The 121,896-nt window shown below is 36.2% G+C and overlaps 9 protein-coding genes and 1 long non-coding RNA gene across 18 annotated transcripts in view; 5 read left to right on the top strand and 5 right to left on the bottom strand.

The window, feature by feature from the left end:
• ago1 (argonaute RISC component 1) overlaps positions 1-16,045 on the bottom strand; it is a 32,385-nt gene extending 16,340 nt beyond the window's left edge. Inside the window, 6 exon segments of the mRNA XM_048152716.1 lie at positions 1,976-2,110; positions 2,222-2,358; positions 4,215-4,396; positions 4,563-4,683; positions 6,257-6,443; positions 15,546-16,045. Coding sequence (XP_048008673.1) covers positions 1,976-2,110; positions 2,222-2,358; positions 4,215-4,396; positions 4,563-4,683; positions 6,257-6,443; positions 15,546-15,570 — 787 coding nt within the window. The 5' untranslated portion in view covers positions 15,571-16,045.
• A 2,556-nt stretch (positions 16,046-18,601) lies between these two features.
• On the top strand, positions 18,602-30,853 carry dhdds (dehydrodolichyl diphosphate synthase). Of its 2 annotated transcripts, none has more exons than XM_048153605.1 (9): positions 18,602-18,682; positions 19,382-19,455; positions 21,918-22,034; positions 25,707-25,849; positions 25,930-26,046; positions 26,681-26,782; positions 26,890-27,004; positions 27,897-28,004; positions 30,476-30,853. In XM_048153605.1, exons 2-9 carry the CDS (start codon positions 19,393-19,395, stop codon positions 30,716-30,718), a joined length of 1,008 nt encoding a protein of 335 aa, XP_048009562.1. In that variant the 5' UTR covers positions 18,602-18,682; positions 19,382-19,392; the 3' UTR covers positions 30,719-30,853. The 2 variants fall into 2 exon arrangements, with proteins under 2 accessions (XP_048009562.1, XP_048009561.1); XM_048153604.1 differs by lacking the exon at positions 18,602-18,682 and adding an exon at positions 18,690-18,946.
• A 1,248-nt stretch (positions 30,854-32,101) lies between these two features.
• Positions 32,102-35,349, top strand: hmgn2 (high mobility group nucleosomal binding domain 2). The gene is made up of 6 exons (XM_048153511.1): positions 32,102-32,349; positions 33,473-33,508; positions 33,962-33,991; positions 34,077-34,130; positions 34,382-34,444; positions 34,670-35,349. Exons 1-6 carry the CDS (start codon positions 32,335-32,337, stop codon positions 34,703-34,705), a joined length of 234 nt encoding a protein of 77 aa, XP_048009468.1. The 5' UTR covers positions 32,102-32,334; the 3' UTR covers positions 34,706-35,349.
• A 1,051-nt stretch (positions 35,350-36,400) lies between these two features.
• LOC125243634 (putative transmembrane protein ZNF593OS) lies at positions 36,401-47,093 on the top strand. Of its 3 annotated transcripts, none has more exons than XM_048153407.1 (3): positions 36,401-37,421; positions 42,868-42,997; positions 46,137-47,093. In XM_048153407.1, the coding sequence occupies exons 1-3, from the start codon at positions 37,360-37,362 to the stop codon at positions 46,281-46,283; spliced, it is 339 nt and encodes a 112-aa protein (XP_048009364.1). In that variant the 5' UTR covers positions 36,401-37,359; the 3' UTR covers positions 46,284-47,093. The 3 variants fall into 3 exon arrangements, 1 of the variants encoding a protein (XP_048009364.1); XR_007179078.1 differs by lacking the exon at positions 36,401-37,421 and adding an exon at positions 42,132-42,268; XR_007179077.1 differs by lacking the exon at positions 36,401-37,421 and adding an exon at positions 42,141-42,165.
• A 29,435-nt stretch (positions 47,094-76,528) lies between these two features.
• LOC125243159 (leukocyte elastase inhibitor-like) lies at positions 76,529-93,720 on the bottom strand. Of its 3 annotated transcripts, none has more exons than XM_048152566.1 (9): positions 93,561-93,720; positions 93,138-93,314; positions 92,157-92,309; positions 91,881-92,036; positions 91,677-91,794; positions 91,362-91,504; positions 91,095-91,262; positions 90,570-91,000; positions 76,529-77,481 (listed from the first exon to the last, which is right to left on the bottom strand). In XM_048152566.1, the coding sequence occupies exons 2-8, from the start codon at positions 93,303-93,305 to the stop codon at positions 90,596-90,598; spliced, it is 1,311 nt and encodes a 436-aa protein (XP_048008523.1). In that variant the 5' UTR covers positions 93,306-93,314; positions 93,561-93,720; the 3' UTR covers positions 76,529-77,481; positions 90,570-90,595. The 3 variants fall into 3 exon arrangements, with proteins under 3 accessions (XP_048008523.1, XP_048008522.1, XP_048008521.1); XM_048152565.1 differs by lacking the exon at positions 76,529-77,481 and adding an exon at positions 84,483-85,418 and having other exon boundaries at positions 90,555-91,000; XM_048152564.1 differs by lacking the exon at positions 76,529-77,481 and having other exon boundaries at positions 89,975-91,000.
• Positions 77,475-83,163, bottom strand: LOC125243160 (leukocyte elastase inhibitor-like). Of its 3 annotated transcripts, none has more exons than XM_048152567.1 (7): positions 83,146-83,163; positions 80,787-80,963; positions 78,787-78,966; positions 78,572-78,689; positions 78,258-78,400; positions 78,001-78,168; positions 77,475-77,906 (listed from the first exon to the last, which is right to left on the bottom strand). In XM_048152567.1, the coding sequence occupies exons 1-7, from the start codon at positions 83,149-83,151 to the stop codon at positions 77,508-77,510; spliced, it is 1,191 nt and encodes a 396-aa protein (XP_048008524.1). In that variant the 5' UTR covers positions 83,152-83,163; the 3' UTR covers positions 77,475-77,507. The 3 variants fall into 3 exon arrangements, with proteins under 3 accessions (XP_048008524.1, XP_048008525.1, XP_048008526.1); XM_048152568.1 differs by lacking the exon at positions 83,146-83,163 and adding an exon at positions 81,171-81,524; XM_048152569.1 differs by lacking the exon at positions 83,146-83,163 and adding an exon at positions 81,118-81,524.
• LOC125243162 (leukocyte elastase inhibitor-like) lies at positions 85,017-88,169 on the bottom strand. The gene is made up of 6 exons (XM_048152570.1): positions 88,002-88,169; positions 86,735-86,914; positions 86,531-86,648; positions 86,217-86,359; positions 85,959-86,126; positions 85,017-85,864 (listed from the first exon to the last, which is right to left on the bottom strand). The coding sequence occupies exons 1-6, from the start codon at positions 88,167-88,169 to the stop codon at positions 85,460-85,462; spliced, it is 1,182 nt and encodes a 393-aa protein (XP_048008527.1). The 3' UTR covers positions 85,017-85,459.
• LOC125243166 lies at positions 88,177-90,657 on the top strand. The gene is made up of 3 exons (XR_007178983.1): positions 88,177-89,423; positions 89,564-89,599; positions 90,525-90,657. It is a non-coding gene; the product is annotated as an uncharacterized LOC125243166 (long non-coding RNA).
• Positions 93,721-103,442: 9,722 nt separating the features above from the next.
• Positions 103,443-107,713, bottom strand: LOC125243163 (leukocyte elastase inhibitor-like). 2 transcript variants are annotated; one of them, XM_048152573.1, is made up of 8 exons: positions 107,603-107,713; positions 107,276-107,452; positions 106,993-107,148; positions 106,789-106,906; positions 106,327-106,469; positions 106,071-106,238; positions 105,180-105,281; positions 104,926-105,097 (listed from the first exon to the last, which is right to left on the bottom strand). In XM_048152573.1, the coding sequence occupies exons 2-8, from the start codon at positions 107,441-107,443 to the stop codon at positions 105,059-105,061; spliced, it is 894 nt and encodes a 297-aa protein (XP_048008530.1). In that variant the 5' UTR covers positions 107,444-107,452; positions 107,603-107,713; the 3' UTR covers positions 104,926-105,058. The 2 variants fall into 2 exon arrangements, with proteins under 2 accessions (XP_048008528.1, XP_048008530.1); XM_048152571.1 differs by having other exon boundaries at positions 103,443-105,281.
• An 8,764-nt stretch (positions 107,714-116,477) lies between these two features.
• On the top strand, positions 116,478-120,427 carry LOC125243164 (leukocyte elastase inhibitor-like). The gene is made up of 7 exons (XM_048152574.1): positions 116,478-117,473; positions 117,624-117,800; positions 117,928-118,077; positions 118,164-118,281; positions 118,600-118,742; positions 118,831-118,998; positions 119,980-120,427. The coding sequence occupies exons 2-7, from the start codon at positions 117,633-117,635 to the stop codon at positions 120,391-120,393; spliced, it is 1,161 nt and encodes a 386-aa protein (XP_048008531.1). The 5' UTR covers positions 116,478-117,473; positions 117,624-117,632; the 3' UTR covers positions 120,394-120,427.
• Positions 120,428-121,896: the final 1,469 nt, after the last annotated feature.

Genomic DNA, 121,896 nt, shown 5'->3' on the forward strand with positions numbered 1-121,896 from the left:
TTACCAAATAAATTAAAAGGCAAAGCCATGGCAGGACGTTGAGATCATCCAATGACCTCACCTGATACTTCATCTCATTCTAGTAGGGGTGTAAAAGTACACATATTAGGCACACTTTTTTTATCTTTCACAAATGCAGCATTGTTTTAACCGCTGCACATGTGGAACTTCTGTGAGTAAAATTTGAAACTCTCAAGTTTCCCCCTTGGATGAGATAATACAGTTTATATTGACATACTTTGATGCAAATGCATCTGAAAAATAATAAAGGACACAGAGTGAACTGCTACAATCCAAGTCATCCTAAACATGAGACGTGCTTTATATTAAGTGCTTCAAACTCACTCATAAGCATGCAGTTTAAAGCGGCTCTCCCTCCTGTCAGATGTGTGGGCTGTTTAATGCTTAAAGTCGGCATGAAATGGAAGTTGCGATAGTCTTTTCTTCCCTATTGTGACATATACCTGAGTAAAACAGCTTCTCGAATGAGAACAAGCGTAGGGCGGGGATTGATTTTGTTCATGGGGAATCGACTGGATGGTTGTGGTTTGCTATTGGTGGATCTCATGTGAGTGACAGGTTGCCCCGTCCTTTGATTTCATGGTGACTTTAATGCACCCGCTTTCCTCAGTGCATAACTTATATCTTACAGTTTTATCCTTTATCTGACTGTAAATGTTAAATATTACATTTTGCATAAAGGCTCTTCCTGACAGCAAGTGAGTCTCTGATAAACTTTACTGAATGAGCAATAATTTTGACTAAAATATACATTTTGCCAACATATTTTGCATCCAAAAGTGAGAATTGACATACTTTTTTAGTTAAAGGATTAGTTTACTTCAGAATTAAAATTTCCTGATAATTTCCTCACCCCCATGTCATCCAAGATGTTTATGTCATTGCAAGATTTTTCTCCATATAGTGGACTTCAACAGTTACCAATGGGTTGAAGGTCCAAATGTCAGTTTCACTGCAGCTTCAAAGAGGTCTACATGATCCCAGACGAGGAATAAGAGTCTTGTCTAGAGAAACCATCAGTCATTCTCTAAAAAATATGAAATTTATATACTTTTTAACCACAAATGCTGCTTTGCGATGCGCCACGCATTACACGACGTAGGCAGAAGTACCGCAGTAGGGCGAAAAACTCCATCTCATTTTCTCGTCTAACTTCAAAATCGTCCGACATCGTTGTTTTACCTTTTTTTTTTGTTTTTTTTGTTTTTTCTTTGTAAACACTGGATCTGTACTTCCTCCTACGTCACACGTGAACCTTTCCAATGTGATTACGTAATGCGTGGTGCATCGCAAAGCAGCATTTGTGGTTAAAAAGTACATAAATTTCATATTTTTTTTAGAAAATTACAGATCATTTCTCTAGATAAGACTCTTATTCCTCCTCTGGGATCATGTAGAGCTCTTTGAAGCTGCACTGAAACTGACATTTGGACCTTCAACCCGTTGAACCCCAGTGAAGTCCACTATATGGAGAAAAATCCTGGAATGTTTTCCTCAAAAACCTTAATTTCTTTTCGACTGAAGAAAGAAAGACATGAACATCTTGGATGACATGGGGGTGAGTAAATTATCAGGAAATTTTAATTCTGAAGTGAACTAATCCTTTAAAGACAGAGCCATAGTTTGTTCAGTAAACCATTTTTTAACAAAAAAAAAAAAAAAAAGATAAAAAAAATAAGCAATTTTATCTTTTGTTTTCCTACTGCCTTACCGAAAACATCCCGAACCGTGTCTTTAAAATTGGAGTCCATACCGAACCATCAGTTTTGTGTACCGTTACACCCCTACAAACTAACCAAAGGCTGGAAACACTCTCATCGAAGTTATTTCCAGGCTGTTATTATGCAGGTGCTAAGGTGTTCTCAGTGGTGGTTGCCAGGGTATTTTGTGTGATTGTTAGAACGTTGCTAGACAGTTGCTAAGGTGTTCGGAATGGAGCAGAGGAGAAACGCACCTTTGATCTCCTTGGTGAAACGGACCCTTTGCGAATCAGTGAGTGTCTTCGGCTGCTCGTCAATGTTGCGGATGTCCAGAACTTCACACATGAACTCAATGACAGGCTGAGCTTTATAAAAGGCCGTTGCAGATACTGAAAACAGCAAAAACAGAGAGTTTGATTGTCCATTTTGTATATTTAAGTACAAAACATTGACGTTTCTTGACAGTGAGCAATCAAGAGAAAACAGAGAAGACATCATACCGTCAATGTTGAGCATCATCTTCCACATGGCTGGCCGAACAGACTGATGGAAGCCGAACCACACCTCTCTGCCTCCACCCAGAGGATGGTAGTATCCTTCAGGAGGGGAAAAGAAGGAGCGTCCCACCGGAGTGTACCTGCAAATGAGAAAGACTGATGGTTCAATAGCTCCAAATCTTACTGTAGTGTGTAATATACCTGTTTGTGAATGTAGAAGGTCTGCAGAGTTTCAAAGATAAAAGTGCACGACAAATAAAGTTATTGTCTCCCGAAAGAAAAAAGCGATTCTGAATTGCCCAAAAAATTCCAGTCTTCCTATATGAACCTACTTTAGGTTTGTAACAAACTTGCATAATGCCAGCCTATGGTCTTCATTGGCATCTACTTTGCCCCGCCCAAAACACTGTAGTTGCAGCTGAGACTGGAAGAGTTTGGTTCATGTTGTCAACATGTTGAGAAGAGGCCATTTTCAGAGCTGCAAATCCACTTTGACGCACTTCAAAAAGATGAAACTCGTCTTGAATTGATATGGTAAAACCGCGCCATCGTTACTGTTCATATCACTGTGCATCAAGTTCCTAGGAAGCCTTCGCAGCTGAAATTCAGATATGGTAATGGCCATTTTGTTTCCGACATGCACTGCAAGCGGTCGACCAATCACAACAGACTGGGCCGTCTGACCAGTAGACCAATCAAAATAGACTGAGCCATCTGTCCAATCAGAGCAGAGTAGACCAATCACAACAGACTGGGTCGTCTGACCAATCAGAGCAGAGTAGCTCATGGGTTTAGAGAGACCGGATCCTTAATCGAACCATTTCAGACACTGAGAAAAGAGCTGATTCTGCAATATATAATGAGAAAATTAAAGTGGTTTTTTTCTCGAATGCATGTAAATCTATTGTAGGAGACTCCAAAATAAAATTAGGAGCCTTTAAAATAGCAAAATAGGGGCATTTTAAAATTTTGACAATAATAGCAAAATGTTTTATTTTTCCAGAATTTATTTTTTCTGTGATTTCTGTTTACATTTTTCTGAATTTATGATTTAGTACAAATTTATTATCAAAAACAGCAATCAAAAATGTATTTAATGGATCTTTTAAAATGTAACTGAAATGTTTACTGATAACACTACAACATGAAAGAAAAAATGTGTGCTATTCCTTAAAACAAAGTTTTAATTTTTATTATTATTACTATTAATAATAAAAATAATAATATGCATGCTTGAGTATGTGCAGGAGACTAAACTATGGAAGCTTGTTTCCATCACTAAATAAAAAAATAAAAAAGATAATTGCAAATTTTTCTCTCACAATTCTGACTTTTTCTCGCAATTGCGAGTTTTTATCATGCAATTCTGACTTTATATCTAACAATTCTGACTTTATATCTAACAATTCTGACTTTTTTTCCCCTCAGAATTGGGAGATATAAATAATTGCATGATATAAAGTCAGAATTGCATGATATAAACTCACAATTGTGAGAAAAAAAAAACGTCTTTTTTCCATTACAATTGCACATAATAACACGCAACTGTGAGTTTTTAACTCCCAATTCTGACTTTGCAACTCGCTTTTCTGACTTTATATCACACAATTCTGACTTTATAACACACAATTGTGAGTTTATATCTCGCAATTGTGAGAAAAAAAGTCAGAATTGTGAGATAAAAAGTTGCAATTACCTTTTTTATTTTTTATTTCATGGTGGAAACAAGCTTCCAGACAAAACTGCCGAAACACAGAGACACAAAGAACATGCAGACTTTTGCACTTCAATATTCCTGGACACTAGTCCATATTGCGATTTGATCAATTATGCAGCGCTACTTTTGATTTATTCATTCAAAATTTGCCAAATTCCATGACATTCCATGTTATACAGTAAATTCCATTTTCATGACCGGATCCTGCGATTCATTTTCTGCATTATGGAAATCATAGGGCCAGGTTGCCTGAGCCCTGTAAGGCCATGACCAGCGTACCTCATGGAGGCCAGGTGTCTCATGGCCACATCGAGGGCTTGGACAGAGTCCAGCGGGACCTGTAGACGTCCGCTGACCAGCGTCTCCTGCAGCAGCCTCCACGACACCTTGGCCAGCCAACGAATGGACACTTTAAAGATGCGATCTTTCCCCTCTCCAGGGATGGTCACCTCAAAGTCAACCTACAACATGAAATGAAAGGCCCAGAATGATAACAGATTGAATTGAAATTACAATTGAGGTTGCCACATAAAATAATTGCAATATTGACAACGATGCTAAAATTTATTTCACTAGCAATCATCATGAATATATCGGGAATCGCATTCTCAAAATCTTATTACATACCTTTTCGCTGCCTATAGGTAACGCTAAAACAGTGTAGATATTCTTCTTCCCATCGTACACTGGCTTTCGGTCACCAAAGAGCTGCGGTTTGAAGTGTTGGACCATGTATTCCACAACCTCCCTGTGAAAGGTCACATTAAACTGTGATTATTCACATTTTATAAAACCTGATTGAAACATTTTTTTTTTTGTGTGATAATGACAGGCAATTTCACTGTGTAGGTGAAAACATGGTGCTTTTCAGATTATTTGCATCCTTTTCTGCCTCAAAAGTGTGCTTTTCAAGGGTCCAAAAGCACTGAAGTGCCTCATGCAGAAGTTCACTAGCTCGGCTCGTTCGCTCTCATGCAGTGATGACGGCATGATGACGTCAGTTTTCACACTCATCCTCACACTTGTGCAGACGCGTCAAGAATAAACCAGGCTTAAGTTGTATTTAACTCAGCAGGCAGAAGGCTTAGCTGAACTGAAATACAGTTACAGGATGAATAGGATTCAACCGCTGTCTGTGCACGTCTACGAGAACATTTTATCTTAAAACATTTTCAGGAAGAAGAGCGAGAGGAGGTTTCTTTCTAGGTCACACTTTATGTAATTGAGGGAACATATTATATTTTGGCCCTCGCCACACCGAGCCGTGCACATCTGCGTGGTTTGAAATGTTTTTAGAGAAACAGCTTATTATAGGGAAACCTTTATCTCAAGTCATATTGAGGAAAGACTAGGAAAAAATTTGGGAAATTTTTTTTTTTTTTTTTTTTAAATAGTTAGCTTTTAGTTTCATATTTTCAGTTTCCATTTTAATTTTAGTTTAATTTTTAATAATTTTGTTAGGTGTTTTTGTAATTTTTATTAGCTTTATTTAATATTTCTATGTTCATATTTTCTATTTTTCATATTTATATATTAATTTATATTTACTTCATTTTTAGTCATTATTATTTTTTCATGTCATTCTACCTCTGATTCAAAATTCAATGTGGAAAAATGACTGTTATATTATATTTATTTTATATTCTTTTAGTCAAATTGATTAATCGCATCCAACATAAAAGTTTGCAAATATATATGTGTGTGTATAAACACACAAATACTGTACATACACACATATATACGTTATATACAGCATAAATCTATTTGTGAGTGTGTATATATATATATATATATATATATATATATATATATATATATATATATATATATATATATATATATATATATATATATATATATAAAAAAATTTATTTATATATATGACTAAATAAATAAATATATATATAATTTTTTTTATTTATATATATATGACTAAATAAATAAATTTTATATATATATATATATATATATATATATATATATATATATATATATAATTTTTTATTTATATATATGACTAAATAAATAAATTATATATATATATATATATATATATATATATATATATATATATGATATATATATATATATATATATATATATATATATATATATATATATGACTATATATATATATATATATATATATATATATATATATATATATATATATATATATATACAAACTTATGTTAGATGCGATTAATCGATTTGACAGCATTAATTCTTTTATATTATATTTATAATATTAAGTCAAAATTCGCTGATGGTAAAAAATCCTAAGGAATGACTGTGGATCTTTGAGGAGACGGGGTGTTTACCTGTTGACCCTCCGAGGACACTTATCAGGTTTGATGTCCACTTCATAGTGGTACACATCCATTTTTGGGATCTCCACCTCAAAGTAGTTGGCAAGCAGCTTGATGGGTTTGCCGACGGTGCCCATGCCCGGCCTGCGGGGCGCCTGGAACACCTGCTGCAGGGGTGGGGGGTACGGCCCGATGGGCACTGCGGACCAGAGACCGAGAGAGACAGAGGTCATTAAGCAGATAGAAGGTTATAAGAGCGGGACACGTTGAAAGGAGAAGTTCAGGGGGAGTTTGGGGGATTATGGGACTAGAGATATGGTGACAGGAGTGTGTATGGAAACGGGACAAAAGCAGGGAAAAGGAACAAAGAGGATGGTGACTAAAACGGGAAGGGGGTGGGAAGGCAATAGGAGGAAAAAACGAATAAAAGAAAGTAGGGAGGATGGGGGTAAAAGTAAACTTAAGAGTGAATTTAAAACTGGTGCAGCAATATACTGCAATTTTGACAATCATTACTCATTCAATAACCAGAGAACGCTTTTCAGCACTTTCACATTTTCTCCAGTGTTTCTCCTACAAACAATGTGCTGTAAATATTATATATATATATATATATATATATATATATATATATATATATATATATATATATAAACAAATTAGTCATAAGTTGGGTATATTTGTAGCAATAACCAACAATTTGTAGCAATTATTGATTTTTCTTTTATGCCAAAAATCATTAGGATATTAAGTAAAGATCATGTTCATGAAGATATTTTGTAAATTTCCTACCGTAAATATATTAAAATTTTATTTTTGTGAGTGGATTTGCATTGCTAAGGACTTCATTTGGAAAACTTCTCAATATTAAAATTTTTTTGCACCCTCAGATTCATCCAAATATTGTCCTGTCCTAACAAACCATACATCAATGGAAAGCTTATTTACTCAGCTTTCAGATGGTGTATAAATCTCAATTTTATTTTGTGGTCCACGGTCACATATATAAGCATCAATATATATTGATGCTATGGCCACAATCACATTAGCAGTGTATATCACAATATATTTGCTGGAAAGTGAATAAAAAATAGTTTACATTTCAAAAAGAATGTGATTTGTAACCAAAAGATCTGATGATTTATAACAAGTACATTATGAATCCTCAAACTAATATTTTACAAGAGTTTAGTTCAGACTTTAAATTTTGATTGGATGACATTATAAAGTCTTTGTAAAGTAGCTGAAACACAAAAAGATAAAGTGTAGTAAGCTGCAATGCTGTTTGCCAACAATAACCAACTAAACTGCTTTAGTTTACCCCACCAAATAACAAATAAGAAAGTTCTGCACCATCTTGTCTTGTTTGGGACACACTGTATTTTCACATCACAGCATGTTTCTTTGTGGCTCTCACAAGTAAATAAATATCATAAATTAGTTCTGTTCACTGATTTGCAAAAATATACACTACCGTTCTAAAGTTGGGGGGTTTTGAGGGGGTTGATTTAAAAAAAATAATACTTTTATTAAGCAAAGATGCATTAAATTGATCAAAAGTGACATTAATAATGTTACAAAAGATCTCTATTTCAAATAAATTATGTTTTTAAAATATCTTTTCATCAAAGATAATCAGAAATGTTTGTTGAGCAGCAAATCAGCATATTAGAATGATTTCTGAAGGATCATGTGACACTGAAGACTGGAGTAATGATGCTGAAAATTCAGCTTTGATCACAGAAATAAATTATATTTTTAAATATTTATCAATAGGAAACGTTTATATTAAATTAATATAATATTTCAGAATTTTACTGTATTTTTTTTTTTTTTTTTTGGATCAAATAAATGCAACCTTGGTGAATATTAGAAACTTTTTTCAAAAATACTAAAAAACTCCTACCGACCACAAACTTGAATGGTAGTGTACACAAATCTATCTACCACAATACAGGCTAAACAGTATAGCAACAGATTTCTACTGTCGCACATGCGTCTTTCCACTGTGTGCATGAGTATTCAAATCCCTGTCATGCACAAAGTTCTACACTTTGCACGCTCTTAGTGTGTGTTTTGGTTAATTATATTTTGTGCTGAATTGGAAAACGATGCAAAAGAGAAACAGACTTTTGGACCCGACTGTCTATCAGCCCACTGAAGAACCCACATCAGTCGCCCACTGATATAAAAGGCCCGTTCCAATCTCAAGTTGCTTTGTGTTTATTCAAGCTTGATAAAAGTGCAGCCCAAAGCAAACCTGCTTCACTGTAATGCAGTTGTGTATCTATCAGTATTTCATCAGTGAAATGTTAAACTAGTAGCTACTCTCCTGCAGTGATGTTGTGTGCTTTAGGACACCTAAACAATACTCAATGTAAATAATAGCACACAACTAATCATATAATCAAAAATAAATAGACTTAACAACATTTAAAATGGAAAACCTGTTGTTGTTGTCAAAGGTTGTGTGTCCAATCAAACTACTTTGTTTTGCTGGAAATTTATGTCACTTTGCTAGTCAAATTGGACAGATGTCAACGGTTGTGTGACCCACCCTCACCCTCACCCTCAAAAACCATAAACATTGACACAAGATCAAAGAAAATACACTTACAATGACATTTTTTTAAGAACGATTTGTTCCAATGGTGAATTACTGGTTGCTGAGAGCATGAAACCTTTCAAATTAAAGAGACGTTTAGAAACCAAAATTGTTGATTTGTTGAGCCTGTGTTAAGTTAAGAAGTCTGAATATTGTGGGGTCGAGTGTTATTTTAGTATTATTTATATGGTCACACTTTAGTTTAGCATCCAATTCTCACGATTAACTAACTATTAATTATGACTTGAACAAACTAGGAAAAAATGAGCCTCAATAAACTCCTAATTACTGCTTATTAATAGTTTGGAGGGTCGTCGTTAAAGGGTTAGTTCACCCAAAAATTAAATTTCTGTCATTTATTACTCACCCTCATGTCGTTCCAAACTCAAGACCTTTATTCATCTTCAGAACACAAATTAAGATATTTTTGATGAAATCTGAGAGGGTTTTTTTATCCCTCATATAAAGCAAGTACCACATTCAATGTCCAGAAAAGTAGTAAAAACATAATTAAAATAGTCGACGTGACTACAGTGAATCAACCTTAATGTTACGAAGTGCTGAACTTAAACAGTGTGGGATAATGACAGAGGAGAGAAGATATTGTTGAATAAAATCGTTATTTTTGTTTTGTTTTTGCACACAAAAAGTATTTTCGTTGCTTCATAACGTTAAGGTGGAACCACTGCAGTCACATGACTGTTTTAACAGGATAAAAAACCTGTCAGATTCCATCAAAAATATCTTTGTTTGCATTTCAAAGATGAACGAAAGTCTTACAGGTTTGGAAAAACATGAGGGTGAGTAATTAATGACAGAAATTTCATTTTTGGGTGAACTAACCCTTTAAGTTTAGGATTAAGGATGTAGAATATGGTTTTGCAAAATAAGGCATTAATATGTACTTTATAAGTACTAATAAACAGCCAATATCCTAGTAATATGCATGCTAATAAACAACTACTTAATAATGAGAATTGAACCCTAAACTAAAGTGCTACCATTTAGGTATATAATATTGTAATATTCATTAATATTTTGAATTAGCTTTTATTTTTATATTTATAGTTTTAATTTTAATTCTTTTTTTTTTAGTAATTTTATGTGGTTTTGTCATTTTATTAGTTTTTTTATATTTATTTTAGTTTTAGCAAAGTCCCTTTAAAACAAGTCATTTCACTCGGCGGCCATCTTTGAAACGCCTCTCAGGCATCCTGGGCATCATGCAATCTGTTTGAATGGGGAAACATCAAATTCTCCAAAACTGTTCGCCAACCCTACGATTAAATTTAATATTTGAAATCACCAATGAAATCTGAAAACAACTGTCTCATAAATGTTTTTTCCAAACTCTCGAAACATGACAAAAAAAACCTGTATTTTTCAGGCTGGATCAAGCTAATGCGCATGGGCAAACCTAAATGCGCGTCTCTCGTGCCTTGTTTCGGAGGCGCGCGTCTGACTGTTTCTATAGAAACCGGTGCTTCTAACGGCCGCTGCAGTGACGCGATGACTTGACCAGTCAGCGATTGGTTCTTATTTAGAAGGCGGGACTTATTCCGCCATATTGCGCGTTACACTTTCTCCCATTCAAAACAATACGAGTGACACGTCTTGTGTTATTCTATAGTCTTTGGTTTTAGTAATTCAACTTAAATGTATTTAATTTCCATTAATTACCAAGGAAACATTTTCCAAGTTTGAGTTTTTCATCTAATAATTATTATTTATTCCAGCTGTATTTCAAAAATAAACAAAATCATTTTTAATAGCTTTGCAATAACAACACTGGTGCAGTCATGGTAACTTTAGTCATTTTCATGTTAAGATATTTCATCTATCCCAGTTTGATAAATTGAGACAGACAATTGACTCTTCACCGGGAGTTTGATTGACAGGTGATCTAACCAATCATAATGTCGAATCCACCATTTTGTCCGACAAAGCACTCAGGGGAGTTAGCTGATTAACATCGGTGGACTTGAACCAAAGACCCTTTTAAGGAAAGCCTGTTCACTTGGCGGCCATATTTGCAACGCCTCCAGGCAGCTATTTCAGGCATCCAAGACCAAATCCTTTCTATTTGAATGGTGGAATCCTGAAATCTCAAAAACTGCTTGGTGAACTCACAAATAAATAACATATTTCAAATCAGCAACAAAATCTGACATGAGCTGTCCCATAAATGTTGTTTCTTATGCTCAAATAGCATGAAAAAGCGTTTTTTTCAGGCTAAACGAATCAATGCGCATGCGGCATGTGCCGTCCTAAGCACGTGCCTATCAGGTTTCTATGGGAACCGGAGCCTCTAACAGCAGCTGCAGTCAGCGATTGGCTCTTTTACTTGGAAGGCGGGACGTATTCTGCCATATTGCACGTTGCAGTTTCTCCCATTCATAACTAATAAGTGTGAACCGTCTTTCTACATCTACAGTCTTTGCTTAAACTTGAAAAATGGTGTGTACTGACATCTTTCCATGGTTGAAACAACATTCCTTCTGATGTTCATTCATGTTTATTTGATGCTATAAATTAACTGGTAAGAAAAAATTTAATCGCTGGCACTGAGGACACAAAACGGTATTTATTCGAATTATTCATATTATTGAGAACATGATGTGTGGCGTTATAACAACAGTAACTAAAGGGGGCGGGTCTTTGCGAACAGTCAATTATAAGCTAGTCTTATAAAGTTGACGCTGTGATGCTTTCAAAACATTGATCTTTTTGACTACATCGACCAGCTCGACACAACAACATTGAATCAACTAATGGCAGTGAAGGGAAAACCTGCTTGAAAACAGTCATTATTTTTGCAATTCAGTTTGGTGATGCTAGTGGCACAGAAAGTACACACACCAACATTTTGTTTACTTGCATATAATAAACAGTTTTGTTAGTATGTTAATGTTGTTTCCAGTTTTGTATGTTGATGCCCAAAGTCCAAATCTGCATCCCGAAACAAAACTAGTTGTGAAGCACTAGTCTAACGAGTTGACGCCTTTAACCTCTCTGTCCATGACGAACACTCCCTCCATCATAACAAAGACCCCAGCTGCCCTCCTTCTCATACAGGGGGGCAGGAGAGGAGAGGAGCCCCCCACACCTCCACATCAGCACACACAAACACAGGGGCCCCAAAACATTCCCAGCCTCACCATAGCAACACAAGAGCAACACACATTGTCATGGAGATCAGGAGACCCGGGGATACGTGGGGGTTTGGGGAGAGCCGGACCTTCGCTGTATTCATCGTATAGTGTCAGCGAGCACCTCAACATTACACCAAGACAAGGTCATCAATCTTATCCTACACTGCCCACTTTATAGCTCGCCTATGATTTAAGAGCCTTCGGAAAACTCTCGTACGCTTATTTTGTTGAGGATATATACTCTGCTAAGTCTTGATCAATGGCAAACTCTCTTTCGCTGAGCATGTTCCTACACCAGCGCAAATGCAAGCAGCAGCAGATGGCTAGAAATGGAGCCAGATCTCAAGAAACCAGTAAACAATGGCAGCTCTCTGATAGGGATGGATATATATATATACACATATATATCGATAGATAGTGGAAGACATTGATTTTTACCTAAATGATGGTTCCTCTCACTGAAGAATAAAGTCATTTAAGCCATTTCAAACCAAAATATAAATAAAGATGGTAACACTTTACAATAAGTTCCCATTTGTTAATGGTAGTTAAAGGATTAGTTCACTCCAGAATTAAAATTTCCTGATAATTTACTCACCCCCATGTCATCCAAGATGTTTATGTCTTTCTTTCTTCAGTCGAAAAGAAATGAAGGTTTTTGAGAAAAACATTCCAGGATTTTTCTCCATATAGTGAATTCAAAAGTTACCAACGGGTTGAAGGTCCAAATGTCAGTTTCAGTGCAGCTTCAAAGAGCTCTACATGATCCCAGACGAGGAATAAGAGTCTTATCTAGAGAAATGATCTGTCATTTTCTAAAAAATATGAAATTATATACTTTTTAACCACTAATGCTCATCTTGCACTGCTCTGCGATGCGCCATGCATTACGTAATCACGTTGGAAAGGTTACGCGTGACGTAGGGCAAAAAACTCCATCTCATTTTCACCTCCACCTTCAAAATCATCCGACATCGTTGTTTTACCTTTTTTTTGTAAAGGGCGTTTGACTTAGTCTTTGCACATTTGCTTTGTAGACACTGGATCGGTACTTCTGCCAACATCACGTGTGACCTTTCCAACATGATTACGTAATGCGTGGCACATCGCAGAGCAGTGCAAGATGAGCATCTATGGTTAAAAAGTATATACATTTTATTTTTTTTAGAAAATGACCGATCGTTTCACTAGATAAGACTCTTATTCCTCGTCTGGGATCATGTAGAGCTCTTTGAAGCTGCACTGAAACTGACATTTGGACCTTCAACCCGTTGGTAACTTTTGAATTCAGTATATGGAGAAAAATCCTGGAATGTTTTCCTCAAAAACCTTTCTTTTCTTTTCGACTAAAGAAAGACAAACAGCTTGGATGACATGGGGGTGAGTAAATTATCAGGAAATTTTAATTCTGAACTGAACTAATCCTTTAATGCATTAACTAACAATGAGCAAGACATTTGTTAATTTTTGCTAACATTAAAAACACAACTATTGACTGTTAGTTCATGTTGTCTCAGGTCCATTAAATAATATAAACGGATATAACATTTGACTTATAATGTATTAGTAAACGTTGCCATTAATAAATGCTTAGTTCGTGTTAACTTATGTTAACAAATGGAACCTTATTGTAAAGTGCAGAAAAATCAATTTTGTTATATCATCCATAGTAAAGAAAGCAGATGTGGGCAGAACAGTGACACAGAAACAGAAGCAACATTTTGGCATGGTGCTGACTGGGTTAGCGCTGGTCTGGCGTCCCAGATGTCCTGCTGTTGAGGGCTCAAGAGCATAATGCACTGAAGTGTGCAAGATCCACAGAGACGCCACCTGGCCAGTGCACAGCCCCTGTGACCCTTCCCCTGCCGCTCATTAATAAAGGCCACCCTCCGTGTCAGAAAAACAACTAAATCAAGAAGTTTTGGTCTAGCAATGTGGGCTTTTCAATGGTCAATGCCAAGACGTCAGGGTATCCGATATATATATACACAAGACCAAAATGAGTTAGCGTTAATATAAAAGATATTGTGAAAACAGATATTCATTGCAAATTTCACAAGCATCACCAAAATGAACTGCAAAAATAATGTTTGTTTTCAAACAAGTTTCCCAAACACTCCTGCCCACCTGCCATTGGTCAGACAAAAGATCACACCATTGCTTAAGCCAATTTAACGTGTTGTGCCGTGCGTTCAAGTCATGTCGGAAAGATCATATTTACGAGTTGAACGCAGATGAACACCACCACGAAGTCGTAAATATGAGTGGGAATCTCAGGATTTTCTTTAAGGCCCGAGTTTATGAGTTGGGGGCGTGTCAGTGAGAAATATGGCGGAAATCAACCATACTTACAGGTATTTAGCAGTGACATTGTCAGGGTTTTTATTTACTAACTGCCTGCACACAATATAATAGCATTGTAATATAATATAAAATGTAACGATAAAAATTACAGTGGCTGAACAAAAAGCAAAACACACCTGATGCTCATTCTTTGTTCTTCATTTTCTAAAAATAGAGTTTAAAAACCTTGCTGTTTTTTGTTGTAGTTAATTAAGAGAAGGTACACCGCCATTTTCCTCTGACGAAAGTGACTTGAACGCACCTGACGTCATAAACACGAACTTCCCGCGAGGAATCGATGATCAAACAAAACAATCAATGTTCTGAAAGTGTCACAAAGCCAGTTTCAAACACAAATGCCTTGCTATTTTACACCGGGCTAGAAGAAAGTGTTTCAACATTCAACAATTACAACCTCAGCTTTAATGCATTACAAATACTGCAAAAATAGGCAGCGAAACAAGAGGAAAATGATCAGTTTAGCTATTAAAATCCATTCCTGAAAACTCTTTAACATCAAGAACAGTGAAAAGAAACATGAAAACTATGACCTTTCCTTATTTTCCACATTCATCAGAAACCCATTACCAAAACACACCATTTTGCATCCAGTGTAACATCTTGTGGGTCAAAATTGACAACTTCTTTCATTTGCATTTGAAGACGGTTCATCATTTATCCACTTAATGTTTCTGAAAAAATAAATCAAATAACATTCCCAAAAGCCACTGCAGCTGCCAGGCAGCTTTTATCCCTCCAAATATAAATCATTTATCTGTTCACATGCCGCATGGTCTTGTACATTTATTCTGTTAATGGAAGTGAAATTGGTAACACTGGACTGAGCCACATTTTAGCAGGATCAATAAAGACCCCTGGGGGTCACTTTCCCCTGCTGCATCTGCTGAAGGCGGGCTTCAACCTCATGTCTTCCCACGACCCCTGACCTGGGACAATCTCTCTGCTTCCTCGCATCATTTTCCCCTTATGCACATATCACTGTAACCTGTACATTCGTTTCCAGACATCACCTAGTGATGAGCGTTCTAATGGAATGTTACAATGTTTCCTTGTAGAATGTTACAGTGTGTCCTTACGGAAGCCTACGGAACGTTACAATGTATCATTATAGAGTGTGCAGCAATAATAACATTGTATCGTTTCGAAAGCTTCCAAAACAAGTCAAAAGATTCGAACCCACCAGCGCCAGATGGTCCCGGCTCCATCCCATCCACTGAGCCACAAAGGGTTCACCAAAGTCCCGATGCTCAATCGCCACGGCGCCCGGCCCTTCAGGCTGGAAGCGTCCCCGACTTCCAGCCTCCTTCCCTGGGCGAGCGGGATCGTCTCCGCCGCCGCTGCTGGAGCCCCCAAACCCGCAGGAGTTGAGAGAGAAACAAAAGCTCCTTGGTTCCGATTCCGAATGACCCTCTCCTCCGGGCTCTTTCCGTCCGTGGCTGGATGCTGCGGGTCGGGCTGCTCTGGTTCGGGTTGTTGTGCCTCCTGCTCACCGTTCAAGCAGGATCCACCAGCGGAACAAAAACGTTCACCCCGTCCGTCAGTCACTCACCCCCCACAGCCCGAGAGCCCGTTTCTTCTTCTTCTTCTTCTTCTTCTTCTTCTTCTTCGTCTTCTTCTTCTTCTCCTCCCACTGCTGAGATTCTTGACTGTGGCTGGTCTGTTTTGTGTTCGCCCTCTAGTGTGCGCTTGAAAATCACAATTCATTCATTTAGAACAGGAAGGAGCGCAGGCAAAATGCTTACTGCATACTACACACTATATACTACATACTGACCCCCTTTATTGAAGTCTAGGGGTGAACGAAATAACTTCCTAATCCTATTTAATGCACTATATGGGTTGCGTGTGGAAGCCCATTTCCTCGACATAAGAACATTTCAATCATAATTCATAAAAAGTCGTAATTATGACGTACTAAGTCGTCATATTTATCAGATGAAAAGTCGAAGTGATGACATATACTAAGCCGAAATTTAATAAATAAATAAATACTAAGCCAAAATTATAAATTAGTCATAATTTTAGGCATACAGAGTCGGAATTTTGGCATACTAAGTCAAAATTATGACTTAAAAAGTCTTAATTATGACATAGAAAGCCTTTTTATCACATCATTCTGACTTTTATGTCGTGATGACAAGTGATGACATATACTAAGCCAAAATGATGTCTTAAAAAGTCATAATTATGACATAAAGATGTGATATTGTGGCATACTAAGTCATAATTCTAACATTAAAAGTCGAAATTATGACATAAAGAATCATAATTATGACATAGAAAGCCTTTTTATCACATAATTCCGACTTTTATGTTGTGATGACAAGTGATGACATATACTAAGCCAAAATTATGATTTACAAATTCATAATTATGACATAAAGAGTCGAAATTATGGCATACTAAGTCATAATTCAACATAAAAGTCAAAATTATGACATAAAGAGTCAAAATTATGGCATACTAAGTTATAATTCAACATAAAAAGTCAAAATTATGACATAAAGAGTCGAAATTATGGCATACTAAGTCATAATACAATATAAAAATTCGAATTTATGACATAAAGAGTCAAAATTATGGCATACTAAGTTATAATTCAACATAAAAAGTCAAAATTATGACATAAAGAGTTGAAATTATGGCATACTAAGTCATAATTCAACATAAAAATTCGAATTTATGACATAAAGAGTCAAAATTATGACATAAAGAGTCACAATTATGGCATACTAAGTAATAATTCTAACATAAAAAGTCATAATTATGACATAAAGAGTTGAAATTATGGCAACTAATTCATAATTCTAACATAAAAATCGAAATTATGACATAAAGAGTCAGAATTATGGCATACTACGTCATAATTCAACATAAAAAGTCGAAATTATGACATAAAAAGTCAGAATTATGACATAAAGAGTTGAAATTATGGAATACTAAGTCATAATTCTAACATAAAAAGGTCAAAATTATGATATAAAGAGTCATAATTATGACGCTGAAAGCCTTTTTATCACATAATTCTGACTTTTATGTCATAATCATGACAGTCAAAACTGTTACTTATGTAATAATTATGACTTAGTATGTCATAATTTTGACTTTTTATGTCATAATGATTACTTTTTAAGTCATAATTTCTTATTTATATTATAATTTTATATTTCTAATTTCTCATATGACTTAGTAGTATGTAATAATTATGATTTACCAAAGAATTATTTTTTTCTTATGTGGCAGAAATGGTCTTCCATAAATGTGTGATATGAACCTCAGCATAAAATTACTGACAGAAAGTCCTTGTAAAATGTCAAACTGATAAAAAAGAAAGCTAAAGCACATCACTTCAAATTAGTATTATCTTGGCTTGCTTGAATATGAATTATATTTCCAAGACTTTTCAAAGTATTTTTTTGCAAATGTACAGTCACTTAAATACATCTTCAGATGAATAGAAATATTGTTTATTCTATGTCATTTAAAAAAAAATGTAAGTGTTCATGATTTAGACTACAATATAGGTGAGCAAAATATTAGACAATGATCTAAATTTAGAAAATTAGGCTACTTTGTAAAGTCATAAGTAGGTCAAGTCACACTTATTTCTGAAAACCAATGATTATACATATCTCAGATTATATGATTTGTGATTATTTAATGATTATAATGAATTTTTGTTGCCAAAACATATTTCAGATTTATTTTAGTTTAATTGTCCCCACTAATAAGGTCTTAAGGTCTTTATTATTGTCATTGCATATTTAATACAATGGAATTCAGTTTAGAGCAATCCAGTATGCAGCGCAATAAAAATAGATATATATAAGAACAGATAAATAAATGCACACAGTTAAAATGAATTATTGCCCTAATAGATGCCCAGATAGATAAATAACTAAGAATACACACAGTTAAAAAGTTGTTGCCTAGATAAATAAATAGTTACAGAATTATTTTAAATAAATAAACATATTTAACGCATTTTTATACTTAAATATATGCTATACATTTTTTGAGACTTGTAAATCTTATCTGGAAACTCTTGCTCCCTCCAAAGCAATAACAACTATTTCAATGTGCAAAATACGACATAACTGTGCATTTTTATAGTGTGTGTTTTGTTTTCTATACTGCGGGCACTTTTACATTTAATTAAAATAATACATCAACAAATATATCTCGAACGTATTTAAAAATATAAAATATACATTAAAAATATATATATATATATATATTTTGGCGATTGCTTTGCTGTCGCGTTTCTATGTCGTCACGTCCTGTTAGGGGAAGAAGACGTCATCCTACAGACAGGCTGTGAGTTGGAGCTTTCCTGATTTCTTTAAAATCAGCGAATTCACGCTATAAATCAAGCTGATTTCGAATTCTTTGAATGAAAGCCTCATTTTAATGAAAGTAATGACAGTGACATGCTAATTTAACATCGTAATGACGTGATATTTGGGGTAGTTAGCGCGCGATTGTGTCTGCCATGCAGGAACCGGTTACAACAAGTCATAGTAATAATATTGATGCTTTTAATTTACTGATGTAGGTAAATGTGTTCGTGTTTTCAGGCTGGTAAGGTTTGCTTAGAGAAAAGTGTTGTGTATTGTGTGTAATATATCATATTCATGCTGTCAAGAGATGTTATGATATTTTAATACATTATTTCAGTGACATTACATTTTTTGTTTTATGTCAGTTTTTTGAAAATCTATAAACGACACAGCCTTTTTTAATATTGTTTTGAGCAATTTTGAGTGAATAAATAGTGTAAGTGTATAATTGTTGATCTATCACACTGCTTCTATATCAGCATCATTTATATTTAATCATGTAAGTTATATAGTTGAAGATTGAGCTAGAGTAGTACAGTAGCAGTGCATAACTAAGTTTGATTATAATAAGTTCCTGTTATTGTTGTGGTTTTAATATGTGTTCCGTTTCTTTTGGTGTTGTTCGGTCAGTTAGTGTTGTGCATATTGTGACAGTAACTCTCTTCTGTTTTCACAGAAAGAACTGCCATGTCGTGGATTCGAGAGCGGGAACTGTCACTTATAGAAAGGCTCACTGCCAACATCCTAAAGGTGTGTTTCAGTCTCTGAGCTGGGCTTTTCAAACGGGCTCTGTGGAAAAGTCTAGAGAAAAACTGTTTAAAAAAAAAAAAAAAATCTAATACATTATAAAATAAAAAATCTAAATAAATAAGATAAAATAAAAAAGTGATTTAAATTAAAAAATAGTTATTAATCTATTAAATAGACTAAATTAGTAAATTAATCTATTATATTATATACTATATTATATTATATATACTGTATTTATAGTTTTTATAGTGAAATTATGACATAAAGAATCATAATTATGACATAGAAAGCCTTTTTATCACATAATTCCGACTTTTATGTCATGATGACAAGTGATGACATATACTAAGCCAAAATGATGACTTAAAAAAATCATAATTATGACATAAACAGTTGAAATTATGGCATACTAAGTCATTATAACATAAAGAGTTGAAATTATGGCATACTAAGTCATAATTCTAACATAAAAAGTAGAAATTATGACAGCTGAAATTATGGCATACTAAATCAAAATTATGACATAAAGAATCATAATTATGACATAGAAAGCCTTTTTATCACATAATTTCCAACTTTTATGTCATGATGACAAGTGATGACATATACTAAGCCAAAATGATGACTTAAAAAAATCATAATTATGACATAGAGTCATAATTATGGCACACTAAGTCATAATTTTAACATAAAAAGTCGAAATGATGGCATACTATGTCATAATTCTAACATAAAAAGTCGAAATTATGACATAAAGAATCATAATTATGACATAGAAAGCCTTTTTATCACATAATTCTGACTTTTATGTCATGATGACAAGTGATGACATATACTAAGCCAAAATTATGACTTAAAAAGTTATAATTATGACATAAACAGTCGAAATTATGTGATAAAGAGTTAAAATTATGGCACACTAAGTCATAATTCTAACGTAAAAAGTAGAAATTATGACAGTTGAAATTATGGCATACTAAGTTAAAATTATGACATAAAGAATCATAATTATGACATAGAAAGCCTTTTTATCACATAATTTCTGACTTTTATGTCATGATGACAAGTGATGACATATACTAAGCCAAAATTATGACTTAAAAAAATCATAATTATGACTTAAAGAGTCGAAATTATGGCATACTAAGTCATAATTTTAACATAAACAGTTGAAATTATGGCATACTAAGTCATAATTTTAACATAAAAAGTCAAAATTATGGCATACTATGTCATAATTATAACATAAATTGAAATTATGGCATACTATGTCATAATTCTAACATAAAAAGTCGAAATTATGACATAAAGAATCATAATTATGACATAAAAAGCCTTTTTAGCACATAATTCCGACTTTTATGTCATGATGACAAGTGATGACATATACTAAGCCAAAATTATGATTTACAAAGTTATAATTACGACATAAAGAGTCGAAATTATGGCATACTAAGTCATAATTCAAAAAAAAAAAAAAAAAAAAAAGAGTAGAAAAAAATATTATAATGTAACAAATAGATACACATTATATATTTATAATAGTACATTTTCAGTGTATATATCGGCTGTTTATTAAAGATTGATTTATTAAAATTGTTTAAATATTAAGATGGGGGTCCCTCACATGAGGTTGATCATATTTTGTGGGACCGTGGCATAAGGGTGTGTTCACATTTGACAGCTTTGATTCATTTAAAACGAACCCTGGTGTGATTACTCTGTTAGTGCGGTTTCATTTGAATAAGCGTAAACGCTGGCTTTCAAACCCTGGTGCGCACTAAACAAGCAGGCCGAGACCACTGAAAAGGTGGGCCTCGGTCCGCTTTCAAATGAACTCTGGTGCGATTCGACTGAAATATGAATACATCGTGGACCAAAGACGCAAACAAACCAAAAACAGGTCATGATGTCACAAGATGCAACCCTAAAAAGGACAGAATGCTCAAGCATACCTGTTTTTTCTCCTGATAGTCGCGATGTTGCCGATCTAAGTTGGGTACAGGCATCATGATCAGAACTGCGTCTCCTCACAGCAGATCTTAATTTGTGTGTGAAGGAGGGATTCCTGCCGCTTGACTCCTTTACACATTTTCTAAGCTCTTCACAAGTTGTCAGCTCCATCATATGTTTGCACATACAGCGAGTGCATTTAGTCCAGAACACAGCATTTGTTTTATTTTGGATGTTCCGTTGCAGAATATATGTTATAAAAGCCTTTTTTTTTTGTTTTGTATTTTTAGGTTCGGTGTTAAAAATGACAGTGTGAATGCTAAGCAAACCAGAACTAAATATTGTATAATTTTCTTTTTTGGTCCATACCAAAAGAGGACTGAACTACAAGTGTGAACATATCCTAAAAGATTGAAAACCCGTGTTACAGAAATCACACACTGGCCTGTACAGTGAATTGAACTGAATTAATCATCTAATGACATTCTTAAACTCTTTCTATATCTTAGGCAGGGCCCATGCCCAAACATGTGGCCTTTATCATGGACGGTAATAGGCGTTATGCCCAGAAGACGCATGTGGAGCGGCAGGAGGGCCACTCACAGGGCTTTGAGAAACTGGCCGAGGTAAGTGTGGTGTCCAAACTCGGTCCTGGAGGGTCACTGTCCTGCAGAGTTTAACTCCAACTTACCACAACACACCTGTCTGGAAGTTTCCTGCACGCCTAAAAACCTTGATTAGCTGGTTCAGGAGCTAAACTATGCAGAACAGGAGCAGGATTGGACACCCCTAGTGTGGATAGTCTCAGATACTGATAAACTGATATACAACCAGATGGATTTATTAGACAATATTTGGACATTTTGATTGCTTGAGTAATTAACAGACGTCTTACCTTCCTCTTCTGTCAGTTTCACAATCTACATTTATTTGAATTCAATAATTTTGCATACATGCACTCTAAAAAATGCTGGGTTAAAAACAACCCAAGTTGGGTTGAAAATGGACAAACCCAGCAACTGGGTTGTTTTAACCCAGCGGTTGGGTTAAATGTTTGCCCAACCTGCTGGGTAGTTTTATTTAAACCAACTATTGTTTAAAAATTGCTATATGGCTAGCTTAAAATGAACCCAAAACCAGATACAATTAGAGGCAACAATAATAGGCAAAAGGTGAATGTTTATTAATAAGCTTTAATATTTTATTAATATAAATTTATTAATAAGCAATTTAATAAATGTTTGTTGTTTAATAATTATTCATGAACATTAATAAATGTTCATTTCCAACATACTTTGGGTTAATTTTAATTAAGCAATACAGTAATTTTTAAACAATAGTTGGTTTAAATAAAACTACCCAGCAGGTTGGGCAAACATTTAACCCAACCGCTGGGTTAAAACAACCCAGTTGCTGGGTTTGTCCATTTTCAACCCAACTTGGGTTGTTTTTAACCCAGCATTTTTTAGAGTGTGTCACTGGCCATGAAATTGTACTATGTATATATCTGCACTACACCGGCTCACTCTGGCCCTGTTTCCACCTGGTATTAAAGGATTAGTTCACTTTCAAATTAAAATTTCCTGATAATTTGAGTAAATTATCAGGAAATTTTAATGTCATTCAAGATGTTCATGTCTTTCTTTCTTCAGTCGAAAAGAAATTAAGGTTTTTGAGGAAAACATTCCAGGATTTTTCTCCTTATAGTGGACTTCAATGGAGCCCAAACGGTTGAAGGTCAAAATTACAGTTTCAGTGCAGCTTCAAAGCGTTCTACATGATCCCAGACGAGAAATAAGAGTCTTATCTAGAGAAACCATCACTCATTTTCTAAAAAAAGAATAAAAATTTTATACATTTTAACCATAAATGCTCATCTTGAACTAGATCTCTTCTTCTTCTCTATTTGAATTCCGGCAGTGTAGACACTGCTAAGTGTATTACTGCCCTCCTCAGGTCAAAGTTTGAACTAAATTGTCATATACAATATGCTTGTGCAAGTATATAACAATTAGTTCAAACTTTAACCTGTGGAGGGCAGTAATACACTTATAATATTACTTCTAGTAATACACTTCGGAATTCTAATAGAGAAGAAGAGAGCTAGTTCAAGATGAGCATTTGTAGTTAAAACGTATATAATTTTACATTATTATTTTTTTAGAAAATGACTGATGGTTTCGCTAGATAAGACTCTTATTCCTCGTCTGGGATCGTTTAAAGCTCTTTGAAGCTGCACTGAAATTGTAATTTTGACCTTCAACCGTTTGGAGTCCATTGAAGTCCACTATAAGGAGAATAATCCTGGAATGTTTTCATCAAAAACCTTAATTTCTTGTTGACTGAAGAGAAAATGACATGGACATCTTGGATGACATGGGGGTGAGTAAATTATCAGGAAAATTTTATTTGAAAGTGAACTAATCCTTTAAGATACATTTTGGTCGATCGGATCACAAGTGGGCGACGCTAAATACAGGTGTAAAGTTGGGCCATTAAAAAATACACATTAATAGTGCAGTAAGCGATTTCTGAGAAACACTGTTGATATTTGAAATCAGCCCAAACAAACACACCCCTCCCTACATTGCTCCACCCCCAAAATGCACAAACACGCAATGCAAGAGTGGATGTCTCTATCATAGCTCAAGCGAAGCAAAATAAAGCTTCACAAAAAAAAAAGCAAAGATGACGAACAAAATTTAAAAATTAACATATAGTACACAAGTATATACAAACAAGAGTTTGTTGTTAGTTGCCAGCAGCACACGATGACACTCAAAACTGTCCTGTAACTATGGCTAACATTACAACAACAGCATATCTTGGTTCTGTGAAACATAGGAAAAAGTTACATGAGGTGTGGAGCAGAAAAAACACAACTTTCTCAGACCGTCCTCCCTTAGCCCAAAGTATACTTCACTTTTTATGCGTACACGAGGGTCAGCGTACAGTGCGCATGATGTGAATTCCTATGTGAATTCCTACTTTTAATTTATTTGCAGTAATTAGTTTATCCACAAGGTGGCAACCATGTCCTGTGGGCGTCGATTCACAAGGTAGTCAAAGAAAACCTGCATAAACAGAACAGACCGGAATGCTACAGTGACAATGAGAGATATAGACGAGAGATTGTGTGAAGAGGTTAGAAAGTACTCTCATTTCTACAACTCTAGCATGAAAGAATACAAATATATTTACATGAGTTGTAACTCGTGGCGAGAGATTGCTCAAAACTGCGCATGCGTCGAACACCTGTATACTTTGCAAGGCTGTGCATCCGATTGTGCACGTACGTTAGCATACTTGTAAAAAAACAAAGTATACCCAGGGCTTTAGGTCAAAGTCCCTTTAAGACAAGTCATTTCACTCTGCGGCCATCTTTGAAACGCCTCTCGGGCATCCAAATGCAGCTCCAATCTCTTTGAATGGGGAAACATCAAATTCTCCAAAGCTGTTTGACAAGCTTACGATTAAATTTAATATTTGAAATCACCAATGAAATCTGACAACAACTGTCTCATAAATTTTTTTTCCAAACGCTCGAATCATGACAAAAAACTGTCTTTTTTAGGTTGGATCAAGCTAATGCGCATGTTTCTGTTTCTATAGGAACCGGAGCTTCTAACAGTGACGCGATGACTTTACCAATCGGCGATTGGCTCTTATTTAGAAGGCGGGACTTATTCCGCTATATTGGGCGTTGCACTTTCTCCCATTCAAAACAATACGAGTAACGCGTCTTGTGTTATTCTATAGTCTTTGTTTAGGTCTCTCCTGTGCTGGAACGCTTTTGTAATATTAACGCGGGTCCTAAAGCTCTTGCCTGATCATATATAACCCTTATTTTTCCAGTGATATTCCTCTGAGCTTTTCTCTTTTGTAATGTCTCTCAGCCATCACTCTTTCTACAGTCTTTCTTCAAATATCCCTCTTGCTCTCTCCTCCCATATAATGAGCGGACACGCCGCCTACTTCTGATTGGCTCTCTCTATCTCTTCCCCCATAATGAGTGGACACGCCCCCTACTGCTGATTGGCTACAAGTGTGTTGTGCTGCTCAGTCCAATCCACTTTCAACAGTGTTTCTCAGAAATCGCTTACTGCACCTTTAATCAACCACTAGACCATCAATTCATTGACCATCTGATGCATATTATTACACACAAAACTGACAGCAAGCTTCCATCAGATGCACCATATCTGAATCCCATATAAGTCATGTAAAAACAAAATAAACTGTTTTTGGATCCTTTATATTTCTTTTGCTCTTAATATGCATCGTTTCCAATCTCATAGACGCTCCGCTGGTGCCTAAACCTGGGTATTCATGAGGTGACCGTATATGCATTCAGCATTGAGAACTTCAAGCGTTCCAAAGAGGAGGTGGATGGCCTGATGGAGCTGGCCAGACAGAAGTTCAGCCGCCTGCTGACGGAGCAGTACGTTACTCTTGCACAAGATCCATTCTTCTATCAGTTGGCTAAAATAGAATTCTGTAAAATGCATCTGTAATTTCTAGGGAGAATCTTGAGAAGCATGGCGTGTGTATTCGTGTGCTGGGAGACCTGACTCTACTGCCTGAAGATCTGCAGCAGGTTATTGCCAAAGCTGTGGTGTCAACAAGAGCACACAACAAGTAAGCACTGCATGAGGCTATTTACTTATTGGGGTAAGGGAATCTTTCCTTACAACTTCTGACCTTCTATTTTACAGATCTTAAGTCAAAATATATATCATTTTTAAATGCATCATCCAGCCTTACTCAATAAACAAGTACAGATAAACTCTGTTGCATGGTAGTGTATGAGTTAAAAAAACATTCTGTTTTACAGCATGAGTTTTATAGCATATGTGACCACAAAACGAGTCATAAGTCGCACGGGTATATTTGTAGCAATAGCCAACAATACATTGCATGGGTCAAAATTATCAAATTTTCTTTTATGCCAAAAATCATTAGGATATTAAGTGAAGATCATGTTCCATGAAGACATTTTGTAAATTTCCTACCATAAATATATCAAAAAATGATTTTTGCGAGTGGATATGCATTGCTATGGACTTCATTTGGACAACTTTAAAGGTGAATTTCTCAGTATTTAGATTTTTTTGCACCCTCAGATTCCAGATTTTCTAATAGCCAAATATTGTCCTATCCTAGCAGATGATGTATATATCTCAATTTCTGACTCTTATGACTGGTTTTGTGGTCCAGGGTCACATATGTATCTTATGCACAAGCTGAAGTTCATTGCTGTTTGATTATGCAGGTGTTTCCTGAATGTGTGCTTTGCATACACCTCAAGACATGAAATTGCAAATGCTGTGAAGGAAATGGCATGGGGAGTAGAACAGGGCCTGATAAAATCCAGGTAAACTGTGCTTTTCTTCACATAGTTTTCTTGAAACAAGTGTGGGGAAGTTTTATAACCTGTAAAGCACTGTTATTAATTGCTTTCCTCTCTATGTGATTTGTCAGTGATGTGTCCGAGGTGCTTCTCAGCGAGTGTCTGTACAGCAGTAATTCTCCAAACCCCGATCTGCTCATCCGTACGTCTGGAGAAGTGCGCCTTAGTGACTTCCTACTGTGGCAGGTAATGGAGATTCACATTAGTCAATGCCTTGACATACAGATGCACAGGATTTTAGTTCAGCTGCTATTTATAGTTTGATTCACAGTGGAACAATCTTGATTCGGAGGTGTTTCTAGCCTTTCATCAGTATTGGGCGTCGAAAATGAGTGCCTATATTATAATACGTTTTTAAATACTGTTATTTTGGATATAAATTGTCTCTACCAGTTGTATAGAGTGATTCACAAGCTACACACACAATAAAGAGCTGCTTCATCGATGACAAACGATAGAAGATATTTGCAAGTTTTGTTTCCTACGATGGATTGTAAGTATCCACCTCATCCAGCGCTCTTTTTGTTGTCTTTATTATAAATATCCCATACTATTTCAGTGTAAAAAACTGCTGCAAATGATTCAGTACATGGGTGAACTGTCCTAATGAATCAAACAGAATTGCAAGCAATTTCACACCTTTTTGCAGACCCGTTTGACAGATTAGATGAGAGTGTTTCCTTTGTGAATTTGGCATTACATGATTGCCGAAATATTATCAGAGGACATATTCTCAGGTCTCTCCCATGACATATAAGGATTTCTTAGTATTACTGTACTGGGGCACAATGGTATCGTACCCCAGTATAAAGGGTCTAGCAACATCCCTGGTTCTTTTCCTATGGGTATGATGAAGTTGGGCTGTTAAGAGCTGAGTAATTCCCATCACTGCTTTTTAAAATGAGATTTCCCATCAAAACACACTAATAGCAGCTGAAAGTCTGGCACCGGTCTCATGGATATCTATCTGCCTTGTCCATTGTGCATTAAGCTTATATTGTTCTTAATATTTACCTTCCTCTGCAACTTTGAAGTGATGAATGTTTTTCATATTCCTGCATTATCTTATACTCCACAGACCTCATATTCGTGTCTAGTGTTCCAGTCTGTCCTGTGGCCGGAATATTCTTTCTGGAATCTGTGTGAAGCTGTTTTGCAGTACCAGCTGAGTCATCAATCTCTCCAGGTATGCATTAAATCTTTTGTCGTCCTGTTTTTATGATAATTTACAGCTTTTTTTAGGTATCTGCTGCTTTATTACCTAGAAACATTGGGTCTCATTCATGAAGCGTGCATACACTAATTTGTGAGTGAAATCTGGGGAACAAATTCACGAACAAATTCGACTTCATGCGGTGCTGTGCGGACCGATCAGCATCTGACCTTTATTATTGAACTTTATTATTGTACAGATGGCACTGTATTAAAGGATTAGTTCACTTTAAAACAAAAATTACCCCATGATTTACTCACCCTTTAGCCATCCTAGTTGTATATGACTATCTTCTTTCATTATATTAATAATCACCCTGATGCTCCCAAGCTTTATAATGGCAGTGCACAGAAACAAACCTGTTTGAAGCTCAAAAAAAGTGCATCCATCCATCATAACCGTACTCCACACGGCTCCAGTTAATAAAGGGCTTCTGAAGTGAAGCGATGCTACATCCTACACCTTCTATATATACAACATATAAAAGAAGTTACAATTCAACTTTTTCATAAGTTGAATACAGAAGGTGGTCTGGCAGAAGCTAGATAGCTTATTTTATTTTATAACATGTTAAATATGGATATTTTTCTTACACAAATGCATTCAGAAGGCTTTTATTAAACCCCCGGAGCTGTATGGAGTACGTTTATAATGGATGGATGCACTTTTCTGAGCTTCAAACAGGTGTTTTCCGTGCACTGCCATTATAAAGCTTGGGAGCATCAGGGTGTTTATTAATATAACTCCGATTGTGTTTGTCTGAAAGAAGAAAGTCACATACACCTAGGATGGCTTGAGGGTGAGTAAATAATGTCTGTATTTGACAAATGTTGCATCTAATCCACTATGTCTGCGATAAAGCAAACATTGCACAAGCGTCACTACGGGAAGCAGAAAGAGTCCAACTTGATGGCTCTGTTTTTTTTTATTCCATCCCAGACTGCAAGTTGCAATTCTTGCTGATCGCCTTTCGCCGTGCCGCTTTAAGTCGAACGCACCTTTTTGAAGATATGTTATGCGAAAGACTAACTTAGGGCAGGCGGTCACTCATTTAAAATACTCAAAATGCATTAAAGGGATAGTACACCCAAAAGTGTATTTACTCACCCTCAAGCCATACTAGGTGTTTATGACTATTTTCTTTCAGACAAACACAGTCTGAGATATTTTTAAAAAATATCCTTAATCCTGCAAGGTTTATAATGTTTGTGAATGGGGGGGGCTACATTTTGAAGCCACAAATAATGCATCCATCCATAAAAAAAAAAGTAATCCATACGATTCCAGTGGGTTAATAAAGTTCTTCCCAAGCGAAGCGATGCATTTTTGTAAGAAAAATATCCATATTTAAAACTTTATAAATTCAAATAACTAGTTTCCGGTGGACGACCGTACGCAGAATGCGCAAGTAGATTTGCGGCGCATGACGAACACGGAGGTGCAGAGGATAGAGCAAAACAAATCACCGGTCATGGATTATAAGTCTAAAACGATTCATTTTAAAGAGAAATGTCGGAGGATTTCAATATACGAGAAGAGGAACTTAAATTTGTTGCACAGCCCTATTTGTTTGAACTGCGAGAGGCGTTTAACCTTACAATACTCCTACATCCTGCGTCATACATCGCGTCAGGGTTTACTCAAATCGAGTTGTCCGCCGGAATTAAGTTATTTGAATTTATAAAGTTTTCAATTTGGATATTTTTCTTACACAAATGCATTGCTTTGCTTCGGAAGGACTTTATTAACTCCCTGGAGTTGTATGGATTACATTTTTATGGATGGGTGCATTATTTTTGGCTTCCAAACGCGGTCCCCCCATTCACAACCATTATAAACCTTGCAGGACTAAGGATATTTTTATATATATCTCTGATTGTGTTCGTCTGAAAGAAGAAAGTAATAAACACCTACAATGGCTTGAGGGTGAGTAAATCATGGAATAATTTTCATTTTTGGGTGAAATATCCCTTTAACATTACAACAAGGTAATAACAAGTTAATATGCATGTGTTGTGAATTTATATAGACATTTTTTGTGAGAAGTTGTGCATACAAATAAGAAATAATCCACGCAATTATTACTGAATGACACCCATTGTTTTGAATGGACCATTCATGTATTTAGGGTTGCTTATATTCTTAGATTAGTAATGGGACCCTATTGTAAAAATTGAAAAAAACAGATAACTTGCTATGATTAAGAACCTTTTGACCAGCATGAAGACACAGGATATTGTATTACAGCATGTGCCGTTGTTGCTTAATACTTATGTTTTTGTAAACGTTAACTATAAATGTTTCCCTAAATGGTTTAATTTTAGGAAGTTCAGAATGTTATTTAAAGTTGAGTAAAGATGCAAGAGCATCACACATGCCGTTACATTCATATTCACATTGGCTGTACTGCGGTCCTGATGGTGCACATATGTTGTGTTTTGTAGAAAGCTCAGGAGCTGCACAGAGAAGGCCAAGCGCTCCAGCAGATGGAAGCAGATCGCACCTGTGTGGCTGAGCTCCTGCAGCATCGTGGGAATGGAAAGCCCATGGATGCCCAGAGTCGACAGAAAGCACTGCTAAACTACACCGCCAGCCGAGAGGAGAGGGTGCGCTGCTTTCTCAATGCCCTTCAGCACAAGAGAGACACTTTCTTCAATGATTTATGCAGCCAGGCTGTCGTGGCTTAGCACTGAACTTTTTTTATTGACTGATCTGTAAATACTTTAGGATGTTTCACCCCGTTTTATGGGGCAATGGCTATGTATGTTTGTCATTACAATAGAACTGATCTTAAATCTTCAAATAAATTCACTTTGATTGACCACAGAGGTTTCTTTTATGGACTAGAAATGCTAGAAAGAGAGCAAAATCTGCTTGATCTTTCGCGTATTACTGGATAAGGATTTTTTTTTTCTTTTTAAAGGATTAGTTCACTTTCAAATAAAATTTTCCTGATAATTTACTCACTGCCATGTCATCTGAGATGTTCATGTCATTCTTTCTTCAGCCGAAAAGAAATTAAGGTTTTTGATGTAAACATTCCAGGATTATTCTCCTTATAGTGGACTTCAATGGACTCCAAACAGTTGAAGGTCAAAATTACAGTTTCAGTGCAGCTTCAAAGGGCTTTAAATGATACCAGACGAGGAATAAGGGTCTTATCTAGCGACACGATCGGTCATTTTCTAAAAAATTTAAATGTATATGCTTTATGAACACAAATGATCGCCTTGCACGTGCTTCCGCTTTCCGTATTCTTCAAAAAGCTTATGCTGTATGTCCTACGCCTTCCCTATTCAACTTACGGAACGAACACGGCGCCAGTGTGTTTATAAAGCATATACATTTACATTTTTTTTCCCGAAAATGACCGATCGTTTCACTAGATAAGACCCTTATTCCTCGTCTGGTATCATTTAAAGCCCTCTGAAGCTGCACTGAAACTGTAATTTTGACCTTCAACCGACTGGAGTCCATTGAAGTCCACTATAAGGAGAAAAATCCTGGAATGTTTTCATCAAAAACCTTAATTTCTTTTCGACTGTAGAAAGAAAGACATGGGGGTGAGTAAATTATCAGGAAATTTTTTTTTTTGAAAGTGAACTAATCCTTTAAGTAATTCAAACTCAGATTGTTTGACCAATTAATTGAAACCTCAAGAATATCTAATCAAATCAAATATTAACATGGCGTAAGAGCATCTCTATTTTATGGCAGAACATAAAATGCACATTTCCTCTAGAATTCCTTTAACTGACTAAAGTTAGCAGTCAAATTTGGACTCTTATCTATACACCCAGATAGATCCTTTTTGCTTTTACATCTGATCCAACTCATCCATTAACATAATCTGTAATAAAACCTGTAAAAACTTATGTAAATAAATGCGTATGTGTGTATAAAGTTATGACTAGCAGTTTTTCTCTGAATTCATTTTTTAAATTTCCGGTGTAATTCCACCCTGTGGCCAGCAGAGGCGCCGCTCTTACCAAGACAAGCAGCAGCATCTGTCTGAGCTCTGAAACCTGACCGGGGAATTCTGTCATTGTTGCTTTAAGAGATAAGCGACGCCCAACGATACGTGATCATTCTCTCAGCCAATCGCTGCACGGAATATGCAAAATCTGGTTTAAACCGGTTTCTATCTTAAATTTCAATATAAAAACTTAATAAAACATATACAGCCGTTATTGTATTTTACGCGAGACGCTGTGAGGCGTGCACGGTTCCGTTGCTCACGAGCACACTATTTAGACAAATATTCTGATTTTTGACATTTTTTCGGGGTTTTTCTGCAGTCAAGATGCCCAAAAGAAAGGTAAGGATGCACAATAATATTTTTTATTTCCGAAAAAAATCACGAATTTTGTTATTTGTACACATGTGCCTATATTTTTTACATTTTTAGTTGGTGTTATCGGCTGTGGTCGTGTAGTTGTTTTATAATGGCGGACAGTCGATTTTACATATTCACTGTCAGACTGTCAGTCTTGCCGCGCAGTGACGAAAACATGGCCAAAAAACTCGACGTTTAACTAAAAATAAAACCTAACAAGCATTTTAAAAACGACAAATACTGTATCCTGCAAATGTGCATGATTATTTCTGTAATTATTCGAGCAAAACAAATCCGTAACATCCTGTAAGATCCGCCTGAGATACTGTAAAAAGGAGGGAACTTGCATGTCTTAAGATGCTGCTAACTGCTAACTATTTTTAGTATTACTCAACATAATCCTTCACATTAACTAAGATATTATTAATTACACACTGCAGATTAGTGATTGTGTTGGAATTTAACACGAAAAAGAGCTCTTGGTTAATAATTTGGGTTGATATATGATTGCGAACGTGTATATTGTCGGTCCTCAAGTCAAATTTATTAACCATAATGTGTGTTTTACTGTTGTTTCGTGTCACTTAAGCTGCTCCTGTCATTGTTGATGTGCACTACGCCTACTCGAAACGTCAAGCTGCCATCTTTACAGCACCTGTGTCTTTAGACGGCGCCTTACTAGTTATCCGCGTTTTAACTGTGTGTAAATGTAATTTTCAGATCGTATTTCAGTATTCAGTGTGCTTTTATGCGAGTTACAGTGTTTTCGTGACGAAAACAAAAGGACTGTACGCTGAGAATCGGCTCTCGGTCGTTTAAAAGGCGCGTATAGTGATGCAGACAAACAAAAGGAAGCCGTCTTGCCCGCGCGCACTGACAGCCCGGATTTGAATTTGAATATGCGCGGGAAGACAGAGCAGAAATAAAGTCATCCGTTATGGAAAATAACTGCGGTGTATCGTCTATGACGTAACGCCTCGTAACTGTCACTGAGAACTTTCTATTTTGTGTATTTCGACGAATGCGTTTATATATAAAATATATATTATTTTTTTTCCGATATCTATAACGCTTTTGTTTTTTGTTTTGTTTTGTTCTTTTACAGATTGATGGTGAGAAGGCCGCCAAAGGCAAAGAGGAGGTATGTCTATTTATATAGTATTTGTATATTTTTATTAATATATTATCATTTAAATCAGGTTCGTGAAGTTCAAGCAGAACACTTTACAGTGTAAATCACTTTTAAAACATTTTTTTTTAATTAAAATTACTGCATTTAAATGACATAAAAACGATTTTTTTGCGTACATTTGTTCCGCTTGCGGTTGATAAATAACGATCTCTGGATTAATTTTTAATTTATGCTTACATTAGTTTACAGCAACCATCAGATGAATTTACTATAAATTTACCAATTAATATTTTTTTCCCCGTTGAAATATAATTTACTATTTGGTATACATTATATTAAATATTTAATAATTATATATATATATATATATATATACATTATATAAATATATATTATTTGGTTACATGATTGATTGTTATTGATTAAGTATTATTTTATATTTTTATTTAATTTTTTTTGCAGCCAACAAGACGCTCCGCGAGGTTGTCTGCTGTAAGTATCATCTTTAGGATCTATTAAATAAATATATATTTGCCTAATTTCTCTTTGTCTAATTAGTTTCTGAATTGATTTATAGAAACCAGCTCCTCCTAAACCAGAACCAAAGGCCAAAAAAGCCGCCGCGCCCAAGGTAAGGACGTTATATATATATATATATATATATATATATATATATATATATATATATATACAGAATTATGTGTATATAATGTCACATATGATATCTTGTGACCATTTAGTAATTGATTTTTGTTCCATTGATGGCAAAATGCCTTGCCCACTTGTTAACCATCAAACCGCAGAGTATAAATACATCCGAATCCATCAGATTAGTATCTGTTATTATTTCTGCAATCATATTTTCTGTCATTGGTCACACAGAAGGCAGCCAAGGGGAAGAAGGGCAGCAACCCTGCTGAAAATGGTGACGCCAAGGCAGACCAGGTCTGTCTGAAAACATCTTTGCTTAAATCTTTATTCTGAACCACCGACATCAACACAGATGACTCATAGAAGAGCGATAGATAAATAAATGAGACCCTCGAGTGTTTCCACTTCTGCTTTTCGTTCAGTATATCTGCTCTGGCATAGATAACACGCCAACTAATTAATGGAGCATATAAAATATTTGCTCACTGTTTAACTGACTTTTTTATCATTTTTCTTTAGGCACAGAAGGTTGACGCTGCTGGTGATGCCAAATGAGAAGCTAATGAGTGTCTGATCCTTCTATGTACTTGGTGACTGTACAGTTTGAAATAACTATTTTTTACCAAGTTTTATAATAAGAATTTATAGTTGACTTGTTGACTTGCTTTTGATGTACTGATTGATTTGACAGGAGTTACTATATTTCATTCATATCCATTTGTATCCCATTTTTTAATCAAGCGTCTATATCTTGCCAAAACGGTTTAGCCTGGCTAATTCTGTTGGCGAAACGCAAGAATATTGTCCTAAAGTTTGTTTATTGCTTATCTATCTATCTATCTTTTTCTTTCTTTCTTTGGATTTTAAACACCAAACATTCTCAAAAGGCAGCTTAAGAGTGTTTCTAAAATGTTTTCAGGAGGGGTTTCACCATGTTGTTAGCATTTAAACGTAGAAATACTGTTTTCTTTTTTTAGGAAATTACAATGAAATTGTCACAAGAAAAAAAAAAATGAATAAATCAACAATGTTAAATAAATTTACAATGTGAACCTTCAATTTCTTTAGAGGTGTGTGTTCTGAACTTGTCTTTTTTTTTTATTAAGTTATGTTCTGAAACAGTGGAAGGATATTCAGTGACTCTTAAAATGCTTTGTTTTAAATGGTTTTGAATAAAAAAATAAAAAACTGTCCAAAAATAGTATGTCATCTTTTGCATGTGATGGGCTAAATTACAATTGGTGACCTCATAATAAATATATATATATACAGTAGTCAACATTTGAAGTGGATCAAAAAAGTTCAAACTTGTGAGAAGGTTTTTATCCACTTCAAATGTTGACTGCTATATACACACACACACACACACAAATATATATATATATATATGAAGACTTCAGATGCAAAAGCCTCTAAGTGCCATCTGAAATTTTCTTCTAAAATGAGCATTTTTATCAAGCTTGTATGATTATGTTCAGTTATTTCACTTTAATGTCAATGAAAAGGACCTATTAATTGCCATTAAAGTGAAATAACTGAACCTAGAAGAAAATTTCAGACAGCACTTGGAGGCTTTTGCATCTGAAGTCTTCATATATATATATATATATATATATATATATATATATATATATATAAACATAATTTAGTATTAAAACCCAGTTCATTATGGGAAATTACATTGCATTTGGAGAATTTTAGGTTGCATTCTAACAAGCAAATTGCAATCAAATGCACTTAAATAGTAATTACCAGAATAGGTAAATTTGGAAAATCGAACAAATTGTGTTTGAAGGTAATGTGCATGCAGGGTGAATATAGTTTCACCAAATTCAACGTTCCTGGATCAACATTTCAATCAGATTTGAGGATCAAGTTTACAGTTTATGTCAAGTTTAGGCTTAAAGCCAGGGTTAGGTGCTTCTACATCACTGATTTTAGGGGTAAATTATGGGTAGGGTTAGTTTTCAGACAGGAATGTTGTTCCAGAATCAACAAAATCTGTTGATCCAGGAACACGTCTAAGCAAAATCACGGTGACCGAACATGCAGGGTGTTGTTGTAGTTACATTCGTTTCTCGCTAGATGTCACTGCTGTTTAATAATCGATTCAAACGGTAGTTCATTCACTGTCCGGCAGGTGGCTCTAGTTGTTAACTAAAATACATCGCTCGATTTTCTCAGCAGTATATGATTGATCAAATAAACGTTTCAATCTCAGCAGCACCTAAAATTGTGAAACACAGTTAACGTTAGTGTAAAATCTTTTTACTTTCTTTTCTGAGAATATTAGATGAGATTGGGAACGTGCTCCCTGGAAAACGCACATGTGGCCTACACTTTCTTGGAGCTGACGCCCAACAGAGATGTTTACAAAATTATAAAACCATTTTAAGACAGGTATTTCTTGTTGAGAGTGGACAACACAAAGATCTTGTAGTAAATGTCAGACCGATTCTACATTGTTCTTGTAGGCCTAAGAGGAAAACACGTGCTAGCAAACACTCTTGAGAAGATTTGATCGTTTATGAATGAAAAAATAATTTTATGTTTTAAAGTTAATATTGTGTTGAACATAATCGATGGATTCTAGATGATCACTGACCTCCTAATTTGTATAAAATAAAATAAAATAAAAACCCCGGCTCGATCACATTAAGCGGTTATGACCAACGGCTAGCAACATTTTAGACGGTTTAACGGTTGGTTGACCAGGCTACACGAATTGATAAAAAAATGTTAATTCGATTGTTTATGGTCTAATATATATATATTGGACCATTAAAGAGACAAACATAATAAACACTGAAGCAAAGGTTCAAAACCTCGCGTATTTTCGCTGAGGTGCTGTTTGCTAATTCGTTGACACCAGACAGAACTACTAAATGAAAACTAAATCCAAATTTGCATCTGAATACCAAGTGAGAAGATAAAACGATGAGTAAATCATGATTTATTGACAAAACAATTCGATTTCGACACATAGCTGTTTAATTTCGATAAGAAATCAATGAGGACATGTCAACGATGGTCCAAACCCGTCTGAAATGTAAAAACACGACAGTTTTGACGAGGGAGACGTGCAAGTTGTGTTGTAAACTAAACACACAATCATCAATCAACACTGAGGGTCTGCACGTCCACATGGTCTTCAACGCGTTCAGCCACACCCCCTGTTGAATCTATAGGCGGAACGGTCTTCATATATAATGTGGAGGAACATTGTGTACCTTCAGTTCTCTGGCACTTTCACCGCGGTCAACATTATCAGGTAAGCAATACACAAGATGAGTGAGTTTCATGGCAGTCATGTTTGCGCAATAACCGCAAAAATATGTCAACGCAAGTTGAGATTTATATACTACCCCGTCTTTTTAAAAAAAAATCTTACTTTACAATAACTGATGATGATGTGGTGCAACTAATGATACATATAACTAATATTTTCCTGCACCAATAAAGGGAATGTGTTGAATTTACACTCATAAACTTGCAATATTTTGAAAACGCATTGAACATGTACTTTGTTTCTTCTTATTATTGTGATTATACACAGTGCAAAAAATGCTGGTCTTGTTTCTAGTCAAAATATCTTAAAGTTCTTAAATAAGAAGGATTTTGACTTATTTTTCCTAAAACCAAGAAATTAATTTTTACTTGTCAAGAAAATGCTTCTTGATCTAAGAATTTTTAGATATTTGGACTGGAAACAAGACAATTTCTAAGTAACAACAGCATTCTTTGCAGTGCATAGAATTATTTATTTATTTTCAATGGTTTCATATGAGAAAGCTTCTTCAAATATGGAAAGATTAGCCAAACTACTGTGTTGTAAACCTCGTTATGGATCTTCTTTATATAATATTGTTGGTTTATGACAATGAAATGAGTTAATGAAAAGGGAGAATTGATTGATTTGAAGACATTTTATTAAATGCTGATTTGAATAACTGTAAAATCCAGGAAAATAAGAGTGTTATTTCATCATGGTTTACTTGCATTGTAAAGTGGCTCAATAACATTGTTGAATTGGAAATCAAGTTTTGATGGCATGCATGTACCATTTGACCTAAACATAGCTTGGTTATGTTGTAATATCCACATTTTTGATTTGATCTTTGTTTATAGACAAGATAAGTAGATATGCATTGCATTGAAAGATGTTTCAGATCATTGTTGGGATTTATATGAAATTTGACTCCTACAACAATTATTGCTTTTTAAATTCAGGTCAAACCTGTGGGTGGCACATTTGGGAGGGACATTTTGTCCTCGGATGAGGGCCATTTCAACTGATTGAGTGTCAGCTTTAGAGATCTAACGTCTCCTGCAAATGTAATTGTATTTTCTTGTCGTTAATGTAGATGTGTGAATGGTAGCCGTTTGGTTTAGACTATTGATATTCGCGTCTCTAGAGCTGCGGGGGGCTGAATATTCCGACCCCTCATCAGTGTTTACAGTTGCTATCTGTTTCGAGTGATCCAAATGGTCAGCTGAAACGGCTTGACCTTTACCCCTGGTATTTAAATGTGTCTCAAATGCATCTCTTTTGACAATTTGTGTGCAATTCGGACTTTCTGATTTCATAATTGCATAGACAATTTACTATGTTGCCGTGTTGCTGCATGTTGGTAAAGTGTAAAAAATCAATTTTGTAATTAGAGTAAACTACTTTTTAAAATACTCGTAATCAGACTACAGTTACTTTTTTATGGATTACATGATTACATATTATTTACACAATGGCAGTAAGTTGTTCATAATTCATTGATTCATCTTTTTTTAACGTTTATATTCTTTTCATAATAAACCTGCCGCTTATATACGTTCATGATTCTTCGAGTTTTTCTGGCAGTGTGGAATCATGCACAGAAATCGGCAACAACAAGAATATTTGTTTTTGTAATGTTGCTGTTTTCTAAATTTACTTAATTTTTACATACATTAGTGTTTGTATTTTGAAGTATTAACTGTCCATACATTGCACTTTAAAAAGAATCTGTTGAGGCTCTTGTTGGTGAATAGAATATATTTTTTCTTTGTATCTGTCAAAATAGTACAAGATTATCCTCTAATATATGTGAAATGAAGTAAGGGTTAGCACAAAAGTAATCTAAATGTAATCCAAAAGTAGTTAGATTACATTACCAAAAATGTGTAATCTAAGAGATTATATTACTGATTACAATTCATAAGTAATCTACCCAGCTCTGCTTGTGTGTTCATCATATGAGGTATATTGTAGATGTTCATGTATATGTTTGTGCTGTCATGCAGTTATATTTGCATGTTAACTCTTGCGCAGTGGATGATTGATGTTTTGTATTTGGCACCATGATTCCTCATCATAAACATGTTAGATGATGCTAAATGTTTTGATGTCACTTCCAAGGGCTCTCGCTACAGAGCCGCTGCAGCCATGTGCATTGTTGCAGAAGCCATGGAAACCCAGCACATGCCAAAAACATAAGTGCTTAGGATGAGGGCGGAGCTTAAGCTTTAGTAGGAATGGGAATGACGCTCTGATTGGGCCATGATGTAATGCTGTGCAGCATCACTGACTCTCAAGCGAATGTAAAGTGAGGGATGCTGTGAGCGTCTGCTTTGGTCTCATTGAATGAGAATGGAGGGAAGCCCCCAGACTCGTTTCAGACGTGAGGGCGGAGCTAGAGATGGGGGCGGGGTATGTGGGGGATGGTGGGGGAGGGGGTTTCCAATGAGGGCTTTGTTAAAGAGTGAAAGAGGGGGATGTGCTAGGATTTCTCTTCAAAATCAAGGTCAATTTAGAAATGTGTTCTATATTTTTGGGGGATTCATGTAGTTCTGGATTTGTAGTAGCTATGTATTACTGTTTTATTCATTTTAAATTTTATTTTGTGGAGGATTGTGTCCTTTTTTGATCCTGATACGGCACACGACAAAGCTTGATGATTTCTCATTCAAACCCTTTTAACAGATAAAAACTAATAAAAAATACTAATTATCAGGAGTTCCAGTCACATTTTGCCCCCAAAACGAAAAAAGTTATATTTTGTACACGGAAAATGAGTGCTATTTTTGCATTGACATTTTTAAATTAAGAAACATTTCCCCCTGGATACTGATTACTATCCAAAAGTTTTAGTTTTGTGGTTATATAATATGTGGTTATTCTCTTAATACTCTCATAATACACATAATTCATGACAATGTCACAAAATCTCTACAAGTATGAGTTCTTATTTCTTTCTCTTTGGTTTTGGGATGAAATGTTCTTGACCGGTTTTATGAGATTCACCCTTGTACTTTAACTCTTAAACATGGTTTAATTACTAAAAAGATCTTGTTTTAAAGATTTAAGAGCATTGTTCAACTATGGTTTTATAGGTTTTACAGTTGTTTTGTATAGTAGTTGTAGGTATGGCTGGATTTTTATGGCAAGTGTCAACAAGACCAGCCTCAGGGATTCACATCATTTTAATTGCACACTTAAGACTTAGATTTAAAATGACTTGCAGTACAATGATGACTCTCACTTTGAATTATTCTGGAAGGATTATCTAAAGTGAAGTGCTCATTGATGATCCCTGTGGCTGTTTAAATTGTATTTATGGTCTACAGTTTATTATCGGTCTTTATAAGAAACTCATGCTTGAATAAATGAGAATTTCATCGTCTTACAGTCTTTTTATGGAGCTTAATTAAATCCCATCATGATAAAAATTTACACTGGAAACCATTTTTCTCCCTGAAGAGAAGAAAATTGTTCCCTCGACCACATCATGGCTCTTCTGCTAAAATCAAGCGATTCATTTCAAACTTCTTTTTAATTGAAAAGACTCTAAAACTACACTCTAAAAAATGTTGGGTTAAAAACAACCCAAGTTGGGTTGAAAATGGACAAACCCAGTGGTTGGATTAAATGTTTGCCAAACGTGCTGGGTAGTTTTATTTAACCCAACTATTGATTAAAAAATTGCTCGCTTAAAATGAACCCAAAGTATGTTGGAAATAACATTTATTAATATGTTTAATAAGTGAACATTAATAAGTTGAATGAAAAATAAACATTTATTAAATTGCTTATTAATAAATGTTCACCTTTTAATTATTATTGTTGCCTCTAGTAATTATGTGTCTGATTTTAATTTCCAACATATTTTGGGTTAATTTTAAACAATTGTTTGGTTAAATAAAACTTTTTAAAAATGGACGTTTGTCCATTTTTCAACCCAACTTGGGTTGTTTTTAACCCAGCATTGTTTTAGAGTGTAAGATAACTAACTATAAAATCGCATGATCTATTTTATAATTCCTTAAAGCTGTTTTCTTCGCCTTAAATGTTAGATTACTCCAAAATAACAGAAGTTATAAAGCCCCATACTGAATTAGGTCATCCCTACGCAATGAGATGATCTTTTGTTACATCACTCTTTGGAAAATCTACAATGATGCATTCTGTAATTCAGACCAGTGAAGTGGAATAGACTTACATAACGAAAACACTGTGCATGGCCATGTGGTCTGAGATGTAGAAGCATAATGATGGGTAATGCGGTCACTCCGTCCTCACTTGGAGGCAGGATAATGGAGGATGATCTTGACAACACTTTGAATATGATTGAAATGCGTTTGCATAACGCAAATTGTGAATTCTTTGTTTAAGTCATTCTTGTTTCTCCAGTTTTTTTCTGGTTTAGTAAATGAGAAAATTCTATCTGACAAGTTAATAGTACCTTAATATTGTGTTGGTTGTCAAAATGGGTGTGTACATGTGCAAGCCAGAAAGCGTATGATGCATTCTGACAACTGTGCATGGTGAAGAGAGAGAGAGAGAGAGAGAGAGAGAAAGAGCAACACAATCCACCAATCTGATCGCAAGAGATCAGGTTGTATAAAAGGGCGGAGCTCCTGAGAGAACTTCCTCTTGGAGCAGCTTCTTCATTCACTGACCGCTCATGCTGTTTGCAGTCTGGCTGGCAGAGGTCTCTGCATTTAAAGTCCAACTTCGGCTGTTTCGTAGCTAACCTTTAAAGGTCTCTTTGGTTTTTCCATTCCAGCTGTTTTTGGAGTTTGCCTTGGAGCAACATCAACGGAGTCATCTTTCCTTTTCCTGAACAAGTGTGCAATTGCAGCAAGGTTGGTAGATACATCCCAGACATGTATCTACCATTGCCTTCTCACTACTTGCCACTTTACAAGTGGTTAATGTAGTTTTAGTTCCTTTTATCCACTTGTATTTGAGTACCAAATTTGCAGTCTTTAGTCTAAACTCCGAATTGTTTTGTGATCTGTTCTGAGTAATGGTGCCTTGAAGGCTTTGGATGAGTTTTACTTATGTTTCTTATTTGGCTCAGAGTAGGTCTGGTTCAAACCAGCACAGTATGTATTTTCAGACAACAGATTACTGTCACCCATACGTGATTCTCTGCTTAGATGAAACCAAAGTCAGATGGAGTTGCATTTGTTAGGGATTGTTGCCTACGGCTTGAAGCGTTCCCTTGCCGTTGCATCAGCCGTATTTGGTTTATGGCAAAACAAACTGTTTTTGTGTTTTCTTTTAACCCCTATTTTGAACTTTGCAAGGCTCCATTTCAAGGTTTAAAGTATCATTCCTCTAACAATTTTCAGTCAGAATGGCTGTATAATTGGCCCTTTGGTGCACTAATTATTTAAACATTCACAATATATTGCATTCTGGTTGGTTTTTTTTAATTGACTCGTCCTCTCCACTACAGGTCTACAGGTTCACGCTTCGGCATTGCACAACCTTTGGGGAAGTTCGTTTCATCCGTGTGGTCCACAAAAACAGCAGCGATGATCATCAGGCTCGGCAGACTGACTCCTGGATACTTCCGTCTCCTGCAGGTGTGTGTTTGTTCAAATCTTCTAACTTGGTTAAATCTGTTTAAGTGAACCTTTTTGGATTGCATATATAAATGTGTCGTATCATGAGGAACCACATTTTCCTCAGTCTTTTGAGATAAAAGAGTTTATTGTTCTGTGAAAATGTACTGTAGCTTTCAGAACTCAATTTACACGACAACCTATTCAGCGCTCCGCTCACCAAAAAAATGCATTAGAGAAAAAATAAAATGATAAAGTATGATATGACCCCTTTTAAAATGCATGTATGCATGTGTGACACTTACATAATGGCTTTTGCTGGGAGCATGCAACGTTAGTTAGTTTGGGACGTGTAAACGTCCATTGGAAAGATCAGACTGGTGCCGGTCTGGATTTTACACTGCATTCCTCATGGCTAAAAGCGACTGGACTCTAATTATATGAACAATGACCGTGAAGCACTGAGTGAAGAGCTATGTACACATGGGAAATACCAGTTTAAATTCATCCCTCATGAGCTTGATGTAATTCTCACGACTTGGAATATAAAAATAGCACGAAAGCCACAGGGGGGAACGGTAGTAAACAACCAAATATCCTGATTAATTTGTTTTGACAGGCATGCTTTTTAAAGTTTTAACATTCAAAACATTATCAATCGTCCATCTTGAATAGCAAACGTATTACCTGGCGAACTATTATTGGGGTGTAGCAACACTATTAAACTGTGTTTTTCCGTAGTGTCACAATAGGTCAGATTTTAACTGTATCAAGTATACATATATTGTTTTATGTATTGTGCATGTGGATTCACGTCAGATGAGCTAATCAAACACTACAACTGCTTTGGAAATGTCAAGCTTATTACTTCAAATACTCATGAACATTAAAAATTGTTCTTGCAGTTTGAACAAATCCTCCTGTTAGCCAGTTTAATAACCTTTCATTAGTTCTTTAATTTGACAACTATTTTCAATACATCACAAAAAGCTGAATCATTATGTTTGCAATGCATAAAAAAAACAATGGGCAGCCTAATTGTTAAGCCCTGCCTAATGATTGAATACTTAATCTTAAGCAGATTTATCATCTTACTATTCTTAGACCCTTCTAAACCTACTTGCTTTAATGGAAAATGCAGACAGACTTGTTAAACCGCCTTAATGTCATCGCCTTGAGGTTTGTGGTGTGGTAAAGCTGAGTGTGGTGTCATTCAGTGAACCGTTTTATAGACTCCACTTACAAATACTGTCATAATCCTTTATATCTGGTTGTAAATTCTTATTTAATTAAAGCTATACTATGTAACTGTTCAAAAAATAAAAGTGTATGCATCTTGCGGTTTTGGTTATGTTTCGGCTTTGCACCTGAATGTGGATTATTTTGTGCTCTTTCATTAAAAGGAACCTATTATGCCCTTTTTCAAAGTCTTGATTTGGTTTTGGGCTCGACTAGAATAGGTTTTCATGCTTGAATGTTCAAAAAACGCTTTATTTTACCCATATTTGACATTGCAAGTTGCAGCTTCTCTCTTCCTAGTCTGTCAGTAACGCTCTGGGATGCGTTTCCCAAAAGCATTGTTAGCCAACTAACATCGCAAGTTCCGTCGTTACTAACATAGCTCAACGATTTAGTGTTTCCCGAAACCATAGTTCAAACGAACATTCGTAAACTGCATCGCAAACTTGTGTGGTTGGAACAGCAGCTCTCGAGCTGTGGTTAGAAGAAGAGTTTCTTGTTTTTATGACGTGGACTTAAAGGGGACATATCATTGAATATCGGACTTTTTCCATGTTTAAGTGCTATCGGGTCCCTGGTGCATCTACCAACCCTGAAAACATGAAAAAGGACAACCCAGTAACTTTGTTCTGGCAAACCTTTCTCTGCAAACATGTGAAAAAACGAGCCGCTCAGATTTCACTCCCCTAATGATGTAGGAAGGGGATCTTATAATATATTACCACCCCTTTATCTGCATGTTTCCACCCATGGCGCCGACATTTTTTTGCAAGTGAAAACGGTGTGGGCATCCATACGGGTTTTGCACAAAAGATTACTAACCACTAACCGTGATTACTAACTCTCCAACAGTGTCGACTCCGGTTTGAACAATGTAAGGCTGAACACCGTTACTGACAATCCTCATTTTGGCTGCGTGAGATTCTCCAGCTTTGTTGTTGTTGAGCTGTTAAAGCTCCGCCCTCTTCTGGAAAGGGGGTGGGGAGCAGCAGCTCATTTGCATTTAAAGGGACACACACAAAAACGGCATGTTTTTTCTCACACCCAAATAGGGGCAAATTTGACAAGCTATAATAAATGATCTGTGGGATATTTTGAGCTGAAACCTCACAGAGACCAGAGACTTATATTACATATTTTAAAAGGGGCATATTAGGTCCCCTATAAAGAGGACCCATTATGCCCTTTTTTCAAAGTCTTGGTTTTGTTTTTGAGCTCTACTAGAACAGGTTTTCATACTTGAATGTTCAAAAAAACACCTAATTTTACCCATATTTGATATTGTTGCAGCTCCTCTCTTCCCAGTCTGTTTAGTTTGTGTCTCTATGAAGCCCCTCCTTCTGAAAAGTGCAGTGCACTGTGATTGGTCAGCTAGAGCAGTGTGTTGCAATTGGTCAACCATTTCGTGCGTGTTTGGGGAAATGTCCCGCCCCTCACCATAACCGCTAGTTTCAACATGCTACTAACTCACTCAACCAGGCCCCGGCCCTTTATTCTGCATATGAATTATTTTAAATGAGGAATATTGTGAGGTGTTCGTTCCTGGAAGAAAACTCAAGACTTCAATGGAGGCGTTTCAGGGAGTTCAGAAACACTGATATAGAGAATAAATCCCACTGGAGGGCTTTTTCTTTGCAGAGCTTTTTCATGCTCAAACAGCAACATTACACACTAAAGAAAGTTGGAATTGAGTCATTTTTAGCCGTCATATGCTTTTGATTCCAATCAATGAGAATGCTGTTCCTCTCCTGCTGTCTGAACATTACTTTATTGGCAATAAATATTTAATGATTCTGCTTAACCCGCACAAATGAGCAGAACATTGTGGTCTTTATGAGGAAGTCAGATGATTGTACAAAATTTCAATGCTTTTAGAAGATGATGGCCTTGTTAACGATTCTTTTGTCCGTTCTTTTTGCAGAGGCAGGTAGCAGGAGAGGTCCAGGCCCCGGCGCACGACCGCTCCGTCAACCAGATCGCCATGATGCTGGCCATCATGGGCCTTAGCCTGTCCTACTACAGTGCCAAACAGATGACAGAGAAGGTTCGCCATGAGCCCACCCCGTGAAGATGTGTTCTCCGGCATCCGGAGAAGACCAAGCCAAACTGAAGATTCAGTTGGATATTCAGATGTTGAAGATGTTCAGACTCTGTCACGCCTTTCTATAACTGCTGGATCTCCAGGGATCACACACACACCATGGGGCTTCTGCTTAGAAGTTCTCTTGCTTTAGTTTAGCTCTCAATGGGGTCTGGAAGGGGTTAAATGTTGTGGCCCGAGTTTCGATAGCTGCCGTGGTACATGCATCAGAGAGTCAGTCAATTCTGCTGGGAAAATACACTCGAGCTCCATCAGCGCATGACTAGATATGGAGCTCAATTCTGAGCCATAATGTCTTTTAAAGGGAAGGACCTCTGCATTTGAGATGTACCAAGCAACTATTGAAAGCAGGGCCACTGCACAAGGGTGAAATGCTGGTTTAATTTCAGATTTTCCCCAAAAAGATGCTATTGAAGAACACCAGAGCCTTGGGGACTTATAGTGGAGATACTGCTCTACAATACTACACTTGTGTTAGACACTTTAGGAAATTTATTGCAGTTCTACAGAGACTGTTTGAGGACCTTATGTTAAAGTTACTTGCTCCTTTCATAATAACACAAAAAACCTCTTCATATCATCTTGTTAGTCCTGACAAATGGCTCCAATCCACCAATTTTTTTTCTATGTGCAATTGCATGAGTTTGAAGCTGGTGAAACCAATCCATATGTTGTTTCTAATACTTTTATGATAATGTGATGATGATGAATGTACTTTATGTTGTTATATTTTTAAGACACAATGATCAAATAAAGCTGTGAATAATTTGAACACGATCAAGTAACATGAAGCAAGTCATGACTCAAGAAGGTTTAGAAGAACGTTATGGAAATAAGTTCTCAGAAATTGTCCGACTCATTGCTGTTAATGTCATTCCCGCCGAGTCGAGTTCCACACCAAAACCATATGAGAGGTTTTCTTGTCGACAGAAGCGTGCCGTTGAACAGGAAGTGGGCATAGCCTAAGGCAACAACTTCCTCTATCTGCACGCAATATTTGTCTACCAGCCTTGCCTGCTGCTTCTGGCTTCATGTCTGTCCCACTTACCGCATTCAATAGATGTCTGTTAAAACCAACATTTGTATCATGAGGTGCATTTGCTCCATCACTCCCCTGAAATGCTAAGCAATTTAGGCCTGAATCATACTTATACAAGTATAGGCTTCAATTAATGTGACTATGAATGCATAATTCATATGCATTCTCAAAGTTTCCAAAGGGGTTGCAACGGGGGCGTTAACACCTTTCTTGCTAAACAAGGTAAATTGTTTATATCTAGATACCTAAATAATATATCTGGTTTAATATGGTTGCGGATTTATACACTTAAGCTTTAAAGAAGACCTATTATGCCATTTTTCAAAGTCTTGGTTTTGTTTTTGGGCTCTACTAGACTAAGTTTTCATGCTTGTTCAAAAAACACATTATTTTTCCCATATTTGACATTTGTTGCAGCTCCTCTCTTCCCAGTCTGTTGGTAAAGCCCTGGGTATACTTTCTTTTTCTTTTTTTTTTTAAAGTATACCCATATACGTTTTTTTACTAGTGTACGCACACAGATGAGTGCACAGCCTTGGAAAGTATACTTCATTTGACTCCTACGCATGCACAGTTTTGAGCAATCTCTCACCATGAGATACAACTCATGTCAATATATTTGTATCCTATAATGCTGGAGTTGTACAAATGAGAGTACTTTCTAACCTCTTCGCACAATCTCTCGTCTATGTAGGCCTTCATTGTCTGTAGCTTGCATGCGTTCCTGTCTGTTCTGTTTATGCAGTTTTTCTTTGACTACCTTGTGAATTGACGCCCACAGGACATGGTTGCCCCGCCCTTTACCATAACCGCAAGTTTCAACACACTACTAACTCAACCAGGCTCCGCCCCTTTATTTTGCATATGTGGGAATTATTTAAATGAGGAATATTGTGATGTGTTCGTTCCCAGAAGAAAACTCAAGACTACAATGGAGGCATTTCAGGGAGTTCAGAAATAGAGAATAACACCTGTTGGAGGGACTTTGTAACTTTGCAGAGCTTTTTCATACTCAAACACCAACATTACACACTAAAAAGAAAAAAAAAGAAGCATAATGGGAGCACTTTAACGGTGTAGTTTCCTTCCTGATTTCATTTAAAACCCAGTGGTGAATTGCATCCAAACTACCTATTTAATTTGACACCATGATTTTCCCATTATTACCAAGCAGTTAATGCACCACTGCTGTCTGGATGGGGAGCGGATGTGTTCTCAAGCGCACGCTCGGATGCTCCGGGCAGATGTGATGTCCTGTGACAGGCCGAGGCCGCATTGCATGCCACGTGTTATTTCGCCTGTGGCCTTAAGCTCCTCCCCTTTCCGCTCTGCTCTCTGATCACTGGGCAAATTTGCCCCAAAAATACTGCTGGGGCAGTTCTGACATGCTGGCTTAGGACATGAACCACAACACGCTCGTCCCATTGGCTGTCTGGTGAAGCATCATGATGTCTCATGGTGAAACAAAGGGACGGGGATCACGTTGGCGGCAGTGTAATGCACATGGTTGCTTTATAAAAATGCTCAAAAGGGATGGATAAAGAAATGCCTTAGAATGAGGTAGCAGAGGCCTTTTCTGTTTGATGTTTTGATGGTGATTTATAAGTGTAAGAAGGACTTTGAAATGTTGTGAGACTGATATTGTCTATATGATTTTGTATTATTGAATGATGCTGAAATGTGAATTGAAGCACAGATGTGATGCTCTCTGTGTGTCTGTACAGATCATTTAGTGAGATGTTGCTATATATGTTTCATTAAATTAATTTCAATCATATGTCTGTTTCAATTGTTGTTTTCAACACCTCACCTTGTCCTAAATCTGTGGTTTTCAGCTGGTGAAGCAGGCCTTTTTTTGCAAACAGCAGGGAAAAAATTATGCTAAATACAAATAATAAAATGCAACTTAGTTAGGAAAACAAAATAAATGGAACGGGAATGCTTCCCATGTTTGGGGTCAGTAAGATTTTTTCTTTTCTTTAAAAAGAATTGAATACTTTTATTCAGCAAGGACACATTAAATTGATCAAAAGTGACATTAAAACTGCTGTTCTTTTGAACTTTATATTCATTAAAGAATCCCGAATAGAAAAATGTATCACAGTTTCCACAAAAATCTGAAGCAGCACAACTGATTTCAACATTGATAATAATCAGAAATGTTTCTTGAGCATCAAATCATCATATTAGAATGATTTCTGAAGGATCATGTGACACTGAAGACTGGAGTAATGATGCTGAAAATTCAAATTTAATCACAGGAATAAATTATATTTTACAAAATATTCACATAGAAAGCAGCTATTTTTAATTGTAAAAATATTTCACAATTTTTACTGTTTTTACTGTATTTCTGATTTATTTAAAAATGCAGCCTTGGTGAGCAGAAGAGACTTCATTCAAAAACATTAAAAAATCTCATCGACCACAAACTTTTGAACAGCAGTGTATTTCATTATCAAAGGTCATTAAGGTCATCTATCAAAAGTCTTCTAATCAAAATCTACAGTATTTTTACAGATTCAGACAACATTGTGAATAAAAAAAAACAGCTGAGAACCAATGATCTAAATCACACCTTGTTAAAAACATGGAGTTAAATCATGTCATTATTGTTGCGGTCATATGCAGGTGCTGGTCATATAATTAGAATATTGTGAAAAAGTTCAAAGTTTTATTGTAAATTATTTTTAAAAATGAAACTTTCATATATTCTATATTCCCTACATGTAAAGTAAAACATTTCAAAAGTTTTTTTTTTTTTTTTTTTTTTTTTTTTTTTTGATGATTAGAGCATACAGCCCATGAAAGTCCAAAATCCAGTATCTCAAAATATTAGAATATTTCCTAAGATCAATCAAAAAATGGATTTTCAAAACAGAAAAGTTCAAGTTCGGCAGCACATATTACAGCAAATGACTTGCTCCTAGCACAAATTACAGCATCAGTGAAGTGTGGCATGGAAGTGATCAGCCTGTGGCACTCCTGAGGCACTATTGAGCCTTCAGATCATCTGTATATTGTTGGATCGACTGTTTCTCATCTTTCTCTTGAAAATATCCCATAGATTCAGGTCAGGCATGTTGGTTGGCCAATAAAGCACAGTAATATCATGGTCAGCAAACCACTTGGAAGTGGTTTTTGCACTGTGGGCAGGTGCTAAAGTCCTGCTGGAAAAGGAAATCAGCATCTCCATAAAGCTTGTCAGCAGATGGAAGCATAAAGTGCTCCAAAAGCATTGACTTTGCACTTGATAAAACACAATGGACCAACACCAGCAGATGTCAAGGCCCCCCAAATCATTACTAACTTCAGAAACTTCCCAGTAGACTTCAAGCAGCTTGGATTCTGTGCCTCTCCAGTCTTCCTTCAGACTTTGGGACCATGATTTCAACATGAAATGCAAAATGTACTTTTATCTGAAAAGAGGACTTTCGACCACTGTTCACTGTCCAGCTCTTTTTCTCCTTAGCCCAGGTAAGATGCTTCTGACGTTGTTTCTGTTTCAGAAGTGGCTTGGTAGTCCTTTTCCTGAAGATGTCCGAGTGTGGTGGCTCTTGATGCGCTGACTCCGGCTTCATTCGACTCATTGTGAAGCTCTCCCAAGCGTTTGAATCGGCTTTACTTGACGGTATTCTCAAGCTTGCCATCATCCCTGTTGCTTGTGCACCTTTGCCTACCCAATTTCTTCCTTCCAGTCAACTTTGCATTTAATATGCTTTGATACATCACTCTGTAAACAGCCACTCCATTCAGTAATGACCTTCTGTCACTTACTCTCTTTGTGGAGGGTGTCAATGATTGTCTCCTGGACCATTGCCAAGTCAGCAGTCTTCCCCATTAGTGTGGTTTAAAAGAACAAGAGATACCCGGAATTTATACTGTAGGGATGGTCATTTAATGAAACTCAAATGTAAATATTCTAATATTTTGAGATACTGGATTTTGGACTTTCATTAGCTGTACGCTCTAATCAACAAATAAACCCCCCCCCCCCCCAAAAAAAAACAACTTTTGAAATGTTTTACTTTAAATGTAGGGAATCTAGTATAAATGAAAGTTTCATTTTTTAAATAATTTACAATAAAAAAATGAACTATTTCTAAATATTTTAATTATATGACCAGCACCTGTATATCCAGACACACATATCTCTGTTTTTCTCCCACAACAAGCACACATACACACCGACAGGGGTTTGACATGATGTCTATGGACTCGGTTCACGTGCCGGTCTGTCGCGTGCCCGTCGCTGATGCGCACGAGCATCAGTGTTGAGACTGCAGTCTGATGCTCTGTCTGGACCGTGACAAAGGTCACTGTGTGGTCAGAGGATCTGCTCTGTCAGCCGCTCAGTGAAAACACGCCATCATGATGTCATCCGTGTGTTTCTTCTTCTCTTTCTTCAGGGTTTGTAGGAATCAGTTTTTGGATATTTCTGCCTTTAAACTTGACTTGTGCTCATTTCCTAGTGTTTGATTTGACATGCAGCAGTGGCCAAAAGTGATGTCCGGCCTAGGAATATTGATCTTCAGCCTTTTTTTCAATAGTATTAAAGATTTTGTCTGCAGATTGCATAATTTTGCTTGGAGTCGATTGTTTTATTTGTGATAATGCAATGAAACATAACAAATTGTGCCGACATCATTTTTGGCCAGGCTGTCATACAGAGAATTATGAACGAGAGAGAACCAATTAAATATTAATAACCGATTATGTTGTAGTCAATGTATGCTTTTTCCTGCGCTTTTTGATTTTCTATGCATAGTAAAATAAAACCTGCAACTGCTTTTTTCCAAATAATTTTGTCAGATAAATATCTTAACCAAGTTTAGTGTTTTGTTCTTCCCTCATATTTAAGATATTTAACAAATATAAAATATTTTCCTCATATTCTGATGGTTTAATCGAACTTGTAGGGTCATTAAATACAAATATCCCCCTACTGTATTTGACCAAAAAGAAGAGAAAGTCAACATGAAATTAAAATTTTTGCTATTTACTCTGTAATTTATACTGTTTACTACTTAAATGTTCACTTAGGATACATGTTATTTAAAATCTAAAACTATTTTCTTTTTTTTTTGTAATATATTTGTCTTTTTTAAGTTAAAATATATTATACAAAATATAATATCTCAAAATTTATAGTTTTTTTTTCCAGCTAAAATCACAAATACCTCTTTTCTTCCCGTTTCTCCAACCATTTGGCTCCATTATGTCATGTAAAACCCAATTTTCACCATCTAAATGATCCTGTTTCACTCAAAACACATCAGATTTTGGAGGTAAAACAGGCTGAAAAAGAGTGTTTCTCATTGACTGTCAGATTTTTAGTTGTTAGTGAATTAAAAGATCCATAAGAATGAAAAAAACATGAATATCTCTTTAACATTTTTTATTTCCATATTTTAATATTTAAAAAATGGTTTCTGTTACTCAGATCTTGCTGCTCAGATGTTTCACAGATCTCAGTATGAACTCACATTTCTCATCAAATTCTTCCAAGATCACATGATGCTGCATTCATTTTATAGCTCTATAATATTTGAATTCTGAGATTTAAACGTTCATTCTTAATCAGTAATAACTGTGCATCGTGTGTGTATTTATCAGTGTTTGATGCAGAATCATCCAGTAAAACCGTCCCTCTGTGCGTGATTTCAGCAGCTGCTATAATAAAAGCACATGTATTTTAGTCAAATCCCCTTGTAAGGCAAAATATTTCCTGTCTGATGAGCAGCCAGACTGCGGGTCTCGGCAAAAGGCGTAACTATTTTGGGGAAATCATCTTTGGCAAGATTATATACAGCATTTGAGCCCTGTTGCACAATGGAGAAGTTAAATGATGACTCAGGAAAAATGAGAATGAAGACCATAACATAATCCTATCATTATGGATTAATTATCGTCAGCTTAATTAATTCTGAAGATGTGTAAATTACACTCTCCTCCCATCTGTTAGATTTCTGTTATTTTGTGCTCTGAAAACATGCTGATTGGATTTTAATCTAATGCAGTCAGACGGAAACTTCAATGTTCTGTGTAAATATCTAATTAAAAATGATATATGACTTCAATAAAGCTGCATTAAGTTCATTCAAAAATAATACCTTAAGCACACATTGTATAGTATGTATGAAGTGTAAAGTACAATACTGTTCAAAAATTTTGGGGTTTGTAAGATTTTGTGATGTTTTTGAAAGTCTCTTCTGTTCAGCAAGGCTGATATAATATTTGATCAAAAAGTGGCAAAAGCAATGAAATATTAACACAATATAAATAACTGTTTTCTATTGTAATTTATTTTAAAATCTAATTTATTCCTCTGAATTTTCCTTCTTAATCTTCAGTGTCACATGATCCTTCAGAAATCATTCTAATATGCTGATTTGCTGCTCAAGAAACATTTCTGATTATTATCAATGTTGAAAACAGTTGCTTCATATTTTTGTGGAAACCGATACATTGTTTTCAGGATTCTCTGATGAAGTTCAAAAGAACAGCATTTATTTGAAATAGAATCTTTTGTAACATTATAAATGTATTTACTGTCACTTTTGATCAATTTAATGCATCCATGCTGAATAAATGTTTTAATATCTTTCAAAAAAAAAAAAAAATTACTGACCCCAAACTATTGATTGTTAGTTTATATCTTTTTTTTTTTTTAACCCTCTGGTGCTCTTCAGTCATTTTTGATCGATATATATATATATACAGGTGCTGGTCATATAATTAGAATATCATCAAAAAAGTTGATTTATTTCACTAATTCCATTCAAAAAGTGAAACTTGTATATTATATTCATTCATTACACACAGACTGATAAATTTCAAATGTTTATTTCTTTTAATTTTGATGATTATAACTGACAACTAAGGAAAATCCCAAATTCAGTATCTCAGAAAATTAGAATATTACTTAAGACCAATACAAAGAAAGGATTTTTAGAAATCTTGGCCAACTGAAAAGTATGAACATGAAAAGTATGAGCATGTACAGCACTCAATACTTAGTTGGGGCTCCTTTTGCCTGAATTACTGCAGCAATGCGGCGTGGCATGGAGTCGATCAGTCTGTGGCACTGCTCAGGTGTTATGAGAGCCCAGGTTGCTCTGATAGTGGCCTTCAGCTCTTCTGCATTGTTGGGTCTGGCATATCACATCTTCTTCACAATACCCCATAGATTTTCTATGGGGTTAAGGTCAGGCGAGTTTGCTGGCCAAATAAGGACAGGGATACCATGGTCCTTAAACCAGGTACTGGTAGCTTTGGCACTGTGTGCAGGTGCCAAGTCTTGTTGGAAAATAAAATCTGCATCTTCATAAAGTTGGTCAGCAGCAGGAAGCATGAAGTGCTCTAAAACTTCCTGGTATACGGCTGTGTTGACCTTGGACTCAGAAAACACAGTGGACCAACACCAGCAGATGACATGGCACCCCAAACCATCACTGACTGTGGAAACTTTACACTGGACCTCAAGCAACGTGGATTGTGTGCCTCTCCTCTCTTCCTCCAGACTCTGGGACCCTGATTTCCAAAGGAAATGCAAAATTTACTTTCATCAGAGAACATAACTTTGGACCACTCAGCAGGAGTCCAGTCCTTTTTGTCTTTAGACGCTTCTGACGCTGCCTGTTGTTCAAGAGTGGCTTGACACAAGGAATGCGACAGCTGAAACCCATGTCTTGCATACGTCTGTGCGTAGTGGTTCTTGAAGCACTGACTCCAGCTGCAGTCCACTCTTTGTGAATCTCCCCCACATTTTTGAATGGGTTTTGTTTCACAATCCTCTCCAGGGTGCGGTTATCCCTATTGCTTGTACACTTTTTTTCTACCACATCTTTTCCTTCCCTTCGCCTCTCTATTAATGTGCTTGGACACAGAGCTCTGTGAACAGCCAGCCTCTTTTGCAATGACCTTTTGTGTCTTGCCCTCCTTGTGCAAGGTGTCAGTGGTCGTCTTTTGGACAACTGTCAAGTCAGCAGTCTTCCCCATGATTGTGTAGCCTACAGAACTAGACAGAGAGACCATTTAAAGGCCTTTGCAGGTGTTTTGAGTTAATGAGCTGATTAGAGTGTGGCACCAGGTGTCTTCAATATTGAATCTTTTCACAATATTCTAATTTTCTGAGATACTGAATTTGGGATTTTCCTTAGTTGTCAGTTATAATCATCAAAATTAAAAGAAATAAACATAATTATAATATACAAGTTTCACTTTTTGAATGGTATTAGTGAAAGGTGTATACAGGTTTATATATATGAAACTTGTGTTTTGGCACGTACTATGTGGACATGGACATGATTTGAAAAGGTTAAATGGTCCTGATAAAAATAAATAATAAATGGGAGACAAATTTCATCTAGTGGAAACTTTTGGTACTGCGCCCAAACAAAATCTTACTGAAAGCTCCTTTTTTAAGATATCATCCTCAAGTTTGGAGCACAACTTGTTTAGATTTATAGCTTTGATTTTCCCACAGTTTTAGAATAAAACATATTTTGGATAATGTATATTTCACATAAAATTTAAAAATAATACTTTTGTGCATTTTTCATAATAATAAACTTAAACTTCTATAACTTTATTTTAGTTTCACTTTTTTAACTTTTCACTTCAGAAATAATCTGCCAAGTGTCTTCTTTTAAAAAAGACCAAACTTAAGTTCAAGATTTATTTCAAGACAAGTTCATGCTCAAAAATTGGTTAACAGGTAATAAACGAATCATAACTATCCCGTAAATATAATTTAGTATCATAAAACCTAAAAATACAAAATATTAAATAAAAAACATGATCAAACTAAAATATAGTACATTCATTTCATTGAAAAAAAAAATAAATAAAAAACATTTTGAGCACCAGGGTTAAGTTCATTTAAGTGCACTTCTTTTCCACAAGTGTTTATTTGTGAAGAGCTTGACTTGAGTTTTAAATGAGAGCATCTTCACCCTGGAGCAGCTCGAGATCAGCATGTGTTTAATCACACAAAGCATGTTTTAGTAAAAGACTGAAAGATTGATTCATGGTGCAAATTCATAGAGTGTTGCATGAGAAAATGAAATGTAAATAAAATGGTCTTTGAGTGTGAGAATTTAGTATTTTTCATGCCTATCATGATCTAGAAATATCTTTCTTCTCACATAATACAATAATTCGAGCTCAGATGAAACAATTGTGCTCAAAACCAGCCAAACCCCTTCACTGAACCTTGAATGCAGTTGTGTTTTCTCTGACAGCCTCATAATTATTGCAACACTCACACTGCGCTACTGAAAGACGTGTGCAGACAACATCCCAGATCAACTCATCAAAACTCTGAGTGACATGAGCGCTGGATCATTTCAGAGAACAGGTGCTGGGAGACATCTGAGTTGTTCAGGTGGAAACATACAGGCCTGGCACGTGGAGAGACGGCCAACGTGTGTTTGACACGGGAGGACGGCCAAATCTGAGACAGATCTCCAAAAATTCCCTCTCTGCATTCAACTGACATATTGGTCAACAGATGCGTCTGAATAGGATGAGAAGAGGATTTTGTGTGAGATTCATCATAGTGACAACAGCTGAATGTGGCATGTGCTCTGTGATTGGCTGGGTCATGTCACATGACTGAGTTACATAAAATGTACATGAATCTGTCCTACATTCTGATGTAAACAAACTTGTCCCTCATTTAAACTCATTCATTCAGCAGATGACTTTTTTCCAAAACTACTTGCAATGCATTTAAATTGTTTACAAAGTGTATGTAAAAACCCAAATATTAATAACCATATAAAGCCTATATTTGACATACATGTTTCTATGGCCTCTAAATGATCAAAACTTTGCTGAAACACCCGTCACACACAATCTGCTACATGCCTTCTGTCATCTGATTGATAGTTGAAATTTTTTTTTAGCAAGTTCTAGCATTTTTATAAAGTAAACATAAGAATAACTTTTATATAATATTTAAAGTTAAACACTTACTGGACTGAAGCAGCTTAGGTTTACTTGATTATCTATGCATCATTGTTTTAGAAAAATCATATTCACATGTGAGTATCAAATATGACCTTCAGGCTTTTGAGGAACATTTATTTGCTCATCTCTCAATTATTATTATTTAATATTTAAATATAATCTTGATCAGATATTTTATAGAGTGATGACTGATATTTATATGATTTTAGGTCAATATATCACCTGTCACCTGTTATAAAGATCTCACTGATCTACATTACAAGCATCAGAAATTCATCTCACTTTTTTGTCCATATTCATATCAGCATCTGCACTAAATGGCTAAATTTTAAAAATTGCACAAAATTTTGCACGTCCTGATATTGCTGAGTTAGATGCGTTCCTGGGTCAACATTATTGTTGATCCTGGAACAACATTCTAGTCTGAAAATTTAGTCTTAACCCTATTTCTACCCCTAAACCTAACCCTACCCATAAGTTATCACAAAAATCAGAGGGAAATGATAGATGAATAGAAGCACCAATTCATGATTTTAAGCCTAAACTTGACATAATCTGTAAACTTGTCCCTCAAATCTGATTGGTTGATTTGAATGTTGTTCCAGGATCAACAAAAATGTTGACCCAGGAACATGTTGAACTCGGCATATTTTGGTCAGTTTGAGCCTCTGAATAAAAGTAAAAATTCGATATTTTTCCCTCCATATTCTCACTATATCATACTATATGAGCCATAAAAGCCTGATGTATCAAATATGATATTTAACATAAAAAGCATACACAAACTTTTGTTTAGATTTTCTAGATTTTGTCTAAAGTTTTGTTATATACACTGAAAAAACTGGTCTAGAAACAGTATTTACTCAGAAATTGCTAGTAAATTTCACAAATATATTACAAAAATTAAACGTGAAATTTTGAAGTAGAAAGACAGAAATACTCTCTTGTAAAACACTTCAATAATTTTGTTTTGTTTCATTGGCAGTTTTTTATCCACATGATTTAAAGTCAAGTTTTTAATGCTGTTTTATATGTCTATGTGGTGTTTTAATATGCTTTAAAGGGTTAGTTCACCCAAAAATGAAAATTCTGTCATTAATTACTCACCCTCATGTTGTTCCACACCTTCGTAAGACCTTCGTTCATCTTCGGAACACAAATTAAGATATTTTTGATGAAATCCGATGGCTCAGTGAGGCCTCCATTGACAGCAAGATAATTAACACTTTCAATGCCCAGAAAGGTATTAAAGACATATTTAAATCAGTTCATGTGACTACAGTGGTTCAACCTTAATGTTATGAAGTGACGAGAATACTTTTTGTGCACCAAAAAAACTAAATAGCGACTTTATTCAACAATATCTAGTGATGGACGATTTCAAAACACTGCTTCGTGAAGCTTTATGAATCTTTTGTTTCGAATCAGTGGTTCAGAGCGTCTATCAAACTGCCAAAGTCACGTGAACTATTGAAATTTCGAAACACTTATGATGTAACGAAGCCTCGTTTACTGAAATCACGTGATTTTGGTGCTCTGAACCACTGATAGGAAGATATTCAACTATAGATATTTATTCAACTATAGATATTGTTGAATAAAGTCCTTATTTTGTTTTTTTTTGGTGCACAAAAAGTATTCTCGTCGCTTCATAACATTAAGGTTGAACCACTGTAGTCACATGAACTGTTTTAAATACTTATCTAGTAGCTGGACATCGAAAGTGTTAATTATCTTGCTGTCAATGCAGGCCTCACTGAGCCATCAGATTTCATCAAAAATATCTTAATTTGTGTTCTGAAGATGAACGAAGGTCTTACAGGTGTGGAACGACATGAGGGTGAGTAATTAATGACATAATTTTCATTTTTGGGTGAACTAACCCTTTAATGTTTTACACTATTTCTATGTTGCTAATCAAATGAACAAGTTAATGATTAATCAAGTAATGTTTGAAGTAAGACAGTCTCAAAATCTTGGTTTGGAATCGCTGGCGTTTCTGACATCACAAACTACCTTGTAACCAATCACGTCAACGAGTGGATCTCTGAGCTGAGAGAGTGAGTGGAGGCGGGGCTAATTTGCATATTCATAGATCTGCGTATACTAAATGAAGCAAGGGTGTAGAGTTACATTAAGGTAATTTAAAGGGATAGTTCACCCAAAAATGAAAATTATGTCATCATTTACTCACCCTCAGGCTGTTCCAAACCTGTAAAAATGTCTTTGTTCTGTTGAGCACAAAGGAAGATATTTTGAAGAAAGTTTGTAATCAGGCCGCTTCGGGGCACCATTGATTTCCATAGTAGGAAAATAAAATACTATGGAAGTCAATGGTGCCCCAGAACTGTTCAGTTTCCCACATTCTTTAAAACATCTTCCTTTGTGTTCAACATTGCAAAATAATGTAAACAATTTTGGAACAACTTGAGTTGAGTAAACGATGACAGAATTTTCATTTTTGGGTGAACTATCTCTTTAAGGCATGAGGACATTTTTTCAAGGAAAAAACATTTAAATATGAAGACTTCAGATGCAAAAACCTCTAAATGCCATCTGAAATTTTCTTCTAATATGAACATTTTTATCAAGCTTGTATGTTTAGGGTCAGTAATTTCATTCTAATGGCAATGAAAAGGACCTATTAAATGGCATTAGAATGAAATTACTGACTTGATAAAATGCAGATGGCACTTAGAGGCTTTTGCATCTGAAGTCTTCATATGTAATTTTGCTGATCAAAGATGAGTTTTAAGGGATAAAATCATTGACTACAGGGGACTTTAAGCACAAACATCACTAAATGCTATTCTTAGTTTACTCTCGGTCATTGTTGCTGTGTAGGAAAGGAAACTTTTTAGCATGTTGGATTATGCAATGCATGAGGTGTCACATTCTTCCTAAAGAACTTAATGAAACTCTAGGGGCTGTTTTTGTTGCACTTCAGTGCCACATTATTTTGGCTGTTTATTCTGTGCACATGTGGCCCAGGGTCCCATTTCAACAGATATAACTGTGCCAGATACGTAAGAATGAATACGTGTGTTTGTGTTTCACAGGACACATGAGCTGCCAGCTCGTCTCACTGGAGGCCTTCGAGTAAGAAGTGAGTTCAAACATGCAGGAAAACCTGCCGAATAACTGCACTGCAGCCAGTTTGAACCAGTTACCATAAGACACGGGTGGGGGCAATACAAACAGAACCAGATCTCAGACAGAGAAAAACAACACTGGAGTTTCAGAAATGTGTCTTTGGGAAGCTTTAGCCTGTTGCACTGAACTGCATTTTAGCAGCAGTACTGAGAAGAGTGAATGAGTGGAGTTCCTCTGGCTTAATTGATAACAACTGCAAGGTCATGGGTTTGAGTGCCAGGTCAAAAATACAGATCAAATGCATACCTTCAATGTACTGTGAATCACTTTGGATAAACACATATGGCAATAATATAAATGTAAAATGTGATATTATATTACTTATATTCATCAAGGATGCATTAAACTGACATTAAAGTGACATTTAGAATGTTACAAATTATTCCATTTCAGATAAATGCTTTTCTTTTGATCTTTCGATTCATCAAAAAATACTGGAACAAAATAAGTTTTGTACATAGAAAACATGAACATAAAATACTTCTTTGTTAATTTTTGCAGTAACATGCATGTTAAAAGCAATACAACTCAAAATAAGTCAAAACAGTGCATTCAGGATTAAAATAAAAATGCACATTAAATGTAACATTTTATATTATTAGTTGCATTTTTCAGCTAGTTGCAAAGATTCTCCTAAAGTTCTGTGAAATTTCCTTTAGGGCACAGAGACGATTGCTGGGCCTGTTTGTAGGATTACCACATTCCTTACAGGCAGGACAAAGACGACTCAATGTTCTTGTATAGGTTGAGGGGGAGGGGCAGTTATTTAGGGTATGTTGGTTCATGCCGACTGCTGGAGACCACCGAACCTCTTACTCAGAGTCAGATAACCATACATTACATGAGGGGCAAAGGTCAAATGACACTTATGTAACAGAGGAGCTCTGATTTATGAATCTCTGTGTAGTAAACAGTTTGGTAATGTGGATTCAGAAAGTCACCCCTATATCGGTATCTAGGATCTATTTTGAGCAAATTAAAGAGGTTGTGTCAAATTTTAAAAGTTCCATTACATTCAATAGGTCAAAAACATAAAAATACTGTAGACTCTAAAAATGTTGGGTTAAAAACAACCCAAGTTGGGTTGAAAATGGGCAAACCCACCGGTTGGGTTAAATGTTTTATTTAACCCAACTATTGATTAAAAATGACTATATGGCTGGCTTAAAATTGTGCTGAATTACAGAGCTGGTGTAGACATATGCACATTGCTATGATTAGATGCTTTCATAACTGCTGTTTCTCACCACTGACATTTTTGTTGTTGTGTTTTTTTGTTATTAAAGGTGCAGTAAGTGATTTCTGAGAAACACTGTTGATATTTGAATTCAACACAAAACAAACACACCCCTCCCTATATTGCACCGCCCCCATAATTCATAAACACACAATGCAGGAGTGGATGTCTCTTTAGCTGAAGAGAAGCAAAATAATGATTAAAGTGAAAAAAAAGCATAGATGACAAACTAACAACAAGGAAAACCCATAAATGAACATACAGTACACAAGAGCAAGAGTTTGATGTTAGTCACCAGCAGCTCCAGACCAAGCGGCAACCTCCCCCAGTCTCTCGTGAAGCCAAGACGGAAGTGACTTAAACTGCGATTCATCGACTGGCCGCTAGGGACAGGCTCCAAAAGAGAGCAGAAGCTCATTGAGTCCCATGTTAAATTTGCCAAGTTTATAGCAGAAAAAAAACATGTTTAAAAGTTGGTTCAAATTGTGGTTTTGGTCTATACTGCTAATTTTGCCCTTCATGACAACTCTGAGGGGGGTGAATTTTTTTCTAACTCATTCGTTTAAATTATATTAAGCCTTAAAGTTCTGCATAATTAAGGGTGTGGTCACTTGAGTGACAGGTAGATGCCGCTGCTGTCTGTGAGCCATCATGTTACCTCAGCTGCCGCTGAATTTGGCATCTCAGCCGTATTTGTGCTCGATTATTTTATACAATTATAAAATATGGCTTGCTGCATAATATTCGAGACTGATGTGTGTCTGTGTAGATGTGCATGCATGCGGAAGAAACAGAACACACGTTGTTGGATCGTGGCATTGGCTGAAAGTTTTGATTGTGAGATTTACTACAATGACAATGGCGGGAGGATATCAAAATCCGACAGCACTGCTTGGATATTATAACTAAAACTGCTGCACTATTTTGAAAAAATATACTTTGGACATGGCTCATTTGTTTGTTAGATACGATCGTATACAGTTTTACAACATAAACGCTGCTCAGATTGCATTATTTCTTGAAGAACGATGACAGAGAGCAGATCATTCAGAAGAAATGTGATGCAAACAATGGATAATATATCAATATTTCATGGACAAAAAGTACTGTTTTTTTGTTTTGCAATGGACATTCATATTTTACCCAAGTGCCACAGATTGGATTCATCTCGCAATCTCTATTTCATTATAAAGGTATGAAGTCCCATTTTGATTTTCCATGTTGTTATTTGCACACCCAACACAAATTACTGGTGTTGGAGCATCTATATCTTAAAAAAAAAAACACCGTAGATTGACAGTAAACCTTTAGAACTTTCTGATGATAAAACTTATCTTCATTAATAATTTAGATATCTAAGATAGATAGATAGCTCCTTTGCTTGCTAACATGGTCACGTCGAGCTAGGTAGGCGTGGTTTCAGCAACCAGCCACATCAGCTCAAACCACCTCCCGCCTCTTTGCCCATTTTCAGTTATCCGGGAGTGACATGCGGTGACACGCAGCTAAGATGGCAGCGGCCTCATTTTCGCTTCAAAAATGCTGTTCAGAACTCTATGGGTGACGTCACGGACACTACGTCCATATTTTTTTACAGTCTATGCTCCAGACACTCTCTCTCTCCTCCCCCATTATGAGTGGACGCCTCCTACTGCTGATTTTCTACAAGTGTGTTGTGCTACTCGTCCGATCCATTTTCAACAGCATTTCTCAGATTAATCTGCACTTTAAATCTGTTTCACTCACCCCCCTAAACCTCACTTCTATTTACAATGGCAAGAGGAAATAAATCACATTAAAGGTCCCGTTTTTCGTGGTTTTTTGAAGCTTTGATTGTGTTTATAGTGTGCAATATAACATGTGTTTATGTTTCGCGTGTAAAAAAACATATTTTTCACATAATTTACTTATCTGTATACCGCTGTTTCCACTGTCATAAAAACGGGCTGATGACTTCCTTGTTCTATGAAGTCCCTCCTTCAGAAATACGTAATGAGTTCTGATTGTGCCAGCGGTTCCTGTGTTGTGATTCGACAGCAGCTTAGCGCTCCTTGCTCATACCATAACGTGGAGATGCACGCGCTCAGTGTTATTGTAAACATGTCTTTAATTTTACCCTATCAATTTGAGCCGGAATCAGACCCGGTGATTGGACTGTGGGATGAAAATAACAGCGCTTCGACGACATGGCGACAAACACACTCTACAAACGCAACTCTTGTGTATTCCTGTGGGCGGAGGTTAGTCAAAAAACTGTTTTAGTGACGTCATTAAAGAAGGAAGTAGAGGGATGTAGTCCAAACTGGCCGTTCGATGTAGGCGACTTCTGTTAAATAAAATATCTCGCTTGGCATTGAACTTTGAGCTTTAAAATTTTACAGATTTTATTTATACTCTAACAACAACATTACACACTAACTAAAGTTTGAAACATGGGATCACGAAGAACGGGACCTTTAAACAAGAAAATAATATAACAGAAAACATGCCTGATATATAAAAACAAATAAGCAGCCTCTATGAGTGACTCGCCCTTATCATGCTCTATTAAACATATGATGTACACTTGTCACCATGTGCTCATTTCCATATATTAGACTCAAAAAGTGCAAAATGACAAAAATAACCACAAATGTAAAATAACATTATACACATAAATTGGAGTGAAAATAAAGACATTGGTACTAATAAAAAGCATTAATTACAATAAAGACTAATTAGTCTGATTACAACTCTCCTCTTCCATGCATTTCCAAATGCAAAGAGGAATAGGAGGAGACAGAACAGGAAATTATGTTGGCTCATGATTTCATTGCCACAATTAAAGGGGAAAACACTCATATAAATCAGGCATCTATATCAGGTATATGAAAATAAATTTTGTGTGAATTATAACAATATATATATATGTAACAGTAAACTTTCTGTGCCTGTTACATGGGCAGTGTTGGGATGTTCACTAACAGTTTACTAGTGCTGGTCATGATCAGGGCCTTTGCTCTGGGTCAGGCTGTGGCTTGTTTATAGAGATAGTTTGCCCCTGCTGGTAGATGCTGTAACTACATCCTTTTGGGTGACAAAAATCATGTTTTGTGGTTTTTGACAGCTATATAGTTTAAAAAAAATTAGGTATAGGGTTTACTTTGGAACAAGTTTCTCTCAGAATTTGATAGTTAATTTTACAAATAATTGCAAAGAAATGGCAAGTGGCAACATGACATTTTTGAAGCAGAAAGACTGAAATAGTGGGTAACACTTTATTTTAGGGTCTAGCATGCATATTAATAGTATATTGGCTGTTTATTAGTACTTATTTAGCACATATTAATGCCTTATTCTGCATGACCTTATTCTATATTCTTAATCCTACCCAATACCTAAACTTAACAACTACCTTACTAACTATTAATAAGCAGTAAATTAGGAGTTTGTTGAGGGAAAAGTCGTAGTTAATAGTTATATGTGTTCCCTATACTAAAGTGTTTCCAAATAGTGTTTTCTTGTAAACATACTCTAGTAATCTTTGTTTTATTTTAGTTTTTAGATTATTAACAGTAGCAGAAATGTGATTTATCAGACATTGCACACAGCTTTTGACATCAACAACAAAAGACATGAGTTTTTTCTCCTTCCTTTTTAAAAATTGACACACCTATTTTTTTTGCTGTCCCATCTATACATGATTATGTGGTTCGTTGCATTTAATTATTTGTGTTTAGCATCCCTGTCATGTCAGAACACAGACACTGTTTTGCCAGTTGATCAGTTAATCAAAACCCTAAATGAATTATGATCAAATTAAAGTATATGTGATCCCAGAGCTGAAATACAGAGCAGCTGAGTTGGACATATTTGGATGGAGGTGAGAGAGCCTGAGGTTAAAGGTCACAGTCGCATGTATGCTGGTGTATGTCATGCAGCAGTCCTTGTGTGACTCTGCTCATGTCTATATATACACACACACACACACACACACATGCGGCTTACATAACATATATGTGCATGTGTGATCTGTGTTTGACAACAGACTGCAGAAATCTTTCCTTTCCAGCTGCTGAGTAACAATGTTAATGGACGGATATCCTGGTGCGAGTTCAATCAGACCCGGCGGTGCAGTGATTTCATGATGGGAGGAACAATATGTATTGCTCATATAATTATAATTGAGAAAACTTCACATTTTAAAAGATCACATCCTAATCTTTACCCATCTAATCTTTACCCAAATTAAATAGGCATGTAAACGTTTGTAATTCAGGTGTATGCAAATGTGATGGACTGGAAATAAAACGAAATGGCAAGAAAGTTGCCGTTCTGGTTAAATGTGTAAATGTGTGTGACAAGCAAATGTCATCAAAAATATTTTCATTTCAAATGAAATCTGTTCAGGAGCGGGAAGGCAGTAAATGAACAAGACGGATGTCACTTTGCAATGCTCTGGTGTTCCTGCAACATAAAAATAACAAAGGGACTTTTATGACAAACACTTGAGAAGTTCTTCCTCAGGACAGGAGTGAGTCAACACTGACCAAACAGTGAGTTTATATATATTTTCATGCATCTACAGATGCTTTTATGCAAAGCGACTTATATTGCACTAAAAGAAGTTTGAGTTTGACTTGAACTACAGTTTGCTACTATTTTTGTGAAAAATGTCAGAATTTTAAATGCATGTTTTACTAGTAATGATGGAATGTTTGTCTTTGAATGAATTAAATTCAAATTGTATTTGTCACACACACAGCCATATATTGTACAATGTGCAGTGAAATGTCTTTTTTTTTGACTCTTTGCACATAGAATGAAACTTAACATAGGAATAACATTGAAGTAAAATAAAAAATCAAGTAATATTTAGTGATATTAAAGGATTTGTTCACTTCAGAATTCAAATTTCCTGATAATTTACTCACCCCCATGTCATCCAAGATGTTTATGTCTTTCTTTCTTCAGTCAAAAAGAAAATAAAGGTGCAATATGTAAGAATTTTGCAGTAAAATATCCAAAAACCACTAGGCCAGTGTTATATATTTTGTTCACTTGAGTACTTACAATATCCCAAATGTTTGCAACTATTTGTAAATCGTGAGAAAATTGCAGTCAAAGACGTGTGAGGAGTCGGCTGTCAATTGCGTCATACCCGCGTTACCCTCGGTTTCCGCTTTTATTTTGTAGGAACCATGGAAACACCAAAGATGCTTTAATATTTACATGTTTTAATAGGCAAGGGAACAACTGTTTTTATATATTTATAGACAGAAAACTAATTGTTGTTATATAGCTCAACATGTTTAATCTTATTGTTTAAATCTAATTTTCTTGATTTTTTGCGAGTACCATGCTTTACCATGCCTCAGAGAAAAACACTATTTTGTCAAGTAGCTAACATAGCATAATCAGATACAGCTTTATTTTTAGTAACAGTAATACAGCATTTTCTCCATCATACAATACGTTTTAAAATGAATTGCATGCCATTTATCAACACAAGCCATCCAGCATTTAATATGATATTGTAAAATCGATCTATCTTACTGCAGTGTGTAACAGTGTCTCACAGCAGCCGCCGAGCGAACGTACAGAGTAACGTTATAACATCATTTTCAACACACTCAAATGTATCTAATATGATAAACAGAGCTGCGTTACCTCATACTCATGACCGGAAAAGCGGAAGCGGCGCCGGCGACTGTGACATAATAAAAGTCCCGCTGCTCGTGAGGCGTGTGTTGATCAATCGCTCCAGATCCTCGTTCAGCTCCACAACACTCGCTCCTGCTCTGCTTCATACTACAGTAACGTTAATAATCACATCCTTATTTTATTGCACCTTTAAAGTTTTTGAGGAAAACATTCCAGGATTTTCTCCATATAGTGGACTTTGTTAACAGAGTAGGGGAAAGTGGGGTGAGTTGTGCCAGTTTTTACTCAAAGAGACTTTAAAGTGAGGCCATGGCAGTAATGCCTTCAACTTACGAATGTACATATATTTCAAGATGTGGTGCATCCCTGAGAACAATAACTTTGGATCTGAAATAAATTGTTTCAGAAATATAGCTTTTGGGAAAAAAGTGGTCTCGTGGCACAACTTGCCCCTGGTGCGGGGTAAGTTGTGCCTTTGGGGAGAATACGTTGTGCCAGTCATTTCTGAAGTAAAACAGAACATTTTAATGTTATGAACTGTAATGCAGGACATAACAGGACATAAAAGCAAGACAAATGCAATACAAAATTACTCATTTAAGGTTTATTTAGATATTGTCACCCCATGAAACTGTTGTAATAAGTCATATTTAGTAGTTTTTGGGAAAACACAAAAAACTTAAATACACAATATATGATATTTGTGAACCATTTCAGGCAAAAAGGCTTTGGCAATAGATGCCTGTTGATTTACATAGAATGCTGTCTGTCAATTATGTAAGAATACACTGCTTTCCAAATGATTATGCAAGTGACACATCAGTAAGATTTCAGAAGAATAAATATTCAGATTTTAGTTTTCCTAAAAAATGTTGTTTTTTTGTTTTTTGTTTTTTATCCATGTCTTTTTAGATAACTGGTATCAATCTCAGACAAAATAATTTGCCAGATCTATGGAAACCCTACTTAGACTTACCCTACTTATTATTAAGCAAGACACAGTTCTCATGCAATATGGGGAGGAAGAAAGATCTTTCTGAAGATGAAAATACCTGTTTGCGGCTTTTTTTTTATAGTTGCCCTTTTTAATACAATACATTTTTTTGACAGGAACTTTTATTATTAAGCCTTTATCTGACCAAGTTCTGCTGTGCTCTAAATCACTCACAAATCTTATGATAATTTGATAATCTCCATTCAGTTTTCACACAATATTAGTTGTTTTCATGCTTTTTGCACATTGAACCATTTCATGCTTTTCATCTTCAGAAAGTGCGTTTTATAAGTGCGTGGCATGATGGGTTGTGGTCTAAAATCAAGAATGTCACATAGTTTAAGTGCTAAAATGTAAGAGTACAATGTACAATTACAAATTAATAATATGTTGAAAATAATCATAAGTGGAGTGAGTTGTGCCACTGGCCTTGATCATAGAAATTTTACTTTGAAAGGAAAAAAAAAAAAATTTTGAGCTAAAATGTGCTTTCCTCTCATGCCATATGCCTATCTTCTTTGGAGGATGAGTAAAATGGATGGCTTTTCAAAATTATGTGGTCACATGACCAATTTCTTCTATGGTTTTCCAGAAACAATGGGTGGAACTACTTCCCCCCTGGCACAAATCACCCCACTCTCCCCTACACACAGATAAGACGCAAACAACTGTGTACTCTTTCTCCAGTCGCTCTGACTGGCACTCTTTTATTAAACAGAATAAACACGTGTAATCATTCAGTCAATGATTAGGTCACATGACATATACTCGGCACTGTGATTGGAATGCTTGTTACAGAAAAAAACAAAGCTGGAAAATAAGATACAAATATAAAAAATACAAATGAGAGCATAATACTTATAAATCTTAACAGACTTCAACAGTTACCAACGGGTTGAAGGTTCAAATGTCAGTTTCAGTGCAGCTTCAAAGAGCTCTGCATGATCCCAGACGAGGAATAAGAGTCTTATCTAGAGAAACGATCGGTTATTTTCTAAAAAAAATAAAAATTATATACTTTTTAACCACTAATGCTTGTCTTGCGCTGCTCTGCGATGCGCCACGCATTACATAATCACGTTGGAAAGGTCACGCGTGACGTTGGCAGACTTCAAAATCGTCCAACATTGTAGTTTTGTATAGGGAGTTTGACTTAATCTTTGCACATTTGCTTTGTAAACAATTGCTCGGTACTTTCGCCTACATCACACGTGACCTTTCCAACTTGATAACGTAATGCGTGGCGCATCTCAGAGCAGTGCAAGATGAGCATTAGTGGTTAAAAAGTATATAATTTATATTTTTTTTTAGAAAATGACCGATGGTTTCACTAGATAAGACTCTTATTCCTCGTCTGGGATCATGTAGAGCTCTTTGAAGCTGCACTGAAACTGACATTTGGACCTTCAACCCGTTGGTAACTGTTGAAGTCCACTATATGGAGAAAAATCCTGGAATGTTTTCCTCAAAAACCTTCATTTCTTTTTGAATGAAGAAAGAAAGACATAAACATCTTGGATGACATGGGGGTGAGTAAATTATCAGGAAATTTGAATTCTGAAGTGAACTAATCCTTTAAGATTAATGGAAGCATTTTGCTTTTACAATACCTTCCTTTATCTTGAAAAATAACCATGTAGTTCATTGGCGGTGTTATTAGCTCCCACTCATTTTTATTTGAAAGCTAATAAAAGAGCAGGCTGGACATGTTTTGAATGCAGTATCAATAAGTTTCATTCCTGAATCACTTTCAGATGGAAATACATCTGTGTTTGTACAGGTGCATGTATGGAAGTTCATTTCATCTCAGGGAGGGTCAGAGTGTTTGAATTCTCTCAGGGTCATATTGTTTTTGCTAAGTGCTATTTTGAGCGGGAACACGCTGTACCGTCAACACGCTGATGTACATGTGTATATATACATATATATATAAACTGCATGAACACTATACGGCAGCTCAGGGCTGCAGGATGCATGTGGTGTCAGTGTCAATCAGGGATGGAAAGAGAGAGGATGGGTCAGTAAAAGTAGGTCAGTAAAGCCATGATATATGCATACCACTCAACACTTACAGTATAGATGATGAGAAATGATATCGGGACCATAAAAAAGGTGAGAACATCTGTTGCATCTTAATGCTGCAGGATCTGCTAGATGCATTCTAGGTGAGCATCTGTGTTGCCGATCAAGATTCTCAAAACACTGACACGTGTTGATGACCATGTGTATCCTTGAGGAAGAGCTCTTGTTCTGCAGATCACGTGGAAACACTTGGCAAAATCAGTAAGATGGTATTAAATTTGCTTCTGGAAATGGTACCATGGTCATATAGATGATCTGGTTTCCTTCCTTGCCTCCATTGTTGGATATAATTTGTATTCCCAGAAGAGAAAGACCATACATTTATATCTGTTCAAATTTCATAGTACACTAGCATAGAGATGGATGGGTGCAACCAGGACTAGTTGTCACACAAGGATATATTTTTTTAGGGATTCAATGCATAGCAAAATGTTTTCATGTATACTTTGGATTTTTTGAAAAACCTACTTTTGCGAACTGTCTCTAGGTTTTTGGCCCGATCGGAACCAAACCAGTGCAGCGAGATTCTCCGGAGTCTGAATGTCAATAATTATCAAAAAACAGTTAAAATTTCGATTCACAGTCCCTAAGGGGCGCCAAAACGTTCGAAAGTGGGTGGAGCCACTTTTACTAAAATGGCTCTAACTCGTGAACGGAATGAGATATTTTCACCGAACTCAGCACACCTATGTAAGAGCTCACTATGTGGTCACGTTAAAAAGGATGTGATGACTTGCCACTTGGTGGCGCTACAACAGGAAAAAAACATGAAAACGGCTATAACTATTTAATTATTAGTCCGATTGACTTAAAAATTGGCATGCAGTGTCTTCGTCCGAGGTGCCATGATTGTATATGAGGACACTGACGTGTCTCAAAAAAACATGTACGCCATCGGCCAATGAAATTAGAGCAGCTTTCAGACAAGGTTAATGGAGGCCGATCGTAATGAAACTTACTGGGCCTGTTTGACTCACGGTCCTAGAGGCATGTGAAAAATTCGAAAGAAATTGGCCACTGGGGGGTGCCTTCACTATTTTGACATGTGTACAGGACCGTGTATCACATGATTTTTCTCACACACCCATGACATTTGTACCACATGGTAGAACTCCTCATTCTGAGCAACTTTGCCTCTAGGACCGCCGCTGTCCGTCGAATCATTCGTTAAATATTGGAGATTATTTCAAAAACTAACTTTGGTGAACTAGACCAATTTTTGGCTCATTCTCAATATATTTCCTATGGTAAATTGCCTGTATTTGATGCAAATGGTCTTTTCCATAGGTTCGAGATGGTTACAGGCTTGCTAATATAAAATATAATACCTCTGTCTGCAGTTGCACAAAAAAATGGTTTGTTTCAGTGGTTTCCTATGTTGGTTTCAGACAACTAGTCGGGGCAGGTTGTCACAGTTTTTTTTAAATGCAATTTCATGCAGTTTATAAATTATAATTTCTGTTAGTCCAAACAGTGGTTTGATTTTTATATGTTACCTTAGAACTTTGGCAAACATTCTGGCAAGGTTCTCTTAAAGTTATGAACAAAAGTTCTACCAGTAGCCTAACGTTAATAGAACGTTCAAAGTTATCTAGTCTTTAATAATGTTCTCAAAATGTTTATAAAAACATTATACATCGTTCACGGAATGTTTTTTCATCTAACATTTTTTTTTAAATGTTACTACTTGTTTCAGAATGTTCAAAGAACATTCAAAAGTAACGTTCCCATAATGTTTGCAAAATGGAATGTTCCATTAACATTAGCATTTTTTAAAAACATTCAGAGAACATTCAAAAATAGTGTTTTCATAACTTAATAAGAACATTAGCAAAACATTCTTAGAACATATTTTTGTTAGTTGTTGGGTTATTGTTTTACTGTTTAAATTTTTCTTAAAATAGAAAGTCTGTTTAATGTTCCATAGTGACAGTGTGACAACATGCCCCTGTTTTTTTTGTATTTAAGTTTCAACAAAGAACACATCATTTACAAGCACAAAGTATTTTTAGAGTTCAAGAATATCAACATCTTTCTTGAAAATATAAAGGAAGGTAGGCCTATATTCTTAGAAGGCAAGTCTTCTCTGGCTCTATAATGTTTACACATTACACAAGACAAAAGTAGCCTACTTGGTGTACATTGCATATAGGGTGTGTATACATTAACACAAGTGAATTAGGCTTGCTTTAATAATTAATAACCCTGTGTCAGTGATCTCTTGACCTACAGTCAACCATCACTGCTGGATATTAAAGGCCTGCTGCAAAATGTTGGACGTGGGGCATACTGAGAGACACATACATGAAGACAAAGACTCATTATGTGACACGTGGGTCCTTCACAAGAACACTGTGTTCTGTACATTTTGTTCTACATGTCATGTAGAGAGAAACGCGGACCGCGGCGGACACACGTGCTCACAAAGAGCTCTGACGCCACCTGTTGGTGAAGACGTGTGATTGAACACGACACGAGACGATATTTGCACATTCAGGCCACACTTTAAAATGTTGAAATGCAATTGCATTCGATTACAAAATATTCAAACGAATACATTTTAAAAGAAAGGTAACACGAGCATTTATACTTTTCATTTAAACAATGAAACAATAAATGAAGACAAATTTGGGTTTCTCAGACATTTGTGGGTTGTTATGCAATGACTTTTTAAAGTAAGACATTTTAAGTGACTTAGGGGACACCAGGGCTAATTGTTACACTTTTTACTTTTTAAATTTTAAATATTAGATGAAAAACTTGTTGATTAGTAAGAAATGTTGATTAATATATTTGTTTTGACAAGTTTAAGTTGAAGTACTAAAATTTCCAAAACTAAAACTGAAATAAAAATAAGTGGAAAATAGAAGCATTTAAAAAACAAAACTAAAAAAAAAAAACAGACAGAGCTCATAACAAAATGACTAAACTATATGCTATATTAAATAAAAAATAAATAAATTATTAGTTTTGAGTTGATCTTTGAGTGCAGTTAAAGTGATAACAGTGAAGGACGAGAGAGGACCAGGCCTGGATTTTACGCTATGTTTTGTTTATGTGTGGCAGTCGTCCGTGAGGGGTTGCCGCTTTTATATTTGTGTTTATTTTGATATTAATGTGTTAAATGTTTGCCGGTTCGCGCCTCCTTCCCTTATCAACATACCTCGCTACAAACATTTTTTTAATGAAATCTCCAACACGTTCTCGCAACAACGTCCACTCTTGCCTCAACACAACATGCATACATCGTGGTGCTTTTGTGAATGTGCTTTGAGATTAATATTTTGCAAATAAAGTGGTACATTTTTTTTTCCACAAACAAAGCACTCGCGATGCTTGATAAATTTGAGGTTAAACCACTGGAGTCACATGATTACTTTAATGAAGTCTTTCCTACCTTCCTGGGGCTTGAAATTGGTAGTTGAATAGACTGTCAATAGAGGGACAGAAAGCTCTCAGATTAAAGGGTTAGTTCACCCCAAAAGGAAAATTCTGTCATTTATTACTCACCCTCATGTCGTTCCACACCCGTAAGACCTTCGTTAATCTTCAGAACACAAATTAAGATGTTTTAGTTGAAATCCGATGGCTCCGTGAGGCCACCATAGGGAGCAATGACATTTCCTCTCTCAAGATCCATTAATGTACTAAAAACATATTTAAATCAGTTCATGTGAGTACAGTGGTTCAATATTAATATTATAAAGTGACGAGAATATTTTTGGTGCGCCAAAAAACAAAAAAACAAACGACTTATTTAGTGATGGCCGATTTCAAAACACTGCTTCAGGAAGCATCGGAGCATTATTAATCAGTGTATCGAATCATGATTTGGATCATGTGTCAAACTGCCAAACTGCTGAAATCACGTGACTTTGGCGCTCCGAACCGCTGATTCATAACGCTCTGAAGCTTCCTGAAGCAGTGTTTTGAAACTGGCCATCACTATATAAGTCGTTTTTTTTTTTTTTTGGAGCACCAAAAATATTCTCGTCGCTTTATAATATTAGTATTGAACCACTGTACTCACATGAACTGATTTAAATATGTTTTTAGTACATTAATGGATCTTGAGAGAGGAAATGTCATTGCTCCCTATGGAGGCCTCACGGAGCCTCCGGATTTCAACTAAAACATCTTAATTTGTGTTCTGAAGATGAACGAAAATCATACGGGTGTGGAACGACATTAAGGTAAGTAATTAATGACAGAATTTTCATTTTTGGGTCAACTATCCCTTTAATATATATTTGCCAACAAGTAATAGTTTGTGACACTTTTTAATGGCTTTTCATCAAAACATGACAACAGTTAAACTCAGAACTAAAATGCAGTTTCAATAAATTATAACTTGCCCCAACCTAAATTAAAATACCTTACCTTTATTAAACTGCCTATGGCAGTTTTGTCAGGCAACTTTTGAACAGTAATATTACGAAACAGAATTCTTGAAATGGTAAAAACATAAAAATACCAGATTTTAGCCAATAAAAGTTTAATGGTTTGATTTATATATTACAACATATATATCCTGATGTGACCTTCATACATTTTTTTTTTTTTTTTCTCTCTAAATAAAATTGTAGTTTAATTTCCTCTCTTTCCATGTTTTCCCCCTCAACACAGGCGGGTGACGTCACGACCAGGAAAGCATAAAAGCACATCCGGAATGACCGGCGTTAGCTTCTGTGCCTCAGCAAGCACTCTGTGTTCATACTGTATGTCCTGATATAGTGCAGTACACAATCATATATATATATTATGGCAAATAAACAGACATTCAAGTCCTGTGTTCCTGGTGGAGGTTGTTACTCATGCTGTGTCAAAGCTGAGAAACAGGGTGCTCCGTTCAAGAGCTGCGTCGGGCCACAGATTTGTCTCTCAGGGCCGCTAAGGAGACCACTAGAGCTATTGGGAGGTCTATAGCAGCCCTGGTTGCACTGAGAGGCATATCTGACTCAACCTATCTGATATAAAAGAAAAAGATAAAGCCTTTTTGCTTGATGCGAATACAGTCGAGTCTCAGGAGGCCAAAAAGCAGGTGCTACCTCCCTCGCTCTCCCCAACCCTCTGGGCCTGCTAGGCATGAGCAGCCCCAGCCATCAAGCTCCTCGTACAGGGCACAGCAAAAGGAGAGTGTCTCTTCTCTTACTCCTCCACAAAAATCTTGGGGATCCTGAAGACACTCTCAGCCAAAGCCTCCTAAGCAGAAGACGAATCTGAGGACTGTTCTTCTAGCGAAGAAGGCCTTGGCTAAGAAGAAGTCCTGACGTCAGTGGTTTTATGGAGGAAGGCTTGGTTCTTGTCCCAGGGTCCTGTGTTAGGAGCCATCAGGCTCACAATAGATGCTTCTCTCATGGGATGGGGAGCGGTAATGGAAGGCCGCTCAGCTCAGGGTCTGTGGAGGAGTCATCATCTCTTGCGGCACGTAAATTGTCTGGAGATGATGGCTGTCTTCATGGCATTGAAGCACTTCCTCTCAGACCTAAGAGGCCATCATGTGCTTGTTCGCACAGACAACACATCGGTGGTCTCACATAAGTCACCAGGGGGGTCTGCGTTCGCATCCACTATGCAAACTAGCACACCAGATCCTCCTGTGGTCTCAAGGGAAACTGCTCTCTTTGAGAGCAGTATACATCCCGGGCTACCAAAATTTCTGAGCAGACATCGTAACACCTTTTTCAGTAGGAAAGGAGTCATTTAAGTGGCCCCTAAAGTAATAATTAACAATTTTTACAACGGAAGTGATTCAATCAAAAACCAACTTTAGCTTGATAAGAATTTTCCTATTGTCACTGTGAAGCTGCTTTGAAACAATATGTATTGTGAAAAGCGCTGTGATCGGCTAATTGAAGCTAACATCGGTAAATCCAGATGTGCTTTTATGCTTTCCTGGTCTTGACGTCACCCGCCTGTGACATTCTGTCTCGCCATAGGACTAGTTGACACACGTGCTTCAGACGCAATCATGCAGAGGCATTCCCAAAGCGTCGTTGACGCAGTGTCTCATTACCTTCTGAAGGAACAAAAAAATATATATAAATAAATAAAAAATACAATTAAAATTCAAACAAAACCGGTTTCATTGAAAAATCACAAAGCTTTGTCTTTATTTATGTTGAATACGCTGTTACAATGAATGCATACACATAATTTGTCTTATTTAATACACATCGTGTCACTTAATAGAGCCTCATTTAGTGCAGGTGATGGATTTGGTGACATATCACTGATAAATTTGATATGCAGCAACATGAAGAGACCCGTCCAAAACCACAACCTGAATGAGATTCAAGACAACTGAAATGCATTTCATTTCTTCATGTTACAGTGATACCGCTTGTCCAGCATGTGCATATAAAAAAAGAAAAAGTCCATTACTTTGAATGTAAACATATTTTTTATTTCTAAGCTGAATGTTGTGAGGTTTAGAGTGACTGCAGCACTAGTTATAGAAATTATAATGCTCAGTTGAAAGTTTAAGTCTTTACAATGTCAAATGCACATCATTTCAATAAAAAGCATCGTTCATATTTTAGTATAATTGATATACTGTTATAGTTCTTGTTAATATTTTTTAATATTTTTTCATTGTTTATTCATTTTCATTTGAAGATTTAAAAAAAAAAAATGTGTTGTCAAATATTTGACCTGCTTCAAATATTTCTTTATCTTTACTTTTATTTTATTCAGTTTTAATTATTTGAGTACTTCAACTTAAGCTGAATGAAAATGAGAAATAACATTTATTTATGGTTTTAGATTTGGTTAACAATAATAACCCTGATTTAAAATGATAAGGAATTAATGTATTTCAAATAATTATAATGCAGGTCCCACAAACACTTGTTTGTGTTGGAAGCAATATAATTTTAGTAATAAATTTAATACAATTAATTTAATAAGTCTTTCTCCAGTAAATTGCAATAGGTACTGATACTGTTGGCACATATAAATGTTTCTTAAACCAAAAGATGAAAGGTTGTTTTGTAGTAGTTGTCCCGAGTCTCCCCTACTCGATCTCCATCTAAACTAGCAGGAAGAGTCTCATGCAGCAGGACTCGCTCATGGAGAGCAGAAGCGTCCGTAAAACAAAATGCTCTTGGTTGGATTGTGTCGGATGAAGAAAAGGAATGGATGGTCTGCATTGAAGACCTGACAACCTGAATCTGCAAATAGGATATCACCAGTGGCTGCAGCCGCTTCGGTTCCTTCCTCATTGACTTCAACAAAGGCTTTATGAACCACCTTCGACAGGACCAGGTCATTGTTGGAGGACATGCCTGAAAGATTCACCTTCTGCGTGTCAAAAACATCCTCCATTCCCATGCTGATCAGAAGACTCTTCATGTCGTATTTTTCCTCCATCTTGAATCTGGGTAGAGATACTTGAACTTCTTGTTTACGCATGACTTCTGGTTTGGTCCACTCCATGAGCTTCTCGTAGGTCAGTGCCTTTTCAAGCTGGATAATAGAAGAATAGTTCAGTCACAATGAAAACTGTATTATTAGTAAACATCTGGCTGGTCACGGCTGGCTAATAAAACATTCACATCACCTTCTGAAGGCCAGTGGTGTCGTCTTCCATCTCGTTAGGAAGGATGATCAACATACTGAGATTAGTCCCAACATACGGCAGCTCCAGAACCTGACTGTTCATCTCTGGGATGAAGGCCAGAGGAAACTGATCCTTTTGATACATCATCTTCACTGGTTTAGTTTGATTCTGCCAAACATCAGTGGAAACACTTTATTACCCCTCAGATTTCATCATGACTGTTAAAAATATATCAAAAAAGTCCATAAAATCGTAACCTTGTTCAGTTTAAACTGCCCATCGCTGGTGAGTTCCTTTAGGAATTTCTTCTCCCAGTTTCCTATGAAGTAGATGGCGTTCACCAAGACCAGTCTCGTCATCTCATCGACAGCTCCCTGTGGCAGCAGGTCCTTGATCTTCTCTAAAATACAAATGGACGTTGTTCACTTTGAGCAGTGATGTGAATTGATTGGTTTGATATTTTTACTATGTAACTCAATTCAAGAACCCATGAAGCCAAACATGACCCATTTTTGCTGAACCTAAAGTGCAGAATGTTTAATATTCAGAATAAGCTCATGCTGGATTTCACCTTGTGTTTTTTTCTCCACCCATTTGTTGATGGTGACACGAGCAGCCTCTGATTTGTTTATGAAGTCCACCTTCTCCAGTCCGGCTTCATAGTATCTTTTTGCGTCATTGAGGAATTTCTGTAATACAGCAAATGATAAGCAATCATACAACAATGCAAATGATATTAGAGCTGAGAACATTTCCAGAACCTCCAGTGAATAAACTGAGTCTCACCTCAACAAACTGGTAGGATTGCTCTCCATAGAGGCGGTTGGCAACACTCAACACATACGGGACTCCTGGTTTGTTCAGCTCACTCATAAACTTGTTGAAGCTGGAATGAATTTGGTCCTCTGAATGAGGAGGTCCTGGAGTTGCAGCATCGGGTTTGGGAGGATTGTTAAAGCCCAAGACCTGCACAGCATTGTTATGGTAGAATTAATTAAGATAATCTCACTATTCTAATAACTTCAACATAGTGTGAATGCACTACTCGAATACCCATTAAAATAATTTAAAAAATGCCCTGCGAGGACTTCAGAAGATGCAATCATCTGGATCAACATGCACATTGCACAATTTCTATATCCTAATTATTGTTAATGTAATTCATTTTTCCAGGAGCTCATTGCTTCTACATTCAGTTAAACTGCTAACAGTGATTGTAAAATTAATTGCCTAAATTATTACATTATTTGCTAACTGCATTCTTTACATTGTAGTGTTGACATGCATTCTCTGTAAAGCTGCTTTGAAATGATATGTATCGTGAAAAGCGCGATACAAATAAATGTGAATTGAATTGAACTAGAAAAGAGTGGAAAGAGTGATTAATAGCTGGTACTTTACTGTGCTTGAACTCAATTTACACAGATTGGGTCTCATTCAGGAAACACAATTTCCCATTTGTGAATGCTCTTTTACATGTACTGTTGCTTACAGATTAATGTTGCATTTCACTGACCGTTAAAGGATTAGTTCACTTTCAAATTAAAATTCCCTGATAATTTACTCACCCCCCATGTCATCCAAGATATTCATGTCTTTCTTTCTTCAGTCGAAAAGAAATTAAGGTTTTGATGAAAACATTCCAGGATTTTTTTCCTTATAGTGGACTTCAATGATCTCCAAACGGTTGAAGGTCAAAATTACAGTTTCAGTGCAGCTTCAAAGGGCTTTAAACGATACCAGATGAGGAATAAGGGTATTATCTAGTCTTAAATGGGTCTTAAATATACATGCTTTATAAACACAAATGATCGCCTCCCAAGTGCTTCCACCAGATGCCTTCCGTATTCTTCAAAAAGCTTATGCTGTATGTCCTACACCTTCCCTATTCAAATTACGGAACGAACGCGACGCCAGTTCTGGTCTGGCTGAAGCACTTGCGAGGCGATCATTTGTGTTTATAAAGCATATACATTTTTATTATTTTTTTTCGAAAATGGCAGATCGTTTCGCTAGATAAGACCCTTATTCCTCGTCTGGTATCGTTTAAAGGCCTTTGAAGCTGCACTGAAACTGTAATTTTGACCTTCAACCATTTGGAGATCATTGAAGTCCAATATAAGGAGAATAATCCTGGAATGTTTTCATCAAAAACCTTAATTTCTTTTTGACTGAAGAAAGAAGGACATCTTGGATAACATGGGGGTGAGTAAATTATCAGGAAAATTTAATTTGAAAGTGAACTAAACCTTTAAGTTCCTGGAAATATAGCAACTTGGAATTTAATCACTCTTAGAAGAAAATGTTCTATACAGAACCTTTAAAGGTTCCATCATGTGTTTCAAATATAGAATCTTAGGGATTCCCATCATGGGATCATTTTATGGATTTAGTTATTAAATCATTAATTTATTTTAAACCATTTTTTAAATTAGATTTTTGAATTTTATGAATTGATCAGCTTGCAAACATATTTATTACTAAAAACATAAATAAATATAACCTGTTATACATGAATGTTAGACATTTCTCCTTATATAGAATCTTTTTGTCATTAAGTGATCTTAAAAATGTAGTCGCAAATTTATATAGAGAACCTCACCATACTTTTTTTTTTAAAGTAGCCTAATGTAAAACAATGCAAAAAATTGGGTGAGCTGTCACTTTAAAATTCAGTTGGAAAGCATGCACTGGTTGTGCAAAGGCTTGCATCACTTCCTGGTCTTTCTCGCTCAGTCTGCTTTCCCATCACCCTCTTTTAAAAGTAGATTGTGTGAGATCATCACCTGAAACATCTGAGCTGCTGTGTTTCCTCTTGCACCGAGCGACACCATGGCCAGAGCCGAGGAGATGCTGACAGGAGAGTAGAACACATTTCCTGATGTGTTTCCTCCGCTGATCTTCTTGAACAGGTTGAGGGAGAACTGAGTGTTTGCTGCAGACAAAGCCTCCATTTTCACAAGCTAGAAAGCAGGAGAGAAATATGATCAGCATAACAAAGTGAAAAGAATTTCAGGATGTTTTCTGTTTAAATCCCCAAATCACTCCATTGCTCAGTTCATTTGTCATTTCCTATGTAAACAACATCACATGCATCATTTCCATCATTACACATACAGAACTGAAAATATGTTCTATTCGACCAGTTTTTACTCAATAACTTGTATTACTTCTAAAAAAAAAGCACAAAAAAAAAGTATCTCGAGTATTCAGCAGGAACGATGATGTTTCCTCGTGTGTCGGAGTTGAATGAATGATCTGCAGAGTGCCATTCTAATAAAGGTTGCCTCGCCCTAAAGAAAATCCAGCCCACAAAATACATCATTCATGGAACGTTTTTTAATGTTAGCCTACTTGTTTCAGAATGTTTAGTGAACATTCAAAAGTAATGTTACCATAATGTTTGCAAAATGATAACATAGTACATCCCATAAATTCTTGAATAACCAAATTTAAAATAACATTTAAAAAACTGACGTTTTGAATGCCCCTTCAGAACATTCAGAAATAACATTTTCATAACTTAATGGGAACGTTAGCGTTCTTAGAGCGTATTTTTGTTAGCTGGGAAGGAGTGTTCATGTATAGAGGGTATGCACTGACGTCACTTTCCCGCCGGAACGCGCTCCCTCAGCTGGACTGAGTGGCAAAAGAACCTGCTGCATGACTGGATTTAATAGGGGAAACTGCGAAAACGGAGTAAAACAAACGATTACACTAAAGGTTGGACTCGAAAGTGTTCCTTACAACTTGTCAAATAAACCTAATCCATGGATATTCACATGAAGCCAGGAGTCCTGTTTCCTGACATTTATATGTGCCTGATTTGACGCCGGGGAAATACATAAAGCAAATCTGCCTGTGAACGCTTTATATAACTACAATATAGGTAGGTTTAAATCCGTGTAATCACTTATATCAATGTTATATATATCGTCATATTGTCCAGTCCTAAAACTTAAATAATTTCATAGTATAGTTTTTGTCAGTGTTTATTTTAAAACACACAATTATGCAGAATATAAGATGGAAAATATTTAATTGATGATCTGCCAACATAATATATAACAATACAATATATACGGTATGATTTTACCTCAAAATCCAACAATTTGACACAAAATGATAACTGCAAATACATGTTTCTCTGCTGGAGTCGAGTTGTTTCTGTGAATTGCAGTGATCCATTTGATTATTTTTTCTGTAGCTTTCGGCAGTCTTTAAATATATACCTCAGGTTTTGTGTCAAAGCTATTTATACAGTCAATCACAAAGCTCTTTCCCGTTTTGGATGTGTTTTTCGCGGCATTCACGCTGAAAACCAATGCTGCCGCTCAGTCTTTTGCCACTTAGCGGGCGTGACCGCAGTCCATCGACCGTTATGACTGCGGTCACGCCCACTGAGTGGCAAAAGACTGAGCGGCAGCATTGGTTTTCAGCGTGAATGCCGCGAAAAACACACAAAACACTTCCAAAACAGGAAAAAGCTTTGTGATTGACTGTACAAATAGCTTTAACACAAAACCTGAGGTAGGCTAAGTCCCTTTAAGACAAGTTATTTCACTCGGCGGCCATCTTTGAAACGCCTCTCGGGCATCCTGGGCATCATGCAATCTCTTTGAATGGGGAAACATCAAATTCTCCAAAACTGTTTGTCAACCTTACGATTAAATTTCATATTTGAAATCACCAATGAAATCTAACAACAACCGGTTCATAAATTTAGTTTCTAAACGCTCAAATCATGACAAAAAAACTGTATTTTTCAGGCTGGATCAAGCTAATGCGCATGCGCAGACCTAAATGCGCGTCTCTTCTATAGAAACCGGTGATTCTAACGGCCGCTGAAGTGACGCGATGACTTTACCAGTCGGTGATTGGCTCTTATTTAGAAGGCGGGACTTATTCCGCCATATTACGCCTTACACTTTCTCCCATTCAAAACAATACGAGTGACACGTCTTGTGTTATTCTATAGTCTTTGGCTATATATTTAAAGACTGCAGAAGTAGGGTATGCATCGACGTCATTTTCCCGCTGGAACGCGCTCCCTCAGCTGGACTGAGTGGCAAAAGAACCTGCTGCATGACTGGATTTAAAGGGTTAGTTCACCCAAAAATGAAAATCCTGTCATGTATTACTCACCCTCATGCCGTTCCACACCCGTAAGACCTTCATTAATCTTCGGAACACAAATTAACATATTTTAGTTGAAATCCGGAGGCTCCGTGAGGCCTTCATAGGGAGCAATGACATTTCCTCTCTCAAGATCCATAAAGGTACTAAAAACATATTTAAATCAGTTCATGTGAGTACAGTGGTTCAATATTAATATTATAAAGTGACGAGAATATTTTTGGAGCGCCAAAAAAACAAAATAACGACTTATAAAATGATGGCCGATTTCAAAACGCTGCCTCAGGAAGATTCAGAGCACAAATGAATCAGTGTATCGAATCTGCTGTTCGGAGTGCCAAAGTCACGTGATTTCAGCCATTGGCAGTTTGACACGCAATCTGAATCATGATTCGATACTCTGATTCATTGTGCTCTGAATCTTCGTGCTAGAATTTTTGCAAGATAATTTTTCTCCAGGGCTATCCCCACACTTAAGGTGGGCGTGGCGGCCATAGCTGCCTACCATGTCCCTTTGGGTGGTGTATCTGTGAGGAGGAACCCGCTGGTGACACGTTTCCTTTGTGGCGCATTGAGGCTGAGGCCTGCAATTCGTACCAGAGTTCCAGCTTGATATGGTTTCAGAAAAGTTTCTGACCCTAAAAACAGCGTTCCTGATAGCTATATCTTCTCTTAAGAGAATAGGAGATCTCCAGGCCTTGTCGATATCCCCCATGTGCCTTAAGTTTGCACTGGCGATGGTCAAGGCATTCCTTTACACAAAGTCTGGCTATGTCCCTAAGGTGCCGACCAATGTATCGCAGCCTATTGTTTTGCAAGCCTACTGCCCTCCTCCTTTCAGAGATCAGAACCTGGAAAAGCTGAACCTTGTGTGATGGATACTTATGTCCACAGAGCTGCCCTGTGAAGGAAAACTGATCAGCTATTTGTCTGCCTTGGATCGCTTAAAAAGGACCAGACAGTCAGAAAGTGGATAGTTGAGGCTATTGCTCGTGCTTATGAGCCAGCCGTCACCTTTGGCGGCCAGAGCTTATCCTACAAAGAGCATAGTGGCCTCCAAGGCCTTAATTTCGGGTGTATACAAGATGTTTGTGACGCGGCAGGCTGGTCCTCTCTGCTCACATTTGTAAGTTTCTACAACCTGGACCTGCCTCAGGTTCACAGGTGCTCATGTCTTAGTACATGGACAGGCACCTACCTGTGACATTCTGTCTCGCCATAGGACTAGTTGACACATGTGCTTCAGACGCAATCATGCAGAGGCATTCCCAAAGCGTCGTTGATGCAGTGTCTCATTACCTTCTGAAGGAACAAAAAAATATATATATATAAATAAAAAAATACAATTAATATTCTTTGTCTTTATTTATGCTGAATACGCTGTTACAATGAATGCATACACATAATTTGTCTTATTTAATACACATCATGTCACTTAATAGAGCCTCATTTAGTGCAGGTGATGGATTTGGTGACATATCACTGATAAATTTGATATGCAGCAACATGAAGAGACCCGTCCAAAACCACAACCTGAAAGAGATTCAAGACAACTGAAATGCATTTCATTTCTTCATGTTACAGTGATACCGCTTGTCCAGCATGTGCATATAAAAAGAGAAAAAGTCCATTACTTTGAATGTAAACATATTTTTTATTTCTAAGCTGAATGTTGTGAGGTTTAGAGTGACTGCAGCACTAGTTATAGAAATTATAATGCTCAGTTGAAAGTTTAAGTCTTTACAATGTCAAATGCACATCATTTCAATAAAAAGCATCCAGTTCATATTTTAGTATAATCGATATACTGTTATAGATCTTGTTAATATTTTTTAATATTTTTTCATTGTTTATTCATTTTCATTTGAAGATTTAAAAAAAAAAAAAAATGTGTTGTCAAATATTTGACCTGCTTCAAATATTTCTTTATCTTTAGTTTTATTTTATTCAGTTTTAATTATTTGAGTACTTCAACTTAAGCTGAATGAAAATGAGAAATAACATTTATTTATGGTTTTAGATTTGGTTAACAATAATAACCCTGATTTAAAATGATAAGGAATTAATGTATTTCAAATAATTATAATGCAGGTCCCACAAACACTTGTTTGTGTTGGAAGCAATATAATTTTAGTAATAAATTTAATACTATTAATTTAATAAGTCTTTCTCCAGTAAATTGCAATAGGTACTGATACTGTTGGCACATATAAATGTTTCTTAAACCAAAAGATGAAAGGTTGTTTTGTAGTAGTTGTCCCGAGTCTCCCCTACTCGATCTCCATCTAAACTAGCAGGAAGAGTCTCATGCATCAGGACTCGCTCATGGAGAGCAGAAGCGTCCGTAAAACAAAATGCTCTTGGTTGGATTGTGTCGGATGAAGAAAAGGAATGGATGGTCTGCATTGAAGACCTGTGGAATGATCAAACATTGTGCCACTATGATGAGACCAGTGGCTGCAGCCGCTTCGGTTCCTTCCTCGTTGACTTCAACAAAGGCTTTATGAATCACCTTCGACAGGACCAGGTCATTGTTGGAGGACATGCCTGAAAGATTCACCTTCTGCGTGTCAAAAACATCCTCCATTCCCATGCTGATCAGAAGACTCTTCATGTCGTATTTTTCCTCCATCTTGAATCTGGGCAGAGATACTTGAACTTCTTGTTTACGCATGACTTCTGGTTTGGTCCACTCCATGAGCTTCTCGTAGGTCAGTGCCTTTTCAAGCTGGATAATAGAAGAATAGTTCAGTCACAATGAAAACTGTATTATTAGTAAACATCTGGCTGGTCACGGGTGGCTAATAAAACATTCACATCACCTTCTGAAGGCCAGTGGTGTCGTCTTCCATCTCGTTAGGAAGGATGATCAACATACTGAGATTATTCCCAACATACGGCAGCTCCAGAACCTGACTGTTCATCTCTGGGATGAAGGCCAGAGGAAACTTTGACTTCTGATGCATCATTTTCACTGGTTTAGTTTGATTCTGCCAAACATCAGTGGAAACACTTTATTACCCCTCAGATTTAATTATGACTGTTAAAAATATTTTTTAAAAAGAGCATGAAATGTCAACCTTGTTCAGTTTAAACTGCCCATCTCTGGTGGCTTCCTTTGGGAATTTCTTCTCCCAGTTCCCCTTGAAGTAGATGGCGTTCACCAAGACCAGTCTCGTCATCTCATCGACAGCTCCCTTTGGCAGCAAGTCCTTGATCTTCTCTAAAATACAAATGGAAATTATCCACTTTAAGCAGTGATGTGAATTGATTGGTTTGATATTTTTACTATATAGCTCAACTCAAGAACCCATGAAGCCAAACACGGCCTTTGAAAAGACATTTTTGGGAACCTAAAGTTTAATATTCACAATAAGCTCATGCTGGACTTCACCTTGTGTTTTTTTCTCCACCCATTTGTTGATGGTGACACAAGCAGCCTCTGATTTGGTCTTGAAGTCCACCTTCTCCAGTCCGGCTTCATAGTATCTTTTTGCATCATTGAGGAATTTCTGTAATACAGCAAATCGATTGAGGTGCAAATGATATTAGGGCTGAGAACATTTCCAGAACCTCCAGTGAATAAACTGAGTCTCACCTCAACAAACTGGTAGGATTGCTCTCCGTAGAGGCGGTTGGCAAGACTCAACACATACGGGACTCCTGGTTTGTTCAGCTCACTCATAAACTTGTTGAAGCTCAAATGAATTTGGTCCTCTGAATGATGATGTCCTGGAGTTGCAGAATCGGGTTTGGGAGGATTGTTAAAGCCCAAGACCTGCACAGCATTGTTATGGTAGAATTAATTAAGATAATCTCACTATTCTGATTACTTCAACATAGTGTGAATGCACTACTCAAATACCCATTAGAATAATAATAAAAAAATAATGCACTAGAAAAGTGGAAAGAGTGATTAATAGTTGGCACTTTACTGTGCTTGAACTCTATTTACACAGACTGAGTCTCATTCAGGAAATAAAATTTCTCATTTGTGAATGCTCTTTTACATGTATTGTTGCTTACAGTTTAATGTTGCATTTCACTGAATGTTAAAGGATTAGTTCACTTTCATATAAAAATTTCCTGATAATTTACTCACCCCCCATGTCATCCAAGATATTCATGTCTTTCTTTCTTCAGTAGAAAATAAATTAAGGTTTTTGATGAAAACATTCCAGGATTATTCTCCTTATAGTGGACTTCAATTGTTCAATTCCAAATGGTTGAAGGTCAAAATTACAGTTTCAGTGCAGCTTCAAAGGGCTTTAAATGATACCAGATGAGTCTTATCTAGTGAAACGATCGGTTCTTGGAAATATAACAACTTGGAATATAATCACTCTTAGAAGAAAATGTTCTATATAGAACCTTTAAAGGTTCCATCATGTGTTTCAAATATAGAACCATAGGGATTCCCATCATGGGATCATTTTATGGATTTAGCTTTAATTAATACATTTTAAACCATTTTTTAAATTAGATTTTTGAATTTTATGAATTGAACAGCTTGCAAACACGTTTTATTACTTAAAACATAAATAAAAATAACCTGTTAAACATGAAAATACTATTCAAACATTTAAGACATTTCTCCTTATATAGAATCTATTTGTCATAAAGTGATCTTAAAAATTGAGTCAAAATTCTATATATTTTTTTTTAAGAGTTGTGGGATTCTTTCACAGCGTGGTAAGGACGAGTAAATAATGTAAAAACAATGTAAAAAATTGGGTGAGCTGTCACTTTAAAATTCAGTTGGAAAGCATGCACTGGTTGTGCAAAGGCTTGCATCACTTCCTGGTCCCTTTCTCTCAGTCTACTTTACCGTCACCCTCTTTTAAAAGTAGATTGTGTGAGATCACCTGAAACATCTGAGCTGCTGTGTTTCCTCTTGCACCGAGCGACACCATGGCCAGAGCCGAGGAGATGCTGACAGGAGAGTAGAACACATTTCCTGATGCGTTTCCTCCACTGATCTTCTTGAACAGGTTGAGGGAGAACTGAGTGTTTGCTGCAGACAAAGCCTCCATTTTCACAAGCTAGAAAGCAGGAAAGAAAGATATAATCAGCATAACAAAGTGAAAAGAATTTCAGGATATTTTCTGTTTAAATCCCCACAACACTGTATTACTTGTCATTTACTGTGTAAACAACATCACATGCATCATTTTTATCATTACACATACAGAACTGAAAATCTGTTCTATTTGATCTGTTTTTTACTCAATAACTTGTGTTAAAGTACTTCTAACAACAAACAGAGAAGTTAAAAAAAAGCATTACCTCGAGTATTCAGCAGGAACAATGATGTTTCCTCGTGTGTCGGAGTTGAATAAATGATCTGCAGAGTGCCATTCTAATAAAGGTTGCCTCGCCCTAAAGAAAATCCAGCCCACAAAATACATCATTCATGGAACGTTTTTCCTCTCCGGAATGTTTTTTTTTTATTTTTTTTAATGTTACTTGTTTCAGAATGTTTAGTGAACATAATACTTTACCATAATGTTTGCAAAATGATAACATAGTACATCCCATAAATGCTTGAATAACCAAGAAAAATAAATTCAGAAATAACATTTTCATAACTTAATGGGAACGTTAGCAAAACGTTCTTAGAGCATATTTTTGTTAGCTGGGAAGGAGTGTTCATGTATACATGCACACAAAAACAAAGCAGTTAATTTTGAAAAACAAAAATAAAATGATGGCAAATGAAGTAATGCATTGGGGGTTCTCAGTTAAATAAATCATTCAACATTTTCAGTAATGTTCTATATTCTTACTTGATACAATTTGATAAGCGGGTTAAGCTGTGTTGCCATCATGTCATTTCCCATGATGCTTGGGGAAGAGCAAGTTGGACCGCATTTTTAACCAGCTTGCACCCTTTTTTGGATAGTAGCATCTGACAAATAACAGCTTGCTTTTTACTTTCTTAAATATAACTGTGAGCATGCACATGGTATTTAGTATTGCCTAAATGCAATTGTACCAATGCAAAGTGACCTGTGAAGTGACTTACCTGTTTTAAAATAAAGGTTAACTAAGTCAGAATTGTGAGTAACCTGGTAGTGACTGTATGAGGTTTGTGAACACATGCCAAATATAATGTTTTAAACTGAAACCAAGATAAGTATCTCTGTATTCAGAGAACAAGTTCTGAGAAGCGTCTCGCTGGACATCCAACCCGGCCCAAATCCAAGTGTTAGCTGGATTTCTGGTGAAGTGGTTTGGGGTAAAATCCTGCTTCTTCATTACCATTGAACATTGAGATGTCATAAAGGGTTAGTTCACCCAAAAATGAAATTTCTGTCATTAATTACTCACCCTCATGTCGTTCCACACCCGTAAGACCTTCGTTCATCTTCAGAACACAAATTAAGATATTTTTGATGAAGTCTGAAAGCTTTCTGTCTCTCCATAGAGATTCAACGCAACTTCCACTCCAAGGTCCAGAAAGGTAGGAAAAAGACATCATTAAAGTACTCCAAGTGACTCCAGTGGCTTAAACTCAATTTTATGAAGTGACATGAGTGCTTTGTTTGTGTAAAGAAACAATTTACCTCTTTACTTACAAAAATATTGATCCGCCATGAGAGCTTCTCAACGCATGCGTGTTGTGGACAGACTCGCGTGCCAACTCAAAGCATATGCACGAGTGTTCACGCGAGAGTTGTTGGCATTGTTGCGTGAACATGCTTTAGATAATATTATTTTATAAATATTTTTTATTTTTTTTGCACAAACAAAGCACTCATGTCAGTTCATAAAATGTAAACATTTGTAACAGCGGGTTCTATTAAATTACAAAAAAAACAAAACAAAACAGGTTTCATTGAATAATTGTAAAGCTTTGTTTCATTTATGTTGAATACATTGTTACAGTCAATGCATACACATTATTTGGCTTATATATTAGAGCTTCATTTAGTGCAGGAAACAACTCAAATAAACTGATGTATTTGATATGCAGCAACATGAAGAGACCCATCCAAAACCACAACCTGAATGAGACTCAAGACAACTGAAATGCATTTCATTTCTTCAATCGTAAACACATTAACACTTATCCTGCATGTGCATGTAAAGAGAGGGGATGTCCATTACTTTGAATGTAAACATATCTTTTTTTATTTCTAAACTGAATGTTGTGAGGTTAGAAATTATAATGCTCAATTTAAAGTTTAAATCTTTACACTGTTGAATGCACATAACTTCAATAAAAAGAATCCAGTTGATATTTTAGTATCATTGATAGTTTATAATATTTTCAATTAGATTCTTTTTATATATATTTTTAATTTTAATTTTAAATTTTTTGTAATTTTGTGGTTTATCTTGTCATTTTATGTCTATACATTTTTTTTTTTTTTTTTTTTTTCCAGAGTCTCCCCTCCTCATTCGGTCCAGATCACCATCTAAACTAGCAGGAAGAGTCTCATGCATCAGGACTCGCTCATGGAGAGCAGAAGCGTCCGTAAAACAAAATGCTCTTGGTTGGATTGTGTCGGATGAAGAAAAGGAATGGATGGTCTGCATTGAAGTCCTGTGGGATGATCAAACACCGTGTCATCACGATGGCGGCGGTGGCTGCAGACGCTTCGGTTCCTTCCTCGTTGACTTCAACAAAGGCTTTATGAATCACCTTCGACAGGACCAGGTCATTGTTGGAGGACATGCCTGAAAGATTCGCCTTCAGCGGGTCAAAAACATCCTCCATTCCCATGCTGATCAGAAGACTCTTCATGTCGTATTTTTCCTCCATCTTGAATCTGGGTAGAGATACTTGAACTTCTTGTTTACGCATGACTTCTGGTTTGGTCCACTCCATGAGCTTCTCGTAGGTCAGTGCCTTTTCAAGCTGGATAATAACAGAATAGTTCAGTCACAATGAAAACTGTATTATTAGTAAACATCTGGCTGGTCACGGCTGGCTAATAAAACATTCACATCACCTTCTGAAGGCCAGTGGTGTCGTCTTCCATCTCGTTAGGAAGGATGATCAACATACTGAGATTATTCCCCACATACGGCAGCTCCAGAACCTGACTGTTCATCTCTGGGATGAAGGCCAGAGGAAACTTTGACTTCTGATGCATCATCTTCACTGGTTTAGTTCGATTCTGCCAAACATCAATGGAAACACTTTATTACCCCTCAGATTTAATTATGACTGTTATTTATTTTTTATTTTTTTTTAAAAAAGAGCATGAAATATCAACCTTGTTCAGTTTAAACTGCTCATCGCTGGTTGTTTCCTTTGGGAATTTCTTCTCCCAGTTCCCCTTGAAGTAGATGGCGTTCACCAAGACCAGTCTCGTCATCTCATCGACAGCTCCCTTTGGCAGCAAGTCCTTGATCTTCTCTAAAATACAAATGGAAATTATCCACTTTAAGCAGTGATGTGAATTGATTGGTTTGATATTTTTACTATATAGCTCAACTCAAGAACCCATGAAGCCAAACACGGCCCTTGAAAAGACATTTTTGCTGAACCGAAAGTTTAATATTCAGAATAAGCTCATGCTGGATTTCACCTTGTGTTTTTTTCTCCACCCATTTGTTGATGGTGACACGAGCAGCCTCTGATTTGGTCTTGAAGTCCACCTTCTCCAGTCTGGCTTCATAGTATCTTTTTGCATCATTGAGGAATTTCTGTAATACAGCAAATCGATTGAGGTGCAAATGATATTAGAGCTGAGAACATTTCCAGAACCTCCAGTGAATAAATTGAGTCTCACCTCAACAAACTGGTAGGATTGCTCTCCGTAGAGGCGGTTGGCAACACTCAACACATACGGGACTCCTGGTTTGTTCAGCTCACTCATAAACTTGTTGAAGCTCAAATGAATTTGGTCCTCAGATTTTTGTCCAGGTACCTGCTGAGCAGGACATTTCTGCGTGCATCAACAATATCAATTAGAAAAACCGAAAGGATACATGCACCACTACAGCAAATACAGCTGTTATTATAATCATAAAGTCATGAGGTTAGTGTTTGATGTAAATATTCATACCAAAACTTTGAGTTCAGCAGGTATCTGAGGTTTCTGTGTTTGTTGCATCATTGATGGTTCATGGTGACCCTTGACGCCACATGCTATCTGGGTTGGTTGATGAGGTCCTGGAGTCGCGGCACCAGGTTTGGGAGGATTGTTAAAGCCCAAGACCTACACAGAATTATTGCGATAGAATTGTTAAAGATAACCTCACTATTCTGATAACTTCAACATATAATGTGAATGCACTACTCAAATACCCATTAGAATAAAAATTGCACTAGAAAAGAGTGGAAAGATTGATTAATAGCTGGCACTTTACTGTGCTTGAACTATTTACACAGACTGAGTCTCATTCAGGAAACACAATTTCCTATTTGTGAATGCTCTTTTACATGTATTATTGCTTACAGTTTAACATTAAGAACGTTAAGTTCTTGGAAATATAGAAACTTGGAATATAATCATTCTTAGAAGAAAATGTTCTATATAGAACCTTTAAAGGTTCCATCATGTGTTTCAAATATAGAATCTTAGGGATTCCCATCATGGGATCATTTATTTAGTTTTAATTAATTAATTTTAAACCATTTTTTAAATGTTATAACATTTTATGAAAGAATCAGCTTGCAAACATAATTTATTACTAGAAAGAAAAAAAAACATGAAAGTACTATTCAAACATTTAAGACATTTCTCCTTATATAGAATCTTTTTGTCATAAAGGGATCTTAAAAGTTGAGTCAAAATTCTATATGGAGAACCCCACCAACCTTTTTTTTTAAGAATGAAATGCACAAGTTGTATGGGATTCTTTCACAGCGTGGTAAGGACGAGTAAATAATGTAAAAACAATGTAAAAAATTGGGTGAGCTGTCACTTTAAAATTCAGTTGGAAAGCATGCACTGGTTGTGCAAAGGCTTGCATCACTTCCTGGTCCCTTTCTCTCAGTCTACTTTACCGTCACCCTCTTTTAAAAGTAGATTGTGTGAGATCACCTGAATCATCTGAGCTGCTGTGTTTCCTCTTGCACCGAGCGACACCATGGCCAGAGCCGAGGAGATGCTGACAGGAGAGTAGAACACATTTCCTGATGCGTTTCCTCCACTGATCTTCTTGAACAGGTTGAGGGAGAACTGAGTGTTTGCTGCAGACAAAGCCTCCATTTTCACAAGCTAGAAAGCAGGAAAGAAAGATATAATCAGCATAACAAAGTAAAAAGAATTTCAAGATTTTTTTTGTTTAAATCCCAAAAACACTGTATTAACTCAGTTGTCATTTGTGTAAACAACATCACATGCATCATTTTCATCATTACACATACAGAACTGAAAATCTGTTCTATTCGACCAGTTTTTACTCAATAATTGTATTAAAGTACTTCTAACAAACTTCTAAGAAAAGTTAAATAAAAGCATTACCTCGAGTATTCAAGTTTCCTCGTGTGTCGGAGTTGAATGAATGATCTGCTGAGTGTCATTCTAATAAAGGTTGCCTCGCCCTAAAGAGCCCATCCTCTAAACCAAATCCAGCCCTTCTGTACAACTAAAGGCATGTTTAAAAACTTGTTGCTTTGACTGTTGACGGGAATGTTGGTGACTGTAGTCAAGGGGAGGAGTGAAAACTGCTGTCAGGACAGATGTTTTATTAAGTTATAAACAAAAACATTCTTTATGTAAGGTTATTAAAATGTTTGTTCAAAGTTATTAGTCTTTAATAATGTTCCCAAAAAGTTCCACAAAAAACATGACCTGTACATTATTCATGGAACGTTTTTCTTCTCTTCTCTTCTTCTTTTTTTTTTTTTAAATGTTACTACTTCAGTAAAATGTTCAGTAAACATTCAAAAGTAACTAACATAATGTTTGCAAAATAATAAAATAGAACACTGTTTTGAAAGGCCAGAGAACATTCAGAGAAGTTTAACTGCATTTTAACCTGTTTAACCTGGAGTGCACCCTTGAAATCTGATTATAAATAAAATTAGATTTAGACATAAAATGTGGCAGTGTTCATATTTGTTCTTATTCATATATCCTACAGCCATATATCTGTCGGTCAGGCCGACGTTGTTCTTTGGAACAGTTGTGAATGTAATTAGGCCTGCCTGTTTAAAGTAAAGGTAAATGATGTCAGAGCTGTGAGTCTTCTTGGGTGTGACTGTATGAGGACATATGTGAAAACATGCTTTCACCAACATACAGTAGGGCTGGTGTAATCGGTGTGTCTTTGGTTTTGTGTCAAGTAGATTATAATTTGAAGCCAAAGAATGCTAGTTATGAATCTGCAAACCACAAGATATTCTTGCAAAAGATTTCAGGGTTTGGCTTTGAGTTTTTCTTCTCACATATTTGACACATGAATGTCCAGTTTTGCAGTTGTTTGTGCTTATTTGAATTACTTTTTAGAGATAGCAAATATAAAGCAACTTTACATTTATACTCAAATTTATAGTCACTGTGTGTGTGTGTGTGCTTGTTTAAGTGAAGTTCCTAAACGTAATTTAGGGAGGAGCGAGCCCATCTAATCTTCCAATCAACAGCCAGAGTATATAAGCAGCTGCTTACCTCTCTTCAGTCTCAGCTGTTTCAGCATCCCTCCACCTCCCCAAACTCCACCTTCATCTCAGGTACCTTGCCCTATGTAATCATATCCTATATTTATTCACTGGGGGGGTGTATCAGAGCTCGAGTTGAAGATGCTTCATTGAGCCCCTCCTCAGTGGACAGCAAGCCAAATTAGCTAACCTAATACCCTAAAGATTATATGGGCAAACAAACTTGTTAATATCAGGTTGCTTCAGTTATATTGTCACTGAAATACTGTAAACCACTTTGGATAGTAGCATCTGACAAATGGCAGTTTGCTTTTTACTTTCTTACAAAGTATAACTGTGAGTATGCACATGATATAGCATTGCCTAAATGCAACTGACCCTTCGCAAAGACCCGTCCCCCTTTGTTACTGTTGCTTTGTCCGACAAACCAGGTTATGATATGAAACAAAGTCCCAGCTTTCAAATTGTGTAATTTTTTAATAAATTCGAACAATAAAAAACATTTTGTGGCTCTTTAATGTTGTGACAGATTGTAGCGCCTCAGCTCAAGTGGCTCATGAACCAATCATCTCTTCCAAATAGTTAATTTATAGCATCAAATAAACATGAATAAACATGAGAAGGAATGTTGTTTCAAATGCAGAAAGATGTCAGTACACACCATTTTTCAAGTTCAAGTCCACCGAGGTTAATCTTCTAACTCCTGACTTCTTTGTCGGACAAAATGGCGGATTAGGCTTTATGATTGGTTAGATTGCTTGTCAATCAAACTCCTGGCTAAGGGTCATATACACAAATTTGTGAACTAGGATTAATAACATTCTTTCAAAGTAATAATAAAAAAAAAGAATTAGGGGTGTAACTATATTCAAACCGAACCGAAAAAACATGATACACCACCCACGGTATGTACCGCAATGGCGCCCTCTGCTGCCCTGCCCCGCCATGGCCCATGGATCTACACGACAAATAGAGCATTGTAGCCTAACCACCATTAACCGCCAATAGTCGCAATAATCTCTGCGTTTTGTTATTTTCGATAAGAAATACTGTACAGGCGCCTCATTTCAAGCGGCAGCGCTGAGCGGGAGTGAACGCGATCATCTCTTCTCTTTACAGAATAAACATGAATGAACATCTGAAGGTATGTTGAAAGATAGCTACAATACAACAGTAACGTATCATATAATGTTTCAATGGCGGAAAGACGTCAATAAAACAACTTGTAAACACTGTCACGTAGCATTTACCTCAAGCGAGTCCACATAGTTAGTTCGCCAGGGAAATTAAATCTTTTGCTAAATATATGCACTATTAACCTATATATTTTACTTAAATTGTTAGTGATGTCTTGATTATTTAATGTATGTTTAATTAAATCTGTCATGAAAATGACAGCCACTGTGTAAATGATTATATTTCAACAACGAATAAGAGTAAAAACATTTAGAAGTTAATGCAAAAACTGCCTTATGTGCAGTTTACAAGTTTGCATACAATTTGTTATTTGAGTGTTGATTACTATATCTAAAAATAAAAAGCAACTGAATTTAGGCTAAAAGTTTGGGCTCTGAAACTTTAATAGTATTGTGCAAGTAAGGGCTCCCTATATAGTTTAGCATTAGCAGAAATAATAAAAAAAAAAAATCCTTAAGAAACGTTTAATATAATTGAATTAATTTAAAGAAAGAGACACAAATTGTTTGGTAAAACTACTGTTTAATTAAAAAATGTTTTTGTTTGTTTTGTTTTTAGTTTCCTCCCCTTGCTGTACAGAACTGTACCAAACCGAACCAAGACTTCAAAACCGAGATAAGTACCGAATCGTCAGTTTTGTGTACCGTCTCACCCCTATAAGTACATGTGAACAACATTAATTGAGACATTTCTATACTGTCAGAAAATGCACAGTAAATCAAAATTATATTAAATTAAAACTAACTATATGTTTTTATACCTTGACATGCTTTCATTCTCTATGGAATATTTTCCCATGAGATTGCATTATATAATGTGGCAATGTTCATATTTGTTCATTTACCGTCAGGCAGATGCTACGAATGGTAGTGAACTTGAAGTGACTTGCCTGATTTAAAATAAACTTAGTCAGAACTGTCAGTAACGTGGGAGTGACTGTGAGTGACTGTATGAGGTTTGGGCATGTAAGTGTGAACACATGCTTTCACCATCATACAGTAGGGCTGATGTGATCGGAGTGTTGCGCTGGCTGTGGGTTTGTGCCAAATATAATGTTTTACATTGTAACCAAGATAAAAGATTTCAGGTTTTGGCTTTTACAGCTTTCTGACACATTTGACAAATTAATTTCCAGCAGTAGTTTTGCAGTCGTTCGTGGTAACTAAATATTTTCAAAACATATTAGGCTATTGTACTTACAAAGACCAGCATCTAGCTGATTAAATATTTTAGAGCAATATCTATAATCAGTATGGACTGTGTGTGTGTGTGTGTGTGTGTGTGTGTGTGTGTATCAGGAATTCCCTATGTTAAGAGGACATTTTTGGTCCTCATTAGGAAAGCAGCTTATAAATTATACAGAATCATGAAAATTTTGAAACATTTTGAAATTTTAAAAATGCAATGCGTTTTCTGTGAAAGGTAGATTTAGGGTTAGAGGAGAGAATATACAGATATTTAACACAGCCAATGCAGTTATATATAAAAATTAAACTAGGAGCATTAATAACAACATCCTTTAAAAAAATATCAAGCTTAAAGTCTAAATAATTATTGCACATGATCAAAGACACAATAACTGATGCATTCCTGTACAATACACTTTTATACAACAAATATTGAACCCATAGTGAGGCATCCCACATCATAATCCATTTTATTTTGGATTATGATATGGGATGCCTCACTATGGGTTCAATATTTGTTCAATATTATCCATTTAATTTTATTCATTTGACACACACACACGCACACACACACACACACGCGCGCGCGTTTGTTTCACTATATTAGTGAGGGCATTGCATATAGACTTCCATAGGTTAATGATATTTTCTATCACCTATATTTTCTCGATATTTTCTATCACCTACACCTAAACCTACCCATCACAGAAACATTAAAAACATGTTTTGGCCAATTTATTAACCTTTTTAATCTAGTGAAGACAAGTAAAATGTCCTTACTAGTCGGTTGTCATAATATTTCACTATATAGGCCTACATAGGGACATTGAAATTGACCCACACAAGTTTAGCCACACACACACAAGTTAAAGCACTGTGGTGAACAGACTGTGGTAAAAAGAACTCTCACGCCATCTAGTGATGAAAGTGTGATTAGACATGACTCATCTCTCAGTTCAACATGGCCACAGGGACCGTTAAAGGGTTAGTTCACCCAAAAATGAAAATTCTGTCATTAATTTCTCACCCTCATGTCGTTACACACCCGTAAGACCGTCGTTCATTTTCGGAACACAAATTAAGATATTTTTGATTAAATCTGAGAGCTTTCTGTCTAGACAGCCTAGGCATTTGTAACTTTGATGCTTAAAAAAGTTCATAAAGAGATCAGAAAATGAATCCTTACGCCCTTTAATATAAATATATAGAAATATATAAAAAGTTTTATATAGCCCATTGAATCTTTCTCATACTTAAAGGGTTAGTTCACCCAAAAATGAAAATTGTGTCATTAATTACTCACCCTCATGTCGTTCCACACCCATAAGACCTTCGTTCATCTTCAGAACACAAATTAAGATATTTTTGTTGAAATCCGATGGCTCAGTGAGGCCTGCATAGGGAGCAATGACATTTCCTCTCTCAAGATCCATGAATGTACTAAAAACACATCTAAATGTGATTACAGTGGTTCAATATTAATATTATAAAGCAACGAGAATATTTTGGTGCGCCAAAAAAACCCAAAATAACGACTTATATAGTGATGGCCGATTTCAAAACACTGCTTCATGAAGCATCAGAGCATAATGAATCAGCGTATCTTAATGCTCATAAAGCATCTTGCGTTTAAAATGTGTTGCAGGTGTTAAATGTGTTGCACCCGTTCAGGCCAGTTTTAGATTTATGAGTATTGTTTGAGAAGACTGATTATGTGTTTAGCGAAATAAGATTATATAACAATAATTGTTTTTTGTGTTAGCCTTTGTATTGATGTTAATTGTTAGTTGATAAATGTAATTCAAATGTTGCTTGGTGAACAATATCAATCTTATTCAAAAGAAGCCAGTCATGTCTGATGAAATTACAAATCAAAACATGGTTATAGAGTATAATTTCTCTAAAGAGATGTATGATTCATTAGACTATCAAGTCATTTTCCTTGTCAAAAATGTTTGTTTATTTCAAAAATACACTTATCAGGCATAACATTATGACCATCTTCCTAATATTGTGTTGGTCCGCTTTAGCTGCCAAAACAGCCCTGACCCGTCGAGGCATGGACTCCTCTAGACCCCTGAAGGTGTGCTGTGGGATCTGCACCAAGATGTTAGCAGCAGATCCTTTAAATCCTGTAAGTTGCGAGGTGGAGCCTCCATGGAACGGACTTGTTTATTCAGCACATCCCACAGATGCTCCATTGGATTGAGATCTGGAGAATTTGGAGGCCAAGTCAACACCTCAAACTCGTTGTTGTGCTCTTCAATCCATTCCTGAACAATTTTTGCTTTGTGTCAGGAGCATTATCCTGCTGAAAGAGACCACAGCCACCAGGGAATACCGTTTCCATGAAAGGGTGTACATGGTCTGCAGCAATGCTTAGGTAGGTGGTGCGTGTCAAAGTAACATCCACATGGATGGCAGGACCCAAGGTTTCCCAGCAGAACATTGCCCAAAGCATCACACTGTCTCCGCTGGCTCGCCTTCTTCCCATAGTGCATCCTGGTGCCATAAGCTACGCACACACACCCGGCCATCCACGTGATGTAAAAGAAAACGCGATTCATCAGACAAGGCCACCTTCTTCCATTGCTCCGTGGTCCAGTTCTGATGCTCACGTGTCCACTGTTGGCTCTTTCGGTGGTGGACAGAGGTCAGCATGGGCACCATGACTGGTCTGCGGCTATGCAGCTCCATACGTAGCAGCTCGTCTGTTGGATCGGACCACACGGGCCAGCTTTCGCTCCCCACCTTGGCCGCCCATGACCCTGTCGCCGGTTCACCACTGTTCCTTTCTTGGAGCACTTTTGATAGATACTGACCACTGCAGACCGGGAACACCCCACAAGAGCTGCAGTTTTGGAGATGCTCTGACCCAGTCGTCTAGCCATCACAATTTGGCTCTTCTCAAACTCTCTCAAATCCTTACGCTTGCCCATTTTTCCTGCTTCTAACATCAACTTTGAGGACAAAATGTTCACTTGCTGCCTAATATATCCACCCACTAACAGGTGCCGTGATGAAGAGATAATCAGTGTTATTCACTTCACCTGTCAGTGCTAACAGGTGAAGTGTTTTTTCAAATTCATTTTTCACTTTTAATATTTGCATATCTGGTGGGTTTTTGTGATGTGTAGCAGATGAAGTCATGCAAATATATTCTGTAACAGCTGTGAAGTGAGTCTACAAAACAGCACAAAGAGACTGGACATTCACTCTTCAGGTGATAAACTTTTGATTTTAATTTCTATAATATGGTTTGATTGTCCATGTAAACACAAGGACAATCAGAAAAATCATCTTATGTGTGTATATGATTGCATTTACACTTCTCTTTTTTTTGTGTGTAGATCACAGCTGCAATATTATCTATAGCTAAATAATACTTGTGGCATTCTGAGCTGAGAGGATGAATAACTCTACAGTAAACTTCACCACACCTGAATCATCGACAACTTCTTTCTTTGAGCTAGTGGACAGTCGGAGAATTTTTATCTTTGGCATCAGTTTCATGTTTGGTTTTCCTACACACTCCTATGTTATTTGGCTCATCATCACAGGAGCAGGAAGTGGAGTTGCATCAGAGTTCTTCGTCCTTAATTTGTCTTTTTGTGAGATGGGAAGCAGCCTCAATGCAATGTTCAGCCTACTGTCATATTTGTTTTCAAATCTCACAATATTTACACTGTTTCTTCAAGGACTAGGCATCACTGGTCGTCCTATGTTTCAGTGTTTGATCTCTGTTGAGCGTTACCTGGCAGTGGTTCATCCTGTAACCTTTCTGAAGTGCAAACCTCTCAGATATAGAGTGATCTGCTGCACTGCGGCCTGGATAATCACTCTCGGCACCTGTTTGTTGTTCTGCATCTTTATTGTAGTATCTCTCAAAACCGAGCCATACGTATGGTTTTTCTCAACTTCATTCATCCTCTTCCTCTCCATCCAGTTGTTTTGTCTTGTGGCTGTTCTCAGAGCTCTGAAGCAGTCAGGACCAGGAGAGAGGAGGAGAGAGAGGAAGGAGGAAAACCACATGAAGAAAAGAGCATTTTATCTTATTCTGATAACAACAATGAACACGATTATCCTATATGTGCCATTTATCATCACAGGATTCTTTGTCATTCTGACTCAACAGGAGATTGTCAACTTTTGGTTTCCTGCATATCTTTTTTATGTGCTGGCTGGTTTTGTTCAGCCTGTTCTTTATTTACAACGGGGTGGAAAACTTTCCTGCCTCTGTTCTTCATAAAACCATGGTATTGTAGTATTGTACATTACTCTCTAAAAACAACCCAATTTTGTGTGTTTTCAACCCAAGGGCTGGGTAAATATAGCACATGTTAATGGGTCGATTTAACCCAGCATGATGGTTTGACTCATTTTATTATAAGACTAGCTTATTGTTTACTTCATACATGAATTAATATTTACAGATTAACTTAAATCTTGTAAACTTTTTTAAAAGTACTCCACACAACCACTGGTTTGCATGATAATTCTTTTATTTTCGATCATAATTTACAGTATAGCATAATTGTTTTTAATACATATTGCCTATATTAAAGCTTGTTTAACAAATATTAGAAGTAAAAAGTAAACATTTAGAAGTAATTGAAGTGTAATCGATCAGTCTCTGTTGTTCTGATTTGACTGTAACAGCACTGGATCTCGTGCCGGAGATGGCTCGCGTTCGGCGGGGGATCTTCTAACTTCAGACCGCCACCTGCGTTTCACTCGTTGCCGAAATATGCTGTGACTGACTCCATAACCTGTCTTAATAAACAAGCAGTGAACAGTTATATTTTAACATATTTTAACACCTTAAGTATTTATATTCTGTATCTTTTTGAATAAAATCATACAATTTTATGCAAGCTTCAGATGTTTCCATCACGCGAAAAGACCGACGCGACACTCGTTTAGGTGACTCACCCTTGTTTATGTTGCTTTGCATAAAATTAAATGATATACAGAACAATAACAACACTTTTTTAAAGACACTTTTATCCACTAAATGAGCTCATTTCAAATTTGATGCCTGCTACAGGTCTCAAAAAAGTTGGCACGGGGGCGACAAATGGCTGAAAAAGCAAGAAATTTTTAAAAGAATCAGCTGGGAGAACATCTAGCAACTAATTAAGTTAATTGATATCAGGTCTGTAACATGATTAGCTATAAAAGGGATGTCTTAGAGAGGCAGAATCTCTCAGAAGTAAAGATGGGTAGAGCTGTGAAAGAGTGCATAAAAAATATTGTGGAATACTTTAAACAATGTTCCCCGACATCAAATTGCAAAGGCTTCACAAATCTCATCATCTACAGTGCATAACATCATCAAAAGTTTCAGAGAAACTGGAGAAATCTCTGTGCGTAAGGGACAAGGTCGAAGACCTTTATTGGATGCCTGTGTTCTTCGGGCCTCAGATGACACTGCATCACTCATTGGCATGAGTGTGTCAATGACATTATTAAACGGGCCCAGGAATACTTCCAGAAACCACTGTCGGTAAACACAATCCGCCGTGCCATCTGCAGATGCCAACTAAAGCTCTATCATGTAAAAAGGATGCCATATGTGAAAATGGTCCAGAAGCGCTGTCATGTCCTGTGGGCCAAGGCTCATTTAAAATGGACTGTTTCAAAGTGGAAAATAGTCAGACGAGTCCAAATTTTACACTCAAGAGGAGGGAGAACTTCCAACGTGTTATCAGCGTTCAGTTCAAAGCCAGCATCTCTGATGGTATGGGAGTGCATAAGTGCATATGGTATGGGCAGCTTGCATGTTTTGGAAGGCACTATGAATGCTGAAAGGTATATAAAGGTTTTAGAGCAACATATGCTCCCCTCCAGATGACGTCTATTTCAGGGAAGGCCTTGTGTATTTCAGCAGGACAATGCAAAACCACATAGTGCAGCTATTACAACAGCATGGGTTTGTCGTAGAAGAGTCTGGGGGCTGAATTAGGCTCCCTGCAGTCCAGATCTTTCACAAAAATTTGTCAAAGACGACCACGAACTCTTCAGCAGCTGGAAACCCATATCAGGCAAGAACTCTAGAAACTCATAACCTCGATGCCCAGATGTCTTCAAACTGTTTTGAAAAGAAGAGGAGATGCTACACCATGGTAAACATGCCCCCGTCCCAACTATTTTGAGACCTGTAGCGGGCATCACATTTTGAAATGAGCTCATTTTGTGTATAAAATTGTTTTAAACATTTGTTATCTATGTGCTATTTTGAATAAAATATAGGCTCATGTGATTTGAAGGTTTTTTTTAGTTTTTATTCTATTCAAATTTAAAAAACATCCCAACATTTCCAGAATCCGGGTTGTGCCATTGTTTTAAATTAATATTAAAAAAATGCATCTGGCAGTGATCATTTCTGCGTATAATGTAATTCTCAAACGAGCCTTAGTGATGTGTTTTATATGAAGTATTTTCCCATTAGATTTAGACATAAAATGTGGCAGTGTTCATATTTGTTCTTATTCATATAACCTACAGCCATATATCTGTCAGTCAGGCTGACGTTGTTCATTGGAACAGTTGTGAATGTAATTAGGCCTGCCTGTTTAAAGTAAAGGTAAATAATGTCAGAACTGTGAGTCATGCTTTTGCTGGTGTAATCGGTGTGTCTTTGGTTTTGTGCCAAGTAGATTATAATTTGAAGCCAAAAAATGCTAGTTATGAATCTGCAAACCACAAGATATTCTTGCAAAAGATTTCAGGGTTTGGCTTTGAGGTTTTCTTCTCACACATTTGACAAATGCATGTCCAGTTTTGCAGTTGTTCATGCTTATTTGAATTACTTTTTTAGAGATAGCAAATATAAAGCAACTTTATATTTATACTCAAATTTATAGTCACTGTGTGTGTGTGTGTTTAATATCAGGTTGCTCCAGTTACATTGTCACTGAAATACTGTAAACCACTTAGGATAGTAGCATCTGACAAATGCCATATTGCTTTGTACTTTCACTCTATTTATAAATATAGCATGCACATGATATTTAACATTGCCTAAATGCAATTGTAGGAGTAAACTAGAAGTAATAACATCCTTTAAAAAAAAAGTCTATACAATTAGTGCATGTGAACAACATTAATTGATGCAATGTCAGAAAATTCACAGTAAAACATAATTATATTAAATGAAAACTAACTATATTCACGTTTAATACTGTGACATGCATTTATTCTCTATGGAATATTTTCCCATGTGAAAATATGTTTCATATTTGTGTCGTTCATGTTCATTTACTATCAGGGCGATGTTGTACATACAAATGGTTGTGAAATAACTAAGTCAGAACTGGGAGTAACTGGGAGTGACTGTGAGGTTTGGGCATGTAAGTGTGAACACATGCTTTCACCATCATACAGTAGGGCTGATGTGATCGGAGTGTTGCGCTGGCTGTGGGTTTGTGCCAAATATAATGTTTTAACTTGAAACCAAGATAAAAGATTTCAGGTTTTGGCTTTTACGGTTTTACGGATAAAAGCATCTGACAACTGATAGCTTTCTTTTTCCTCTTTTACACTTAATGCCAAGAATGGTCAGTATAAGAAAAAACTAGTTTTCACACAAAAAACTAAATGTTGAACAGATTAATCCAAAATAATTATTTTTATATTCTTTGTATCTTGCACAGAACTGTATCATGAATCTTAAATTACTCTGTTAAAGTAAATGCATACAGACAATTTCACTCAATTATTTATTAGTGACTTTATTTATGAGAGGAACACAGTCATCTAGAATGATCACTTTATCATCACTATCTTCAAGGAGAACTCAAGCGTCCATAGAACAGAATGGCATTGGAGGGATTATGCCGGATGAAGAACAGGAACGGGTGGTCTGCAGTAAAGGTTTTTGGGGGTGAGGGTAATGAGGTTGTTCTCACACCGACGATGGCAGTGGCTGCAGCCGCTTCGGTTCCTTCCTCGTTGACTTCAACAAAGGCTTTATGAATCACCTTCGACAGCTCCAGGTCGTTGTTGGAGGACATGCCTGAAAGATTCACCTTCAGCGGGTCAAAAACATCCTCCATTCCCATGCTGATCAGAAGACTCTTCATGTCGTCATAGGTTACCTCAATCTTAAATTTGGGCAGAGAGACTTGAACTTTCTCTAGATTCATCTTGCTGGGTTTGGTCCACTCCATGAGCTTCTCGTAGGTCACTGCCTTTTCAAGCTGGATAATAACAGAGACATGTTAATGTTTGTGTATTTGTATAATCTGGGGTCTGTTTATGGTTCATATAGTATGATATAGTGAGAATATGGAGGAAAAGCAGCCCAGTTTTATTCACAGGCCCAAACTGAGCAATGATATGCCATTTGGTGTAGATTATGATATTGTAATGGCAAAATGATGATGCTTGTATTGTAAATCAATGAGATCTTTATAACAGATGAACAGACTATTGACATGAAATGCATATAAATATCAGTCATTACTCTATAATGTCTTAGTAAGATTATATTTAAATGCTTGGTTTAATAATTAAAACTCTGTAGTTTTAAAACATATAATGCAATGCAATACAATGATTGAGATGAACAAATAAACACTCATCAAAAGCCTGAAGGACCATATTTTATGATGATTTATGGGTAATCAAGTAAACCTAAGTTGCTGCAGTCCAGTAAGAGTTCATCAAAATAATATATAAGTTATTCTTACATTTACTTTATATAAATCAGTAAATATTTCAAGGTGAAAAAAGACACATGAACCACGAGCTGAATGTGAACATTGTTGTTCTCCCAGCTGAAGCTTTTTACTTGCTAAAAAATATAAACGATAAATCAGATGACAGAATGCATGCAATAGATTGTGTGAAAGTTTTTCAGCAAATTTTTTATCATTTTGAGGCCTAAGAAATTTGCATTAGAAATATAACACAGCGCACTTTATAGGGTTAAACGACAACTACAAATAATGAAACACCCCATACTAGCAGAATCTGTGCTGTCTCACCTTCTGAAGGCCAGTGGTGTCGTCTTCCATCTCGTTCGGAAGGATGATCAACATACTGAGACTCTTCCCAACATACGGCAGCTCCAGAACCTGACTGTTCATCTCTGGGATGAAGGCCAGAGGAAACTTTTCCTCTTGATGCATCATCTTCACTGGTTTAGTTTGAATCTGCCAAACATTAGTGGAAACACTTTATAACCCCTCAAATTTCATCATGACTGTTAAAAATATATCAAAAAAGCACATGAAATTTCACCTTGTTCATCTTAAACTGCGCATCTCTGGTGGCTTCCTTTGGGAATTTCTTCTCCCAGTTCCCCTTGAAGTAGATGGCGTTCACCAAGACCAGTTTGGTCGATCCATCGACGCTTCTTGGTGGCAGCAAGTCCTTGATCTTCTCTAAATTACAAATGGACATTGTTCACTTTGAGAAGTGATTTGAATTGATTCAGGACTAAATGAGTTGACTGAATCTCTAACACTATATTGTTACTTAAGTCTAAATCAATAAACACTATTAAAGAATCTGTCTCAAAGTTCTTATGGAAATGTAAACTTAATGGCCAAATAAAAAGTGCATTAAAGTCAAAACTTTAACCTCCAAAGAACTATACAGCTCAACTCGAGAAAACTGAACATGGCCCTTGAAAAAAAAAACATTTTTCTGACCTTAAAAACCAAAGAATTATTTGTAGATTTAGCTCATGCTGGATTTCACCTTGTGTTTTTTTCTCCACCCATTTGTTGATGGTGACACGAGCAGCCTCTGATTTGGTCTTGAAGTCCACCTTCTCCAGTCTGGCTTCATAGTATCTTTTTGTGTCATTGAGGAATTTCTGTAATACAGCAAATCGATTGAGGTGCAAATGATATTAGAGCTGAGAACATTTCCAGAACCTCCAGTGAATAAACTGAGTCTTACCTCAACAAACTGGTAGGATTGCTCTCCGTAGAGGCGGTTGGCAACACTCAACGCATACGGTTTAAAAATTCCTGGATTGTTCAGCTCACTCATTAACTGGTTGAAGCTGGAATGAATTTGGTCCACTGAATGATGAGGATTTCTAAAGCCCATGACCTGCACAGCATTAAGATAACCTCACTGTTTTGATAAGTTCATTAAAATACAGCATATGATAGTTTAAAATACTGAACATGATGATGCATCAAACACACAGACATTTAGAATTCTGAACGACTGTCACCTGAATCATCTGAGCTGCTGTGTTTCCTCTTGCACCGAGCGACACCATGGCCAGAGCTGAGGAGATGCTGACAGGAGAGTAGAACACATTTCCTGATGCGTTTACTCTGCTGATCTTCTTGAACAGGTTGAGGGAGAACTGAGTGTTTGCTGCAGACAAAGCCTCCATTTTCACAAGCTAGAAAGAAACTGTAGTATGAATAACAGCAGATTGAAGGTGGACATGTCTTCATCATGACACACAATTTAGTTCCATTAGATCTACATTTTATTACTGTGTGGGTTACTATTTAAATTGCATGCATAAAAGTACCTCAGAAAGCATTACCTAGAGTAATCTGTAGAAACGATGAAGCTTCAGTGTGTCCGTCTGTCCGTGGTGAATGAAGCGATGGTTATGTGTATCAGTCTAATAAATGCTGCCTCCCCCTAAAACGGCCAGCCTTTAGGACAAATCAGCTTGTAACATCCCTTGAAATGATTAAATTAATGTTTATCCACCAGGAAATGCATCAGACTTAAAATACGTGATTCATTCTTCATTTGGTTATTATAAGTAAAACCAATAAATAAAACTGTGTGTATCTGAAGAAACTAACCTGAACTCAAGAAAGATACATGATAAATGTATTAATCATAATTAGTCATTCTTAATCATAATGTGTGTAAAACCCCAACATCGATTAACTGATGAGGATTGGAAGTAGGTGTCTCTGTGAGACTTTTACAAAACATAAATAAATAATGTTCCTTATCACCACACACCCAAAGTACAAATCCTTGTCCAAACAATTTTTGGTGTTCATGTCAGTTGGCTGCATAAAACAGGTCAATTGTGGATACATGTATCATGAATTGCCTGTTTATATGTGATTAAATTATATAATATAAATATAACCCAATAGAGAAGAGAGTAAGTCACAGATGGTCATTACTGAATGGAGTGGCTGTTTACAGAGTGATGTATCAAAGCATATTAAATGCAAAGTTGACTAGAAGGAAGAAATTGGGTAGGCCAAGGTGCACAAGCAACAGGGATGACAGCAAGCTTGAGAATACCGTCAAGTAAAGCCGATTCAAACACTTGGGAGAGCTTCACAATGAGTCAAATGAAGCCGGAGTCAGCGCATCAAGAGCCACCACACTCAGACATCTTCAGGAAAAGGACTACCAAGCCACTTCTTAAACAGAAACAACGTCAGAAGCATCTTACCTGGGCTAAGGAGAAAAAGAGCTGGACAGTGAACAGTGGTCAAAAGTCCTCTTTTTAGATAAAAGTAAATTTTGCATTGTTGAAATCATGGTCCCAGAGTCTGAAGGAAGACTGGAGAGGCACAGAATCCAAGCTGCTTGAAGTCTAGTGGGAAGTTTCTGAAGTTAGTAATGATTTGGGGGGCCGTGACGTCTGCTGGTGTTGGTCCATTGTGTTTTATCAAGTGCAAAGTCAATGCAGCCATCTTCCAGGAGATTTTGGAGCACTTTATGCTTCCATCTGCTGACAAGCTTTATGGGGATGCTGATTTCCTTTTCCAGCAGGACTTTAGCACCTGCCCACAGTGCAAAAACCAAGTGGTTTGCTGACCATGATATTACTGTGTTTTATTGGCCAGCCAACATGCCAGACCCGTGAATCTATGGGATATTTTCAAGAGAAAGATGAGAAACAGTCGATCCAACAATATACAGATGATCTGAAGGCTCAATAGTGCCTCAGCAGGCTTTCATGAGCTGTAAGCTCTAATCATCAAAATTTAAAAAATAAACTTTTGAAATGTTTTACTTTAAATGTAGGGAATCTAGAATATAGATACTTTTTCACGATATTCTAATGATATGACCAGCACCTGTATATATATATATATATATATATATATGTGTGTGTGTGTGTATATATATATATATATATATATATATATATATACAGGGTGCGATTTGTGAAAAAACCAGGGGGGGGGTGTTTTGAAAAGTTTTTTTTTTTAAATGTGTTAAAAACCACAGTGGAGCTATATACTATTTTTGGCAGCTGTTACAGAAACATTTTTACAAAAAATTTACTTCTGATTTAACCTTGAGATTTGAAGTAGATAGCTTAGATATTTGCACCACTACAATGACACTAATTTTCTGATAGAAATGCAAAATCAATCGGTAGTTATTAATAGAATAATGAGACACAAACCTTTACATTCAATCGCGTTTGGTCCCATTTATTTTAGTCATCGCATAAACGATTGGCCCTCTGGCTTGTCAATCACTGCCATGATGTTCCTTGTGTTCCACTCCACAGGCGCCGCATGCAATGTTTTTGTCAGGAGACAGGAGTAACAACTGCAGATTATGAGTTACCTGCGGTGAGTCCGACATAATGAATCCACTAACACGACACAGCGAATGCCGGTGGTAAACAAACACTCGTGTTCCAATACTCGTGCACGGGTTTTGGGAGGCGTTCCCTCTCACTAACAGTCTTTGGTTTCTCAGTCGACGAAAAGATATATATATATATATATATATATATATATATATATATATATATATAAAATCAGTGGCGTGCAGTCCATATAAGCTGCGAATGCTCTGATTACTCAAGCTATTCGTGGACTCTGCAATTAATATTAACACTATAAATTACAATTAAATACCTTGTTTGAGGTGTATCATAAAGCCTACATGATAAAATGTTGGTAATGCATATGTAACTGTGCGTAGTTTATTTATTTGCCATTTATTAATTTTCTTTAAATCTGCCACGGAGACTTCCAGGAGAGCTGATCTACAGCAGCTTTTGTGCCTTCACGCTTTTGTTATGGAACGTCATCACTGTCCCGCGTTCTCATTGGTTTGCTGGCCTATGGGGGATTTCATGGGCAGGATAAGCTGTGAGCGGATCGCTCACCTAGAGGAAAAACGAGCTGTTGCTGCCAGATCTCGATCACCGAAAATCACATTGTATTTGATACAAAACTATCTAGACTGTTAGAAGAAAAGAGCATTTTTTTTGTAGACGACAACACATTGAACCCATAGTGAGGCATCCCACATCATAATCCATCCCTGACCCTGCTTATATTCATGTCTGAAGTTTGCAGACAAATGCCTTTACTTTTACTGAGTCTGCTTTACATGACACACACACACACACACACACACACACACACACACACACACACACACACACACACACACACACACACAAACACACACACACACAGACAGTCCATATTGAGTATAGATATTTCTAGTTGTTCTGAGCTCTAAAATATTTAATCTGCTAGATGCTGGTCTTTGTAAGTAAAATATCGTCATCTTAAAAAACTTTAAAAAATATTCCGTTGCATGAACGACTGCAAAACTACTGCTGGAAATTAATTTGTCAAATGTGTCAGAAAACCGTAAAAGCCAAAACCTGAAAACTTTTGTCTTGGTTTCAAGTTAAAACATTATATTTGGCACAAACCCACAGCCAGCGCAACACTCCGATCACATCAGCCCTACTGTATGATGGTGAAAGCATGTGTTCACACTTACATGCCCAAACCTCACAGTCACTCCCAGTTACTCCCAGTTCTGACTTAGTTATTTCACAACCATTTGTATGTACAACATCGGCCTGGCAGTAAATAAACAAATTTTCTCATGGGAAAATATTCCATAGAGAATGAATGCATGTGACAGTATTAAACATGAATATAGATAAATACAATTGCATTTAGGCAATGTTAAATATGTGCATGCTCAGATATACAGTACCGGTCACAAGTTTGGACACATTACTATTTTGTAATGTTTTTGAAAGAAATCTTTTCTGCTCACCAAGGCTGCATTTATTTGATCAAATATGCAGTAATATTATTACAATTTAAAACAATGGTTTTCTATGTTAATATACTTTAAAATATAATTTATTTCTGCATCATTACTCCAGTCTTCAGTCACAGTATCCTTCAGAAATCATTGAAATCACTGATTTATTATCAATGTTGTGCTGCTTACAGTTTTTTTTGATTGCTAAACGACAGTGGGCACAACTGGAGTCACATGTGCAAAACTCTAAGTACAGTCTGCACAGCAGCAGTTCATGTGGACCAAACTCTAGTTCATTTTTCATTGCTTGAACACAGTTTTCAAAACTCTACACACTTATCCCATGACTTTAACCACAACCTGCACAACACTGTGGATTTACAGCACTTTGTTTACAGTTTTTTACAGACGCTAGGACACATTTCTCAATACTTAGGTCACTTTTGCAAAACTCTTCACACAGTGAGCACAACAGAAGTCTATGTGGACTAAACTGAGGATCAGTTATCATTGCTTTGGTACAAAATGCATTCAATGACTACATCTCTCAAATTTCATGAATTCTTTTCTCACTCAGACACAACAACTGCCAAAACTCTTTGTACGTACATGCCAATTTGCACATGCTTACATACTGTTTTCAAAACTGTTAAACTTATGTTCAAAACAATAACATAATACAAAACTGAATAAGACAGTAATTTGCTACATTCCTACAGTAATATTTTAATGAAATATATTTTAAATCTTAAAATTAAATGCTATAAAAACAATTGAATTGTATCTGTATCAGTGGATGGTGTGTATACAAATTCTTGTATTTTGGAATTACTCAGTGCAAAAAAATAAAAATAAATAAACGACATAAAATCTCGACGAATTCTGCATCATGTCTGATTTATTCCAGTAACATATATTGCAGTGAATTATAAACAGAAATGTGTCCTTGTTTTACACAAAACATTGTATAATGCTACATGTTGTTAGTGTTTTTTAGGTCACTGTTTTGTGGGTGACAAAGTGTGTTTGTCGGCTGTCAAACTTTGCTAGTGTTCTGGAAGAATGAGTTGATTTGAGACCTGAATAAAGTGTTTTGGTAGTTGTAGTGCATTTTGAATGTGAAATTAACTGCTTTGCCAAGCTGAAAGTTGGTTAGGAGAACTGTGTGAAGAGTTTTGCAAAAGTGACCTATGTATTGAGAAATGTGTCCTAGCGTCTGTAAAAAACTGTAAATGCTAACACTCTGCTGTCAAAACTGTGAACCACACATTCAAAACACAATAGATTTCAGCCTTGTGCCTTTCAAACACTGCTGATTGCAATTTTGCAGGATTAGTCCCTCAATTATTTGTTTGAATTACAGTATGTACTTTTAGTTTCTACCTTTTTTTCTCATTACTGTAATTCCGTAAATTACTACAGACTATTGAACCAAACTGCTAATTTTCATTTACCTTAAAGAATTATGTTCTAAAAATTTAAATAAATCATGTGAAAGAATGTCACTCTTTTCTTTGAAGAAAATATTACTTTGTATGAAGTCACTGAAATTGTTCAAACTGTAAAGATGAAAAGTTTGTATTTTCTGTGTTGGAGTTTGATGCTAGTGTTTTTACTCTCAGTGTGTTCTGAGTGACAGTGTGTGTTATCACAGTGAGGGTTGTGCATAGTGTTTGGCTGCACTGAGCCTGTTTTGAGTCATGTGTTAACTGTTTAGCTCAGGTGACTGTTGGTAGTGCAGACTGTAGTTAGAGTTTTGCACATGTAGCTCCAGTTGTGCTCACTGTCGTTTAGCAATCGAAAAAAACTGTAATCAGATCTTGGGAGATTTAATATCTTTTAACTTTTCTGTTCTTGTTTCTCTTTCTTTCAGTGATTCTGCTTGTTAACAGCAGGTGTTCATCAGTGTCCAAATTCACTCATTTGTTTTCATTTACTGTCTGAAGTGGATTATATTAGTAAACCAATGTAGGGAATAATGAATGAGGCTATAGGGTGTGATTTGAAACACAGCCTCAGTGTGCCGACCTGGAGTGCTGTTAATTCACAGTATATTGCAGAAGGCCACTTTTTTAGAAAATGAACAATATTACCCTGAATGCATTGTTTTCAATGGTATATTACTGTTTATATATATATATATATATATATATATATATATATATATATATATATATATATATGAAGACTTCAGATGCAAAAGCCTCTAAGCCTCTAAATTTCCTTGTAAAATTAGCATTTTTATCAAGCTCGTATGTTTAGGTTCAGTAATTTCACTTTCATGGCAATTAATAGGTCCTTTTCATTGCCGTTAAAGTGAAATAACTGAACATAAACATACAAGCTCATTTTAGAAGAAAATTTCAGATGGCACTTAGAGGCTTTTGCATCTGAACTCTTCATATACACACATATATATATATATATATATATATATATATATATATATATATATTAGAGATGCACCAATGTATCGGCCAACCATTGGTATCGGCTGATAAAAGCTATTATTATCACATTTAATCATGAAATTCAAACAATAAATGGTGTTTTGACGCTCTTAAATGTGACGTGTCAGAACGCTGTAATGCCTCAGTTCAGGTGGCAGCGCAGAGCATGAGTCTTTTCTTCGTCTTCAATACAGGTTATATCTCGAAAAATATGCATGAACATCAAAGGTATGTTGAAAGATATAGTACAACTTTCCGGAATGTATCATGTCTCATGTAATCACTTTATTTGTGCTTCAACCGCGGAAAGACGTCAATAAAACAGCTTGTGAACTATATGTCACATCATGTCAAATTTACCTCAGGAATGTTTTCCATTGTTCACAGTTCCTTAGCTATCTATATATAAAAAACACTAGAGAGGCGCTTATATATTTGTGTAAATTTGCCATGAAGTGCTTATGAAAACTACCTTATGTGATACCAAGTTTTATACAAACATTTCAGTTTTTATTTGCGTGTACTTATTATACAGTATCTGAAAATAAACAGCAGATGAATATACCTCTGTTGTTAATTGTAAACTCTAATATTGTGTACCAAATGAGAGGGTTCCCTGTATAGTTTGCAACATTATTTGGAAGAGATTTTTTTTCCTTAAGAAAAAACAAACGGTATCAGTATCGGCCAATATCATTCTGAATAATCGGCTATTAGTATCGGCAGAGAAATTTAGTATCGGTGCATCTCTAATATATATATCAGTGGCGAGCGGTGACTTTTTTAACCAGGTATGCTCGTAAGTGGTGCGTCATGTAAAAAATGTAACCAATGCAGTTACATTGAATGGGTTTTTTAGCTAGTAAGCGAAACATGCATTCTCGAAACAGTGTTAGTTTACTCAGTTGCTTACTCATCATGACACATAGCAACACAGTGAAAAGTATTTCTAATATGTTGGACCTTTTATTGAAAGAAGCCTATATTTACCTGTGGAAACGTGCCTTCACAAGCAACCGTAAGAGCTTTTGTCATGTTTGAGTTGATGGAGGCGTGACATGCGAAAAGGTGCGTTTGCAAAATATGCTGTATTTTGTTAAGTCCACTAGGTGCCGCTAGTGTCACAGGAACGACATACTTCACCTTTAAACGTCTCAGTTCATTACACAGATCTAAATCAGACACAACAAATAAGAAACACAATGGCGTTAATTTAAATGTATGCTAGAAGTACTTTTTAAATTAATAAATAAAAATAAGTATAATCTAATTAGTATTAGCAGCATATTATAAATAAAAAGTAAAATGCAATTATAATAAATATAAGTAGGCTATAATAAATAAAAATATCAGTATTCTTAAAAAAAATAAGTTGAAATTATGCAAATTGATGCCTTTAACAATGCACATTGATCAACATCCTCTGATAGTTACAGAAGGACTGTTTTAAACAATTTATACATTTTCTTAAAAAATAAAATTTCCCTATGGAGAAAGTGAAATACTATGAAAATAGTATTCCCCCCATTGTATCAAATACAATGTGATTTTCGGTGATCGAGATGTGGCAGCAACAGCTCGTTTTTCCTCTAGGTGAGCGATCCGCTCACAGCTTATCCTGCCCATGAAATCCCCCATAGGCCAGCAAACCAATGAGAACGCGGGACAGTGATGACGTTCCATAACAAAAGCGTGAAGGCACAAAAGCTGCTGTAGATCAGCTCTCCTGGAAGTCTCCGTAACTGGCAGATTTAAAGAAAATTACTGTCGTTTGGCAAATAAATAAATTACGCACAGTTACATACGCATTACCAACATTTTATCATGTAGGCTTTATGATACACCTCAAACAAGGTATTTAATAGTAATTTATAGTGTTAATATTAACTGCAGAGTCCATAAATAGCTTGAGTAATCAGAGCATTCGCAGCCTCCAAAAAAACCCCGACCCTATAGGTCGTTTTTCAAGCACCTTATTACGACCTATATTTACGTTTTAAAGTCATGCGCCCTCTAGCGGCGTAAAAATAACGACTGTGTCGTGTTACGTCTGTCGTCATGAAATTACGTACAGTACAGTCCAAAAGTTTAGAACCACTAAGATTTTTAATGTTTTTAAAAGAAGTTTCGTCTGCTCACCAAGGGTACATTTATTTAATTAAAAATACAGTAAAAAACAGTAATATTGTGAAATATTATTACAATTTAAAATAACTGTGTACTATTTAAATATATTTGACAAAGTAATTTATTCCTGTGATCAAAGCTGAATTTTCAGCATCGTTACTCCAGTCTTCAGTGTCACATGATCCTTCAGAAATCTTTCTAATATGCTGATCTGCTGCTCAATAAACATTTATGATTATTTTCAATGTTGAAAACAGTTGTGTACTTTTTTTTTCAGGATTCCTTGATGAATAGAAAGTTCAAAAGAACAGCATTTATCTGAAATACAAAACTTCTGTAGCATTATACACTACCGTTCAAAAGTTTGGGGTCAGTAAGAATTTTTATTTTTATTTTTTTGAAAAGAAATCAAAGAAATTAATACTTTTATTCAGCAAGGATGCATTAAATCAATCAAAAGTGGCAGTAAAGACATTTATAATGTTACAAAAGATTAGATTTCAGATAAACACTGTTCTTTTGAACTTTCTATTCATCAAATAATCCTGAAAAAAAAATATTGTACACAAATATTTTGTACAATTGTACACATTAAATGTTTCTTGAGCAGCAGATCAACATATTAGAATGATTTCTGAAGGATCATGTGACACTGAAGACTGGAGTAATGATGCTGAAAATTCAGCTTTGCCATCACAGGAATAAATTACTTTGTGAAATATATTCAAATATAAAACAGTTATTTTAAATTGTAATAATATTTCACAATATTACTGTTTTTTACTGTATTTTTAATTAAATAAATGTAGCCTTGGTGAGCAGACGAAACTTCTTTTAAAAACATTAAAAATCTTAGTGGTTTCAAACTTTTGGACTGTACTGTATGACTGTCCTTACCAATCAAAATTCGTGTTCATTTAAATGCAATGTGTGGAGTTTATTTTCATTTAACAAAACTCATTTTTCTATTAACACCTACACCTACCCTTAGTGATTTATAGTGCATATACACTTTATGATCACATGCATTCCCTTGGATCGAACCCACGATTGCATGATCGCATGATTGCATAGTTATTGCAATACTCTGCCAATTGAGCTACGCTAAACCCAAAATATGATGCAGATAAAAGGGAACAATGCATTAAAATGAAAGTGTTCTGTTGTCGATACAGGTGCAACTTTAGTAAATGCTCCTATGGGTCATATTTCAGGGAAGTGACAAACGACCTATATGGTTGTATTGGTTGGAGAACATGTTGGAGAACGCAATTCATGATACATGTATCCACAACAAATGACCTGTTTTATGCAGCCAACTGACATGAACACCAAAAATTAGTAATGCAAAAATTGTTTGGACAAGGATTTGTGCTTTGGGTGTGTGGTGATAAGGAACATAATTTATTTATGTTTTGTAAAAGTCTCACAGAGACACCTACTTCCAATCCTCATCAGTTAATCGATGTTGGGGTTTTACACACATTATGATTAAGAATGACTAATTATAATTAATACAATTAATCATGTATCTTTCTTGAGTTCAGGTTAGTTTCTTCAGATACACACAGTTTTATTTATTGGTTTTACTTATTATAAACAAATGAAGAATGAATCACGTAATTTTAGTCTGATGCATTTCCTGGTGGATAAACATTCATTTAATAATTTTAAGGGATGTTACAAGCTGATTTGGCCTAAAGGCTGGCCGTTTTAGGGTGAGGCAGCATTTATTAGACTGACACACATAACCATCGCTTCATTCACCTCGGACAGACGGACACACTGAAGCTTCATCGTTTCTACAGATTACTCTAGGTAATGCTTTCTGGGGTACTTTTATGCATGCAATTTAAATAGTAACCCACACAGTAATAAAATGTAGATCTAATGGAACTAAATTGTGTGTCATGAGGAAGACATGTCCACCTTCAATCTGCTGTTATTCATACTACAGTTTCTTTCTAGCTTGTGAAAATGGAGGCTTTGTCTGCAGCAAACACTCAGTTCTCCCTCAACCTGTTCAAGAAGATCAGCAGAGTAAACGCATCAGGAAATGTGTTCTACTCTCCTGTCAGCATCTCCTCAGCTCTGGCCATGGTGTCGCTCGGTGCAAGAGGAAACACAGCAGCTCAGATGATTCAGGTGACAGTCGTTCAGAATTCTAAATGTCTGTGTGTTTGATGCATCATCATGTTCAGTATTTTAAACTATCATATGCTGTATTTTAATGAACTTATCAAAACAGTGAGGTTATCTTAATGCTGTGCAGGTCTTGGGCTTTAAAAATCCTCATCATTCAGAGGACCAAATTCATTCCAGCTTCAACAAGTTTATGAGTGAGCTGAACAAACCAGGAGTCCCGTATGTGTTGAGTGTTGCCAACCGCCTCTATGGAGAGCAATCCTACCAGTTTGTTGAGGTGAGACTCAGTTTATTCACTGGAGGTTCTGGAAATGTTCTCAGCTCTAATATCATTTGCACCTCAATCGATTTGCTGTATTACAGAAATTCCTCAATGATGCAAAAAGATACTATGAAGCCGGACTGGAGAAGGTGGACTTCAAGACCAAATCAGAGGCTGCTCGTGTCACCATCAACAAATGGGTGGAGAAAAAAACACAAGGTGAAATCCAGCATGAGCTAAATCTACAAATAATTTTGTTTTGTTTTGTTTTTTGCTGCTTTTTAAATAAATAAATAAAAAAATCTAGGGCCACATGCAGCTTTATAGGGTTGCTTGAGCTGAGCTGTATAGTTCTTTGGAGGTTAAAATCTTTGACTTTAATGCACTTTTTTTGGCCATTTCCATAAGAACTTTGAGACGGATGCTTTAAAGGTGTTTATTGAATTAGATTTAAGTAACAATATAGTGTTAAATTCATTTATTCCTGAATCAATTCAAATCACTTCTCAAAGTGAACAATGTCCATTTGTAATTTAGAGAAGATCAAGGACTTGCTGCCACCAAGAAGCGTCGATGGATCGACCAAACTGGTTTTGGTGAACGCCATCTACTTCAAGGGGAACTGGGAGAAGAAATTCCCAAAGGAAGCCACCAGAGATGCGCAGTTTAAGATGAACAAGGTGAGATTTCAAGCTCTTTTTTGATATATTTTTAACAGTCATGATGAAATCTGAGGGGTCATAAAGTGTTTCCACTGATGTTTGGCAGATTCAAACTAAACCAGTGAAGATGATGCATCAAGAGGAAAAGTTTCCTCTGGCCTTCATCCCAGAGATGAACAGTCAGGTTCTGGAGCTGCCATATGTTGGGAAGAATCTCAGTATGTTGATCATCCTTCCTAACGAGATGGAAGACGACACCACTGGCCTTCAGAAGGTGAGACAGCACAGATTCTGCTAGTATGGGGTGTTTCATTATTTGTAGTTGCCGTTTAACCCTATAAAATGTGCTGTGTCATATTTCTAATGCAAATTTCTAATGCAAATTTCTTCCTCTGGGCCATTAAATGATCAACTTGATCAGAAATTTGCTGAAAATTATCATTCAGGTCGTGGTTCACGTGTCTTTTATTGTGAAATCTTTACTGATTTTTATAAAGTCATGTGTTTTCGATGAACACTTACTGGACTGAAGCAATTTTGGTTTACTTGATTATCCATATTTTGTTTTATATATATAAAAATCATGCAAGTATAAAATATGATCCATCAAGCTTTTGATGAGCGTTTATTTGTTCATCTCAGTCATTGTATTGCATTGCATTATATGTTTTGAAACTACAGAGCTTTGATCATAAAACTAAGCATTTAAATATCATCCTACTAAGACATATTGTAGAGTATGACTGATATTTAAATGCATTTCATGTCAGTAGTCTGCTGTACTTTTATAAAGATCGCACTGATTTACATTACAAGCATCAACATTTCATCTTACTTTTTGGCCATATAAATATCAGCATCTGCACCAAATGGCATATTTTTGCATAATTGGGCCTGTGAATAAAAGTGAGCTGTTTTTTCTCCATATTCTCACTATATCATATGAGCCATAAAAGCCTGATGTATCAAATATGATACTCACACATATGCACTTTTTTATTTTTTGGATGAATTTTTTTTTGAAAAATGTTCTGTATTAATGTCAATAAACTGTTCAGTTTAAAAAAATATCACTGATATATTGTTTCATATATCAGCTTTTACAGGGTATATATTGCATACATCTAAGCCATTGAAGAGGTGTATTCAAGTTTGAATGAAATGGCTGAAATAATCATCACATCATTGATGCTGTACAAACAGACCCCAGTTTATACAAATACACAAACATTAACATGTCTCTGTTATTATCCAGCTCGAAAAGGCAGTGACCTACGAGAAGCTCATGGAGTGGACCAAACCCAGCAAGATGAATCTAGAGAAAGTTCAAGTCTCTCTGCCCAAATTTAAGATTGAGGTAACCTATGACGACATGAAGAGTCTTCTGATCAGCATGGGAATGGAGGACGTTTTTGACCCGTTGAAGGTGAATCTTTCAGGCATGTCCTCCAACAACGACCTGGTGCTGTCGAAGGTGATTCATAAAGCCTTTGTTGAAGTCAACGAGGAAGGAACCGAAGCGTCTGCAGCCACTGCCATCGTCGGTGTGGGAATAACCTCATTACCCTCACCCCCAAAAACCTTTACTGCAGACCACCCGTTCCTGTTCTTCATCCGGCATAATCCCTCCAAAGCCATTCTGTTCTATGGACGCTTGAGTTCTCCTTGAAGATAGTGATGATAAAGTGATCATTCTAGATGACTGTATTCCTCTCATAAATAAAGTCACTAGTAAATAATTGAGTGAAATTGTCTGTATGCATTTACTTTTAGAGTCATTTAAGTCATTTAAGCTTTTTGGTGTACAGTTCTGTACAAGATACAAAGAATGTAAAAATAATTATGTTGGATTGATCTGTTGAACATTTACTAAACAGGGCAAATTAGCGTGGAAGCGTAATTACAATGGGAGTGGAAAGTTCTACGACACGCAAATTAATGAACAGACGCAGACGAATCATTTCCATAATGACCATCACAATCTACAGAGAGCAGCGCAAATTAGCATCTGGTTTAAGACATGCTTTTTTGGGTGGTAAATAATGATGCAAATACCAGTAAATTGAGTAGTGCAAACTTTAGTAAATCACCTTGCATGATTAATTTAAATATTCTCCTCCCATAAATTTTTCTCCTGAAAGGGAAACTCCTACAAATGCATATGCAATAAGGTCAGCCGCAAAAATAACCCTGTCCATGCCTTTTCAGCGCTATTTTTTCACTGTGTGTCTTTAGTAAATCATTACAGTAGTTTTTTTTTCTTAACGGCAAAAGAGAGGTTGCGCTGGCGCGAGTTTTTAGTGAGCCCTTAATTTTTGGTATGCTACTGATATAGTTCTGTCCTCCATAACTTTAAGTATACTGAACGTTCTTGGCATTGAGTGTACAAGTTCACAACAAATTTTCACATCTATACTATTCTGTTTACTCTTGAATGATGACCTTGTGTCTCTACAAAATCCCCCACAGGTGCCCAAAAGTGTTAAGGTCGGGTGAAATACTTGTCCACTGAAGAGTTTTACCATGACAGAATGTAGTTATTGTCACGTTGAAAAAGATTTTGTATTAACAATGGTATGTGATTTCATGACACATTAAGCAAAACACTCCCACTCCTTCAGCACTTACACAACAAACACAATGCGACTATGAAACGCGATAAAGTCAATCAAAAAATCACAGCCAATCAGAAGAGCGCATGGGCGGGCTCTCTCTGTGAGCTCCAGGGCCGGCACCAAATGGATAAGAGCATAATCCAATTCATGAATATTACATTAAAAGATTATTAAAAATACATACAGAGTTCCTGAAACAATTTGTCATAGAATATACTTGTCTGTTCAACGTTCTTTATTCCATTTATTTAGAAGATCTGAGGTGAATTGTCCATTGTTGCTTTCAGTAGGCTATGGACGCAAAGTATATGGCAATGATAATGTTTATGTGCTTTATTTTATGTTAAAAGCATCTAATGTGAGTTTGAAATAATTTTGTGTGTCTTTTATAGCCGTAGGCTACTGAAAGCAACAATGGACATTCACCTGATCAGAGCTTCAAAATAAATGAACAGACAAGTGTATTCTATGACAGAGTTTGTTTCAGTAGCTCAATATGTATTTGTAATACTGTTAAAATTGTGTAATATTAATGAATTTGATTATGTACTTATCCA

This window comes from Megalobrama amblycephala, linkage group LG13 (genome assembly GCF_018812025.1).
Source record: "Megalobrama amblycephala isolate DHTTF-2021 linkage group LG13, ASM1881202v1, whole genome shotgun sequence".
Lineage (NCBI taxonomy): Eukaryota > Metazoa > Chordata > Actinopteri > Cypriniformes > Xenocyprididae > Megalobrama > Megalobrama amblycephala.

What these genes read in the sequence shown, in the direction of transcription:
- dhdds (XM_048153604.1), top strand. Translation starts at nt 18,925, where the DNA reads ATGTGTTCGTGTTTTCAGGCTG. An exon ending in GTGTTCGTGTTTTCAGGCTG is followed by an intron (nt 18,947 to 19,381) that starts GTAAGGTTTGCT and finishes CTGTTTTCACAG; the next exon opens with AAAGAACTGCCATGTCGTGG. An exon ending in TCAACAAGAGCACACAACAA is followed by an intron (nt 26,047 to 26,680) that starts GTAAGCACTGCA and finishes TTGATTATGCAG; the next exon opens with GTGTTTCCTGAATGTGTGCT.
- hmgn2 (XM_048153511.1), top strand. An exon ending in GCTCCGCGAGGTTGTCTGCT is followed by an intron (nt 33,992 to 34,076) that starts GTAAGTATCATC and finishes ATTGATTTATAG; the next exon opens with AAACCAGCTCCTCCTAAACC. An exon ending in AAAAAGCCGCCGCGCCCAAG is followed by an intron (nt 34,131 to 34,381) that starts GTAAGGACGTTA and finishes TTGGTCACACAG; the next exon opens with AAGGCAGCCAAGGGGAAGAA.
- LOC125243634 (XM_048153407.1), top strand. Translation starts at nt 37,360, where the DNA reads ATGTGGAGGAACATTGTGTACCTTCAGTTCTCTGGCACTTTCACCGCG. An exon ending in ACCGCGGTCAACATTATCAG is followed by an intron (nt 37,422 to 42,867) that starts GTAAGCAATACA and finishes TCTCCACTACAG; the next exon opens with GTCTACAGGTTCACGCTTCG. An exon ending in GATACTTCCGTCTCCTGCAG is followed by an intron (nt 42,998 to 46,136) that starts GTGTGTGTTTGT and finishes TTCTTTTTGCAG; the next exon opens with AGGCAGGTAGCAGGAGAGGT.
- LOC125243160 (XM_048152567.1), bottom strand. An exon ending in GGCAGTTTAAACTGAACAAG is followed by an intron (nt 78,169 to 78,257) that starts GTTACGATTTTA and finishes GATGTTTGGCAG; the next exon opens with AATCAAACTAAACCAGTGAA. An exon ending in ACACCACTGGCCTTCAGAAG is followed by an intron (nt 77,907 to 78,000) that starts GTGATGTGAATG and finishes TCTATTATCCAG; the next exon opens with CTTGAAAAGGCACTGACCTA.
- LOC125243162 (XM_048152570.1), bottom strand. Translation starts at nt 88,169, where the DNA reads ATGGAGGCTTTGTCTGCAGCAAACACTCAGTTCTCCCTCAACCTGTTC. An exon ending in CAGCAGCTCAGATGTTTCAG is followed by an intron (nt 86,915 to 88,001) that starts GTGATCTCACAC and finishes AATGCTGTGCAG; the next exon opens with GTCTTGGGCTTTAACAATCC. An exon ending in AATCCTACCAGTTTGTTGAG is followed by an intron (nt 86,649 to 86,734) that starts GTGAGACTCAGT and finishes GCTGTATTACAG; the next exon opens with AAATTCCTCAATGATGCAAA.
- LOC125243159 (XM_048152566.1), bottom strand. Translation starts at nt 93,305, where the DNA reads ATGGAGGCTTTGTCTGCAGCAAACACTCAGTTCTCCCTCAACCTGTTC. An exon ending in GGTGGAGAAAAAAACACAAG is followed by an intron (nt 91,505 to 91,676) that starts GTGAAATCCAGC and finishes TTTGTATTTTAG; the next exon opens with AGAAGATCAAGGACTTGCTG. An exon ending in ACACCACTGGCCTTCAGAAG is followed by an intron (nt 91,001 to 91,094) that starts GTGATGTGAATG and finishes GTTATTATCCAG; the next exon opens with CTTGAAAAGGCACTGACCTA.
- LOC125243163 (XM_048152571.1), bottom strand. Translation starts at nt 107,443, where the DNA reads ATGGAGGCTTTGTCTGCAGCAAACACTCAGTTCTCCCTCAACCTGTTC. An exon ending in CAGCAGCTCAGATGATTCAG is followed by an intron (nt 107,149 to 107,275) that starts GTGACAGTCGTT and finishes AATGCTGTGCAG; the next exon opens with GTCATGGGCTTTAGAAATCC. An exon ending in ACACCACTGGCCTTCAGAAG is followed by an intron (nt 105,282 to 106,070) that starts GTGAGACAGCAC and finishes GTTATTATCCAG; the next exon opens with CTTGAAAAGGCAGTGACCTA.
- LOC125243164 (XM_048152574.1), top strand. Translation starts at nt 117,633, where the DNA reads ATGGAGGCTTTGTCTGCAGCAAACACTCAGTTCTCCCTCAACCTGTTC. An exon ending in CGCAGTTTAAGATGAACAAG is followed by an intron (nt 118,743 to 118,830) that starts GTGAGATTTCAA and finishes GATGTTTGGCAG; the next exon opens with ATTCAAACTAAACCAGTGAA. An exon ending in ACACCACTGGCCTTCAGAAG is followed by an intron (nt 118,999 to 119,979) that starts GTGAGACAGCAC and finishes GTTATTATCCAG; the next exon opens with CTCGAAAAGGCAGTGACCTA.